This window comes from Zalophus californianus, chromosome 16 (genome assembly GCF_009762305.2).
Source record: "Zalophus californianus isolate mZalCal1 chromosome 16, mZalCal1.pri.v2, whole genome shotgun sequence".
Lineage (NCBI taxonomy): Eukaryota > Metazoa > Chordata > Mammalia > Carnivora > Otariidae > Zalophus > Zalophus californianus.
Window position 1 is genome coordinate 61,397,695 of NC_045610.1, and position 128,327 is coordinate 61,526,021.

Sequence of the window (128,327 nt, forward strand, 5' to 3'; positions counted from 1 at the left end):
CTGCTGTCTATGTATTCATCCAGGGAGGAATGCATCCCGAGGCCAAAGGACAGGGTGGTACCTGAACACCAAGAGTAATTCAGGACAGGCACCATGTCCCCTCCAGGCCTCACACCCCGACACCTGTACAGTCTGGGGGCTTCCAGACTGCATCCCTCACCTGCTGCCGGCTGCAAGCACCTGCCTCCTCCCAACCCCTACCAGGCCCAGAAGCAGCCACATGGCTGACAGGCAGGAAAGCACCCGAGGGAGGCCACGCTCTCCTCCCACCCCGATGACATGCTGGGGTCCCTCAGCGAGGACAGTGACATGTGGAGAAAAGTGAAGTCATACAACACAAAGCCGACTTGGGAGGTGGCCTGCACACACACACTCGGCACAGGGAAGACCTCGGGGCCCAGGAATGACAGTTGGGAGCTCAGTAGTCGCTTCAGGAGTTTTATTGGCTTCACGGCGGGATCGGAGTCCAGGTAACGCTAATGCAAACCCAGCTGACGCACCCCTGCAGCCCCCAGCGGAGCTGGAGCGGCAGCACCAGGAGCCGACTGTCGGGAGACCGAGGCAGCCAGCTGTGTACACCTGGACAGCTGAGCAGTCACCCCCGCCCAGTGGCCAGAGGGTGTGTCCGCACGAGGGCGAGCAGGATGCAGGTGGGGCTGGGGGACCCCTCCCTCCCTTGGGCAGGAGGAGGTGGTTGAGCTGCCCATGGCCAAGGCCTCTGGCAGGGTGCCCCCACACCCTCACGCTGAGCTCGGAGTCTATTTATTTGGACAATAAAATAAAGTGCGTTTACTGAACAGAGTGACTCAAAACCAGAAGCAGAAAAATCAAAAACGCTTTTCCTTCAGCTAAAAGATGAAAGGAAATGAATTCTGCGTCTGCCAGAACTTCAGAGTGAGGAGAATGTTGGCTGAAGAGAGACGGGAGCCAGCTTGGTGGGTGAAGGCGACACAAGGAGAATGGGGAGTTGGGGGGGCCTGGAGGACACAGAGGGGGAGCTCAGGGCCCAGCGCCACTGGGCCCCTCTGCAGCCTCACACTGGATCGCAGGGACCACACGACACAGGGCCAGTCGTGGAGAGCCCCTCAGCAGGCAGCTGGGAGCCGAGCTGGAGCTGGGACAGCCGCCACACCCTGGTGGGAGTCTGCGCTCCACGCCTCTCCTGCCCACCCCCCTCCCCCAACAACCGATGGCTCTGCTGAAGCCAGACCCAACCTCATCGGCCCCTGGCCCCCAGAGCAGACAAGACACCAGGTGGACCTGCAGGTGCCAGGCACAGCCCTGCCATGAGAAGCCAACACGCAGAGAACAGAGTTCTCTGTCCACAGTGCCATGGGTAAGGTAGGGTCACACAGGCCTCCCCCCACCCCCAGGGCAGGGACATGAAGTCCCCAGCACAGTCCATGTCTGAGTCAGCCTCTCCCGTGGGTGCCATGCAGCTCAGAGACATGGCCCTCATTAAGGCAAAGAGGCATCAGGGTGCTGCCCAAAACTCCCTGGGGACCCCAGAGCACATGTGCAAGGCCTGACCAGGACCTCTGTCCTGGGACCCCCACAGCAGTCCAGTCACCCTCACAACAGACCAAACCCCTACTCTCTCACTAGGGCCTGTTGCAATGGCTCTGTCCACCATGCAGGAGGCCTGGGGCTGGCCGGGGCAACGGGAAGAATGGTACACAGGGTAAAAGGGGCCAGAGCTTTGGGTCGTGGGCAACCCAGCTCACCCCAGGCAGGCCTGGCCCATCTGGAGGGGCCGATGCGTGGACCACCAAGTCTGCAGCTGTGGCAGGGAAGTCTCAGGCACTGAGGTTTACTTCCAAGAAGAACTGACTGTGGGTCCCCGTCCACCCTCACCCACCCTGTGTCCACCCTGCCCCCACGCCCAGGGACTCACTACGGGAGGGAAGAAGTGGGAACTAGTCTCTCGCTCCCCTTTTATGTAGTTTTTATCTTAAAAAGAAATAAATAAAAGTCTTCTGGGCAGAAATTACTGATAACTGTTATTACAACCAACGCAGACTTTAAAAACCCCACCTGGATGTCAGGTGAGCGCGAGGAGGAAGGCGGGCAGCAAATTAACCTGCAGGTCAGGCAGAAGGGAGACCAGCAACCCTGGGCCTACTCATGTTTCCACCAGACAACGGCCGCTGGCAGGGGAAGAAAGGGCCCTCACAGGCAGGGTCAGCCCAGAGCAACAGTGCACAGAGGTCACCAAACACTCCCAACGGGAACCACGGGAGGGGCAAGAACAAAAAGCATCCAAAAGGAAGGGAAGAGAAGGCTGGATGGCAGCAGTAAGCCCTCCCCACCCCTCCCAGCCCCAGGTGATGGTTCCGAGGTGCCCAGGTCCTTCCACCACCTTGGAGACTGGTATGGGGCTGTCCAGGGGGGCCATCGTGCCGCTCCACTAGAAGGCTAGTGTCAGCCCGCAGAGCACCAGCCCAGCTCTCCCTCCAGGGATGCCTGGTGCTGAGAAGCTTTGTGGGTCAGAGACCCGAGGGCAGCCACCCTGCCCCGCCCTTCAGGGCTGCCCGCCATGGGGCAATGGTTACAATGATCCCGGCTTCAGAGAGGGCTGGGGTGGGCCCAGTCCTGCCAGCAGGGGCCGGGAGCCCTAGGTCCTAGGGAGGCTACACATCTCGCAGTGGCCGGTGCCCGGCTGGTTCATGAAGGTGCAGTGCTGACAGGCCCACATGGCGGCCGTGGCAGTGTGCGTGGAGCCCCCGACAGCTCCGTACTCGTGGAGGCCTGGAAGCTGCACTCCGACGGTGCCTGCAGGGCGGGAAGAGAAGCTGTCTGTAGCCGTTTGAGGTCTCTGCCCCAACCCCCTCCCCGAGAGTTCTATCTTGCTGCACGGCCAGGCCGGGCGAGTACAAGGCGACTCTGGAACAAACAGCCTCAGGCACGGACAGACGGGGCTCTAGGACCTCACAGAACCCAGCTGCACAGGGCTGCTGTCCGCAGAACGGCAGGCCGTCAACCGTGGCCAACTTAACCCCACCACCACCCTCCTGGCTTGCTGGGCCGAGTGAGGCTTCTCAGCCAGAGCACCACCTCTGGCTACCCGTGTGGGTTGCTGACTGTCCTGGGCTATAATCAGCAGAGCTGCAGCGCATACTCTTGCACACAGCTCTGTGTGGACCCGTGTTTCGTGTCTCGGGGAAAACCCCAGGAGCGGGCCGCCTGGGTCCGAGTGTGAGTGAACGTCTCCCCAAGGCTGCCTGCCCGGCGGCCTACACATGTCAGCAGTGTGTGCGAAGCTTCCAGCGCTGCTGGAGGCCCTGGGACAGAGGTGTGACAGGCTCTCACTGGGTGCAGAGTCCACGTCCCTGCTCCCCAGTGCCCTTCTCTCGGCAGACCTCTAAGTCACCCAGGTTCTTTTCAATCCAGGTATACTCCACACAGGATGCTCTCTTCGTTTCGGGGGTAGAGCACAGTGCCCCCCCCCCCCCCCCACCGCCCAGGCGCCACACCACTGTCCACCCGAGGTCATGAGGCTGTGGGCCTTCACTTTAGGGAATCTGGTGACAACAACTTGTCCTCTGCCTTAGAATGACTGAATGGCGCTCGAGAACACGAGGGCAAGAGCACATGGCGCATCTCGCCAGCCCCACGACCGGTGTGTCGGTCAGAACCGTAGAAAGGAAAGCGTGACCCAAAGCACAACCAACACTGAGGCACCTCGGACCACGGACCCCCAGGTACTGGGGTCAAGAGAGAACAGGTGTCCACTAGGCTCCCTCGCAGCTTAGGTTCTACTGAGGTTTTTCTTGGCTACTTTTGGCTCTAGTATCTAACCTACTACGTAGAGAAAACGGGATAAACATTTTTGATATGTATTTTCAAAGTTGTCTGAAGAGGGCATTCCAGTATTTCTCAAAGCCACAGGGAAAGGGACCGCTCCAGCAGCCTGCCACCCCCCGGAGCCCCCGGCTGATGGGGCGCCTGCGCCCAGAGCTTCCCGGACTGAAGACAAAGGCTCCCCCTGGGGCAGCGAAGTCACTCAGGCTCCTGGACAATCTATCCTGTAAGGTTTTTCCTCTTCATCCTTTGAGAAAGCTCTGAGACCAGTAGAAAGAAGGGAAAAAGAAAAGCCTGAGGAGACCAAAGATTTCTGACCTTTCAGCACTGTGGTGAATGTAAGGTTTCTGTTTATCCAAAACAATGACTTTCAAGTTGCTCCTAAGAGGCTGGATGATTAGCGTACCCTCTCTGTCCATGCCCGCACAGAGCTGTGCACCAAAGGTCTGCGTGGCCTCGAGAGCGGGCACGATGCAGCGGGTTAGGGTTAGGGTTAGGGTTGTCCGACTGCCCACAACACCCATCAGAATGCATCTGGGGTCAGGCTGCTAGGACCTAAGAAGCTTTGCAGAGTATGTGTGCAGTTCCCTGGGCTCTGGCAATGAGAGTGGGAGGGCGTGATGCTTGGGACTGAGGAAGGGGAGGGCACTTACTGCACAGCTGCTCGATGGTGGCCCACTGCTCAGACTTCTTCCACGTCTGGGCGAGCTCCTCATTTCTGGTCCTCACGGCTTCCAGCAACAAACTGATGCTGTCCTGCAAGAACCCAAAAATGAAGGCTGCCACTTGCTTCGTGATGGTGGACACACTGTTGTTAATAAGTTCCTTCTTCCCCAACATCAAGACACACCTCAGGGGCGATTAAAAAACATCTCATAGGCTGTCACTATGAAACACAAAATGCCACACACTTAAGTCTATAAAATCAAGTGCTAAATTTCAGAGCTAAATTTAAGTTCTTCCCACATAGTCCTACTACACTGCTCTCTGTCATGAGCAGACCAGTGTGCTCAACCACCAAGATACTAACGCTCGCGCCCCTTACCCTGAGGCCTGGACGCACGGACAGGTGCCCATGGTCATGGGGTCCACCCTCCACCCTCACGCTCTCCCTGCAGGCTCTCTATCTTCTCAACCATGTCTCTGGGTCCTAGGCCTCCAGGGTCAAAGTGCAGAGAATTAAAAGAGTTTATATAATGGGGAACTAATAAGGCTTCGGGGGCTTTCAGGGGCTCCCCAGAACAGGTTTTCTAACAGGTGACTGCCAAACAGTACACGTCTACTGGTGAGGAGGCCCTGGTGTGAAGAGCCCAGGCTTTTGCTGCCTGTCCAACTGGACAGGCAGCAGCTGCACCTGGAGCCGAAGGGCCTACCCTCTAGGCTTACCAAGGCAGGCAAAGCCAAAGGGAAGTCTCAGGGTGCCTGATGTCCAATGTCAGAAGTGGGTAGTTTGGGGACGAAACATAGATACCAGCTAAACCCAGCAGGATACAAGAACAGCCACAGGCCGCCTGACGCAGGAGAGCAGTGGGGACAGAAGGGCCTCTCTATTCTGTCACCTTCAGGGAACGTGTCAAGTCAGAGGCTCAGAGAGAATTCGTTCCCCTCTCTCTGGTCTCTCCTTGGGTCTCAGGCAGGAAAAAAGGGCACAAAGTAAGGGCCCCCTGGCTGGCCCCACAGCTCCACATTGCTCAGAGAGCAGCCACCGCCCGAGACACCTGCCCTCTTCTTCCCAACAGTGCGTCTTAAAAATGCCAACCACGCAGCTGTGCACTCAGGGCCTGGACGCAAGCCAACCTTCTGGGCCAAGGCCATAAAACCACAGTTGATTCAGGAAGAGGGGAGAGAGCAATAAGCAGCAGAGGCCGTGATTTTGACACTGTTAGGACAGGAATTCTGTAAATTGCTGGCTCTCTAATGCTCCATGCTAGAGGACAGAGAGCTCAATACAGAATTATAACAACTGAAACCGTCCTCCGTTGTGGGGGGCAGACACATAAGGAAGCTGTTTCAGTGCAAATACTAATGTGAAAACTCCATCTTTCTACCAGTAAGCCTCCTGTGAAAAGCCACTGCCTACAGAACGTAAGAGGTACTTCAACCCACCTTCCCAGCCATGCTCTGACTTTATAGCCAAACCCCACCTGGGGACCCCCAAAGCCAGGTGCTCAGCGGGCACGCACACTCAGGCCTGTACCTGCAGAGGCATGACCTCATTGGTGACCAGAAACAGCAGGAGGTGGAAATCCGAGATGGTATCCAGGAACACGGATGAGGTATTCTGGGATAGATAGGTGGCCAAACTGTGGAAGTCCTACAGTGGCGAGGCAGGAGGAAGCAAGTGAGCAGGAGCGTCCCAGGACAGCCCCAGTGCCCAGCCCAGAGAGCCATCTGTCCCCTCCTGAGGCACGGCTGAATGCGGAGTGCGGACACACACCTCTCCCCGTCTTGATCTATAATCACTGATGGGGACCCAGGCCAGAGGGACACGCGGCTACCACATAAGTAAGCTATGGCTCTATCCTCCCAGGAGGATGCTCTCAGTACATGTGGCGCATTGACGTGTGTAAGAGAGCATGTGTATAAAGCCGATCCAGCTGGAAGACACATTCAAAAAGACAGAAAATGCCCCCCACCCCTCCAGGTGGAGAGCGGGTTGTGGGAAGGGCTCACTTTGGGGCTAGAAGACCTGTCTGCACTTGCTGTCTAGCTGGACTGTTGACCTCGGACAGCTGGACAGCGAGGAGTGTGTGAGTGTGAGAGTGTGTGTGTGTGTGTGTGTGTGTGTGTTGGGAGGATGATGCAACACTCCCACCGTCAGCAAAACTAAACACAAGAGGGGGTGCCTGGGTGGCTCAGTCGGTTAAGCATCCTGCCTTCAGCTCAGGTCATGATCCTGGAGTCCCAGGATCAAGACCCACATCGGGCTCCCCGCTCAGTGGAGAGTCTGCTTCTCTCTCTGACCCTCCCTTTCTTGTGCTTTCTCTCTCTCATGCTCTCTCTCTCAAATAAATGAATTTAAAAAAAAAAAACAAAAAACTAAACACAGGAGGTTCAAGAGTGCCACCAGGATGTGGCTCTGCACCTCTCCAAGCACCCCGAGTCCCCGCACAGATGGGCCATGAGGAGAGCAAAGCATCAGAAAGGTTTTGCAAATAAAGCACCACACTTCCCAAGAAAATCTCCTTGTATTCTTTTCTGCAACGCCTGTTAGCAATTAGGACCTAAGAACAAATGTGTGTCCCAGACCGTCCGTGTGGCAGCACGAGGCAAGTGTGCAGCGGAGAGCAGGGCCCACTGCACAGGACGTGCTATGTAGGACCCGTACCACGTGTTGGAAAGCCCAGGCGGCCAGGCCACACGAGGCCCACACGGCCCGGACCGTGCGTGAGAAACGCAACAGGATGGCAGGGCTGGAAGCCAGAGCAAACAGTGAAGTGACATCTCCACAGGAGATGATGCTTGTTAACAAACAAATAATAAAAAAAGTTGTTGGGAGAGGACACAGGTGACAAATATGTTTGGGGAAGAAAAGAAGTCAACTGAGAATGGCTCTTCTGGCAGATCCACAAGCCTGTGGCCTTACGGGGATTTGCCTTTGTGGTTATGTCAGCCCCGGCCCCACAGAGGATGTCTCGTTGATCAAGAGTGTCTCAGAAGTCCTAGCTGGGCTTCATCACAAGAATCAATCAGGGGAATTTGAAAGCTTGGTACTTTCTGGAGAGACAACACTGACACTAGATAAACAAGCAGTAGTTACTTTAAATTATGTTTCTAAAGACAAAGAGCTTACCTGTGTCTCACCCAATACATCCCGGTTTTCAATAGGAAATGGATTTTGCGAAATAGAAAAAGTATAAACTGGATCCTTGGGGAAAGTGGTTGTGATCTAATGAACAAAAACAAAACCCTTGATAAATTGTGCTGCAAACAGGGGTGAGGGCGGCCCCAGGTGCCCCAAGCAGCCCTGAGCACAGCACCCTCCCCCAAGTTCCAGCCAAAGAGTCCTGTTTCCCACTGGACGCCACGGTCCCCCGTTAAAGACACCCCGAAATGAAAACCCTGACACTCTGATCTGGGAAGCAAAATGAAGGATCACTGTTCACAAGTTTTAGGATCGTGCCATTTGCAGGCAGTTTGTGTGTGCCGGCCTCTGGGCTTCCGTCTGCTGAGCTGCCCACACAGAGGCCCTTGCCCGTGGAGGAGCCGGAGAGTGAGCTCTGGGGACACAGTGGATGAGGCCAGGAGAATTCTCAGGGTCAGCTATGATGCTCTGAGAGACACAGTGACCTCCAGAGAGCTTGCTGAGGCCCCTTGGGACATACGGCCCCACGGCGTGGAGCTGGGGCACATCCAGGCAGCAAGAGAACCCATGCTTCTGAGGTGCAGGACACGGAAGTTGTGCTCTCCTCATCAGACGGGCTGGAGTCAAGAACTTGTGTCCAAAGGGGAGCCTAAGCCCTTCCTTTGGCTCAGACAAGCTTTAGTAACAACAGAGGGCATTTTAAATCTAACACATAATCAATACAAACTACAGGGACAGTGGTAAATGTGCACGAATCAATACAAACACCATTTTTCATTCCCCCTGGCAGGTGCTCCTCCCCACAAAAGCACCCAAGTGTGAGCTATCAACCACCTTTCAGTTGACACAGCCTTTCCTCTACAATATGACACTAGCGGCAGCAGATTACACCTCGTCCAGATTTAGGGTAGCTATTCTGGTTCCTTTGGGACTATTTCTAAAGAATGAAAATGTTGTTCTGGTCTGTTTTCTGCATCAGCGAAGGCAGCGGGCTGTTTCAGGCTGGCCCAGGACTCACTGTGATTGTGCCGGCACACTGGAGGGCGGCTGAGCCGGCAGCAGCAGCATCTGAGACCTGAGCCCCACTGCTCTTTTAAAGATGCTATTTTTGGAGAACCTGGGTGGCTCAGTCATTAAGTGTCTGCCTTCAGCTCAGGTCATGATCTCAGGGTCCTGGATCGAGCCCCACATCGGGCGCTCTACTCAGCGGGAAGCCTGCTTCTCCGTCTCCCACTCCCCCTGCTTGTGTTCCCTCTCTCGCTGTCCCTGTCTCTGTCAAATAAATAAATAAAATCTTTAAAAAGAAAAAAAAAGATGCTATTTTTAAGTCATCTCTACACCCAACGTGGGGCTTGACTCACAACCCTGAGATCAAGAGTCACACGCTCCAGCGACTGAGCTAGAAGCCAGGTGCCCCTCCCGCTGGTCTTTTATTGACGAGACCACGCAGCCTTGTGGGCTCTGGCCACAGTGCCACGTACTGGCTGCGTGGCCTCTGTCAGCTACGGATCCTAAGCCTCAGTGTGTTCCTCTAGAGTCAAAGATGACCCCGAGTGCCTATGTCCACCAAGGCTCAGACACACAAGCCCTTATCAGTCTCCGGCTGCCGTCAGAGAGACGGCGGAAGAGACAAAGGCCCGTGGACGGCACGGCACTTTGGCTTTGGGAAGACAGACATGGTGGACCAGCAACACAGAACACCTACCAGGCAATAGATGTGGGATGAAGAGACGTCTTTGTTAGACTTGTAACCTCCCCTTAGAGCATGACAGAACCAAAGTTCACTAGGCAGTCTGTGAATATCCCAGACACCCACAGAGGGGTGTAGGGCGTCCAGCACCTTGTCCTGTGTTTAAGCCACCCCCAAGCCAGCCTGTCTCAGGTCATCTAGCCGATGCCCGGACACCTCCACAGCAGCCCAGGGAATGTGGCCCATGCCTTCTCTTGCCTGAAACAGCAGACTGCTCATGAGGCTTGATGAGGGGCTGAGCACACCAGTCTGGACACCTGCTCTCAAGGGACTGCTCCAACCTCGTTCCACAACAACAGAGAGCTTGGCTATCACAAGGCAGAATGTTCTTTCACAGCCAAACTCTACTGACACAGCACACTAAGCAAGAACTCGGCTCTTTTGTAAAAAGAAAGGGGTGGGGAGGCCACGGGGAGAGAAGACCTCAGAAAGCTGGCTTTAAATCATGCCGACTCCTCCTAAGTGTATGTTCCATCAATCTGTTTTCATCTTAATTACACCCTAGGTAGTCTAAAAAACAGATGCCTTTACGGCCTAGGTAATAAATACGTTCTCGGGAGCTGTCAACTGGAATGGAGCACCGATGGGCTTGGCTCTTGGGGACCCGCTGCTCCAAATGCAATGATATTTTACGGCCTGAATCACATGCCCTTCCTGAGTCCAAATGTAGCCCGAAGAGAACCTGGCAGGCAGCAGTTAGGAAATGAGCAGCCGCCTGTCCCCCTGGGACAGAGCTGATTGCTGCAAATGTGTTGGGCATTCATGCTGGAGCCCTCTGCTGCCCTGTGGCCTAGGGCCACACCTCCATGAGCCCAGCACACCTCCAGAAAGCAGCCGAGACCAGGACCGTGTGGTCGCAGCCAGCTGCCTTCTGGGCTCCTGTAGATCCCCCCAGGAAAGCACATACCACCTCACTCGAGGACAGTCACGCTGGCTGCCCCTGGGACTGTCTCAGGTGGAGGGGCCCACCACGAGCCCGGCTCCGACAGCCGAGCTGTGACCAGGGTCGCACCTACACATGCCGCACACGGCGCCATGCTGGGCTCACTGACCTCCAGAGGCTGCCTGGCCAGGTCGGTGGTCCTTTGCTACACTTTAGTTTGGGAGAAGGGAAACCCTAAGTTGTACTTAAGGAAATAAAAAAACTGAAACTAGAAGAGAAAGCCCTTAAAATCGCCCGCTTTTCAGGGATGACAGGAGCTCAATGATTCATCTACTTCCTGGGTGCCTGTCCTGGGCCAAGCAGAAGGGCAACTGTCCAAGCCACTGCTGCCACCCTCACCTGGCCCCCACCTGGCCACCCAGGGTGTGGTGGACGCTGCACACTTACATCTATGATCAGATACTCCACGGGCAGGGGCCGGGCCAGCTGGGTGATCTCATTGCCAAACTTGTCTATGTCCTGAAACAGGAAACAGAAGTGAGCGGCGTGAGTGAAGGTGTGCTGACCAGTGATGTGGTTAGTCTTTCACATATTTGTCTTACCTTGTCAACGATTATGAGTCTTGTTGAAGTCTATGAAAGGCAGAGAGGAAACTATGAATGTTTCTGCTACGCATCCACCTTCCGTCATTGCCCAGAGCTCGGTATGACGGCTGTAACATGGAAAGCAGCCGTGCTTCTGGCTAATGGGGAGTCTCCGCTGGGAGCGTGCATCACAGCCCCCTGCCCAGCACACACATGAGGCCTGGTACTAACACTGCCCTGTGTGAGCAACACACGGGCCCAGGGCTCCCTCCCGCCTGCCCCCCCGCCCCCCCAACTACACCCGTGCCTCTCCATCCTTCACAGGCACTCCTCAACCTTGGATCTGAACGCTAGCTCCTAACAATCCTACTCACATCTCTGAAACCCGATTTAATATGTGTTCGTTCATAAAACAAATACACACGCAAATGAGTACACACACACACAAATACGCAAACATGGAAAACCCCCACCAACAATCTGTCAAAGTCTAAACTTGTTTTGCTCTGTCAGATGCACAGAACATAAAGTTTAATTATGGGGAAAAACGGCCAGCATATGTTCATTAATCATAAAATGACAATTATATCTGATTTATGTCAAACATGCTGAGTTCAAACAGAGCTCTAGAAATAAATTCATAAGAACCAACACTTTTCATTAAAGATTCTGTGAGAGGGGGTCATATTTTCTATCTAAATCATCACTTAACATCATATAAATCATTCACTGAGTCATATATAAATTATACATCCATAACTTCCAATTATGGGGCGTTCCATAAAAGTTTACATTTATTAAAGCCCTCAGACCCGAATGGATGCCAAGCAGATCCCGTGGCCTGCAGGATGACGCCAGGCCACCCTGGCACATCCCACCTTTCCACGGACGTCAGAGGCGCACACCAACTTTCGAGACAACCTTCACGGGCTGTTCCTACGTTGAAGCAAATCGATCATCCTAACAGCAAGTCCAGAGGTCCTACTTGGCCCAGATCCTTTTGTTTAGAAACTAAAATTCCTGGTCTGTAATACATCTCAGTTTACCCATGCCTTCCCGACCTTTCCTCAATTCACAACTTAAGAGAGCTGCCAACCAGAACTTGCCCCTTTGCTCTCCCAGAAAATGGTCCAAATCTGCCTAACCAGCTAGCTACGCAGGAAGCATTAGCACCCCATCAAAGGACACATTCCTGGAAACAACACACCGCTTCGTCGGTCTGCCTTCCTTTGAAGTTGGAATTACACTCCAGTCCATCTGGATAAGTCACTTGTCCTCCATGCGCTGCTTCCTGCAGCGGTTGGGGTGGCCCAGCTTTCTGTGGCTCCACCAGCTTTGGCAGGGGCAGCCCGAGACACGAGCTGACTGGGTGGGTCCTGGGGCCCCAGAAGCAGCAGTTTCTCGGAGGAGATACGGTAGGAGGCAGGAATCAAACCCAATCAAACTAAACCACCACTTCCAAAAATACACGTTTGCCCCTACAAGAAATAACCTGCAACAACTCATACATAATTAGCCCATCTGGAATTCATCTTCAAATCTAATTAAGCTCTAATATGCAGAAACATTCTTCCAGCACCTGTTCGCTTTCATCTTCCCCTCTAGGGACTTTTCTTGTTAAATGCCCCTCTCTCTCTTTTCTGTGTCGTGCTATTCTCTTTCATATTTAACTACCCAACTGTATCTCTCTGCTCCCCACGAAAATAAAGGTGTTACATCCCCCTCTGTTCCCCGGGGGGGAAACAGGTAACTTCCATCTCTCCCCTGTGCCTCCACGTCGACGTTCTTGCCAGTCAGGCCCCGGTCCTATACAGCATCTCAAAAGCAATTACTTTTTATGGGCGTCAGCAGATGTCGGCTGGGGGAGGAGGGCCTCTTAATTCCCAGGTCGGCAGCCAACAAAGCGTCAGCGGTTTCATTTCCACAGGGAGCATGCCTCTGGGAGAGACCGGGGCTGAGGCCCCCAGTGCCCCGGCACCTGCCGCGGCCACGTCTGCCGTGCTATCGCGGAGAAGTCCTGGGACCGGTCCGTGCTTGTGCCAGGACAAGGGCAAGCTCCACTGACTGGGGGCGCCATCTTGCTTGGAAAAGGCAGATGGAATCCCTACTGTATTGTTCTTCTCTTGAAAGAACCAGCAAGAAGGATCACAAGTGACACCAGCAGCTTCATCTGACTTCACAGGACAAAAAAAAAATCCAAGTTCTCTGAGCAAAGTTTCTCAAAGGATCCCTAGGAAACAGTCCTGTCGATAAGCACCTACAGAGTGTCTGTCGATGCATACAGAACTGGCAACTGACATGTATTAGGTGCCGGTGGTGCACAGTCCAGGCTAGAAACCATGTGTCTACAACCACTGGGTCCCCAACGCATGAGGACACCAAGAACTAACAAGTGATTCATGTGCCCGAGACTGAGAGCCTGGTAGCGGCAGAGGCGGCGGTTAGAGACCCAGACCAGCCACATCTCAACTCAGGAGCTCAGCATCGGAACTGGGCACGCTCTCCCCCACATGGTGCTGGTGCCGTGAGGTCACACATTCCAACCACACTCCTCCCCTTGTGGGGACACTGTGGCCACAGACCCGGGTCCTGACAGCACTCGTGCTGAGCAAGACTTGCTACCTCCAAGTCAAGGGAAAGAACAGGTACCACAGGTACCACAAAATCCTTTTTCCTAGACTGGGATATTATGCCAATATGTTGTTCAGAATCTCTTCTCTTATTGGCAATTTCTTTCTTCTTTTAGGATTTTATTTATTTATTTGCCAGAGGGAGGAAGAGAGGGAGAGATCGTGAGAGCACAAGCAGGGGGAGTGGCAGGCAGTGGCAGAGGCAGAAGCAGGCTCCCCGCTGAGCAAGGAGCCCGATGCGGGACTCAATCCCAAGACCCTGGATCATAACCTGAGCCGAAGGCAGACACTTAACTGACTGAGCCATCCACGCGTCCCAGGAATTTCTTGATTGATAAATGTTCCTGAATAATGCCCATTATGTAGCAAACATAATCTCCTGTAATTAAAACATTTGTTTAAAAAAGCTGAATGAATGCAGGGTCTTACCTGATAAATACAAAAACGTATTATGGAACTACAATAAACAGACAAGCACTAGAAGGGGGCGCCTGGGTGGCTCAGTCGGTTGAGCGTCTGCTTTTGGCTCAGGTCAGGACCCTGCGTACTGGGATCGAGCCCCACATCGGGCTCCCTGCTTAGCGAGGAGCCTGTTTCTCCCTCTCCCTCTGCAGCTCCCCCTGCTTATACTCTCTTTCTCAAATACATAAATAAAATCCGTAGAGGAAAAAAAAAAAAAGCACTAGAAGAAAATGTAGGTGTATACATAGTTTTGGAGTAAAGAATTATTTCCTAAATATGATGACAAAGGCAGAAATTATAATGAAAAAGGATCTTTTTTTTTAAGATTTTATTTGAGAGAGAGAGCACAAGCAAGGGCAGGAGTAGAGGGAGAGGGAGAAGCAGACTCCCCACTGAGCAGGGAGCCTGACACAGAGCTTGATTCCAGGACCCTGGGACCATGACCTGAGCCAAAGGCAGATGCTTCACCAACTGAGCCACCCAGACACCCCAAAAAAGGATCTCTGAAATCAGAAACTATCTCAGCTTCTTTGTAGGAACAACTCTAAAGAAAATGACAGCCTTGCATGTGTTTGCAACATGACAAAGGGATAACATACAGAGACCCAACAAACGATGTAGAAACAATGACCCGCCTCACAAAGACCTACGTGCCGCCCCCGCCAAGGCAATTCACAAGGGACACAGGTGACTCTGGGATGAAGCGGGTGCGGAGCAGGGTCCTGAGAGCGTGGCAAGGGCAGGGTGGTCTGCAGCCCAGCCTGGATGTACGAACTGTGCCACCTTCTTGGAGATTTGGGAGAATGCATTACCCCTGAATTACAGCCCTCCTTCGACAAGTAACACAGAGCACATGCCAAGAGTGAGGCATGGGATGGCCCACGAAGCACAGCAGAAAAAGTGCCAGGCACTGGGCCAAACCCAGGTCCCTCAACAGCCAGCTCCTGGAAGAGGGACCCCCCCCACGCCTACACGCCCTCCTCCCCACAACCCCCGGGACCGCACCCACCTGCCCCACTGCCTCCCTGTCCTCTCACCTCCTCCAGAGCTTCCAATGCAGGTAATGCCAAAAATGGCTTGCTTGGCTTCATTCCCGTCCCACCAGGCCAGACCTCAAACACCAAACATGGCCCCTGGCTCTCAGCGTGCTACTCACTGCAGCTTCTGACTCCAGCGCCTGCCCACTCACCCCAGCCAGACACCTGGCTCCAGCCTGGGTTCCTCCCTGCCATCCCGGGGCAGCCCAAAGGCCACAGGGAGTGGACACATGCCCCTGCATAACAGCACCAGCCATCTCACTGGGTTCCCCCATTCTGTGCCCCAGAATGACCTTCTACAACAGTGACCTCCTGCCCGCAACCTTGTTTCCAGCCCCCTCCTACCACGCCTCATACTGATTTCAGGCCCACCTCACATCTCCCTCCTCCTGCCCTCTCCCAGCCCGGCCACTGGCACATGAGGCTTGTGCTGCGAAATCCTCCTGCCTCCACGTCCCATCCAGCAGGAATGTCCCAGCACCACCGTCCATGTCTCTGTCCATGTTTTCCCATCACCCACCTCACTATCTTCGTACACTGGTGCTACCACAGAGCCTCGGCTCCCAGACGCACCGTGCCCTCCTGACGTGTGGGCCCTGGATGGGCTCCCCCAAGCTGGCTTTCATTCTCCAGGTTCTGTAGCGCCCTGCCACACCACACTGGGACAACCCCCCAGTCGCCCCACAGACAGCCTGCGAGGAAGACAGCAGTGTGACTTGTCCACCACTGTTGTCCCAGGACCCAGGTGTGACACCTGGCATCGTCTCTAGGTCTGGACTGAGTGAAGAGGCTGCAGACCCACTGCTGATACCATTATAAGCTCACCGGCATCCACGTGTGCACGGTGGGTATTGCAAGGGCAGGTGACGAATGGTGTTGGGTGCCTATTTTCCTACAACCAAAAATTTCTGATTTTCCACGATAAACATTGGATTTCGTATTAGTAAAGTGTCCCATATATTAACCTGGAGACAGACCTGCACTCCTGGTTCACATGAAACTCTGAACTGTGACACAGCCCCTCGAGGCCCTGCTGCCCGTCCCCGGCCGTCCCCTCACCTGCTGTCTAGACGCTCACTGCCAGGATTCCAGCAGCTCCACCTGTTTGTTGCCTCGCTCTCAGCTGACGACTGGCTTGCCCCAGCCCAGCACACTGGTCCTCCAAGACTCCCAGTCCCAGCCCTCCGCCAGCTGCCCGCCAGCTCGGGAGCTAGGGGCCCACGTCCGCTCCCACCGGCCCCTCCCTGTCTCCGGATGCCCCAGAGCCCCTTTCCCACACCAGGTCCTCTCCCACCACCAGTCACCCCTTGCCACAGGACCGACGCCAGTAGCACACGCATGCGGTTTACTTCTCTTACGTTAAAAAAAACCCAAACAAGAAAAGTGTCTTGATCCTACTTCCCACACCAGCACCGTCCCCTGCCCCACCTGCCTTCCCAGCAGACTCCGTTCTTCCCCGGTCTCTTTTTTAAACGCATGCTAACCAGCCCCACGTTCTCTACACTAGCTGCTCAGGGCTCTGACGGTCACGTGGTGCCGACAGCACCCCCATTCTGGACTTGTCAGCACCATGTGACAAGGAAACTCTTTCTCTGCTTGGCTTCCAGGTGCCCCCCGGCACCCTGTGGGTGCACACTCAGTCTCTGCTGCGGCTCACCTGTCCGTGTTGAAGGTTTTTTTGGCCCTGGATGCTCGTCTCCACCTCTACGCCCCAGTGATCGCATCCAGGCAACAGCCCCAAACACCATCCACACACCACGCCTGCAGACCCACCTCCAGGTACACCTCACTCTCCCAGGCTGCACGCTCGCCCACCCCTGACCAGAGGGTGCACCGAGGCACACCGGGAGCGCTAACAACATCCAGGAACAACTGAAGTAGCTATCATACATATGATTTAGCCAAATATTCAATAATGTACTCCTTAATCTCTATAATCACCATACAAACAGACCTAAAACAACAGGAAAGAAATAAGAAAGAAGTATGCCAGATGCAAACAGTGGTTACTGCTCACCAGGCCTTCCTCATGTTTTTTCTGCAGGATCAACCACAAACACGGAAAACTCTAGCTTTAAATTATGAAAGGAACCCACGTGTAGAGCAAAGCAGCAGAGAGAGACAGAAAGGAACAGACCACACTCCACACTCCTCCCCTCCACCCTGCAAACCCCCAAGATAACCCATGCCGAGCAGCGGCTCAGGAAAGCACCTGCTTTTACAAACAACAGGCCTTGGATGTCACTGCAGTACCCCCGTCCCCTCCTTCCCACAGTGTCACAGTGGCTCTAGGTTACACCTCCCCCCTCCCCCCAGCCATTCTTTGCTGGCTGCATAGTACCCGCCAGGAAACACACATCAGAGCTGTGGACAAGCACCAACCACCCTCCCAAAGGACCCCCGAGCTCTCCAGGCCTGTCCTCTGTACAAACACACACATGGGAACATGTGCACAAACACCCATACACGCATCTCCATGCTGCATATACAGGTATATGTATAATTTTACATTATGAGTTCTATCCCAGATCTTTTTTAAGTTAAACTGAATTAATTAACATATACTGCATTATTAGTTTCAGAGGTAGAGATCAGTGATTCATCAGCTGTACATGACACCCAGTGCTCATCACATCACGTGCCCTCCTTAACGCCCATCACCCAGTTGCCCCATGCCCCCACCCCCTCCCTTCTGTAACCCTCAGTTTGTCTCCTATGATTAAGAGTTTCTTATGGTTTGTCTCCCTGATTTCATCTTGCTTTATTTTTTCCTCTCTTCCCCTATGATCCTCTGCCTTGTTTCTTAAATTCCACATAGGAGTGAGATCATATGATAATTGTCTTTCTCTGACTGACTTATTTCACTTAGCATAATACCCTCTGGTTCCATCCACGTTGTTGCAAGTGGCGAGATTTCATTTATCTTGATGGATGAGTAGTATTCCGTGTGTGTGTGTGTGTGTGTGTGTGTGTGCATCACATCTTCTTTATCCACTCATCTGCTGACATGCTGACAGACAGCTGGGCTCTTTCCATGGTTTGGCCACTGTGGACACTGCTGCTATAGACCCTGGGGTGCAGGTGCCCCTTCAGATCACTGCATTTGTATCTTTGTATCCTAGGTCTTTAAATAATCTTCAAGCACATGACTTCCATGGCCACATAATATTCTACCCCAGAGATATATTCTAATTTAATGCCCCATTATTGGACTTTAAGATTGCTTCCCATTTTTGCTATCACACACAACAACATGATGAGTAGCCTCGGATGAACCTCGGTGCATGTCCCATTTGCAAGGCTGACTCTCAGCCCAGCCACAGCCCACAGCCCACAGGAGGACCAAGAGGATTACTTCCATGTTTGCCCTCAGAGGCCTCTTTGCTCAAACTGATTTTCCTAAAACATATGAGAAATGAGTGTCTCAAATCCTACAAGGCTATAAAAAATGGTGGGAAGCACTGCTACCGTGCTCTCACCAACAGGCGACTAAGCAGTCCAAGAAAACCACAGCATGCCTAAAGCACAGGGATCACACAAGCTCCTGACAAAAGGGAGCTCAATTCTTGGGACGCCTGGGTGCCTCAGTTGGCTAAGTGTCTGACTTCAGCTCAGGTCATGATCTCAGGGTCCTGGGATTGAGTCCCACCTCGGACTCCCTGCTCAGCGGGGAGTTTGCTTGAGATTCTCTCTGTCCCTCTCTCAATCTGCCCTCTCCCCACTCATGCTCTCTCCTTCTCAAATAAAGAAAACCTAAAAAAAAGAAAGAAAAAAGGGAGCTCACTTCTTAAGTGCAAGAAATTTACAAGACATGGAAGTAAAAAGCAAATTTCCAACTCAATGAAGGGTACTACCAAACAAACAAACCCACAGCAAACTCATAGTTAATGATGAAATCCTGAAAGCACCTCCTTTACAGTTAAAAATAAGATAACAGGGCTGGTCACTGGACACTGTTCTGGAAGCCCTACCAGCAGGAGCGGAGATGAATGGGAAGGGAGAGACAACTGCCGTTCCTGGACAATACGCTCATCTGTGCAGAAAACCCAGAAGAATATACATGGAAATTTGGGGAGCCAGTAACAGACAGGAAAGTTGCCAAACATTTACCAGTTTCAAACAACAGTTTGAAAACGCAATTTTAAAAAGACACTACCCTAACTCCCTGAGAGACACTTGGGAACACGGAACAGGTGCAGCACCCCCCACATTTGCAGGGGAACTCAGCAAAGAAAAGGGCGCGACGAAATCCTAACAAAACTTGTTTGTTTTGGTGCAACTTGCAGGCTAGTGTTCAATCTTCTATGCAAGAATAAAGGGTCAGGAGAAGTCAGGGCTGTGACCAATCAGGTACAGAGGGTAACTGTAGAGTCAGAGTGATGGCAAGCGCACGGTGTTGGTGCCGGTTGAGGAAAACTGGCCAATGGAGCAGAGAGGAGCAGAGAGACACATCCTGGGTGAGGGGAGAGCAGAGGACAGAAACACCACAGATCAACAGGGTCCAAAGAAGAGGGTTCTTTTCAATAAATGGTGTTCAGTTGATTATCCACATAAGATTAAAAAGAGAAATAAAGAAGTTGGGCCTCTGCCTCACCCCAAACACTGAAAACAATTCCGGGTGGGCTAAGAACCCAAATGTGTAAGACGAAAGCATAAACCTCCTACAAGGTGACAGACTATCCCCTGACTCAACTTGCTGAACCATAACAAGAGTCACAAAGCTGACCATTGTGAAACATAAAGCTTTGGCATCAAGATACCACAGACAGGAGGAGCCGTGCTAAGAGCTGTCACACATGTGACTGACAAAGGGAGGAGACGGAACATCGCGAGAACACCTACAAATCAACAGGCAAAAGACACAACCACCCAGGGGAAAAAACAGGAAGCCAACTTGAACACGCACATCCCAGGACACAAGAAGAGCCAACACACAAATAAAAAAGGAGTCTGCCCTCACTCAGCCTCAGATCGGTACAAGTTACGACACAATGATAAGAGCGTGTGGAGTCTGAGCCACGGCTGACACCTGCACATGGCCGGGGGCCATCCTGGGGAGGGGGCCCAGCAAGTCTCTGTCAACCACAACACACAAGTCGCCTGGCTTAGGAAAACCAACTCAGGAGGTACAACTAGGGAGAGAAGCAGGGAAGTTGTAGCTCAACTGTGTACAGTGGTCACCTCATGAGAACAAGGAAGCGGTGGAGGCCTAGGAGGGTCCTAGGAATGTTTGGTCCTTAAACACCAGGTGAGAGACTGGGTATTATGTGATGCTGTACTTCTTAAACACGTTTTATAAATAATCTCTATTTGATATTTAATTTTAAAAACTTCAAAAGAGAAACAGATAGCAGTCTGATTCATCTACAGGGACACAGTCATTCATCTTATGCATGAAAGGGCTTCCTGAGCTTGTGCTGGGGTCAGAGAGCCTGGGTGAGGAACCTCAGGTGTAAGATACACTGAGCTCTTCAATGAGGACACCAGGTTCTGCCGTCACCCACAGACCCACAAGCTTTCCTGAAAAGGGTTAAATGAAATTACTGTCCAAATGCTCAGAATGGCATCCTCAGGTCCTAAAAATGAGTGAAAACATTGATTCTGCATTACAAAACATCGTGTCACAAATGCATCCTTGTAAGACACGAACTTTGCGGGGGGCGGGCAACAACAAGCTCCAATTTCTCGTACTGGTTCCCAGCATGGGGTGGTTTGGTTTGTGAACATTTACTAACGGTTTAAAACTGAAGAGCCTGCTCCACAAACAGGAACTAAGGGTGAGGTCTACGAGGCTTTCAAGCCCAATCATTAAACACCATGGGGGAGGGGGGAGGGGGGAGGGGGGAGGAGGAGAAGAACCCCTACACAAGGGGCCAGGAAGCGCTTTCTCCAAGACGGATAAGGGCGCCCCGCCCCACTGGTTCCCTTACTGCCCCAGACCTGAGAGGCACCCTGAGCGGAGCCTCAGCTGCAGTAGTCTGGAAGGAGCAGGTGCAGCAGAGCCACCGTCCCGTGCTCCACAGCCATTTCCAGATAGTGGCTGACAAGAGCACACCTTGTGCCTTGGGACATTGGCCTCTGCTTGCCGGCCCAGCGATTCCAGCCAGGGTTCCAGAGTGCCACGCCAGTGCTCCCGCGGACCCCACAGCCCCTTCGGCTGCAGCAGCTGTGCTGACTCCGAGACAGAGGAAGAGCGCCGAGGAGGAGCCAGGAGCCAGGTGCTGCTGAGCGGCCCACGCCCGCTGCCCCGTCCCTTCCCATCGCCCAGGCGTCCCCTGCCCGTCAGACATTAACATAGACAATGCGATTCCACACAGCGACTCAGCCTCTATTTTTTTCTGATGGGTGAGGAAGTGAATTCTTTGTTACAAGGGCTTCCAAAGTCCCTCTTCAGGGCGAGGCCCAAAGCTCCTCAGCCCCGAGACGTGCCCGCCCCCCCCGCCGGCAGTCTGGTACACTCTCGGCACTGAATGATCCTCAGGAAGACAAAGACTGAGGACTACATGCTACAGACACGGCTGGACCTGAAGATGTTAGGAAAGTGAAGAAAGTGCATCACAACAGGCCCCACGGGATGTGATTCTGTCAGGCAAACACACAGACACAAAGCAGATGAACGACTGGGTTCCAGAATGGGAGGCTCGGGGACGGGCAGCTAAGGCGTGCGGGGTTTCTGTTTCAGGGACAAGAGCGTTCCAAAATCAGATGGTGGTACACGAATATGTGTGAACATGCTAAAGCCCACCAAATTCTGTACTATCGGTGGATGAACTGTACTGTATGCGAGTTATATCTCCGAAAAGCCACTGAAATATTTAACTTGAAGGGCACCTGGGTGGCTCAGTCAGTTGGGTATTTGACTTTGGTGCAGGCCATGGTCTTGGGGTCCAGGGATGGGAGCCCCACGTTCGGCTCCCAACTCAGCGGGGAGTCTGCTTGAGATTCTATCTCTCCCTCTGTCCCTCCCGCAAATGAATAAATAAATAAAATCTTTTTAAAAATTGCTGGAGGGGCACCTGGGTGGCTCAGTCGTTAAGCGTCTGCCTTCGGCTCAGGTCATGGTCCCAGGGTCCTGGGATCGAGCCCCGCATCGGGCTCCCTGCTCGGCAGGAAGCCTGCTTCTCCCTCTCCTGCTCCCCCTGCTTGTGTTCCTGCTCTGTCTCTCTCTGTCAAATAAATAAATAAAATCTTTAAAAAAGAAAATGTTTAGCTTCAGGGCACCTGGGTGTCACAGTCGGTTGAACACCCAACTCTTGGTTTCAGCTCAGCTCATGTCTTGGGGTCATAGGATCAAGCACCACTATCGGGTTCTGTACTCGGGGCAGAGCCTGCTTGGGCTTCTCTCTTTCTCTCTCTTTCCCTCTGCCCCTATTTCCTCCCCATGCTTTCTCTCTCCCTCTCCCAAATAAAGAAATAAATAAATCTTAAAAAAAATATTTAGCCTCATTATTGATTGGAGAAGTACAGGAAGAAGGCACTACTTGACCACACCCAGTGAGGGTGAGGGCGTGGAAACGGGAACACTCCCTGACTGCTGGCACCTGGTCAGAGGAAACCCCCAGATCCCCCCTCCTCCCATTTCCACACCTCGGCACCTGCCCAGCCTCCAAGACCCAGAGGTGCTCGCACACACGCACCAGGATTCAGAGACCAGAGCTCGGCAGCTGAGGTACTCGTAGAAGCAAAACCCTACAGACCACCAGTGTGGCCCCGGCAAGGAGAACAAGATGGGCTGGGCTGCACCTTACCAGTGGAAACAAACGCACTCGAGTTCCACAAGGCCACGGGCACAGTGCAGGAACGTGAGGAATGTGAGGGACGGTCACACAAGAAATTACATCATGGTGGTCCCACTTAAACACACTCAAAAAGGGGTATACAAGCGGTACAAGAAAAAACAAGGAATGATGAACCCGTCAGAGGGAGCTCCCTAGGGCTTTTTTTTTTTTTTTTTTTTTAGATTTCACTTATTTATTTGAGAAAGAGAGAGAATGAGAGACAGAGAGCACAAGAGGGAAGAGGGTCAGAGGGAGAAGCAGACTCCCCGCCAAGCAGGGAGCCCGATACGGGACTCGATCCCGGACACCAGGATCATGACCTGAGCCGAAGGCAGTCGCTTAACCAACTGAGCCACCCAGGCGCCCCTCCCTAAGGCTTCTATAGCACTGATAAATTTTTGTTTTTTAAGATTTTATTTATTTGACAGAGAGTGAGGGGAAAAAAATGCATGCGCATGCGCACAAGCAGCGGGGAGAGGCAGAGAGAGAGGGAGAAGCAGACTCCCCACTGAGCAGGGAAGCCAGACTCAGACTCAGGGCTCGATCCCAGGACCTTGGGATCATGACCTGAGCCAAAGGCAGATGCTTTGCCAAGAGAGCCACCCAGGCGCCCCTCCAGCTGCATTTTAAAAGCTGTTAGAGAGTTGTGGGCATATGATGCAAAATTTCTGCAGCGTATGGGGTGGAATGTGCACGTGTTTAAACTGCACGAGGCAGCAGCCAAGCTGGAGACTTCTTAAGGACAAAAACCGAATCTCCCAGTCTTTCAGGGCCAAGGAGACAAAAGTGCAAAGTCTGGAGGACTATACTCTACAGAAAGGCAAGAATCAGCAGCAGACAGAGTCTTACACAGATGCGGGTCAGACCTGACCCGGCGAAGTACTGCATCAATGTAGTGGACAGCCCGTCACCCCAGTTCCCTGCTGAAGGAAGGGGTGGCCCTTTCTGGTGGAAAGGTCCTCCAGGGTCTGTGGCTCTTTAATATGCCATGACCAGCACACAACAAAAACTTCCCAAACACCCGAGAAGAAAAAACAGACAACAGCTGCAAACCCACAGATGATACATGTGCTGGATTCAAGGGTCTGAAAATACGTGATCACAACCCATAATTAGAAGGGGAAAAAAAATCAAAACTGATCCAGAAATGACAGATTTAGTACATAAGGACCTTAAAATGCTCATTATAACTGCATTGCAAATGTGCATACAGTCGAGTAGAGACCTATGAGCACCGGGCAAAAGCTGCAGCAGTGACAGTCACAGTGACTGGGCCACACAGTTTGCTAGCCAGGAGCGGCCACAGCCCAGACGCACACAAGTCAGCACGAACAGGCTGCAGAACTCAGCAACGCAGACTACCCAAAATGAAGCACAGAAAGAAAAAAAAATGATGGGACACCTGGGTGGCTCAGTTGTTGGGTGACTGCCTTCGGCTCAGGTCATGATCCCGGGGTCCTGGGATCGAGCCCCGCATCGGGCTCCCTGCTCAGTGGGGAGCCTGCTTCTCCCTCTCCCTCTGCTGCTCCCGCTGCTTGTGCTCTCGCTCGCTCTCTCTCCTCTCAAATAAATAAAATCTTAAAAAAAAAAAAGACAAAGTGAAGAGAGCACCAGTGAGCTGTGGGATGACTTCAAGCAGCCAAATACATGGAGTCCCCAAAGGAGATGGAGGAATCAAAACCAACAACAAACCACCAAAACCAAAAAACCAAAAGATATTAAACAACTGGCATCCACAGAATTCTAAAGATGGTCCTGAAAAGTCTCCCAGCCTCCTCCCCAGGACTGTAACTAAGACAAGAACTCGTGCCCACGGACACGTTCCCTTACGTGGCAAAGGGGATTTTGCAGGTGTGATTAAGATCACTAACCCACTGACTCTGACGTCGGGAGAGGACATCGGGCAGCTGTGCGGGCCAGATGGATCAGCAAGAGACTGTCGAGCACGCCCGGGCAGCGGCGGTCAGAGAAGCACACCCCTGCGGGCCTGTGGGGAGAATCAGCAGACCACCGTGCTGTGAGCAGCCACGGGGCTGGATGCCCAGGCACCCGGGGCCGCCAACACTGCACACTGCAAGTCATCAAATCAGAGCCCGACCAACACCATGGTGGCTGAGTGAAGCCCAGAGCCCGACCGTGGGGGCTGTGAACGAGCACACGAGGATGGTCTTGAGGCCAACCGGTGTACAGCTACTTGTTAACGGCAGCGACGCAAAATGAATACAGTGGCCAAAAAAATGACACAACTCACAGATCCAAGAAGCTCAACGAACCCCAAATGCAGGACACATGAGGAAAACTACCCAAGCACATCAAGACCAAGTTGCTAGAACGCAGTAATAAGAAGAGAACATAAGGGGCGCCTGGGTGGCTCAGTCGTTAGGCTTCTGCCTTCGGCTCAGGTCATGATCCCAGGGTCCCAGGATCGAGCCCCGCATCGGGCTCCCTGCTCCGTGGGGAGCCTGCTTCTCCCTCTCCCACTCCCACTGCTTGTGCTGTCAAATAATAAACAAACAAACAAAAAAAGAAATAAATAAATAGAAAGAGAACATAATGGGACGCCTGGGTGGCTCAGTCGTTAAGCATCTGCCTTCGGCTCAGGTCATGATCCCAGGACCCTGGGGATCGAGTCCCACATCGGGCTCCTTGCTCAGTGAGGAGCCTGCTTCTCCCTCTCCCTCTACTGCTCCCCCTGCTTGTGCTCTCTCTCTCTCTCTCTGACAAATAAATAAATAAAAAAGAAAAAAAAAAAAAAGAAAGAAAGAGAACATAAAAAGCCGCCAGTAGGAGAAGTCCCATTATGGAGGAAGGAAGCCCCGACAGTGACAGCCGGCTTTCCCACTGGAAACGCCCAGAGTCTAGTAACAGGGGAGCCAACCTGTCAACCTAGAATTCTTTATACGGTGAAAAGAGTCTTCAAAATGAAGACAAGGTACCCTTCAGACAGACAAAAGCAGCCTTGCGCCGGGAGAGACAACTGAAGGAATCGTCCAGGCAGCAGGCCGGTGCCAGAGAGAAACCAAGCCTGCCCAATCGGGAAGCAAGAAGGTGCCTGGCCCATAAGCAGGAACAACTGCCAAGCTGAGGAGGAAAACAGACTGTCCGGTCCTAGAGGGAAGCACCTAACTCCTACATGTTCAAACAGGACATTCTTCAATAAAAATAGCTTTTATAGCTCTCACAAGAAACAAAGATTTAGAAATGGACAATGATGTGTCTAAATCGTTAACTCACACTTTGATGGCCTGAGGAGAGCCCACGTACCGACCCCCACAGCTCCGTTCTTGACTCCTGCTGAGGCTCTGACGTACCCAGACTCCTTATGTTCAGAAACGGAAACTGTGTCTGTGTTGCAAGGGTTTGATGCGGTGTCCTATATCCCCAACCCCGTGTGCGCTCACTCTCCTTTTGGTGAGAAACCCCGGACGTGCCCTGGAATGTCTTTATGCACAAGGCAGGCTCTGAACTGCCACAGGGGACCAGCGGCTGGCAGGACCACGGAGTCTGACGCAGGTCAGCGTTCACAGCGTTCTCCGTCCGCCACTCCCCCTGCGCCTCAGTCGTCTTACCTTATAGAACACGTCGGGCACGTACTGCTCGCTGCTGGACTCCTTGGCGTAGCCGAGCTCGGGGGCGTCCTTGCAGGGAAGGAGGCACTCGTCACGGACCAGCGCCATGCACTGATTGGACACCTGGTACCCTTCAAAGTGGACCTGGTTGTCGGGACCACCTGCAAGAGAGAGACCTTCACGGAGAATCCACCAGAGGAGATTCAAGCCAAGTCTGTATGTGTTCCTCGTCACTTCGGACCCACAGAACAAATAAACCCTCAAGACTCTATCTTGGGTAGGAATTCAAAAGCATCTGACGGCAACCTGACAAGTGGCCTGAGCACACGGCCTGGGACGTGGGGCAGGGAGGCACCACCACAGCTCCTCCAACAGGTCTCTACTCCCCGCCCCAACTGCGTGCCGTGTCCTCAAGTACCAGGGACGTGAATGGCAGACAGCACCCCGCATCCCAGCAAACTTTTGCTCCTGAGTGGACGGAGCAGGGGGATGGAGGTGGACGAGACAAATGGTGAAAAACAGGCCAGTGTTTGTACCGTGGTCTCTGCCCTGCAGATGCCCGCACAGCCGCCACACTGTCTTCCAGCACCACACTCGGGAGGTGCGGACACTGCCCCCGAGCCGGGGCCGCTGCATTCACTGTGCCGTGCTCTGCCCCGCGTGCCTTTCACCCCTAACCTCTCCACCGCCACGCCATAAACCCTTCACCGCGACTTCAAATTAGGGACATGGATAGTGCAAAAGCCGCTGAGAGGGAACCATCCAGTAAGTTCAATGGAGCAGGCACCTGGCTGAGATCCTCAAGAGAAGGACCAGCACCCTGTCGAAGGCAGGCCCGGAGTGGAAGAGGGAAGACCAGACGGTGGGGACAGCTGACTTCCACCACCACACACACGTGCACTTGCACCATCGGGTTAGGCTCTGACGATGCGAATGTCTGTTACCATTTCCAGCTTTGGAGAATTAAAGAAAAACCCTCAACATCTCTATTTTAGTTTCTTTGACAAAAACAAAATAATTTACTGATCAGGGAATAGAAATTTTTTCCATCTGGCTTTCAAGCATTTACCAGAAACCAGACCTGGTGGCCAAACCACCAGAGAATGTGAAGGGCGGGGGCAGAACAGCCTAGGAGGGGACAAGCCAGGGGCCTGCCATCCTCTCTCAGCTTCACGCACCAGAGGCTGACAGTAGCCGGCTTCCAAAAGCGCAAATGGACTCCAGAGGCCCAGTGGACAACCAAGCCTAGCATCTCTCCGTCCCTCACTCACATACTCAGGGGAGCTGGCCATGACCACTCCCTGATGTCCCTAAGGCCGCAGATGCAGGGCGCATCACCCCCTGCTGTGCTTGGGGTTGGTGGGGGGTGGGGGTGGTGGAAAGCAACATCAGGGGTCCCTGGGTAGGGCAGTCAGTTAAGTGTCCAACTCTTGGTTTCGGCTCAGGTCATAATCTCAGGGTCGTGAGATCAAGCCCTGAGTCGGGCTCCGAGCTCAGCAAGGAATCTGCTGGAGATTCTCTCTCTCTGCCCCTCCACACATGCACTCTCTCTCTCTCTCTCTCAAATAATTTATTTTTTTAAAGATTTTATTTATTTATTTCACAGAGAGATAGCGAAGAGTAGGAACACAAGCAGGGGGAGTGGGAGAGGGAGAAGCAGGCTTCCCTGCGGGGCAGGGAGCCCGATGTGGGGCTCGATTCCAGGACTCTGGGATCATGACCCAAGTTGAAGGCAGACGCTTAACAAATGAGCCACCCAGGCGCCCCTAATTTTTTTTTTTAAAGCAACATTAATCTGGGGCACCTGGGTTGCTCAGATGGTTAGGCATCTTCCCTTCTCAAGTCAATCTGCCAAGGAAACCTGCACGTGGGAGGAAAGGGCCTGTAGCAGAAGAACTCTGTGCCTGGGACACAGTCTCAGGAAGGGACTCTCACGGCCCAGAGACATGGATGGCCAGCCCACCAAGACAGGGAGTTTAAACTTAGGCTCAGTGATGCATTCTCCTTCCACTAGATCCTTCAAGTTCACACATAAACCCCACAGTTAATCATGACTCTCTTCCTCCACCAGTCTCAAGCTAGAGTTGTTCTTGGCAGGGAGAGGCAAGGCCAAGCGTGCAGCTTCAGCAGCAGCTCTCAGGGAGCTGCAAGCACAGTGCCTGCAGAAGCACCATAAATCCCAGATGCAACAGTCTCCTGGGAGATGGCCACACACGGGGGGATGGACACACAGACACACACACACACATCTGCTCCTTCCTGGCCCATCGGGGGCTCAGGGATGGGGTGCGGCAAGCGCAGCTCAAACAGCTCCACGGGGCAGCGGCACGTTCCTGGTCAAGAGCCACTGACGCGGGGGAAAAGCACACTTTGTTTGGAGGTCCAAGATGTGCGACTAGTGTGGATGGCTGCCCCTCCAGGCCGCCCCTGGGAGCCGGAGAAAACTGTGAGCCTGAGCTCATCGCAGGGTTCGATCAGGGGGACAAGTCAGGAGAGAAGTGCAGGGACTCTAACTGCAGATCTTGTTGTAAATGATTTACTGTCTGTAGTTCCAAAGCCTCTCAGTAAACTGGCGGTTCTGAAGGAAAAACTCCACGGATCACCTATACTCTCCAACCTCCCAACAAGAGCTATGAATCAGTAACTGAAGGTACAGGCAGCCCCCAAGTAGAAACTATTTATAATCCTAAAAATGTGCCAGTTCCTTTGGCCCCCTGAGTAACTCCCCATAGACCAAGTAATTAGAAGGTCTAGGTTACCATGGGAGCCCCTGGAAACCTGAGACAGCAGTTCTGGAATCCGTGAAAGTAGTTTTTGAAAACTACCCTCAACAATAGGGCACAGGGCTCGGCGGGGGGGAGGGGGGGGTGCGGGTCTTGGGGGGGCTGCCAGCCGAAGTGGAAGAGGTCGGACACCCTGCTGTGTTTGGGGGAGTCCCATACAACAAAGGCCCATTCCACACCCCACACAACCTTGAATGTGCCCTGCACACTCTTACAGGCAAAAACCCCCATGTATGATCTCCGATTAAAATCAATTGTATCTTAGGGGCACCTGGGAGGGCTCAGTTGGCTAAGTGTCTGCCTTCGTGGGTCCTGGGATCAAGCCCCGTGTCAGGCTCCCTGCTCAGTGGGGAGCCTGCTTCTCCCTCTCCCTCTTCCCCTGCTTGTGTGTGCTCTCTCTTAATAAATAAAATCTTAAAAAAGAAGAAGAATCAACCATTTTTTATACAGAAGCACAAAAACAAATATGCAGTGCTGATCCAAGGTAAATTCTCTAGAAGTGTGGTAGCAAGTCAGTGGAGGGAAGGGGACACGTTCAGCTCAGCGCTTCACGGGGGGCCAGTAAGCATCTCAGGGAAGAGTGGCACTGGCACCAGTGAGGTCTGCGCACAGCTGTCAACTCTAGCTCAGTCACTGTGTCGTCCCACCAGGCATCAATCCCCAAGCACTGGCGTGCGCAAGTATACTACTCTGTGTTATGGTCGGGTGGCCACTCTGCTTCCTCTGGTACGTTCACATGTGCAGAGAGGTATATCATCTGTGAGTTTTACTCTCTGGACAGTAAAGGGTATCACAAAGGATCCTGAACAAGGGGTTTTCAAAAGGGGGTGTCTGATATGTTTGAGAACCACCAGTCTAAGCAACTGTACCCAGAACATCTGCCTAATGTGTTGCAGGGAGTGAAAAGGTGACACATTTCTCCCCTTGGTCAAATACAGAGCAGGCGTGGTGAAATTCCAAATGATGTGAAAGCTGCCTCCTCCCTGCTCCTCTCCCCGGCGTCCAGTCTGAGCCGCTCTCCCCGGCTGTCCTCATGGAAGGACCCTGTGCCAAGGAACTACCTTCCTGTAACCCTGGTCAACACTCCCATCCACTCGCTTAAGTACCTGGCCCAACAACAGTCCTAGGAAAATAAATCAACTCAACTAATTCACACTAGCATGTGAAAGATGCTGCCACTGCCTCTCACTCTTCAAAAGGACACTCACCTCAAAAAGAAAGTGACTGTCAATCCAAATGGATCTTAAAAATGAGGGCAGTGTTTTTCTTCATGGTTCTCATGACAGTCCCCTCAACTGGGATTAATAGGGGATCCAGTTACTTGCAAACATGTTTGGGCTACTTGTAAACTGGTCTTTGTGAAGCTGCGGGTGCTTCCTTCTATGGAGCTAGGGGAGGGATGGCTACCATGAACAAACTGGGTTGCCAGTTCAGTGAGAGTAGAAACCAGGTCTTCACAGGATCCAAGTTAGTGTTTACTTCAAAAACATTACCGAAGAGACGATGCTTTCACGAGCTGGTTCTCCAAGTTTAAAACTCCTGCTCCTTTTAAATTGTATAGTCCTATGACCTGTTTTTTTTCTAAGACAACATATGTTAAGCATGTTATAAAAGATTTGGTGGCATCTTCTTATAGGCCACAATTTTTTATTGTGTATTTATGATGTACATAGCACGGAATACAATACACATATTATCTCTCACTCACTCACTCACACACACACACACACACACACACACACACTCAGAAATGGTCTTAAAATGACTCCCACTCATGATGTCAAAAATAAAGAACAAACAGTAAACCCTTTTCTCCTACACAGCCAGACAGTCATCTGTGGCTACTGGAAGGGGTAAAGGCAGTCCTGAGCTGAGATCCAGAATCAAGCTGACGTCACTTTAGAACACGAGAGGATAAGAGAACAGCTACACTGAGTCCCGATTCTAGTGGTTTTGTGGGTAATGCAGTAAGTTCAGGATTTTTACCATAAAACAAAAAGAGGAATCCATGTCCCACAGGCACATTAGGAAAATCTCTTGTAGCTGAGTTACAAATGAAACACTACAAGAAGAGGAACAGAATACGTACCTGTAGCCACCGCAGTGACGAACTTGGAGCCAAAATGTCCGTCTGGAGAGAGTCGACATATGTTAGGATGCTTATTTTGGAAGTCTCCTGCAGTGATACATTCTTCCGAACTCAGAAAATAGGTGTCCTAGGAAAAGAGAGCTGGCATTATCAAGTTTTACAGCATCATGTGGAAACATACTCCTGTTTCTTCTTTAGAAAACACCAAGAACTAAACTGTGGCCTGTCAAACACCGCATGAAACAAACACCTATAGTTCCTAGCTGTTACGGGCCCTTCCACTCCCACCACAAATAATCAGGAAGGCCAGAACCATCAGGCATCCACCCCCACAGGCTGACCTCCAAAAAACACTGGTGGGTAAAGGCCAGGGGGTGTTGCTCTACAAGACACAATCAACAGACCCACCCTTAGTTTATCAAGAACATGGAGTTGAAAATAATTTGGTCTAAAAGCCAGGATGAGGGATGCCTGGGGGGCTCAGTGGGTTAAACATCTGCCTTCAGCTCAGGTCATGATCCCAGGGTCCTGGGGTCAAGCCTCACATCGGGCTCCCTGCTCGGCGGGAAGCCTTCTTCCTCTGCCTCTGCCTGCCGCTCCCCCTGCTTGTGCTCTCTCTCTGTCTGACAAATAAATAAATAAATAAAATCTTAAAAAAAAAAAAAAAAAAAAGCCCAGATGAGCCGCGCAGAGCCGCCCTGCCACCATGAGCCCGAGCTGGCTTGTGACCAAGCTGCAGGCTGAGCTAAGTGGGCACACCCCCGTCTCACCTCACCTTATTCCGGCTGTACCGGACGGTGCCCTTCCGGGTGTCTTCTGAGACGAGGTCTGTAAATATCCAGCCAACCTGCATGAAAAAGGTAAGTATCCTCTCAGCCTCTCCCTGAAACAGGTGATGAATGTTTTCTGGCCTCTGTGCAGAGACGTGAAGAGCATTTCGGTAAGAGACTCCTGGGAGCCAGGTCTTTCCAGGTGACTCAGATCCTCAGCTAAGCTGCCGGGGTTTTCAAACTCCACCCAGTTGAAAACGGCCACCCTCCTCTGGTGCTGCTGGACTGGAGGTGATGGTGCATGAGCAGAGCTCATCTCTTTGTAAGAAGCCCCATGGCACCAACTCTGTACGCAGCACTGTGTCAGGTTCAGGGGAAACCCCAGCAGTGAACAAGATTAACAGAATGCCTACGCCCCAAAAAGGAAGACAGACAATGAGCAAGCAAAGAGAGACGATGCTATTTCAGATGCTAAGGCTTTCTCTGTAAGATAAGAAAATGGACTCCCTAGAGAAGGCACTTAAAATAAGGACCACCACCACAGAGTCCTTACCCAGCGGCTCCTTCGTGCTCCGCTACAAGACTGAAGAGAGCAGGTGAGGGCACAAGGAGCTGAAACCCCCAACACTAGGGCACCCTCACGCCAGTCCCGGACACCTGTCTGTGTGCTCTGTGGTCCCTAGCCCTCCTGTGCCCATGAACCTCACAGCTGGTTGCCCCTCCTAAACCAGAACCGGGCTGGGAGGTTTACGAGCGGGGTTGGACCCCAAGTACACGTCCTTTGGAGAAGGACGTGGTGGCCCATGACCCTGTCCAGCAGAACCTGATACAGAACTCTTCAAATCCATCTCATGCACACAAGACCAGGCAAACGTGGAGAACTTCATTTTCTTTAAAAATACCCAAGCAAACAAAAAGCCCATGGAGGATGCAGCAAAGAACAGGAGACTTGCAGTGTAAATGGGTCGAAGCCGTGAGCAGAGCAGAGCCAAAGCCGAGGTCAGCTAGGGCAGCAGAGCCAGGGTTTCAGAGAAAGACATTTCAGTCACCTCGAGATCTATTAGAACTACAGTGATCGTGAACTATATATTTAAAACAAAGGTCCAAAAGTCACACTAATTTCTCTTTTGAACAAGAGAAACTAAAAAAATTTAAACCAAAATATAACCCTAAATCAAGATGCTGACTCCTGGGGTGCCTGCGTGGCTCAGTCGGTTAAGTCTATGACCCTTGATCTCAGCTCAGGTCATGATCTCAGGGTTGTGAGTTCAACCCCCACGTTGGGCTGTACACTGGGTGTGCAGCCTACTTAAAAAAAAAAAAAATGCTGATTCCTTACTAGAAACAAGAGGACATTGTTTTCTTAAAATGACTTGGCTCTATAAGCTCCTAGGCTTACAAACATATTCCCTATTTTCCCCCTTTTATCTATAGGAGTTCATTTTTCACTAAGTTGATTAACAAAGGATAAAACTTATGGGGCGCCTGAGTGGCTCAGTTGGTTAAGCATCTTCCTTTGGCTCAGGTCATGATCCCAAGAGTCCGAGCACTGAGTCCCGCATCGGGCTCCCTGCTCAGAGGGAAGCCTGCTTCTCCCTCTCCCTCTATCTGCTGCTCTGCCTTACTTGTGCTCTCTCTCTCTGTCCAATAAGTAAAGAAAATCTTTAAGAAAAAAAAAAAAAGGATAAAACTTACACAGCTAACACTGAAATTCTAAGAGGTATTCAAATTCACGTTCAATATTTACCTGTAAAAACCCTTCTGCAAAGTTCCTGGGAGCTCCACCAAGAATGTAACACAAACCAGATCAACAAAAGTTCTTCCCTGTCTTCTAACTGCCCAGTAAAACTAGGAAACCCCACAGGCTCAGATACCTAAATTAACAACAGGAAATCCAAGGATGACGGAAGAGGGAGTGCCAGAGGCTCCAAGCACCCGGGGCAGAAAATGAACGGGCAGCAAGGACACATGAAGAGAGGGCTCCCCTAAGAGGCCAGGCCTCAGTGTGTGGGCAGGACACACAGCGCAGCAGCGAAGCTCCTTCCTGGGCAGCAAGAAGGGGTGTGGGTCCTGCTGCCTCTTTCTTCTACCCTCTAAAGCTGTCCTCAGGAAGTAGGGCAGGCCGATTTCAACAGAACAGTCCCAGCACAGGGATCACTTGTTTTCATTTTACTCTAAATCAGAGAAATAGTCTCATTCTATTTTGAATCCTTGGATCTGAAATAGGAACATAAAAGCTACAGCGCCCGGAAAACACAAGCAGGCATTACAACACGCTGGGCCCACACCTGACCTGGAGCAGCTGGGAGTTCAGTCCCAGACAAGGCCTGGCCATGCCGCCCACCTGTCTGTCCCCAACAGAGAGCCCTGGTTCCCCCATTCAAAGGCCAGCAGAATGCCTCAGTACCTTCCTCAAGCCAAGCTTGGCAGCAATTTCATCTACCACCTCAGCTTTCGGGTCTTCCAGAAGCTCCAGGCTGTTCTGTGTGCCAATCTGTCAGGGCAATAAAGGGAGAAGACAGACTCAGAGGAGCCCACAGCCATCCCACTCGAATTCTGGCTCAGGAATCCCAAAGGGCACCGCTCTATCCCTTGCCAAAAAGGAGAATTATGGCAGCAGAGTAAGGTTGACATCCAGATAAAACACAGTCTGAGCCCTCCAGGCTTTGCCCCTCCTCAGGCTACACTGTGCTTTCTAATCAAGACTCAGAGGACAAGAAGATAGTGACATTCAGGCTGGTTCACGTCACACAGTCTCTCTTCAAGCATGCTGTTGCTCTCAGGACTGAGGAAGACTGTCTACACATTTTTTTTGGTGGGTTCCTTCACTGGGGAAAGTCAGTTTCAAAACTCCTTTGGATAAGCAGTTTTGTTCCAAACAGGTTTGGGTACATTAGGCAAGATTCCACCAAATGTATGGTAACATTTGTTTCCAGAAAACAGGCTGGGAAAACTTGTGTGCAGCTCCTGCAGGGATAGTGCTGAGCTTCACAGGCAAGGTACTGAGTGGGAGATGACAGAGGAATGGAAAAGGCACCTGAAATCAGCAACCCGCTGGTTGATGGGCAGAGCACTGGGCTCAGGGCAGCAGGTGGGCTTGGACTCTGACTGGCTCACATGCAACCTAAACCGGCCACAGGACCCCAACTTCCTGCAGTGGACAAAGCTTACCGGAATCCTTCATCTGCCCTGAAATGCAGTTCGAGGATCATTAATAGTTAAGTATCATACCTAGCAGAAACCCCGGCCAGAGGAATAGGAAAATGAAGATAATCCCAAACCAAGTTATACTAATTGGGTATATCCTTGCAAATGAGTCAGATTCTGGCAAAAGAACAAAAGAAGTTTCTGTTGTTGGGTATTAGCAATATGGAGATCGTTAATACCTCCAGAGCACAGGTCACATCACAAACTCAGAACAAATCTAAGGATCTGGTTTCAGGACCTGTGGCAGCATGAGCTTCAACTTCTAATGAGCTGCAGGTTATTAGAGGTCAATGGTTCCAACCTTCAGGATTCCCACGTTGGGAGCTCTGGGGATGCCGTTCGTGGTCTGGACGCCAGAGGTTTCTGTCTCTGTGTTTTATTCAATCATACTCGAACATGACTGCTGAAACTCCTCATGAAAGACACCCTCTACAAAACTGAATCTGAATATATTGTGCTTCCAAAAGCAGCTCCATGATTACAGAGAGCACACTTAGTGCCCTGGCAGTTAGGTAACCCCGACACTCTGGCAGGGTCTCCATCGCCACCTAGTGTCCCCTTTTAAATGAACCACCACATAAGGCCCCCCTCAAACACCTCCTCTACAGCTCTCAGTAAATATGGAAACTGGCAAAGGGGTGTAGACTACACCCAAGCTCTGCATAAATGCAGCTAGGGAGACAATGGCATGTGTGCGGGAGCCACGGACCGGCACCCCAGCCAGCAGCCACGGGGCCTGCCCTTTCAGACCCTGGTTTACTGAAGAAGTCGGCTCGTCATGGGGTGATTCACAGAACACAGTGTAAGGTGACCAAGGTGAGTATGGTATAGCATACACCCGAAGAAAAAAGGAGAGTGGTATGGGTATCTATATATTTGCTTATATTTTAAAAACTTGAACTTTAGACGTCTACACCAAACATTCTGGAAAGAGAGGGATAGGAAGAAGGGGGTACCTTGTTTGTAGCTCTGACTTTGGAAGAGTGCAAAATTTTTTTCTTTTCCAACATTTTAACTACAAATTTCAAACACACAGCAAAGTTTAAAGAATTTCTCAGTGAAGACCCACATACCTACTATCTCTATTTGGCCATACTCTATCCACCCCTCTAATCACCCCAAGCCCTCTTAGTTCTCCATTGTACTTCAGAGTAAACTGCACACACAAGCACCCCTCCCAAGTACTTCACCATGCACATCATGGACTAGAATTCCATGTTTATGGTTTCCACTTTTGTAATGAGTATGTATACATACACCACATACATATATGTGATGAAACGTACCATGTAAACATTTCAAAGAACTATACAACAAATATATACATAAAAAATCAATCCGGGAAGCCTGGGTGGCTCAGTAGATGATACAATGTATTTATGAACGGGGGTAGTTAATTGTGTAGGGCTGTGGTTCTTAAAAGTGTGATTCCCCAGACCTGCAATAGGAATGTGAACACTATTAGCAACGCAAATCCTTGGCCCCACCCCAGACCTACGGAATCTTGCAACTGTCCTTAAAGCGTCTGCCTTAGGCTCAGGTCATGATCCTGGGGTTCTGGAATGGAGTCTCGCAGTGAGCTCTTGGCTCAGCAGGGAGCCTGCTTCCCCACTGTTTGTACTCTGTCTCTCAAATAAATAAATAAAATCTTAAAAAAAAAAATCAATCCCTAAATACCGAAAATAAAACAAATGAGCATAAATGTGTTACCTAGGTGGTGGCACAGTCATACAGACGGCACCTTCCAAGTGACCTTAAAACACAGTATGACTGCTGGTCCCTCATGAGACACACCCTGAGGATCCTCCTCCTTCCGCCAAAAAAAACACCCAAAACAAACAAGAACAAACCCCACCTTCAACTGTGCTCAGTCCTGTACTGGCAGTAATTCTGGTACTGTCATTCTAAGACAGCTGTGTGGGGCGGGGTGAAGGACACAAGTAGCCCTGTGGGCCTCTCACGCCATCATTTCTGGGGCAGCAGACCGCAGACGTGGGCGCAGGACATACAGAATTACAAGGGAGGGGGCAGTCCGTGTGGCACCTTGGGGTGACTGACAGAAGTGGAACACAGCCAACAGATTAAAACATTCCATCAGTGTTCAATCTACCGACATTGACAAGAGTCCTTATTATCAGTTAAGACAACGTCCTTACGCTCTGGAAATGCACACTGAAGTATTGAGGGACCATGAGCTTACCCTCCAAGAATTCAGAAAATAGTGCGTGTGTGTGTGTGTGTGCGTGCGTGTGTGCGCGCACAAATGACAGAGCAAAGAAGTGGAATGAAGTCTGAAACGAGAGTCCCGCACAGCCTTCAGAGCCCAGGTGATAGAGGCCCGTGAACTGGGAAGCCTGTGCTCGCCTACCTGAGGAGGCTCGTAAATGGCAGCTACTTCGGCCCTGATGCCGAGAGGAATGTCTTTGTGCTCTGTATACCGTCCATACAAATACCCGAAATGCTGGTTCCCTGTCTTCCTCCAAAAGTCAAGGAAGCGATCGGCAACTGTGTGGTTCTCAAACATGATATTGTCCACATGTCTGTATTTCTGTAGAGCAAACAACGGGCTAATGAACACACTCTGTTGGAAATAAATAACTTATTTTTTAGTATAAGCCATTCACAAATCTCCACCTAGCTCTTTGCACACGCGCGCGCACACACGTTTTAAAATGTGCTCTGCCCTAAAGACCATTTCAGATTCTACAGGGTGGTTGGGGTACGGGTGGGGTTCCTCAATAAATTAATTCAGATTAATCTTACTGGGATTTCATCTAAAATGCAGGTTTTCACAATCTCTAGCACAAAAATTAGTTTTCAAAAAGAGAAAGCAGGGAGAAAGAAGAGAAAGAAGTTTCCAAGCAGTCACAAAAGCGGCGTAGAGCTCTCTACAGAGCAAATGTGGGCCAGCAGCACAGAGAAGGCAAGGTGAGCGATCCTCAAGGACACAGAGACCAGAGGGGAAGAGGCCAGAACACTGCGTGCAGCTTTCCCTGGTCTCTTCCTCCTCCCAGAGCCCAGCTCCCTTCTTTATCTGGCCTGGAGAGGTGCTCTGAGGGGGCTCCAGGACAGTTTGGTTACCAGCTTCCAGAGCCATGATTTCTTAGAAGGCAAAGTGCAACCACGAAGTTATTTTAAACAGTCACCAAGAAAGTTCTGCCTCCATGCAAGCAGACAAAAGAGAAAACAAAGGACTCCCCCCTCCACGCGTGCAACGGCTAGCGATCTCACCAATACCATCTCCAGCATATGACCTGAAGTGCACTTGGACCCACCACCGACAGTGTGCTCTGCTAGGGGCGGGCCCCTCCATGGAGGGGCTTTTCTGCAAAGTTTCATTTCTGAGCCATGAACACAAATCTATGGTCTATATGGACACAGTGAACATCTCACCTGTCTGTTCAGTGTGATGGCACTTGGCTGGCACTTAGTACAGATGCCGTTAGGCCATGGAAGGTGTCCCTCGCACCCTGATTTAATCTTGCAACTGATGTTCTCCAGAGCAACAAATTTCCCCCTGAATAAGAAGAGGCAGCTTGATTAATTCAACATCCCAATAGTGAAAACTTTAGCAGGAGACTGGAAATCCTATGTCAAATCCCTTACACCTCCGGAACAAAGTTCTAAGAAGCTAAGCATGTGGCAGGCAGCAGTGGGGGAATGTGCTAAGAATTGCTATTGTGGACTCCCAGCTTCTGTCCTGCACACGGAGACTATGCAGAAATACATAACTGTTTCCCTATAAAAAGTCTCCATTTTCAAGGTCTGTCGCTAACACCCATGAAGATTTTCAAGGATACTATTAAACACCTACTGATCTAACCTGAACCGCTGACAGGAAACAAAGCTTGTTTTTAAGTTTCATTAACTTATCAGCAACATCTACATCATGAGTCCAGTACTTACATGTCTGTAAAAAAAAAAAACTCTGAATCACAAGGAGAAACCCTGATGAGGGTACCTCACAAGGACATCTTCCCCGGCTTCTGGCTGAAATAAAGACTATCCAGTGAGGAAGCCAGGGCCCCACCCCGATGTGGGGTGGATGTGCACAGATGCTTTCACCCTCCGCCAGTTTCCCACTCACAAAATGGTCCAGGAACTCGATCCTGTCTTCACAGGCCAACAGCATGCTGGCCTGCGGGCCCCTGGGAAGCAATGACCGCCACCAGCCTGCACGGCACCGAGAGCTGCCAATGTGCCCCCGTGGGATACCGTGGCCTGGACCCAGACTGGTGGAAGGCTGACGGATTTCAGCACGACGAATCTCTACTCGTTCAATAGTCCAGAAAGTTCCATGGCTTACCCCACTGACAGGCAAGAATGGGTTTCCGGTAGGATTTTTTTCTCATAGTCTAACTTTTTTAAAAAGCCATTTTAGGATGTCAGCAGGTTGTCAGAGAAAAACTATAATCAGGCCAACATGACATTCTTCACAAAATGTTGCTGACTTGGGTTCAGCCACCATCTCCTCCTGCTGCACTGATGGGAATTATAAAATGGTATGAAGTCCATTACTTTCTGGGAAGGTGAACACATAGTCGTATAGTCAACAGAAAGGGGTCGCACAGGGAAGTCCCTGACATGGTTTAAAAGAAATCAAAATGCTCTCAGTTCACCCCTCTCCAGCCACTGTCACAGCCTGCACGCGGGGAGCCGAGAGAAGGCCGCCCCACTGCCCACCTGGCCGAGTCTGTAGACAGTTCCCGTTGAGGCACCACGAGGCCCTGCCGGGGACGGCACAGTTGCTCCAGCCCCTGTGATGGCTGTGAAATCAAGCTGATAAAGGGGCCAGCTCCAGGGCAAAGGGCTGATGGGGGCTGTGGAATAGGTGAGCCGAGATGACAACCACGGGGTGGTTCAGTTTTTCCGAAAAGCAGAGGATGAGCTCTGACCACCATCATACCATATCTCATCTGCCTTCACATACACCTAAGTTGCCAGAGCACCACATGCCTGCGGGAAGTCTGGGATGTTCCCCAGGGGCCTCCAGTGGCCACTGCCAGCCTGGCATCTGCCCAACACGCTGGGCATGTGGATGACAACAGGGCGTCAGAGTCTCCACCCCACTCCTTTTCTAGAATCTGTGCCAAAAGTCACGAACTCAAGTGCTCTGTGCCCAGACCCTGATCTTTGCTGTTCTCATTCGTATGCTCACAGGCTTTAAGCAACACCTGCCAGATACATAAAAGGGACTTCTACACGCCAAAGCCACATCGGCACAGCCTAACTGCGCTCAAGTTGCTTACTTGTCGGCCCCCCCGGTCAGCTTTCGGATGTAGGCGTGGAAGGACATGTGCTTCACAGGAGGTTCAAGATGGTTCAGGTAGTCCTCGTCAAATGGCTGCCAAAACACACACAGTCAGTACGGTCACGCACCTGCTGGCGTCTCGAGGCAAGGAGAGGCGGGCAGCCAAGCCGCTGCTGCACGCAGGGAGAGACCCAGCCAGCTCCCGTGGAGAGCAGTGGGAGAGGATGGGCCCTTGGTTCTCACTTATCATTCCAGGTCAGAACCAAAGGTTTCTTTGCGTACCAGTTATTTCTCTAAGATTAAAATGAATCTCTATTAAATACAAAATGCTCTAGGTCAAGTAAATATTAGGAAAATTTGGGGGGGAAAAAAAAGTAGCCCATAAAATGAAGAGGAGGCTCATGAAGAAAATCAGGTTGGCCTTGCTGCTGTAAATTCAGCATTCACCAGTTACCAGTCAGCATTATTATGGTAACTTTCAATCTCACCAGGACGAATGAGTAGGAGGACTCGGGGGAAAAGTAAATCAAAACAATGACAAGCACAGAAACCGCCAGCCCCAGCTTTGTGTCAGGTTTTAAAAGGATTGCCCAGGGAGCCCACTGCAAGTGCTGCCCCTTGCTCACAGCAACCCAGACGCTCCAGCCATCCGCAATCCACCCAGAAGGTCAGTCCCACAAATAAAGGCTCGTCCTCCTGAAGCCACTTGCACGAGTGGGGACGCGAGGCCCAGGGCAACAAACAGACCCAGCGCAGGGGCGCAGGGAAAGTTCTGATGTGCTCTGAGGAGCAGCCCCTCCCGCGAGCCCGGAACGCACGCTGCACCAGCTCTCACCTCGAGTGGAACACAGTGCACACATTTCCCCAAGGGGCCGTGTCGGCACCTAAGAGCACAGGGCAAGAGAAACACACAGCAATTAGCACGCCCGCTCTCCTGCTGCTGCCCCCCGACGGTTTTCATGTTTATAACGTATGCCGCCCTTCACAGCATTTTCCTACCTGTGTGGAACTATTTTTTTTATTTCATTTATTTATTTATTTATTATTTATTTATTATTTATTTATTTATTTATTTTTGAGTAAACTCAACGCCCACAGTGGGGCTCGAACTCATGAGCCCAAATCAGAAGTCTCATGCTCTACGATAGCCTGCCAGGCACCCCCGTGTAGAATTGTTTTAGATGGTACGTGAGCATTTTTTAAAAATATTTTATTATTTTTTTTGACAGAGAGAGACATTGCGAGAGGGAACACACGCAGGGGGAGTGGGAGAGGGAGAAGCAGGCTTCCCGCAGAGCAGGGAGCCCGATGCGGGGCTCAATCCCAGGACCCCAGGACCCCAGGATCATGACCCAAGCCGAAGGCAGACTGAGCCACCCAGGAGCCCACGTGAGCATTTTTTAATATAATTTGGTATTTATTTTGATTTGTATTAGAAAAAACCGTCCAGCACGTCAACCCTACGGATATTAACGGCTTAAGATGACACTAAATAAAAGTGAATGGACTAAAACTGATTTAAATAGATGTTAAGTAAACACTGAGGAAGTCGGGATGTGGATGTGGCAAAAAGCCTTGTCAGTGGGACAGAAGGAACTCCAGTTTGAGAAACACCCATTTTGTGCAGGTTTTGGGAAAAGCATGAAGATGCCTGGTTCTCTGGGTTTTAGTGACTTCAGTCAGAGAAGCTGTAGAAGCTCCACACGTACGATGTAGCAGCATGATGTGCTCAGATGAGGAGGGTGCTGATGGCTGGTGGGAAAGCTGAGTGGCTGTCCCTCTGGGCTCGACAGGACCCTTTTCTAAATGGGGTCACAACTCCTGGACGCATGTGCATTCTACACTTCTGAGCAGAGATGGCCTGTGTCTCCTAACAGCCAGGCTCTTACAGACGGCAGGCCAGAACGCACGCACACATGCACACAAGCACCCTCTTAAAACATTCCTACTGAAGCCTCCAAGACACAGATCGTGGGGGGAGCCAGCATGAGTTCCCTGGGAGGAAATGCAAACAGAAGGGGTACGTGGGCTGACGGCGATGGCCACGAAGTGGCTCCGAACCGGGCGCAGCAGAGCGCCATCTGGGGCTCTTGAATCTAAGACACACAAGTTGCTAATGCAGCACTTAGAACCCCAGTATCTCAATGTCAGCACCCCATCATGTTTACAGAGTGATGCGGTTACAAAAGGCTCTACTGCAGAGACAAACAACCTTCACTCAGACATTTCACATCACTGAGTGTAAACTCAGGTGTTTCTAACCGGTTTCTTCAAAAAGAACTACAGGGGCATCTGGGCAGCTCAGTTGCTGAAGCATCCAACTCTTGATTTCAGCTCAGGTCACGATCTCAGGGTCATGGATCAAGCCCCACATCCAGCTCCACGCTCAGTGGGAGTCTGCTTGAGATTCTCTCTCCCTCTGCCCCTCCCCCACACACATGCGCCATGTGCACGCTCTCTCTCCCGCTAAGATAAAGAAATCTTTGGGGCGCCTGGGTGGCTCAGTCGTTAGGCGTCTGCCTTCGGCTCGGGTCATGGTCCCGGGGTCCTGGGATGGAGCCCCGCATCGGGCTCCCTGCTCGGCGGGAGGCCTGCTTCTCCCTCTGCCCCTCCCCCTGCTTGTGTTCCCTCTCTCGCTGTGTCTCTGTCAAATAAATAAATAAATAAATAAATAAATAAAAGTAAGCTTCAAAAAACTTAAAGAATTTTTTTTAAAAATAAAAAGAACTGCAAAAAATCACAAATACAGAAACGTACCCCAGCATAACCTTTTCACATAACCCTAGGTGAAGGGTAAATATTCGAAGAAGGAGCAGCATGTTCAGCACATGAAGCAGCCATTGAAAAGAATGGGAAGAACGCGCTGCGCATATGATGCCAGCACTTCCTGACTATAATCCAACAAGGTGACCTGAAAAAGCACCTTGCACTGGTAGGTGCCTAGCATCACCTCTTCCCCGTTTCCCTACTCTTGCCCCACCATACACCTGCTAAAGCCCAATGCGCCAAACTCAAAACTTGTGTTTCTTCAGTAGATACTCAAACAGGGCACATTTCAAACATCTCACCTCCTGAGCCATTAAAGTCAGCACAACTGGGACCGGACCCCGACAGAGACTTACAGTTGTGGGTCGCGGCTTCTATAAATCTTCCCATCCTGCTTGCTGAGGTACTGGTCGATCTCATCCTCCACCACGCTGGGAGCACCGCAGGCCTTCAGCCCCAGCGGGGCTGACGTCTCCATTTCCGAGGAGGGTCCAGCGAGGCCCGAGGGAAACAGGAACAGCAGATCTCCATGCCTATCAGACGACAAACACAGGGCAGGGCCTGCCTTCTATCCTCCCACAACCTAGGCTGCACAGAGGAGCTGCTCACCATCATGTGAGGGTCTCTGACATCCAAGAGGCAAATGCCAACCTCCCTAAAAGCCTGAATAATGAGGCCTCTAATTGTAAGAGACCAGAATTCTCCCTTCACATCTCTCCTACACTCCCTAGTGTTCTAAAGGTCAGAGTGGGTTTTCTGCTGTAAAACACCCATATGCCCATCGGATTCCACACAGATGAAATATGGCCACAACATACACACTTAGCCTGTAGGCCGTGTTCCTCCTGCTTCTCCTTCTGGGGTTGACACTCCTTCCCCTTGTTCATTCCTTACCGTCTACTATTGAGCAGCCCAACACTTCATCTACCTAGTACACAGCCTTCCGCTTCTTTCTCTTCGCTCACAGCCCCCCACACACGTGTACACATTGTATGACGCTGCTGACAAAGATGAGATTATCAAAGACATAAGGTTTTGCATTTGCTTTTCTCATTCAACAATATGTCACCCCAGATCCCTCCAAACACGGGGTCTGCATCTAATCACCGCTTCCGGTGGTGGTACAGCACTCTGCAGCAAGCCCAACCCGTCACGGGACACCAGCGCTCCCACACCGACGGCACGTGTGCTACCAACAGGTTTCTACCACCACCAAGTGCACTTGAGGAAAGGCCCAAAGACAGGCGGCTGTGTGTTTTTACTTCTACAGGGCACATTTCCAGGAGTGGCCCTACTGGAAGGAGGGTTTTGTTTTTGATGTCGCTGATGTGCTGCTTTCCAAACCGGCTGCACAATTCACAGTTCAAACAGCAGTGTTTGATTTTCTGTCATTTCCATGTAAGTCATGCTCTTTCCTTGCTCACTCACACTGCTGGCTCACTGCGGGACCTGGTTACCACGGCCAGACCAACGAGACCCAGGCGTGAGACGCTCCCACTTCCAAGGGGTGGACAGAAGCAGCGTGGGCTCCCACGCCCACAGAGAGGATCTATAACACTAAAATCAACCTCGGTCTTGGAGGAAAAGCTGCAGCACTACCATTTGGTAAATACTTAACTGCTGTCAATAACACACACGGAAGGAACAGCCTGCTGCAGCCCCGACCCAACAAACTGAAGCGGGGGGGAGGGGGGGCAGGCCTTGAGAGCAAACACCAAAGACACGGGACACTAAGAGGCTTGGCTGTAGCTCTTCAATAGGTCTGTTCTCTCCTCTTCTTTCTTCCATAATTTAAGGGTGATAAAACTGCCAAACTGTAGGTAGAGACCTCCATTTCTAGCAACGGACCAGACATTCCTCAACACCCCCCAGCTACAGAACACACGGCTCAGCTGCTGTCAGTTTGAACAGCTATGTTCTCCACGCACCGCGGAGCTCTAACGAAAGTAAGGAAAGTAAGGCGAGAGAACACTGCCCTACAGAAGCCCTGAGCTTGGCTTACATGGTCATTTTATGGACACCAGGAGGTGAGTCTGTGGGCCTGCCTACCCGAAGCAGGCTGCTGACCAGCTGAAAATAGGAACCAAGGAGGAATCCCGCCTTCCTGAACTCACTGTTCAGCAGGGAAAACAGTCACCTCTGAGAGTCTGCTCTGCCACGCACCCAGGGTGGAACTAGGGATGCTACTTGGCTCTAGAAGCCCAGAGAGAAAGTAACTGGAGGGAGTGCCGGGTCCACAGCGCCCCCTTGTGCCAAAAGAAGCAAGTGCAAGCTTCCCCACAGAAAAGCTGCGGCCTGACTCCCTACAACCAGGTTTGGTCATTACAAGCTCTCAAAAAGGGGTCACCAAATGTACAAGAGAACCAAGCCACCATGCACAAGAGTGGGCAGACACAACAACAGCAGGATTAGACATCCAAGGACTTCAGATTTGGAACTGCAAGACGTGGAATATAAATGTCTACAGAATGTTCAATGGAAACGGGATGCAGAGAGCACAAGCAACGAGAGGCTGCCCAAAATGACAGGGGCTTCTGGGAAGCAGGGTGGCAGGGGCCACAGATTTGGGTAAATCTTCCCAAATCACCCCCCGCCCATACAGTCAGGCCAGACAACCCATGGACAGCTCTGACAACAGTGCCACTCTGATTCCACCTGGGGGAGACAAGAGCACCTCAGACACCCTGAAACCCAAGAGGGAAGCATCGCACGTGTAACGGGCCAAGGCAGAGCCCCAAGGAGCCCAGCAGTCCTCAATGGAAGCCCAGAAGGCCAGTGTGAGAGCAATATAGCCCCTGTGAGCACACGGAGCTAACAGCCAGGTTTGAAAAGAAATCAAATCAAGTATTTTTTTTTTTTTTTAAAGATTTTATTTATTTATTCATGAGAGACAGAGGGAGAGAGAGAGAGAAAGAAGCAGAGGGAGAAGCAGGCTCCAAAGGAGCAGGGAGCCCGATGCGGGACTCGATCCCAGGACCCTGGGATCATGACCTGAGCCGAAGGCAGACGCTTACCCATCTGAGCCACCCAGGTGCCCTCAAATCAAGTATTTTAAAAGTGAAAAATATAATCCCTGAAACAACAAAGAGAATTGGAGAGAAATGATATTTAAAGAGATAATGGCCACAAATTTTCCAGACCGGATCTGCAGGTACAGAAAATACACTATCCGGGGCCCCTGGGTGGCTCAGTTGTTAGGCGTCTGCCTTTTCCTCGGGTCATGATCCCGGGGTCCTGGGATCGAGCCCCACGTCGGGCTCCCTGCTCAGCGGGAAGCCTGCTTCTCCCTCTCCCACTCCCCCTGCTTGTGCTCCCTCTCTCGCTGTCTCTGTCAAATAAATAAAATCTTTAAAAAAGAAAATACAGGGCGCCTGGGTGGCTCAGTTGGTTAAGCGACTGCCTTCGGCTCAGGTCATGATCCTGGAGTCCCGGGATTGAGTCCCGCATCGGGCTCCCTGCTCAGCGGGGGGTCTGCTTCTCCCTCTAACCCTCTGACCCTCTTCCCTCTCGTGCTCTCTGTCTCTCATTCTCTCTCTCAAATAAATAAAATCTTTTTAAAAAAAAATACAATATCCATCAGGTAGGATTTAAACAAACAAACAGGAATCCATACCTGGACAAGTCAGACAGAAACTGTAGGACCCCAACAGAAACAGAAAATCTTAAAAGCAGCCAGGGGGGCGGGGGGAAGACCACCTATAAGCGAACAACAGAATACAGCACACTGAACTGCTGCCAGAGAAGCCAGAAGTGGAGAGAGACCAATGCCAAGCTCAAGGAGAGGAACATCACTGCCTCCTCCAGACACGCTTAAGGTAAGACAAACGTGACCCCCAAGTGTAGACCCAAGCTAGTGAGAAGTAGTATGACTATCACTGGAAAGATACACCCAGGGGTGACTCAGGAAGACCCCCACCAAATGCCCCCTCGGGATGTCTGAGCCGTCCTACCCCTCGTCCTACCCACTGTCATAGTAGTGCTGCAGTTTGAAGGCTTTCTCTCAGAGGTGTCTGTAACCTCCTTTGCTCGTATCTTCTATCAAAACAGTTTTCAAACACACAGCTCTCATCTTCTGCAAGCTCGCCCCGTGAAGGCGCTGTGCAACCACGTGCAGGCGGCACCGCCACCCGCCTGCAGATGTGGCTGGCGAGGCCCAGTAAAGTAACTTCCCCAGGCACACGACGCCAAGTGGTGGAGTATGAACACAAGCCACGTAACATTCGCGAGAAATGATGCTCAAGATGCAAAAGCTCTTTACAAGCTGAAACGAAGGCTATACCTCAGACGACATCAACAATGATGAAAAGCTTTTGCTAATTACAGAGATCAGCAAGTGGCAGGTGCCAGCAAATATTTGTTGAGGAACAAATGAATGACTGCTATAAGTGCGTATTTCTTCCCAGATGTACTAATTTGTGAACCTAAAAATGACCACACTAATTGTCAAGACAGCCTATCATTCTGACTGGTAAGCAGGCGCCCGGCTGGCTGCCAGTAAAGTGCAACGCGAGCAGCCAGCGGCGGCCGCAGCAGCCATGCTGCCCCCGCCCGGACAGTGGAGTGCCGAGCCCGCCGCTGAGGACCGCAGTCAGGGGCGCACGCCCAAGGGCGCATGCAGGTCAGACAGGAGTCTGCAAACCCTCTGCGAAGAGCCAGAGAGTAAACCTCTCCGGCCCCGCAGTCCGCGCCCCGTCTGTGCCACAGTCGCTCAGCTCTACCGCGGCGGCAGGGACGCGCACAGACGAGTGATGTGGCCGCACTAAACTACAAGAGCGGGGAGCAGCTGCAGGAGGAGGTCTGCACATCCCGGACACCTCGCTGACGTGACTGACCGCCTCGGAGGAGCTCGAGGGGGGTCACGCCCCCCAAGAAATACCGTGTGGGCAACAGCCCCCCGACCCAGCCAGCAGTCCCGAGGCAGAACTGCACACCGCTCCGTTCAAGGTCCCTCCCTGCAGAGAAGGTGCTGAGTGTGCAGCTGCACACACACCCCTGAACCCGTAACTCTCCCTCCTCAGTGACACATGTCACAGTCTGCGAGTCAATCAGCTCAGCACAAAAGGAGCGGCACGTTCAGTGTGACTGCTGACTGCCCCACAAGAAATACGGTGGTGTCGAGGGGAAGCCGGGCCGAGCCGAGCAGCCTCGATGGGCCCTGCGGTCACCCACTCCCACTCCCTGGCAGCACTTACTGGATTTTGAGCAGACTGAGGGATTTAGTCGACGATGCTGTTATCTCTCCAGTCTTGTTTCTATTGATGTAAACTGAGAAGCCGTTATTTTGGAAGCCAAACTCCTTTGCAACCTAAAACAAGCCCCAAAAAAACAGATATTGAAACAAATATTTGAGTATCACTACTCTGGCCATATACACATCAGATGATATTAGAACAACGCTCACTAAATTTAGAAACTGCTCCTCGGGAACCAAATTTCTCTTGCGATTTTCTCTCTCGTGAGGAAATTTGTACTGCCCACACAGATGTCAAGTAAAATGAGAAAAGTGGCCAAAGAGAAGCAAAGCTCTGTGTAAATGAGAAGACTACATGACACATTTAAGAGTCTGAGGCAAACAAAAGTCATGGCTGTATCTGGAAAGTTTAATTTCTACTTTTGAAATCAATTATAAAAACCCAATTCCAGGGGCGCCTGGGTGGTTCAGTTGGTGAAGCATCTCCCTTCAGTTCGGGTCATGATCCCAGGGTCCTGGGATCGAGTCCTGCATCAGGCTCCTTGCTCAGCAGGAAGCCTGCCTCTCCCTCTACCCTTCCCCACTGCTTGTGCTCTCTCTTTCAAATAAATAAATAAAATTTTTTTAAAAATTTCCAATTTTGAAACCTAAGAGAAGAAAAACAGAAGTGAAGAATGGTGCCACCAAGTCAGTCCTGACAACGAGTACCCACACCAGGCACTGCACCAGGTGCTGTGAACACTCACTCGCTAACTCCACAAACAGTAAGCAGTCCCATGTGCCACCTCCATTATGCTCAGAACAACGAATAAAAACAGACAAGGTTCCAGCCATGGAGGACCTCAGCATCAAATGGGGGAGAGAGAGCTAACAGACGAGAACTACAGGTGAAGGTAAGCACCAGGCAGGAAAGGAAGAGAGAGAAGCATGGGAGAGGCCACTCTGGACAGGAGGACAGAGAAGGTCTCTGAGGAGCACGTCCGAGCAGAGCCCCAGAGGAGAAGACTGAGGCTGCTACTCACAGAACAGAGAAAGAATAGTGCAGGCAAGAGGAGCAAGCACAAAGGCTGAGAGGCAGGAAGGGGCTGGGAAGATAAGGCCAGTCAGGCCACAGCCCAGCCCGGAAGAAGGAAACGGTTGGGAGACAAGAATGGCGAGGCAGACAGGACCGTGTGGGCTATAGGAGGAGCCTGCATTCCAGCCCAGGAGCCGTAGGAGCCACAGGGGCTGACGGCAGGGCGTGGCCAAGCTAGGAGGCTAACTTCTCATGGATACTCTGCTGAAGGCGGGAAGAGGAACAGGAGAGCTGGCTGTGCAGCCCAGAGACAGGCTCAGAGGAGGCCAGGCCAGCGGAGATGGAGGGAGGGGCACACCTTCCGGCTCTTCTAATCAACAGCCCTCGCCAACGTGGGATGAGGGGCAGAATGGAGTGAGGGAAAGGAAGGGCATCAGCGCAGTGTTCAGACTTCTGGTTTGAGAACCTGGAGGAAGGCCACACTGGTAAGGAAGCACAGAAGAGGTGACGGAGGAAGAAGACCTAAGGGAAGGCCAGGCGCCCCCTTCAACACCGAGACTGAGGTGGTGCCCAGCGTCCCGGGGAAGACATCAGCAGGCAGTCAGCGTTTGAGTCTGGGGCCAGGAGAGGAGTCCAAGTTGTAACTCAAAGTTCAGGGGTCATCAGAGTAGAGGCAAACACACGAAGAGACCAGGAGTCTCAGCAGAGAAACAAACGATAAAATGGAATCAAATAAAAATTCTACAACAGGAAATAGAAACGGAAAGGGAAACACTGGATGGGCTTCTCAGCAGACGGGAGATGCAGAAGGAGGAGTCGATCAGTCTGAAGACAAATTACGAGAATCTGCACAATCTGAAGACGAAGATTTGAAAGAAAAATGGAGAGAACCTTAAGAACTCCTAGGACAGTATCTAATGATCCTAAGGACAATAAAATAAGGGAAGGACTGAAAAGTATTTGAAGAACAAATGGCTGAAAACCTCAAACGTGATGACAAACACAGAGTAGCGAATCCAGGAAGCTCAGCACCCCCCAAGTGGGGTACATAAAAAAAGACCCCTCAGCGCACGCGTCAGGGTCAAACCGCTGACAGCCAGAGATCAGTGGGGACCAGAAGACAATGGAGTGACATCTTCAGAGTGCTGAGAGGGAATAAAAATCTGTCAACTCAGAATTCTGTAGCTGGCAAAAATACCCTTTGAATACAAAGGCAAACTGAAAACGTTTTCAGGCCAACAAAACCTGAGGGAGCGTGTCAACAGCAAGCCTCTGCTTCGGTAAATGGCAGGAGACATTCCTCAGGCTGAGGAACAAGACACCAGACCTAGTCAGAGCCAGAGAAAACACCGAAGAACACATAAGGCAGAGACAAGGACAAGAGCTCTGAACTACACAATCTGAAACCATCACATTAAATATTCTGTGATTGGCTTTCAAAAGAGAATTGCAATCAACTATACTTGAATAAATAATAGAGAAATAAAGGGGGGAGGGGTGTCATGAGAATTCTGACAGAGACAACGCAGGTCAGGGATGAGACCAGAGGGCTCCTCTCCGTGTTTCCCTGAGTCAACCAAATACCACATTTATGCCTAGTTCTACCTGTTGCTTTTCAGCTCATTTCTCCTTTAATGTGGAACTACTGATAAAACCTACTATTTATTTACTATGAGAAAAAAAGTTGATTTAATGATTAGCTTTACATATTAACCTCATTTCCTACTGATTTTAAATGAATGGATTACAAGTAACTCCACCTTGTCATTCTGAAATTCTCAAAGTGATAATAAGAAATGGTCCTTAAAACAAACAAGATTTGGGGCGCCTGGCTGGCTCAGTCGGTGGAGTGCAACTCTTGTTCTTGGGGTTACGGGTTCACGCCCCACGTAGAGTGTAGGGATTACTTAAAAATTTTAAAAAATCTGAGGCACCTGAGTGGCTCAGTCGGTTAAGCAACTGCTTTCAGCCCAGGGTCCTGGGACCAAGCCCCAAATTGGGTTCCCTGCTCAGCAGGAAGCCTGCTTCCCCCTTTCCCACTCCCTCTGCTTGTGTTCCCTCTCTTGCTGTCTCTCTGTCAGATAAATAAAATCTTAAAAAAATTTTTTTTGAAAAGCTTTTAAAAAATTTTATTTAAAAAAACTAAAATAAAACAAGTAAGATCTTACATCAAATGAACTTAAAATGAGGGACGCCTGGGTGGCTCAGTCGTTGAGCGTCTGCCTTCGGCTCAGGTCATGATCCCAGGGTCCTGGGATCGAGCCCCGCATCAGGCTCCCTACTCCGCGGGAAGTCTGCTTCTCCCTCTCCCACTCCCCCTGCTTGTGTTCCCTCTCTCGCTGTGTCTCTCTCTGCCAAATAAATAAATAAAATCTTTTACAAAATTAATAAATAAAATAATAAAATAAGTATTTGATACCATGTATTTTTGTCCCAAGCTAAAAGTGGCATTAACGAAATAAAGCATCAGCCAATTAAGACCATGAAATTTGTATTCCCGACTGCAAAAAAAGTTAAGACTAAAGAATAAAAATAATGTCTTTGGCTTTTCTCTGAAATAGCTTAGATGTAAACTGAAATTAACCAATTGTGGCATTTTAGCTATTTTGCAAACGCATCGTGTTTTTCTGTACCCAACACCCTGCAAGCTATTTCCAAAAACGAGAAAGCTTTCGCCAGAAGTGTGAGCTTCATGAAAGCTACCACATTACTCCCAGGATGAAAAGGAGTTTCCAGAATGGGGCAGGGGCTGTTGTAGGGCCAGCCCTTTGTATAAAGGTAAGTCCCCTGGGACCACATGACGATTATGCTCCCCCTGAGGACTAAGATACAGCTGCTTTTTTTTTTTTTAAAGATTTATTTATTTACCTCAGAGAGAGAGAGAGAGAACGCACATGCGCACGAGAGAGAGCAAGAGAGCACACAGGGGAAGGAGCTGAGGGAGAGAGAATCTCCAGCAGACCCCACGCTGAGCACGGAGCCCAAGGTGGGGCTCAATCTCACGACCAGGCGATCATGACCTGAGCCAAAACCAAGAGTCAGCCGCTTAACGGACTGCGCCACCCAGGCGCCCCCAGCTGCATTTTCAAATATGACAGGCAGCATTAGGACTTCACGTGTGGAATCCCACTTCTGAGATACAGAAATAGATTATTACTTTTTTATGCTACTCCCATGACCATAACTGCTTCTATGAACTTTTGAGTTCTTTATCTGAAGACACAGGAATCTAAGACAGGGCAGCAACCATTTAAAAGAAAAAATCTTAGCAGAGTCTCACAACAGCATCATTAAAATCTTAAAAACGGGGGCACCTGGGTGGCACAGTCGCTTGAGCGTCCAACTCCTGATTTCAGCTCAGGTCATGATCTCAGGGTCGGGAGACTGAGCTCTGTGGAGTCTGCTTAAGATTCTCTCCTTCTCCCTCTGCCCCCGCCCCACGCACTCTCACACTTTCTCTCTCTTAAATAAATAGATCTTAAAAATCTTAAAAACCTTATTTTCACACCTGAGGTAAACTTTGTGTATAACTGATGAAATAAAACCAGAAACACAGCATGGAATGAAATTAATACACTTATAATTAAAGGTAACAAAAAAGAACACATAGCAGGATTCCAATCATGTTAAATTCAAAAACAGGCAAAACGACAATTTAGGGTTTAGGAATGCACGCCGAGGCGGCACAACACAGGTCGGGGGAGCCATCCTCGCCAACGCAGGAGGGAGCGAGGGAGTGGGGAAGGCTGACCGGCTCCGCAGCACCGGCCATGCCCCTCCTTGACCTCTGTGTTTGCTTCACCATCAGTCATCTGTCCATGTTTTTCAAGCATTTCTTAGTATGTACTTTACTTCATGGTTAAAGAAAAAAATTAAATATAAGGAGAAAGGAGTGGGTCACAGACTGCTGAGGTCAATGAGGACAAGACAAAGCCATCCTCTAGGCCGAGCAGGGGAGTGACAGCAGCCCCACACAGTAAGCTGAGGAAGGGGGGCTGCTGCTGAGCAAGACACAGCCGGAAGAACCCAGGAAGGGCTGAGGGTCTGAGGAGCCACAGAATGAACAGCACCATTGGTCTTAAAAGAACCAACAACTCTAGAATTCTGTGAGATCTCCTCAATGTCACCCATCTCTTCATACTTGCAAACAGCAATTCCTAAGAGGGCATAATGCCACACAGTAAAGCAGGATCAAGGCTTAAAATTTTGGGGACAGCAAGCTGGAGCCAGCACGTTCACAGTGGTCAACCCACAAGTCTGTTTCAAGCCCACTTATGCGTATGCATAGCCAAATTACTAATTATCGAAGATGAGTATGATCAACTTAATAAGAGACCTGAAGGAGTCATAAAGACACAAAATAGAATGGTAGTTACCAAGGACTGGGGGCAGGGAAAAAAAGGGGAGCTGTTGTTTGATGCATACGGTTTCAGATTTGCAAGATGAAAAAGTTCTGGAAATGGATGGTAGTAATGACTGTATAATGTGAATGTACTTAACACGACTGAACTGTAGTCTTAAAATGGTTTAGACCGGGGGTGCCCGGCTGGCTCAGTTGGAGAAGCACACAACTCTTGATCTCAGGGTTGTGAGTTCAAGCCCCATGGTGGGTACAGAGATTACTTTACTTTAAAAATTGGTTTAGGGGGCGCCTGGGTGGCTCAGTTGGTTAAGCGACTGCCTTCGGCTCAGGTCATGATCCTGGAGTCCCAGGATCGAGTCCCGCATCGGGCTCCCTGCTCAGTGGGGACAAGGAGCCCGCTTCTCCCTCTGACCCTCTTCCTTTTCGTGCTCTCTGTCTCTCATTCTCTCTCAAATAAATAAAATCTTAAAAAAAAAAAATAAATAAAAATAAAAATTAGTTTAGGGGGCGCCTGGGTGGCTCAGGCGTTAAGCGTCTGCCTTCGGCTCAGGTCATGGTCCCGGGGTCCTGGGATCGAGCCCCGCATCGGGCTCCCTGCTCGGCTAGAGGCCTGCTTCTCCCTCTCCTACTCCCTCTGCTTGTGTTCCCTCTCTCACTGTCTCTCTCTCTCTGTCAAATAAATAAATAAAACCTTTAAAAAAAAAGTTGCCTGGGGTTCTTTTTCCGCCATCTTGGAGTCTGTGGAGGCCTGCTGGGCACAGGACTCCTGTAACGCCAAGTAACGCCCGGAAGGCTGTGGTCCAAGGCCATTTTTGCTGGCTATAAGCGGGGTCTCCGGAACCAGAGGGAGCACACAGCTCTTCTTAAAATCGAAGGTGTTTATGCTCGAGATGAAACGGAATTCTATCTAGGCAAGAGATGTGCTTATGTGTACAAAGCAAAGAACAACACAGTGTGACTCCTGGTGGCAAACCAAACAAAACCAGAGTAATCTGGGGAAAAGTAACTCGTGCTCATGGAAACAGTGGCACGGTTCGTGCCAAATTCCGAAGCAACCTTCCCGCTAAAGCCATTGGCCACAGAATCCATGTGATGCTGTGTCCCTCAAGGATTTAAATTTAATGAAAAGTAAATAAAGGTGTAGATTTGTTCTCTTGTAAAAAAAAAAAAAAAAAAGTTGCCTGGGTGGCTCAATCAGTTAGGCGTCTGCCTTCGGCTCGGGTCATGATCCGGGGTCCTGGATCGAGCCCCGCGTCGGGCCCTCTGCTCGGCGGGAAGCCTGCTTCTCCCTCTCCCACTCCCCTGCTGTGTTCCCTCTCTCGCTGTCTGTCAGGTAAGTAGAATATTTTAAAAAATTAAAAAAAAAAAACCTTTAAAAATAAATAAATAAATAGTTTATTTGTCAGAGTGAGTGTGCATGTGCACAAGCGGGGGAGTGGCAGGCAAAGGGAGAAGCAGACTCCCCACAGAGCAAGGAGCCCAATGTAGTAGGGCTGTGGGGCTCGATCCTGGGATCATGACCTGAGCCGAAGACAGATGCTTAATGACTGAGCCACCCAGGCACCCCTCAAATAAATAAAATATTTAAAATAATAATAATAAATTTCCCTATCAAAAAAAAAAAAAAAAGAAAGAAAAGAAAATTCCCTGCCACAAAGCCTCAGAGAAAAAAAGAACTGCATGCAGTCCTCTGATGCCTGGTGTTTATCCACACAATTGTCTAAGCAACAGACAATGCTTTGATGCTTCGTCTCGGTCTCAGATGATCTCTCGTGAATTCCAGCATGCACCATACCCTAGCACCATCTCTAGGAGCAAGTGGGCCACAGTCAGCGGCTACTCAAAGAGCAAAGAGTAGGAAATTACAAATTTCTTAAAGACTCAGAGACCCTCCACTCTGGTGTCTATTGCCCCTAATTCTTTTTTCTCTTATTTTTATAAATATGCCCCACAAGCAGTGCTATGGCAATCATGACAGCAACTACCTTTTAGGAACCAAATTTCCCACATAAGTGTTGTGGCTTCACTAATAGATCGCAACCCAGTGATCCTTGGCAAATATCTTTACTTCCTAGGCCCTCAGTTTCCACCTTTGTGAAAATAAGAAGACTGGACTCCATGACACCTAGGATTCCCTCTGGCTCTGACAGTCTATAACCCCAAAGCTTGTATGTGCTTATGAAAATGAGAACCAAAAACAAAAAAAGAAAATGAGAAACAACACTTATTATTACAAATGTAACACCTGTTTGCAACAGATTCCAATAACACAGACTATAAAAAGTAACGGTTGGCAAACTTTTTCTGGAAAGGGCCACACAGTAAATATTTTTGGCTTTGCAAGCCATACCGTCTCTGTCACAACTACTTAGCTCTGTTGTTGGAGCGCAAAAGCAGCCAGACAATAACTAGACCAGTGAGTGTGGCTACGTTCCAATAAAACTTTATTTATAAAAATAGGGGCACCTGGGTGGCTGAGTCGGTTAAGTGACCAAGTCTTGGTTTCGGCTCAGGTCATGATCTCAGGGTCATGAGATTGAGCCCCACACTGGAATCTACACTTAGCTCAGAGTCTGCTGGAGATTCTCTCTCCTTCTCCCTCCGCCCCTCCCCTCCCCCCGTGACTAAGTAAATAAATAAAATTAAAAAAGAAAAAAGGTCAGGGAAATGCAATCTGTGTGCCAGGGGGAAGAAGAATAGGTCATCCCATGAGCCATAGTTTACGGATCTCTGCTATGAAGTATAAAGCAAAAGCCACTCCTTACTGCAGGGCTCTCCTCCCAGGGTCACCCTTTTTAAAGTCTGGCTGTGCTCTTTTACATTGCATTCTATAAATTCACAACAGATCTGTGTATGTGGCTCTCATTTTCTTTATTTCTATTTAGATGAAAGAGAGAGAGAGAGGGAGAACACGCATGCGCAGGCCAAGAGAGGAAAAAGGAGAGAAGTAAACTCCATGCTGAGCGTGGAGCTCGATCCCAGGACCCTGAGATAATGACCTGAGCTGAGACCAAGAGTCAGACACTTAACCAACTGAGCCACCCAGGAGCCCCCTGTGGCTCTAATTTTCTAAGAATAAAGCGGGATTACTCTATGCATATTTTTAACAATTCTCTTTTGATGGATAATTCAAGTCTTTCACTCTCTAATTTTCCCAATTTTTCATTCTCCTCAGTACTAGTCTCATGAACTACTCTTACACACAACTTTGGACTCTTTTTGGCCACCACAGCTGTAAGCCATGGTCAACTGTGACGCAATCTGACCCTGGATCAACCCAGTCATGACAGAGAAGAGCAAGGCAAGAGACTGTGAGCTAGGGAGTGGGCAGAATCAAGGACCGAGGAAGAGAAGGAAGGTACAGAGGGGAAGGGAGTAACAGGAAGGGACGAAGATGCAAAAACCCCAAAGCCACCGCTACCTTTTTCAAAAACGCTGCGGCTGTCTCTCTCTTTGTGGCTGTGATCCGCTTCACCCCATCTGGGGACTGGACACGAATTATCTGTCACAAACGAAACAAGGTGGTTACTGCACAGACTAGTATGTTCCTGATCTCTAACTGAGACTAACATCTGCAGTCTTTCAGCATCTGGGTCACCGAAACTTAGAGCCAAACCTCACCCTTCCCCGGGCAACACCCAAGTATTTCTAAAAGATGAAGAAGAGGTATGAGATTCACCAACCTATGCGAAGACATCTTGAGAGTCCCTCTCAACTCTGGTCCTTTCACTCAGAAAAATTTTTAACCATTATTTACAGGGAATATATGTGAAACACTTAGTTATCTCGGGGCGCCTGGGTGGCTGAGTCGGTTAAACGTCTGCCTTCGGGTCGGGTCATGATCCCAGGGTCCTGGGATGGAGCCCTGTGTCAGGCTCCCTGCTCATCAGGGAGCCTGTTTCCCCCTCTCCCTCTGCTGCTCCCCATGTTTGTGTGCTCACTCCCTCTCTGTCAAATAAATCTTTAAAAAAAAAAAAAGAAACACTTTTCAGATTTACAAAAACAACAACACAACAGGAAAAAAAAAAAAACCCTCCATGAATCATGAATGACTGGGTTCTTTAAAAATCTCACTTTGAGGGCACCTGGCTGGCTCAGCTGGTGAAACATCCGACTCTGGTTTTGAGCTCAAGTCCCACATTGGGTGTAAAGATTACTTAAAAAATAAATAAAAAACGCAAGTGATTAAAAAATAATAAAATAAAAAATAAAAAATCTCTTTGTTCTAGAATCTATAGGCAAAAATTAGAATTATCTAAAAGAATCATAGGATATCTTCTAATCTGTTATTTCCCTTTAAGAAAAAAACTAAAAGAAAAGAAATAAAGGTGTTTAACATCATGGTAAACATAGCAGGGTTTTAAAAAAATACTTTTATGGCAAGCCTGAAATGGTTGGCAGGCCTGGAACACTGCACAAAGAGCATCATCTTCTAGGACTTGATTTTTATACAGATCAAAGTCCTTCTGAAGGTGAGTTACTATGCCCGGCCAACTGAACAAGTTCCTGCTTTCGTCAGGGAGCATGAAAAGGCATGCCCTGCCCCAAACAAGGCAGACGATGCTCCAACGACTTGAGTAGGAAGAAAGGCAGGAATACACCACCAAGTACTCATGATGGTTTCTCTTCTTAGCAATTACTGCACTGTGCACTTACTGAAAACAACACTTTAAAAAAAAAAACAACAAAACCAGGGCGCCTGGATGGCTCAGTCATTAAGCGTCTGCTTTCGGCTCAGGTCATGATCCCAGGGTCCTGAGATCAAGCCCCACATCGGGCTCCATGCTCCGCAGGAAGCCTGCTTCTCCCTCTCCCACTCCTCCTGCTCTCACTCTCTCTCTGTCAAATAAATAAAATCTTTAAAAAAAAAAAAAACTTTTTACACACACAAATTGTCACAAGCCACTATTTTTTGTTTTGTTTGTTTGTTTTGGAACACTTCACGAATTTGCATGTCATCCTTGCACAGGGGCCATGCTAATCGTCTCTGCATCGTTCCAACTTCAGTGTATGTGCGGCCGAAGCGAGCACACACCATTGTTTTTTTGGTTGTTTTTTTTTAAAGATTTTATTTATTTATTTGAAAGAGAGAAAGAGAGCATGAGAGGGGGTTGGGTCAGAGGGAGAAGCAGACTCCCCGCCAAGCAGGGAGCCCAATGCAGGACTTGATCCCGGGACTCCGGGATCATGACCCGAGCCGAAGGCAGTCGCTTAACCGTCTGAGCCACCCAGGCGCCCTCCCCTCCCTGGGCACCCTGGGTGGCTCAGTTGGTTAAGCGACTGCCTTCGGCTCGAGTCACGATCCCAGCGTCCTGGGATCGAGTCCCGCGTGGGGCCCCCTGCTCCTTGAGAGCCTGCTTCTCCCTCTGCCTCTCTCTCTCTCTCTCTCTCTCTCTCTTCCATGAATGGATAAATAAAATCTTTAAAAAAAAAAAAAACAACTGAGCCACCCAGGCGCCCACACACCGTTTTTTTTTTTTTTTAAAGATCCCATCCATTCATTTGAGAGAGAGAGAATGAGAGATAGAGAGCACGAGAGGGAAGAGGGTCAGAGGGAGAAGCAGACTCCCCACCGAGCAGGGAGCCCAATGCTGGACTCGATCCCAGGACTCCGGGATCATGACCTGAGCCGAAGGCAGTCGCCCAACCAACCGAGTGACCCAGGCGCCCACACACCATTGTTTTTTAAAAACGATTTTCACTGGGGCGCCTGGGTGGCTCAGTCGGTGAGGCCTACAACTCTTGATTTTGGGTTGTGGGTTCAAGCCCCATGTTTAATGTAGAGATTACATAAAAATAAAATCTTAAAAAAAAAGTTTTAATTGAAAAAAAAAAGATTTCACTAATACACGATAAAATGCCACAATGGCTTTTGATCTACTGTCCACTTTTACCAAACAAGATTAATCTAGATTTTCCTAAAATAGTCTGACTTTCTCATTATCTACTTTCACTTGACTGAAAAGGCTTTGCCCTGATACTGTTCTCAATTTTTAAGATTGTTTTGAATAATCCTTATGAAATCCCAATTGTTAAGGCAGAAAATATCTTCTTTTTGCTTCTTAACTACATCTGTTTAACTTTCCTGCGCATTAGTGAAGAGTACAAATACAAATTCTTCTTTTACCCTTCACTCTGGATTCAAAACCTAGAAAAACGTCTTCATAATACGCAGCATGGGCACCAGCCAATTCCATTCGTTTCTGAAATCTGTCTCCCACACTGGGGCACATTAAGAGCTTGGTTTCTCTGCAGGAGCTTTTGTGACCGTTCCTTTGTTCACTTGGGAACAAGAGCATGACACTCCTTGAGGAGCTAAAGGTCCGGCTTCCATGTTTCTGGAGGGTTCTAAAGCTTAGGAAGTCATCCTCTTTGATCATCTACAACAGGACATGGCAGTCCAGGTTTGTTGACTGAGCCCAGTATTTAACTCCAACAGAAAAACATAGTTTGTACTGAGGGAAGCTCTCGCTCGGTGTCTGACACAGGCTACAAAATAAAATACTCCAAAAGAGACAGACCTGGCAACACACACACACACACACACACACACACAGCCTCCTGGTAACTTAGGTTTCACCATTTTTAAGAAAATGAGCCCAGAATACTTCTTGGGAGAGTCGAAGAACTGGCAAGACAAAAATCAGCCACAGCAGACGGAATCTGAGGAGAGCCAGTGTTATCAGCAAGCACCTAGCCTTGTATACATACTAGTAAAAAAACAGCCTTTTCTAAAACAGCTCGTTTGCCCGTGGCTACTTGAATTAAAACTATTACAGTAAAGAGAAAATTTGAAAGTAGATTTATTTGAACTCAGATGCCTATCCTTTTCTAGAAGTCAACAGCGATTGGGAAATCTTGTTTTAAAAGGAGTCGCTATCTTAAGTTTCTCTCGGGCCAACATTCCCTCTGCCCGTCCCCGGGCTGGGGAAAACGGAAGAGACACCAGCGCCCCTGGAAAGCTGAGAAGGAAAATCTTAAACCGGAGCTCCTTCCCCAGACCCAAGCCGCCCAGCACGGACCGCGGAGGCCGTTCCGCACACCTGGCAAAACCGCAGACGCCATCCGCGGGGGAAAGCACGAATGCGGCTTGCTACCCAATACTGCTTTGCTTTCCCCCCAGAAATCCCAAATACTCCTTAATGTTCACCGAAATTCTGCCGTCCAACTGATCTGTTGATTTTTTTCCCAGCCACATTTACTTCTGAGAGGAAACTTGCCACAAGTAAACGCTGGACTGTTTTGGTTTTGGGGTTTATTTTTCTCATTTTCACTGACTTCCTTGACTTTAGGGGGGACAGGGTGGGGGGGACATGCCAATCCCTAACTTCAGGTAAAACGTGAGGTCAATCCTCGGAACCTCCCTTCTCAAACAGGTAGCTGCCACACCGTCCTTGCCACCGAGACAGAAGACGTCAGCGGCCGGATTTCCCCTCCTTACAGCCCACGGCGTCCACAAGGCCCCCTCCGGACACAGCGCTCTCCCCGAGGGAACTGGAGCCCAGGCTGGGGCGCGCCCCGGCTCCGACGGCCCGGCCCCCCGCCCCCGGCCCCCGGCCCGGCCGCCCTGACTCCGGCCCGGCCCCCCGCACCCGGCCCCCGGCCCCCCGCACCCGGCCCCCGGCCCCCCGCACCCGGCCCTCCGCACCCGGCCCCCGGCCCGGCCGCCCTGACCCCGGCCCGGTCCCCCGCACCCGGCCCCCGGCCCCCTGCACCCGGCCCGGCCGCCCTGCACCCGACCCGGCCCGGCCCCCGGCCCCCCGCACCCGACCCGGCCCCCCGCACCCGGCCCCCGGCCCGGCCGCCCTGACTCCGGCCCGGCCCCCCGCACCCGGCCCTCCGCACCCGGCCCCCGGCCCGGCCGCCCTGAACCCGGCCCGGCCCCTCGCACCCGGCCCCCGGCCCGGCCCCCCGCACCCGGCCCCCGGCCCCCTGCACCCGGCCCGGCCGCCCTGCACCCGACCCGGCCCCCCGCACCCGGCCCCCGGCCCGGCCCCCGGCCCCCCGCACCCGGCCCGGCCGCCCTGAACCCGACCCGGCCCCCCGCACCCGGCCTGGCCCCCGACCCGGCCCCCCGCACCCGGCCCGGCCGCCCTGAACCCGGCCCGGCCCCCGACCCGGCCCCCCGCACCCCGCACCCGGCCTGGCGGACCCGCGGCGCCGGCGGTCGCGGAGCGGCCGGAGGGAAGGCCGCGAGCCCCGGGCCGGGAGGCGGGAGGCGGGCCGCCGCCCCACAGGCCGCGCCGGTAAATCTGCTGCCTCATCCCGGCGCCCCGCTCCCGCTCCCGGCCCACTCACGATGCTCTCGGCCATGGCGGCCGCTCCCGTCTCCGGGCTGGAGCCCCGGGCCGCCGCCGCCACCGTCGCCTGCCGCCCCGCGGGCCTCGAAGCCCCGGCCCCGGCCTCAGCCCCGGCCTCCCGCCGCCGCCGCCACCGCCGCTCCAGCTTCGCCGCCGGCCGCCACCGCCGCGCGACGTCCGGCGCCTCGCCCAACGCGCTCCGCCGGCCGCGCAGCCCCGAAACCGAGTTCCGGCCCTCCAACGGCCCGCGCATGCGCAGGCGGGGCGGCCCCGAATCCGCGGGAGCGGCGCGGGGGGGCGAGCGCGCGGAGTCCTGGGCTCCGCGCCGCGGGCAGAAAGGAGGCCCCAGGGAAGAAGACTTCGTTCGCGACCCGCGCTCCTTTCCGAAAGTCCGGGCAACGCAGGAAGGTCTGAGAAGAAACAAAAGCAAGCGTCCGAGTCTCGCCCAGAAATCATCATTGCTGGGTTATAGTTGGGCGACGTGGCGTATGCCCTAGGTCCTGCGGGTCCCAGAGAGAGGCATCGTATCGGGACGGTGACATCACACCGTCCTGATCTGGAAACGTGAAGAAGGCATTTCCACGAATCTAACACAAGAGAAACAACTGAATTTAAACTGCATTTCAGGGGCGCCTGGGTGGCTCAGTCGTTAGGCATCTGCCTTCGGCTCAGGTCATGATATTCCCAGGGTCCTGGGATCGAGCCCCCCCATCGGGCTCCTGCTTCGCGGGAAGCCTGCTTCTCCCTCTCCCACTCCCCCTGCTTCTGTCCCCTCTCTCGCTGTGTCTCTCTCTCTGTCAAATAAATAAATAAAATCTTTGGTTTAAAAAAAAAGAATAAATAAACTGCATTTCAGGGCAGCGTCCCTTGCCACAGAGATGGGATATCCTGAGACCTACCCCCGGGGCCGGCTTCCCAGGCCACCGACCGGGCAGGAAGGGCCTCGCGCTGGGGTCCGGGGCTTAGCTGTCAGCCTCTTGTAATTCGTCATGGTTTTCAACAGGGAGCCCCCCGTTTTCATGTCGCACCAGGCCCTGCAAATTCTGGAGCGGACCTTTCCCAGGCCTTTGGGGAAAAGTTACAAAGACGTCCAGGAGGCCAGAATCTATGTTTTTGTTTTGTTTTTTTTTAACCCCAAGGCTCAACTCCAGGTTGTATTTATGTATCTCCTGTGCTGAAAAAGTCGACCTCGTTTCCTCCCCATCGCCACTCTTTAAGTTCCCTGGGTTTGTATCACTGTTAACAGTATCAGTGTTGACAACACAATCTGTTCTATCATCTTGGTTTCAGCCTCTGGTTCAGCTTGCCTATTCATCCCAACCTCAAGGATCTATTACTCTGCGTGTGGCATGGCTAACGCTGGGAAGACTGCAGAGGCAGGAGAGATCCCCACTCTGATGGAATCTACCAGCAGGAGGCAGCTTATAAACACAACAAATATGTTAAATGTACAATGTGCTGTAGCCAACAACTGTAGCAGAGGAGGGGGTGGAGAGTGAGAGGCTATTTTACATAAAACGGTCAAGAAAGACCTCTCTGAGGAGATGAGGTGTGAGCGGGTCCCAGATAAAGTATCTGAGGGAAGAGTGAAATAGGACGCGGGGAAGGCATGTGCAAAGGTCCTGGGGCCTGGGAAGTACTGGGTGCTCCGGGAACAACAAAGCAGCTGGTGTGGCTGGAGCATCATGAGTGAGGGCAGAGGAGAGCTGCGTCAGGAAGAACCATGTGAGACGTGGAAAGGCCTTTAGGTTCTATTCTGAGTGTGTTATGTTAGAAAGCCTTTGGAGGGATGAGAGCAAAGAAGGCATGCTTTCCGTTGTGTTTCAGAAGGATTCTCTGGAAGCCGAATGCACAGAAGACAGCATGGAGAGGCAGAAAGAGGAGCAGGGAGACGAGGGGAGAGGCCATAGCCCAGAGGACGTAAGGCTGCGCGGCACGAGATCCGAGAAAGGAGGGAGAGCAGGCAGGATTGCCTAAAAGACCAGGGTGCGGGGCTGCATTTCGCCGACACATATCCTTCCGCTCTTAATCTTTCCTCGTCTTCTTTTACAGAATGGCCTCTGATCTTTTCGCTTCTCTTCTATCCAAACGTATTCATTCTACAGACGGGCAAGACTCCCGCTTCTCCACGAGGTCCCCTGGGGCGCTCACGGGCAAGCACTGCGTGACAACAGGTGTGTTATCTGCTGTTTGGTACTTAGCTTTTTAACCTCCTCCACGGTACTGGGAGGGTATTATGCTGACTTTTTTTTTAAGTTATATGAGTAGTTGTATCGCTTTGCTAGGACTGCCCTAAAATTCCACGGAGGGGATAACTTCAATTTATTTTCTCCTGGTTCCGGGGGCTGGAAGCCAGAGATCAAGGAGACAGCCCGTCGGGTTCTTTGGAGGCCGCTCTCCTTGGCTGGCCGACCGCTGTATCTTTCCTCTGTGCTCAGGCATCCCTGGCATCTCTGTGTGTCCCAGTTCCCTCCTCGTATGAGGACACTGGCCTCATTTTAAGTTGACTGCCTCTTTAAGGGCCACCTCTCCAGATCATCTTCTGAGGTTCTGGGGGTTGGGAACCTCAACATACGGATTTGGGGGAAACGCAACTAAGTCCCTCCCGGTGCTGGTAACTGTAAATTCATTCAGCGTCGCCCAGTATCAGGACAGGAGTGAGACACTGCTGGAGAGGTGATTGTTGTCACCCCGAGAGCCCGGCCTTGGAGCTGGATGCAGCAACCGAGGGGGTCTGGGTTTGTCACTTCGAGGAAGAGATGAGTGAAGGCTTGGCTGCATGGGATCAAATCTGCAGCTTTTGTCTTTGCCCTGAACTGCAGCCCGCCACGCCACCCCACAGCCTGAGCCCTCCCTTCACAGCGGGAGTCGGGTCATGATGCTCCTTCACCCCACGCCCTCTCCCTCGGAGGGGACCCCACCTGAGAAAACCCACCTGGCTCGTTCCCCTCCCTTCCCCACGTTTCTCCCCTTCCTGTTTTTGTTTTTGTTTTATTTATTTATTTATTTATTTATTTATTTATTTATTTATTTGACAGGGAGAGACACAGCGAGAGAGGGAACACAAGCAGGGGGAGTGGGAGAGGGAGAAGCAGGCTTCCCGCGGAGCAGGCAGCCCGATGCCAGGCTCGATCCCAGGAACCTGGGATCATGACCTGAGCCCAAAGACAGATGCTTACCCGCTGAGCCACACAGGCACCGCCTCTTTTTGTTTTTAATTAAGATGAAATTCACACAACATGCAACCATTATTCAGTGAACAATTCGGTGGCATTTCGTGCTTTCACAATGTGATTAACCATCTCCTGTATCTACTTCCCAAACATTTCCATCACCCCCAGAAGGACACCCCACACCCATTCAGCAGCAGCTCCCCATTCGCCTCCCCCAGCCCCCAGCAACCACCAGACTTACCTGTTCTGAGTATTTCATGTCAATGGAATGATATGCATATGCAGTTTAGTGTCTGGCTTCTTTCGCTGAGAGTTAACGTTTTCCAGGTCCATCCGCTTTGTAGCAGGGGTCAGAGCTCATTTTTATGGCTGAGTAATATTCCATTGGGTGCACAGAGCACATTTTGATCATCCATTCTTTGATTGATATCTGGGTTGTTTCCACCTTTTGGCAATTGTAGGTAATGCTACCGTGGATATGTGTGGATATGTATTTGTTTGAGTCCCTGTTTTCAGTTCTTTGGGGTACATACCTAGGAGCCAGACACCTTACAGTGAGGCCCTCCCCGATCACCTTACATAAGATGACAGCCCCCTGACTCTTCACCCTCCTGTCCTGGCTTCAGACCTCTGACGACCACCGTGTAAAATCACATATATTCACCTATTCCCCTCCCTCGCTTTATGACTTCCTCTTCACCAGAGGTAAGGTCCTGCTGACTAGGGGTTGACAGGTTTTTTTCCTCCACTGTATCGCCAGGACTCAGGACACTACTGGACTTCTATCAGTGATCCATTGTCCCATTTATCTATTGTATAATTGTATATCTATTGTAAATCTGTTGTCACAATGATGTTGTGAAATGAACTCTTTCAAAACTTAGTGATTTCACACAACAGCCATTTACCAGCCTCCCGATCCTGCAGGTCAGGAATCGAGACTGGGCTCAGTTGGGGGGTTGTCATGCTGGAAGCTGGGGGTGGGGGGCATGAAACAAGAACACAAATAACTACAAAACGAAGAGAAGAGTGTCCCAAAAGAAGAGGGGAGGCCTCCACTTGTGGGGCAGGATGTGGGGATTTCAGGGGACGGCAAAGGCCAAGGGCACGTGAGAGCTGGGCTGCCTGGGGCCTCAAGCAGCCCAAGTGGCTGGATTGGGTAAAGTGAGGAAGAGAGGCTGGGGCTCGAATGTCAAACAAAAGAAGCCAAGGAACAGCAGCGGAGAGGAATGTGAAGACAGGCTGGGCACGTGGCCTCGCCCAGGGGTCCCCCACAGCCTCCAGAGGTCCCTGCAAGCCAGAGACCAACATTCGTGTCATAACTTCAGAAAGGCATGGGGGAGGTGTGGAGAGCTATGTGGCTGAGCTGGTAGTCGGTGGGGGGGGGGGATCCGCTCTGAGCCTGCCTTCCCACCATCACGCAAGCAGAGGAGAGAGGACAGGGCAGGGCAGGGTCAGGGAGCCTTGAGCGCCCCTGTGCGCGGGGCAGCTGCGTGGCCCGGGTCCTTCTAAGCACCAGGGCACAAGGCGGACTGTGACAGAGTCTGCCCCTGCGAAGAGAAGCTCGGGAGGAGGAAGGAGCCCACGTCCCTCAAAACCAGGAAGGACGTGATCTGGCCGGTGGACACTGTGCCATTCTTACAGTGAATAACTTGGGGGATGACCTGGCATTTAACTGCTGGTGGGTCTCCCAGGATTGTTTCTGCGAGCGAGTTCTCAGGGGTCTGATGTCCTGGGTGACCTGAAGGAGCAGCCACTGGCCCGCCAGGCCGAGGCCCGCATGGACGGGGGGCCCGGTAGTGGTGGGCATGGGGTGACAGCCCCGCCCGCATCATGCCTGCCCAGAGCTCCAGGGAATCCAGAGAGCAAGGCTGAAAATCTGCGCTCGAGAAGGATGGTCTGCATCTCAGAAGCAGAGACTGTCTTAAGCCCGGCGGCGTGACGCCTCACATGATCTGGCCATGACTGTGGTGTCCTGGTTGTGCTCACGGCTCACCGGGCCCTGGGCTGCAGAGCTCACAGGACGGCTGAGGGCAGGCAGCTACAGCTCCAGGGGCCCAGCTAGAGATGCCAGGCAGCGGACCAGCACACCTGTCCTGGGGCAGAATGGAGGAGGGGGAAAGGAGCCCCCTGCTGTCCCAGGTAAGCCAGTGCCCGGTGCCCTCCACCCCCACCCCCACCCCCCGCCCCGTTTGGGACTGTCTTCTCCACCCCCGAACGCCCTGGGCCGGGGTGAGGGGGGGACCTCCGGCCCGTTCTCACCCACCCTGGCCCCAGGCCCCACCCTGAGCCTTTCTGTGTGCTGGGGCTAGCCAGTAGATGGACACCCACCAGGAGCTAAGATTGCGGTGGGGGTTTCACTAATCAGGTGCTTTATCCTCACCCAGCACTTTGCCCAACTCGGGAATGTTTCCTATCCTTGCCCTTGTGCTTGACGTGGTGTGCGGTGTACCCGCGCTCCGAGAAAAGCACACACCCAGGGGACGCGCTCCCGGGGGCCTTCAGCGCCTCCCTCGCGCCCTGCCCATCCGCCTCCACCTGCGACCTCTGGGCCTTCTTACCGCCCCATTTGCCCCTTCCCCACGGCTGCCTGTGGCTCCAGAAGCAAGACCGCGAGCTCTGGCTCCCGACACCCCTCCAGGCGGGCTGCGAAGCTGCAGGATAACTTCCCGGCCCCCGCGCACGGCCTCAGGCAGCCCCAGGCGCCCCAGCCTGGCACCCAGCAGCCTGGCCTTTTGCTTCTACTGACTGTTGGGGTCTGGGGGGGCTGATAAATACCCCTTTCCTCTCCTGCAAGTTCACAGTGGATGAGGTTTCAATGCAGGGTCAGATGTGGGGAGTGGAGGACAGCTTCTTCCTGGGAAACTAACTGGTTTGGAAGGGAGGCCCTGCCTAGGTGTGGGGCCACAGCTTCCGAATTCTCCTCCCAGATTTCAAGGCAGGCCGCCCCTCTCCTCCCTGCAGGGAGAGAACGGAAGTTTCTCCCACACCTGCCTGCCGGTGGAGAGCGTTGGGGGTGGGGGGCAAGCAGATCTGAAATGGAGATTGTCGGTTAAGGGACGAAGTGGGACGGAGTCAGCAGCTTCTCCAAACCTCACGATCAATGAGCCACGCCTCTGTGGGAGAACCGGGGGCGGGAGATGGGTCAGCACTTCTTTACTTTCCACACTTGCTACGACCAGTGCCCCAGAGCATGGCTGAGCATCCCGCTGGAGGGCAAGGCAGGGCCCCGGCCTCCCACAGAGCCCTGGTCTCCTCCCTGCTCTGGGAGGCTGGCTGGCCCAGCACCGTGTCTGCGCTCAGAGTGGGGCGGACTGCGCAGGTCCTGGGACAGTGGGGCTGGGCTGAGGCGGGGAAGCAGAAAGGGCAGCCCCCTGGGCCAGCCCTTCTGCCTGGAGTGCCTGCACCTCCTGGGCTGGGTGGGGAAGCCCCTCTCTGGACTGTGTGTCCAGCCCAACCCACACAGATGCTGTTCCGGCCACCTGCCACGTGCCTCTGCTGCGGGACCACATCCTCCATCTCACAGAGGGGATCAGGGACAGGCGTGTGTTCGTGCCACGCCGGTCTCCCAGTATTGCCCCGCTTACTCTCCACTGTGAACTGGCAGGGTGCAGCAGTCCCTCCGTTTCGCAGGAGACAGGCCCTTCCTGTCCCCCTGCTGCCTGGCCGGGCGACAAGCCTGGAGGCCGCCATGGTCCTCCCCAGCCATCTCTGGTCCCCGAGCCTCCTCTATCCACTATCCAGTCTCTTCCCCTGGCCACGAGGAGGTGACCTCCCCGTTGATTATCACGTCCTGCTGGTGAGGTCTCCCTGTGTGTTCCTCTTCCTCCACAGGGCGCCGGGTGCCAGGAGGAGCCCCTCCCCAGGAGCAGCCCACTCACTTCAAGACACCCTAGGCCGGCACCCCGAGAGGACCAGGTCTGGAGGGCAGGCCCTGGGGGAGACCCGGCCCCCTCTCTCCCCTTGGGAAGCAGCTGCCTGAAGTACCTGACCTTCCTGTTCAACTTCCTCTTCTCTCTGCTTGGTCTGCTGGCCCTGGCCATTGGGCTCTGGGGCTTGGCTGTCAAAGGGTCTCTGGGGAGTAGCGGGGGGGCAGCCCTGCCCGAAGACCCCTTGCTGGGACTGACACTGGGGGGGCTGGTGGTCAGTGCAGTGAGCCTGGCAGGCTGCCTGGGTGCCCTCTGCGAGAATGCTTGCCTGCTGCACTGCTTCTCTGGGGGTCTCATCGCCTTCCTGGCGCTGGAGGCTGTGGTGGGTGCCCTGCTTGTGGCCTTCTGGGGCCCGCTGCAGGATGGCCTGGAGCCCACCCTGCGTGCGGCCATCACCCACTATCAGGATGACCCGGACCTGCGCTTCTTCATTGACCAGGTCCAGCTGGGGCTGCAGTGCTGTGGGGTGTCCTCCTATCGGGACTGGACGTGGAACCTGTGAGTCCTGTAGCCCACGGGGAAGGGGGGAGTCCCCAGTGGTCAGCAGACCGGACTGCATGTGCACTCACATGGATGCACTCACTCGCACACATGCTCACTTGTACGCACACACGAGTGTGTACACACATGCCTGTGCACACACGTGGGCCCCCGAGTGTTTCTGCTCCCCCCAACCAGGACCAGGTGGACAGGGATCTTAGTGGAGAAGCTGAGCCAGCAGACTTAGAAAGTCAGTTTGGCGAGCGTTTTTGGTAAGGTCATCATACAAGACGTCTCAATGTCAAATGCACTTCAGTTAAGTGGGGACATCATTCCGGACTCCACAGTTCTCCCTCCACAGCATGGGAATGTGTGCGTGTCTGTGTGTGCCCGGATGCACGTGTGCATGCTTGTCCGTGTATGTGTGTCTGCGTGTGTGCATGTCTATGTGTGTGTGCATGCATGTGCGTGTGCATGTTTGTCCGTGTATGTGTGTCTGCGTGTGTGCATGTCTGTGTGTCTGTGTGCGTGCATGTTTGTCCGTGTATGTATGTCTGCATGTGTGCGTGCATGTGTGTGTGCATGGTGGTGTGTGTGTGTGTCTGCGTGTGTGCATGTCTGTGTGTCTCTGTGTGCATGCATGTGCATGTGCATGGTGGTGTGTGTGTCTGTCTCTGCGTCTGCGTGTGTGCATGTCTGTGTGTCTGTGTGCATGCATGTGCGTGTGCATGCTTGTCTGTGTGTGTGCGTGTGTCTGTGTGTATGAGTGGTGTGTGTAAGCATTGTCTATTTAGGAACACTGGGCACTGTATCTTTTACATTCTGCTGGAGGACAACTGACCATGAGAGATGGAGTCATACAGAGACTTGAAAACCAGCCACTTGTGTCCAGCAGTCACTGAAACGTGACAAGCGTTCTAGAAGCATCCACACGGGTTTTCCCATTCGTGGGCTGTGAATTCGGATTGGTGGCAGCCCCCTGTGGTGTCACATGGTCACCCATCCTGCTGGCTTTTGAGTCCTTGCCTTAGTGAGGCCCACTCTTCTGGGGGATGAGGGCATGCCTGTGAGGGAGGGCAGGTGCAGGACCGTGGACCCCAGTCAAAGGTCAGGGACGCTTGGAGGCTGCCTGGAGCTGGGGGCTGTGAGGAGAGCCCCGTGGCTGCCGAGCGCTGCCCCTTAGCCTCCCGCACCGACCCGCTGACGGGCACGGCGACCTCTCCCAGGCTTCAGCTCATCTTCTCCCCTCCAGTTCTGCCTGCTCAGACCAACTCAGCAGCCCCTATCGGGCAAGGCTGTCTGATTCCCACCCCTCATCACGTGCTTGTCTCCTCTTCAACCGTCTCACCAAATATGTCCCTTCCTGCCAAGAGGCTTTGACATCTGCCTGCACGTGCAGAGGCCTCCGGGTGCCGGGATGAATCACAGGAAGCTGGTTATTGTGTGTGCACAAGTGCGTGTGCCTATGTACATGTGTGTCTGTGGGGCGTGGACGTTTGAAGGGCCGGTAAGAGACACCTGACTCAGTGCCGGGCCCCGAACAGCAGGCCCTGCCCTCCAGACCGATGCCCAGATGTACCCTTACAGGTACTTTAACTGCAGCTCCCCTGGGGTCCAGGCCTGCAGCCTTCCTGCCTCCTGCTGCATCAACCCCGGGGAAGATGGCGCGGCTGTCAACCACCCGTGTGGCTTCGGAGCTCTGGGCCTGGATGAGGGTGCCGCTCAGAGACGGGTGCATCTGCAGGGCTGTGGCCCTCCACTCCGAGGGTGGCTGCACAGGAATGTCCGGGCTGTGGGTGCCTGCACAATCGTGGCTGTGGTCGTCCAGGGGGTGGAGCTCCTGTTGGCCGCCCAGCTGGTGAGGGCCGTGGCTGTCCGCCAGGTGGGGGGTGGAGAGCCCCAGAACCGTGGGGACGGAAAGGTCCCCTGCCAAACTGGCCCAGGGCCGACAGCCCCGTAGGACACCCAGGGAAGGTGTCGGAGTAACCACGCTGGGTCTCAGGCACCCGGGCCTCCTCCACCTGCTGTACCTCCCACTCCACAGGGGCCCCTTTCCCTGAGGGCAGGGCATGCCCACCTCCTTCCCGGTTCTGTCAGGCCCTGCAAGGATGTGCCCCTGTACCACCGCCTGATTTCACTCTCTTTTGGAGACATTTGTTCTCCACCATGGAGCCCTTGCAAACACCGCGTGGCCTGTGTAAGCCACACCTCCTACGGGGGGATGCCAGGCAAAGCTACCTGGCCGGTGCGGAGAGTACGGGGCTCTGAGGACTGGATGAAATCCTGCTGGCAAGCCCCCAACTCCAACTCCCACCCCTGACTGTCACCTCCAACCACCTCTGATGCTTGCCCCCAACCCCCATTCTGACCCCGCCTCTGAGGCCTACCCCAGTGGCCCCACTCCGTTACCACCGCCTGGCCCCTTCCCGTCCATTGTGGTGGCCGAGGGTGAGGCCCAGGCGGGAATAAATTTTACTGAGCTGTTATCATTCATATGGTAAATGGCACCCGTCTCAAGTGGGCAGCGTGAGGAACTCGTCCCTCTGTAAACCCCTGCAGACCCACGGCCAGGTCAGGAGCCAGCCGCGGCAGGCTGCTTCGCCTCCTCCCTGTGGGCACCCCGACCGGCCTTCCTCACCTTCGGTTACATGGCTTTTTCTGGCTTTCACATGAATGGGACCCCAGAGGGCCCTTCCCAAGAGTCACCATCTGGTCCCTGCTGTGTGAAGAGGCCCCACAGACGCACCTGGTCCAGGTGGACACACACTGGGTGGGCTCCCGGATGGCGCCTGCTGCTAGGGACAGTTTCACCAGGCCCTGTGTGCACAGGTGCGCCCGATCCCCCCAGGTGCGGCATCAGGCGTGGAACCCTAGGTCACCGGGTGGGCGCCTGGCCAGAGGTACTGGACAGCTAAGGACAGACTGGCTGGGCCACTAAGCGAATTCCCCGATCTCTCTGCGCCTGTTTCCTCACCTGTGAGGCAGGGTTGAGGGCTCCCTCCTCCTCGCATGAGCTGTTGCAGGGCCTCGTCCGCCTCCTTCGGGAGGCCTGCTCCAGGGGCTGGGCATGCACGCGACTGCCTCCCAGCGTAGCCGGCCTTACCGCATGGACCCCCGGCCACCACAGGCCCAGATGCAGCGTTTAGTGGGTTTCTTTCCCTCTCAGCCTGGCCAGGCCCCTGCTGCGCCCACCAGCCTGCCCCTTCATCCCTACGCTCCTGCTGGAGACCCACACGGTCGGGCCCTGCCCCCACCCACAACACAACCCACTCCAGCTGAGCGCTCCGGGGCGTGCGAAGTTTATTTTGAAACAGGGACAGCAAGCTGGGCCATGTTGGAAAGGATGTTTCCTGCCGGTGATGGGTTTGGAGGGGTGTTGGTCGGATGCCACCAGGACTCCCCCACCGCCCCGCTCCAACCCAAGGGCAGCAGCTGGGAAGGGCTAGCGAGGGGAGCTTGGTCTCACCACCACACAGCAGGACGGGAGCGGGCTGTGAGGACATTCCTGGGACACCCTGCCCTGGCTTTCCAGCCCTGAGAAAAGGTCTGGGGGCCAGTGTTTCGGAAGCTAAGCAGGGCCTGACTGGCCCCGGGGTGTCCTACAGGGAGCTGGTGGGCTTCTGGTAACTGGCATCTGGGGGCCTGAGGTCGCCACCCTGCAAGGGTCTCCAGACACAAACTGGGCAACCTGGACACCCTCAGGGGGGCCGGCCTCCTCGCAGGAATCCTGAGCAGGGGTGGCAGTGGGCAGCAGGGGGTACGGCCCTGAGGCTCTGGGTCAGGCTCTGGCACTAGATGATGCCATACTGGGCCAGTTCGTGCAGCTCCAGGTGGTTGAAGGCCTCCCATGGGCAGATCACCGTGATGTCTGCGGGAGAAGGAACAGTGGCACCAGGAGGCTCATGGCCCCAGGGGTCACCACCACCCCCTCCACGCCCTGTTGTCCACACCCCGAGTGGTGAGAGCAGAAGTCCTGGGTGGGGAGTCCTTCCCCCAGGGCACGCCAGCTTGAGGGTGTTGAGTGGGAGAGGACAGGTGCAGCCGGGAGGAGCGGGGGGGCAGCAGGGCCTCCTTGTTGCTTTCCAGCCCCCCCCCAGGTACCCGGTGAACCCACTGAATGGGAGCAGCCCCACCTCCGTGAGGCCTAAGCCTTGACGTTGGGGCAGAGGAGGAAGGACGGGCTCGAGGCAGTGCTCTAGATACGCTTCGGCTGGGGAAGCGGAGTAAGGACGGGACGCAGGCGCGTGGACAGGCGGGAGAGTGGGGGGCACCTGGGAAGACCCGGGCAGCCATCATACCTGTTCCCAGGCCTTCCATTCCGGGGATGTCGTCCCCAAACCTGCAGGACACAGTGGTCAGGGCCAGTGGCCGGGAAGAGGGCACTGGGGGTGCACGGGGGCATACGTGCCCTTGAGCGCCGGCCCCTGGGTCTGCCAGCGCGCCCTGGCCGTGAGTGTGCAAGGGACATACGCCGGCGGGTGGGCTGCGGCTGAGTCCCTGAGCGGCAGTGAGCGTGGCCTCCAGATCCATTTGGCAGTAACAGGTAGAGGGTGACAGGAGCCCCCGAGCCCTCCTGCCCCCCATGCTGAGGAAAGGGGGGCCCTTGGGAACGACCCCAGCCAGGGAAGGGTGGCCCAGCCCCCTGCTCTACAGTGTACTCCCCCCACACACACACTTCCCGTGTCGCCTGCAGCTGGCCCTCCACCAGCTCTGCTTACCCTTGGACGCCTTTCTTGGGGGGCTTGCTCTTGAACTGCCTGGTTTGCCGCTGCTTAAATTTGGGGGGCCCTTTTCTGGGAGTGACGGGCCCCCCCGTCACCCTGGTGGCTGACCGGATCTCGGCCTTGGGCGGCTCCAGGTTCATGGCCAGGATGGCAGAGACCCCCACAGCAACCTCTGGCTTCTAGACTCCCTCGCGCCGTGGGCTGGGGGCACACCAGGCTGGGGGGCTCCTGGTCAGCCCCCTTGCTTCCGCCCCCCTTGCAGGTCTCAACCCAGCAGAAGAGAGGAAGTCCTGAAACAGGAAACCCAGGAGGCCCTGAGCGTGACCGCAATGGCAGCCCCCCGCCATCTCCACGTGGGCCTGCACCTGGGGTCAGGCAGGGGGAATGAGAGTACCGGTGGCTCCCCTGGTGCACCCCCCTCGGCTGTCTCCCCTTCTGCGTGCCCCACCCCAATCCCCGGGGTAGGGACACTCAGCCTCATTCCTGGTGGCATGCCAGGCATCTGGCAGTGCCAACGAAGGGTGACAGAGAAGTGGGGGGCAGGGTGCCTTCTCAGGAGAAGTCCCGAGCTGAGCTGTGCAACCAGCCCCCTGCAGTTTCTTCCCTCTAATGGTAAATCCCCTGGCCACTCACTGTGCTTGGAGACTGCCCTGGGCGCATAGTGTCACCTGCTGGTGTCCCTGAACCCACTGCACAGGGTGACCTCCCCTCTGCCTCTCCCTGGATACCCTAAGCCCCATTGACCCTGCTCAAGGGCAACTCCGCTTCCCCTAAGCCTATTAGCACCAGAGGGGCAACTCTAATCCCTCAGGGCTGCCATGAGCCTAGAAGGTTCTGGGGCTAAGCACAGGACACAGACAGGAGCCCCTGGCACTAGATGCCCCAGGCCCCACCTCATGGGTTCCCTTTGCTGCTCTGGTCTTGTGGGCTACAGTGCCTGACTCCAGCCTTGGGCTACCACCAGCTGCTGGCTAGAGCATCAGGGCTGAGACCGGCTGGCGGGCAAGGCAGGCTGGGTGGTGGGGGTGGGCACCCAGTACCAGGTGCACCCCCCCCCATGGACCTTTCCTCCCTAACATTCATCCTCCATGCCAGAACCCGCACCAGCCAGGGAGGATGTACATGGGGCCCAGGGTGACCGGCACTGGTGGTCCCGGCAGCTCAGACCCCATTATGCCCACCCCTCACAGCCTAGATGGTGTAGGCCCAGCCAGACCCCTTCCCCAGTCCCAGGCCATGGGGCCCGGTGCACACAGCCCTGACCCGGACGGAACTCCCCCCGTCAGATGCTGGCCTCGTGGAAACCATGGTCCAGACTCTCCCAGCCGGCCCAGCCCCAGTCCAGTCTCTGGCTGATGACCACTCAAGTTAGCTGAGAGTGTATGGCCCAAGGTCCCCAGACCATCGCTGGCCTTGGGGACTGCCTGCAACCACCCTTTAATTTGGGGGAGCTGACAGGGACCGGCTGGGGAAATGCTCTGACTGGGGCAGTGGACAGACGCCTGCAGACCCAGCCGTCGGTGTGGCGGTGAAAAGCCCAACTCCCCACCCTCTGTGCAGACACTCAACTCTCTTGGGCAAACGGCTGGCAAGAAAGGCGACTGGGGGAAGGTCAGTACTCACCAAGCACTGGGCAGGTCTCAGGGGGCCGCGGGTTTGAGTGGCCAGGCTCCCCAGCAGGGTGCCGGCTGGGCATTTATCCTGCGCCTGGGTAAGCCGGTTAGGACCGTCCCCTGACACGACACTAATGAGATTGTCAGGGCCACTCAGGAGGGCGGCGGGAGGGCACCACCACTGAGGGTCAGGGAGACGAGAGAAGGGGCTCAGGGGCAGGCAAGGGCCTGGGGATGGGGTCGGGATGAAGATGGGATGCGCCAACACAAACCGCCGGACGGGCAAGACTCACTCCTGAAGCTGCTCGTCTTGGAAGCCAAGAAGAAACTGCACCGGCTGCCATCCTGGGTCTCCCCACTTTCAGTTCTCTGACCTCTAAAGGATCTGCCTTCACGGCCCCCAAAGTCCTGTGTAGTCTGGTCACTACCTACCTCTTTGAGCTCACCTTTTATCCCTCCACCTCGTTCTCCATGCTCCCAGCCCTTCCACCCCAGGACCTTTGCACCCACTGCTCTGTCTGTTGGTGTACTGTGCACCTCTCCTCGTTCCCTCAGCTCCCTCTTCCTGAAACGTCAGAGCTCTGCCCCAGGACCATTTCCTCAGGGCCACCCCTCGGGCTAGACCAGGATGCCTATCTCATAGGACTGCACGGCAGCTGGGACTTGTTCACGCTGATACATCGGATAATGCTCGTGGTAACCTGTCTTCCACGTTAGAGTGAGTGTGGCAGATGTTCCTACCGGACCCCAGTGCCAGACACATCACAGGTGGTCAACCGGCGCCTGAGAGACAAATGAATGAGCAGACAAGACCCACACCTGTGCGAGTCTCGGCGAGCCTGGTGCTGGGGCTGCACGGGCATCCTCGGCCGCCATGTGCTACGTGGAGGAGGAGTCCGCCTTGTTGCGAGGAGCTAGGCCAGCGGCTGCCCCTGGGCACAGGATTTCGCTGTGACTCTTGCATTCCACAGTAGGGCTAACTTGGTAGGATCCTTCGGATGTACGCATGTACGTGTACCCAGGTCCATACAGGAAACCCCTTATAAATCTGAATTTTGGAGAAAAATACGGAAAACCTCTACGTCTCTGAGATAAGCCACCCCTTCAGAGCCCCAGAGCCTGCCAAGCTGTGCTGCTGTGCTGTGCTGCTGTCCCTGGGGAAAATCTTTCTCTTTCTGGGACGTTTTTGAATCTGTATGAGGATACATTAAATGAGATGCTCTCTGAGATACAGCCTAATAGATATATGTCACCATAAACTGTTTCTGGAGGGCACACAGCTGTCCAGAAAGACAGCCTGAACCATGGGTGTCTAACCGGGCACTGTGTTTTGCTTCCATTCTCTGGCCCACACATCTCTATGGGATACATCAGCCTTCTGTTAAAGGCCCCTACCTGGAGAGGCCTGTTTATCAGCTCAAACCCCTCATGAATTTATGCTGCAATCTTAGTTTTTTTTTTTAAACGAGGAGAGATAAAACACACACAAGTTCCTTTAACCCCTGCCCCATCCAGGACACTGGTATCAGCGCTTGGAACCGTTGGGGGGGGGGGGAGATAAGATGGGACAATTTCCATGATGGGTGTGAGCAGGAGATGGGGATGGGCAACGAGGGCCCTAAGATAAAGTTCTTCCCGGGCTGAATGGTCCCGTGGCTAGTGCCGGGAGGCTGATTTCTAGGGCTAATGCTGGAGGCCTCTGAGTCCTTACACCCGGATCAACTGCCTCGATCATCATGTCTAAGTGGGTTGGAAGGACTGGAGGCTCAGGCCCCTGTGGGCTGATCCACAGCCTTCTACTGGTGAATGGGTATCTCCCCAAGGAGGCCTGCAGCTGGAAGAATGGGGCCCTTCCCAGGCTGCCTACAGGTGTTCATGCCTGCCAAGGACTTTGCCAATAGCAACTTCATGGGACCAGACGGTCCTCCCTCTGCCACCGAGAATAACCAGAGCTGACCTTGGGGCAGGACTTCTGGGGTGCTGGGACATGGAAGGGGACTCCTGGGGGCGTCGTCACGTGGATCGTCAAAAAAATGGAACTTACTTCACCCTTACAGGTTGGTGAAAGCTGCAGGCTCTCGATAAAAGTTCAATGGCAAGCTGCACCTGCTTTCTTTGACAACGTAATGTAAGCCCTACAGAGAAAAACACAGAAGCCTCTGTCTAATCACCATAGAGACTTATTTATTCTCAGATAAAGTCATTAAATAATTCCTTCTATTCCTGACTCCGGCCTCACGAAGGGCCACGGGTAAAGCTCCGTGCTGCTTCCTGAGAAGGAGCTGTCAGGCTGGAGCTGGTGTGGGTGTTGGGCAAGTCGGCTCAGCCTCCACTCCTCACTCGGAGCTGGATCTCCATCTTGAGGAAGGCCTTGAGGTTCTCGTCAGCCACGTGCTCCTCGAGGGCAGCCAGGGCCCTCTGACCACCGTCTCGGTAATGCCGCAGCAGTGCATCTGCATACTCCACCCACACACAGTTGGGACAGCCACTCATGCAGCAGTTTGTGGGGGGCTGGAGCTCAGGCGGCGGGGGATACAGGGCTTCTGGGGGGCCCCTGCCAGGCAAGGACGACTTGGGCTGCCCTGTGCCATCTGCACCTGATTGAGAGCCCTCCTCTACATGGTCCTTCCCAAAATCTCTGTGGCCTTCACGGACTTGGACCCAGGCATGCGGCCTGTAAAGAACGCTGCCGCCTCCAGGAAGCCTTTGGCACCTGTCCCAGCTGGAGGGTCCACGTGGCCCCTAAGAAGACAGATGCTGGTAAGGCCTTGCCAGCCCCCAGCTCCAGGGAAATTTCAGCCTCCTGTCCCTGGCAGGGGGCTCCAGGTGCTTCTCCGCTTCCTCATCTCCCAGGAGACCTTAGACAAGTTACTCCATCTGTACACTCGGTTTCCCCTCTGTAAAGTGGACGTAAGGGCTGGAGAAATGGGTTCAGGGACAGGCACTGGGTGCACACTCCAGCAGATGGTGGGGTGGGGTGTACTCTGGAACCCCACCTCCTCGGGCAGGAATGGGTGCGGGGTGGAAGCTTGCGGGCTGGGGCCACACAGCTGCTTCTCCCGCTCCAACCAGTGCAGCCGAGCGCCCCTCTGACTATGCTGATACCCCCTCGGCAGTATCCCCTGCGCGCCGGCTGTGTGCAACCCCCTGGGGAAGCCGCAGTGAACAACGAGCTCGTGCTCCTCGCAGGAGTTAGCAGAATGAGTAAGTAAGGTCAGGGCGGTGGCAGTCAGTGTGGAAGGCCCCGGAGACCCTGGAGCAGGACACAGGACCCCGGGGCCGGCGCCGCAGAAGGGAGGGAAGGCTGCCCGCTGTGCCTGGTGGCGGGGGGGGGGGGGGGGGGCTGCCCTCGGGACCTTTGCGGGATGACCTGGGAGGAAGACAGCGATGAAGGGGCTATGCAAGGGATACTGCCGAACCGGCCGGCCCAGCGCAGGGCTGCCCCTCCCGCGGAGCCGCGGCCAAGGCAGGAACGACAGCAGGCGGCGCGGCCGGGCGTCTCCGGTCCCTGCCGGGCCCCCGCCTCCCGAACGCGCCGCGCCCCGGCCCCCGCCCCGGCTCCGGTCCCGCTGATACTTGCCGGACCGCAGGCAGCGGCGGCCACCGTGCGGCCTCCCCCAACCAAGCTCCGGAGCAGCATCACCCGCGGCCCGGCCGCGCACGCGCGCCGCAGCGCCCCGGGCCCCGCCGCGCACGCGCGCCGCAGCCCCCCCGGGCCCCGCCGCGCACGCGCGCCGCAGCCCCGGGCCCCGCCCGAGGCGGCGTGAGCGGTAGGCGCTCTGGCCACTCCGGGTCCGCCAGGAGCGGCACCGCCCCCAATGGGCGCAGACCTAAGCGCAGGAAGCGGAAATGGCGGGGTCGCGGGGCGGGACTGTGCGGGAAGGCGGAAGTGGTTTAGCCTGGGAGCGCCCGGCGCGCGGATGGCTGGCCCCTGGCCCCGAGGTGCTCTGCCCGTGGGGCCGGCGGGGCCTGGGGGGCCGGGGCGGCCGCAGGGGCGGCAGCAGCAGCTGCGGGGGAAGCAGCACTCAGCGCCATGGCCCGGACCGCGCAGGTGGGTCTCGGCGCCGCGCAGTCCCTACCCGAGGGTGCGCGGGAGGATCGGCCGGGTGAGCGGAGGCGTGAGGGTCTCCGGAGTGGCAGGAGCCACTTCCAGGGTCGGTCCCTGCCCTCCTGGGGCTCCGGGAGAACCCCTCACCCCAGCGACCTGCGAGAACCCAGGTCAGGGGCAGTCTCCGGTGAGGATGCGTCCTCGCCCGGCGCCCCCGGCAGCCAGGTTCGCTTTCCAGGCTCAGCTTCAGTGTCTCTGATTCTGCTTATGCTGAACTTAGGACGCGTCTCACTCTCCTGTTCTCGCTCCCAGCAAAGAAAAAAAGAAAGTGAATTGCAAGCCTAAGAACCAGGATGAGCAGGAAATCCCCTTCCGGCTCCGAGAGATTATGAGGAGCCGCCAGGAGATGAAAAATCCCATCAGTAACAAAAAGAGGAAGAAACAAGGTAACGTGCAGGCTCATGCTGGGTGGCCATACAGCTTTGTGTGCCCCAGTCCACTTAATTGCCTAAACGTTTAATCGTGCTTCGGGCAGCAGAGATCCACAGACACCCAGTGGTCTGACGGTGCAGGGGCTTGTGGAGCACTGACCGAAGGCTGGTGTCACCAGGGCCACAGAGGTGGCTGGCAGCAGGTGGCAGTGTGGTTTCGGATGAGGCTCCAGAAGGAGCCCTTGGGGCCTCCTGTTAGGATTTTTGGTTCCCCTCCCAAACTAGTGGACATCCATCAGAAGTGATGGTGGGTTCAGAGTGACTTTGGGAAAAGATCCCTGTGTAACAATTGAGGGAGCGGACAGGGCAGGCCAGGGAAGCTCTTGCAAGTGAGAAACGGCTGTTTCTTGGACGGGAGTGCAGAAACGATAGGGGGAAAGAGTGGATGTTTTCTGGAGGTTAAGGAGGGAGTTGATGAGAGCCCCCCTGGAACACTTACCTTTCCAACCCCTCACCCAGGGCCAGGTTGGATAGCCACCTGTCAGCCTCTGCTAGAGATAACACTCGGGGCATTTTGAGGAATGGAGTCCAGCATGTTGGCGTTCTGTGTGTTTACATTTGTTTTCTCAAATATGAGATTGTTTTTACATCAATGCTGTTTTATAATTTCTTTTTTTTTTTAAGATTTTATTTATTTATTAACGAAAGAGAGAGAGAGAGGCAGAGGGAGAAGCAGGCTCCCAAGGAGCAGGGAGCCCGATGCAGGGCTCGATCTCAGGACCCTGGGATCACGACCTGAGCCGAAGGCAGACGCTTCACCATCTGAGCCACCCAGGCGCCCTGTTTTATAATTTCTTTGTAAACCTCATGCTTTTCGTTGGGGGTTATATGAGCATCAAAGAGACAGTGACAGAAAGAGGCAGGAAAGGTGAGAAGTAGAGGATGCACACCGGCCCCAGCAGAAGAAGGCACAGTTTGAACTGTGCTTTACGGAGCTGGCTCTTGTTTTTGGTGATTTAAGACATAAACTCGTACGTGGTAAAGCAGACGGGTGGAAGGTATGATGTATGGCACAGCCTCCCTCCCTGTCTCTGAGTCCTGCTCTTTTGCCCTGAAGAAACCTCTGTTCATCTTCTGCTGTGCCTGCCCAAGAGAAGTATCCTGCACATTTTCACATACTTAGGATAGGAAACTTACATGTTCATTCTGTGCATTGCGTAATGTTCTGGGTTTGTGCAGTGACGTCTTCACATGAAGATAGGGTAGTTATTCATCCAGTCCCCCGTTGATGATGAAATAACATTCAGGTTCTTTCCTGTTTTCTTTCTCAACTAAGCTGTGCTGGACATCTGTGACTTGCAGCAGTGGGCTGTGGGGCTCCCATCCCCATGGGTGTCCGAGCTGCCCCCGCTTGAGTCTGGTCTTCCTTCCCTGTGGCCCTGGCCAGCCTGGCACCACACCACCTGACCTCTCTCTTTGGTCTCAGCCCAGGCAGCCTTCAGAAAGACACTGGAGAAGGAAGCAAAAGGAGCCGAGCCAGACATCGCTGTCCCCAAGTTCCAGCAGAGGAAGTGGGAGTCTGACGGGGCCTACATCCAGCGAATGGAGGAAGAGGCCCAGCACGTGCTCTTCCTCAGCAAGAACCAGGTGGCCCGGCAGCCCGAGGTGCAGGAAGCTCCCAAAAAGGAGAAGTCAGAGCAGAAGAAAGCGTGAGTGGGGTGGGGTCGGGGTCCCCTGACCATTCTCTGCATCGATAGTGTTTTCTTCCTGGGGGAGCCCCACCCCACCCCAATTCAGGGGGAGCACAGAGAGAAGTGAAAACCTGTTTTTCTGTACATCAGAGCTTTTCAACCCTGGGGGTTCAGGGAGTCTCCGAGCCCACGGAACTCTGAAGGCCCAGATTTGTCTTTGCCTTTCTCTGGAAAAGCATCAAGGGGGCCCAAGAGCCAGATGAGGTCAAGGGCCTTTTGTCCACCCTGGCCAGTTGCAATAGGGAGAGGGGAAAAGATGAGGCTGGTGGTCCCTCAGGAAGGCTTGCTGGCCACTGGGGGATCCCACACAGCTCTGGGGTTCCCCTGCTTCTGACTGGCTGACACCGCCTCCTCGAGGACCTGGACTGGGGTCCTTTCCGTAAAAGAAGTTTGAGGGCCTTCAGCTGTGCCGTCCACACAAGTCCTGCGACCCCTTTCAGCTCCAGTGCCTCATCTGTAAAGCAGGGATACTGGCATCCCCAGCGGGGGCTCAGATGAGGTCCTTGCAGGGCTCCTGAGGGCAGCTTCTGGCACCAGGAGGGGGCCCACTGCCTGCTCTAGCTCCCCTGCCCCCCAGCCCTGGAGAAGTCTGGGAAGGAAGCCCTGTGCCACCTCCCTGGGCCTGTGGACATGGGCGGGGAGGTGGTTTTGACAAACAAGGGCTGTTTGAGATGTTTCTGCCACAACTGCAGCCTTTGAGATGGGCGGACCCAAGCTTTCATCGGGAGTTTCTGTCACAGCTGTGGGAGTTGGAGATGCTCTGCAGTCCCGTGGCGCTGTCCGCATCTGAGCGCTTTTATGCTCATGGTCAGGCCAAGTGACGAAAAGTACGTCACAGAAAACCTGAACCACACACCGTCTGGGGCCACAGCCACCCCCCAAACACAGCGCTGCACGTCTGTGATGGCGAGACCAGGGCCTCCACACCTGGGTTTGGGGAGACCCTTCAGATGCAGCAGCCCAGGCGATGCGTGGGGCCAGAGATTGTCTGGGGTGGGGGCCGCTCAGGGTGTGGAGCGACAGCTGGGCCTCTCCATGAGGTGCCAGGAGCGCCCCCCCCATTGGGACAACCCAGAACGTCTCCAGATGCCATCAGAGGTGCTCTGGGGGCACAGTTGCGCCCCCCAAGAATGCAGCCTTGGAACCCCGGCGGCCTGCTCTTCTGAGCACCCGGCTGTGGGGGGCAGGCGGTCACCGGAGTGGGGACTTGGCAGCAGCTCGCTGGGCTCTGCTGTGGGGCATCCTCCTGGGCATGGGTGACCTCCGCTTTCTGAGTCCCGTGAGATGAGACTTGGGGAATCTGAACGGCACTGTGCTTTCTTCCCCAGCTTCCAGAAACGGCGGCTGGATAGAGTCCGGCGGCGGAGGGAGGAGAAGGCCGCAGAAAGGCTGGAGCAGGAGCTCCTCCGAGGTAGGTCCTCCTGAAGCGATCGCGTGGGCCTGGGGCAGCGGGTGGGTGGCCACGTGGCCAGAGGCATGGGTTGTGTTCCTCTGCCCCTCCAGACACGGTGCAGTTCGGCGAGGTTGCCCTGCAGCCCCCAGAGCTGACCGCCCACCCCAGGACGAGCAGAAGTTGGAGCCAGGTAAGCAGGGGCAGCTGCCCCAGCTGTCCCCCAGGGCCGTGTGGTCCGGGGCCTACACGCAGGATGCCACGTTCTCACTGGGCCTACAGCTGGTGGACCAACACGGGCCCTTTCTTATCTCCCCTCTTCCCCGAACTGTGCCTCAACCTTCCGTCTCTGTTCTTTAGCCTGGGAAGAAATCGCTGATGCTGAGGATGCTTTTGAGCCCTGGTGGCACGTCCCAGCCTCTGACCACGTCACTGGCCCGACAGCGGATTATTGGGGAGGAGAGAGAGCGGGCCGTGCAGGCCTACAGGGCACTAAAGAAGCGGCAGGGGGCTCGATCACCGCAGCCGCCCTGCTCTCCCCACCTGGCTTCCAGGAAGAAGGCAGAGACGCGTCTGTGACGGCAAGACCAGGGCCTCCACACCTGGGTTTGGGGAGGACGTGGATGGCCTGGAACATGCTGGGGCCCCCAGGCCCCCCACGTACTCGCTCTCCAGTGCAAAAGAGGCTCTGGGCCTTTGCTCTCTCGTTTTTTCTCCCTAAGATGGCTTTTCTGTGAGTGACCATCTACTGGGCTGTTCCTCACAGGGCATGATCTGTCCCAAGTGCCCAGAATGGCCAGCACCTGTTTGGGACACAGCCAGTCAGGCACACCTAGCATCATTCGTCGCAGCTTTGTTCTGATTACACAGGTCCAGGCTCAGATAAGCCAGGGCCGCTTTAGGGAGGATGATCCCATAATCCTGTGCTTCGACGCCAGTCTGCTGGAGACAGTGCAGACTGGGTCAGCTGAATCTGTAACTGAAGCTCCGCATGGTTCAACAGCGCAGCTCGGCTGGAAGCACAGGCCGGGCAGTGGGCCGGAGCAGGGGTGAGGGGGGCAGGGGTCAGGGTCTAGGCCACCAGGACCTGCTTCTGGCACCTTGTCCCTGCAGAGGCAGGTGCAGCCCACCCAGGCTTTCACTGGGATATGGAGACAGGACACCACCCACACCCAGTGGGTTTGAGAGGTTTGTGTTCTCGAGTGTTTGGGGAAAGAAGAGCAGGTCTGAAGCAGCTTGAGGGCAAGGACAGAACCCTGGCCCGGGACCTTCCCGAGGCTGAAAGGGTTATGTGGGGAATTCCTGCCAACAGCAGGGCCTGGCAAGCTTTGAATCTCCCACCAGAGCCAAAGGAGGGAGCACCCAGATGTTACCAGTGTGATTAGCTGTGGGGCGCGGGGCGCGGGGTGCTGAGACTGTAGGGTTCTCGGCAATGGAACACGAAGGGGAGCATCGTACTGCTCATATCCTTGTGAGGACAGCACTCGGCTCCTTCCTTGGGCTCGGACAGCTCAGGAACTGCCATGTCTCAGCCTTGGCCATGGTGGCCCTACAGAAAGTGTGGGGTAGCGTGCTTCTGTGGGATCCTTTTTTGTCTTTCCCTGTTTGCATCCTTTACAATGTTTTGTGTTTGTTTTTTTCCAAATTAAAAACTTGAGGGCGCCTGGGTGGCTCAGTTGGTTGAGCGACTGCCTTCGGCTCAGGTCATGATCCTCAAGTCCTGGGATTGAGTCCCACATTGGGCTCCCTGCTCAGCAGGGAGTCTGCTTCTCCCTCTGACCCTGCCCCCTCTCATGTGCTCTCTCATTCTCTCTCAAATAAATAAAATCTTAAAAAAAAAAAAAAGTAGAAAAAAAATTGAGTTGAAACTGTGTTTGTAACCAGGGCTAGCGTCTCAGGGGTGTTTGTGTGAGGTAGGGGCCCTGTGCCCCACATAGGTGCTCGGGACGCTGGCTGCCACTGTGGTGGCAGATCACAGGTGCCAGTGGGGTGGGCAGCATGGCCGCTCCTTCGGTGGTTGGCACCCTTCCCGCAGTAGGATTCCAGGATGTGGGCAGGACGGCAAGACCGGGGTGAACGCAGTCCCTGAGAAAAACCCATGCTCCCGGACCCATGGCCAAGCGTGGCACGAAAGCAGGAAGGTGGAAATGCACTGTGGCTGGAGGGTTTGCCTTTCAAAACCAGGTTCATAGTTCACATGGAGGATGAAATCACCTCGGGCCTGTCAGAGTGTCCCGAAAGCTCACCAACCCGGCTCAGGCTGCCTTAACCATGAGATGTCACCAGGCCCAAATCTGAGAGGAGCCCCGCGCTGGGGGCCACCCCCAGAGACGGAGCCAGGTGCCTGTCTGCTGAGTGCGCACTGTGTTGACGTTTTCTAAAGCGGGGGGCGGAGGGCAGCCGTCACGCGGGGTGCCAAGTTGTGTGAGATCCACAACTGCACCCCTGGGGTGGAGGCCGCTCGCATCTGTGGCTGCGCGACCCTCCCACAGAGGAGCGCATCCACAGGGTCGGGGGGTGGGCTGGAGCCCCCGTGGCCCTGCAGACTGTGCGAGAGCTTTGCTGAGGCATCATTTACAACCCCCACGTGAACACCCCCCCCCCCCGCCCCCGGCAACAATGGGGCCAACTGGAAACCCCGCGGCTGAGGCCAGGCCGCCGCGCTACACGCCGGGAGAGCACAGATGTCTGGCGTTCCTTCACAGCCTAACTAGCCTCAACTGCCAGCTGAGATGGAGAAAGCCGCTTGCAGAAAACACAACCACACCCGGGTGTACAGGGCTTCTTAACCGACTGCAGCAAGCTGAACAGTAGCCCCACACAGACCTCTCCCTGTACCCTGGGAACATGCAAGCATGCCCGTTTTTCCAAAAAGGGTCTTTGCAGATGTAATTAGGGATCTCAAGATCATCCTGGATTTAGGGTGGGCCCTGAATCCAGTGACAGGTGTCCCGATAAGGAGAGAAAGCCACATGAAGACAGAGACAGGTTTAGTTCTGAGTCACAAGCCAAGTTACATCGAGAAGTATCAGCAGCCACTAGAAGCCAGAAAAGAAGCAAGGAATGCATCCTCCCTCGGAGCCTCCAGGAGGAACCAACCCTGCTGACAACTTTCTATCAGTTTTTTGACCTCCAGAACTTTGAGCGTAAGTTTGGGTTGTTTTAAGCCAAGTGGCAATTTGTTATGGAGGCCCTAGGACACGAATACACCGTCCTCCCGCAAGCCCCCTCAGCTGAAATCAGGGTGAGCTTGTCAGGACCTCCTGCACTCTATCAGAGCCGCCCCCACTCTCGCCTACCTGCGGGACCCCTATGCCCTCCTCGGCGATGAATGTGCACTAAGCAGACGAACTAATGAAAACACCGTTCTCGTTCTGACTCCAGGCTCAGTTCTTTCCATGACAACGGCCTCATACAGTGGGGGTCACATCGTCAGCCTGTCAGAAACTCTACAGAGAGACCGAGTCTGTGGGGCTGTGCAGTCCAAACACCTGTGGGAAGGACATACATCCCGGGATGGGAGCAGGTCGCCCAGCCACCCTGCAAGCCTGTCGTCTTCTCCCAGCCCTGGGGATGATCTTTTCATTCAGAGGCCAGCTGGCAGGAGTTTCTGTAACCGGGGTTCCTCAGTTTACCCGTCACGGCAACTCAGGCCAGGAGCCCATCCCCTAGGCTTGTGCTGGGTCATCCTGTCCCTGATGAGAACAGATCTCTGCAGGCCAAGAGGGCGGCTCTCTGGCCCCTCCACAGAGCCGGCCCGTCACGGTCTCCTCCCGCAGGTCAGCTGTCAGCTGTCAGTCCCCTGGGTGTCCTGGAGCCAGTGCAGCACCTCCGCCAGGCCGGTGCCCTTGTGAGCGCTGACTGCCACTGTGCTGATGCTCTGCTTGGCACAGGCAATGATGTCTGGGAGTCTGATCAAGGACTTCATCTCCTCCACGGTCATGTAACAGGGCACATCACTACGGTGGAAGAAGCGCCCTGTCAAGGTGGGCTACCACAAGCCATCCCAACCCCCACTGGACCCCCCCCATGAACCACCCTCCCGGCTACACTCCAGGGAGCTCCTCGTGGGGGGGGCACCCCCACACTCCTCCAGGATGACAAACCCGTACATTTTATTAAAGAGTATCAAGACCGACGCTTCTGCTAGTCCTTCCGCAGAAAGGAGACCCAGGAGTTGCACGCAGGAAGCAGACAGCTGAGTGGGGTTAGCCGCATCCATCATGAACTAGGGAAGAAGAAAATGCAGACCGGTGCCACCTGTGAGGGAGACAGTCCTTCCCAGACCCCCTTCCTTGGATATCATGACCTGGCTCAGAACAGCACAGTGACTTTGAAACAAAGGACTTTGGGGTCAGCAGAAGTAAAGGGAAATGAGCTGCACGAGAGTGACCTGCTGTCACTTGTTTCCACCCACACGGGTCTCTGCTGGCATGGCCATCCGTGCTCCCAGGAAGGGTCCTGGGCCTTGGGGCACAGGCCTTGCTAGGATGGGACAAGGTACGGAGAAGTCAAGCGTAAGAACCCACGCGTGAGAACATCTCAGAGAGCAAGCACATTACTGGCACAGAAGAAATACTTCTGTCGGGAGCCCCGCATGAGCTTTCACGTCAGCTCTGGAACAGGAGCACTAGGGATCAAGCTGGATTCTCAAAAGGAAGTCGCTGACTAGCCCAGGAACCCAAACTCCAGCCTGTACGGAGGGAGGTCCAGCACTACACGACCCCTAAACAAGTTCATGGGACCATGACCTACCAGGAGAGAACGGCAATTTCCATAGTAGCTGGGCCAGATGGGGCCCATGCACCCCCCCAGCTCCCGGATGGTAATCTTTCTTGGGACCACGATGTCAGTAAGGTCAGTGCCCACCTGTGAAAAAACCAGGACGCATTAAGGACACAAGCTCTTCCCCACTGGGAGCTCCTGGAGAGGAACGTGCACCGTCCTTTACACCGATCTAAACCCCAATACGCCCGTTCTCAAGGGCTTAGACCCTAAAGCACAACCCTAAGCAAAGAAGGCTAAGGTGGCTTCCAAAGGTCCACACCCTAACCCTCAGAGCTGGCTATGGCCGCAGCTCCAACACCCATCAGTGGGATTCGCCTCTGGGGCGACCAGAGAAAGCAGGGTGAAGAGCGTGAGGGGCGGGCGGCTCGGGGCCCCTGTCATGCACCCACGTCCACCGCAGCTCTGTCCCAGGAGGCAGGCTCCTTCCCGTGACACCCCGCTCACCTCCCGAGGGTTGCATTCACACACGGACCCGCCGGACTCCAGCTTCCACTTAAAACAACCCAAAGCGCTTTGCAAACCGTAAAAGGTACCCGCTTCTGCTAAACCTGCGGGAGAGGGGCGGCCTACCGTGGGCCGCGTCGGGGGAGGATCGCCCAGATCGCCCTTCCCATCCCCAGAGCTCAGCTGTGCGGGCAGTCAAGGATCGCGAGGCGGGCAGAGAACGCGGGCGGCGGCCAGACCCGCCCGGCACGCCCGGCACACCCAGCACCCCGCCCCCGGGACCCCATCCCCGCTCCCCCGGGAGCATCCCGACGCCCGCACCGGTCCCCTGCCCCCCCGCCCGGCGCGGAAGGATATTCAGCAATCTTTTCACCAACAGCGTCTTCCCGACGCCCGAGGCCCCCAGCAGGAGACACATCACGGCTCCCGACTCCACCCGGCACCCGTAGCTCGGCGCAAGTCCCGCCCTCCACCCCGCTCTCATTGGACAGGGTCACGTCCGAGCTGTTCATTGGTTCTCGGCGCTCACCGCCTCAAAATGTGCAGCCTGCAGCCCAATCGGCGCCCAGAATCTGGGACGAGTAGAAAAGCCCGCCTCCTCGCGGCTCGCGGCTCGCGGCTCGCGGCCCGGCCCGGCCCGGCCCGGCGACGCGCGCGTGCGCGAGCCCGAGGGAAAGGCGGAAGCGGAAGTCGGGGGCGCGCCGGTTCGCAGCGGAGAGCGCAGCGGCGTCGGGTCGGGGTCCGGGGTCGCCATGGGGCGCGGCAGCGGCACCTTCGAGCGTCTCCTAGGTAACGCGGCCCCCGCCCCTCGCGGCTGGCCAGCGTCCCGGGAGCGGAGCCGGGGGGCGGCCGCGGAGCGACCCGGGCCCGGGGGCCCGGGGTGTGGGTGGGCGCGCCGGCGGTGTGGGGACCTGGCAGTCCGGGGCGCTGGGCGCGGGCTCCGACCCGAGTGGGTGAGGGTCCGCGGAGGGGCAGGGCCCGCGCTCACGGCGACCGTGCTCGAGGCTCTGCTCCTGGGCCGGGGCGGGCAGGTCCCCAGGGAAAGGATCGGCCCCCGGAGCCACAGTATCTGACTGAGCCACGAGTCCTGAGTCACGGAAACGGGTGACCTAGTCAAATAGACCCCCTCCCCCCAAAAAACTCTAGGTTGCAGGGGAACTGAGGGTGCCCCAAACTCTGGGCTCCAAAGGGTGGAACCAGTAGTGTCCTCCCGGGGACCCGCCAGGCTCTTTGAGCGCTGCTTCCCTGGGAGGCAGGCCAGCCCTGTGTCCCCAACTGGGCTCCGGGGAGGCCCCGGGGGTTTAGGGAGGTGGTTTTTCTGTTTGTCAGAGGTGGATAGCTGGTCCTTTCTGGGCTTTCTGGAGGCCACCAATTTTAGTAAAAGAAAGGTGCATGTTTATGGGCATGTCCTCCACCCCCAGTGCTACTGGGTGGGCTCTGTGTTTGGGGTGGGTGCTCTGGGTGCTCCAGTGGTCGGTTTGAGCCTGCCCTGCTTTTTCCTTGAATGTGGTTTTGGAGGAGACCTCATATGAGGCACCTTCCTTGTTCTGAGAACATGCATGCCGAGGGGTGGTTCAGCCCTCCAAAGATCAATCCAGAAGTTACTACCAGATCAGCACTATGTGTGGATACACCTTATTAGACCCCCCGTGTGTCTCCAGGGAGGAGAGCCGGCATGGCTGGGGGAGCAGAGCATATTGTGTGTGTGAGGCAGCTGTGACGTACAGAGAGCACGGGTGTTATTGGAAGAATGTTTCTTGGAGGTCGTTCCTGGCTTCATCCCACAAAACACTTAGAGCAGAAGACTGGAGTCCAGGCTGCTCTTCTCCAGCCTTGCCCCCGCTGAGATCTCATCGGACAGGTTAAACGTGGGGAAAACCAGGGACTCAGGGACGAGGTGGCAGAGCGTAGTGTGAAACCCCGCCTGGCTTGGCCCGGCAAGCTGTGTGACTTTGGCAGCGACCTCACTGCTCCGCTTCACCGTCTTTGTCGTAAAGACGACGGGAATAGGACGTTGCTCAGGAGGTGGTTTAAGAACTCGGTGATCACGTAAAGTGTCTGGATCGAGTGCGCAGCGGGTAGCTGCTGTTAGTATTTTCTAAGCTGTTTGCCTTTCTGGAAAGGATAGTACTCTCATGATTATCGGGCATCAAGAGGATTTTCATGGGGTTTTCCGTTCAATCCAAATGTTTTAAATGGGAATGTTGCTGAGCTGTGGGGCCAACCAGGGAATCACAGAGGACGGGCCCCAGTAATGGTGTGTTTTTGCCGTAGACAAAGCAACCAGCCAGCTTCTGCTGGAGACCGACTGGGAGTCCATCCTGCAGATCTGTGACCTCATCCGTCAGGGGGACACACAGTAAGTGAGGAGGGTCTGTGCCTGCTCAGAAGCAGGGGGGTGGCAGCATGGCACTCCCGGCTTCCTTGGTGCCCACGGATGCTCTAGGATCCCGCAGTATCCTGCCCTGATGGACGTCGACCACATTAGGCCTTAGGGGGAGAATTGAGCGGTCCTCACGCCGGGGTTTTGGGGATCTGGGCACAGGGAAAGTGTTCCTCTGCACTGCTCGGAGGTACTTAACATCTGCTTGGGGGTTTTGAAGACCAGACGGTGGCAGAGGTTTTCTCAGCTTCGCTTTTAATGTAATGTTTTTTTCTTTTCTCTTTTACCAATATTTCTTTTTTAGAGCCAAATATGCCGTGAGTGCCATCAAAAAGAAAGTCAACGACAAGAATCCTCACGTGGCGTTGTACGCCCTGGAGGTAACTAGATCCCTGCACTCTGGCCACCTCAAGGGTCGCTGCCCCAGTGTCCAGATGGCAGAGACAGCGTGACCCTGGGGCCTTGCCCACCTGCCTGGGGTGTGAGGGCAGGTAGGAGCAGCCCTGATGGAGGGCAGTGCCTCAGCTGCCCCACCTGAAGCTACAGACTCAGGGCCCTGAGGTTGACTCTGGTCTCTGTCCCTGGTGGTAAGAAATGGAGTTAGAAGAAGAAGGAGCACGTACAGCGCTGGTTGCATCCTGACTTAGAGCTGCCACGGGGACTCTCCTGATGGGCTAGGTTGCCCGAGGGGCCTGTCCAAGGCAGGTTAGCCCTGGCCAAACCAGGGGCTCAAGACTTCCCTTCCTTGGGTCCTGCAGGTCATGGAGTCTGTGGTGAAGAACTGCGGCCAGACCGTCCACGACGAGGTGGCCAACAAGCAGACCATGGAGGAGCTGAAGGAGCTGCTGAAGGTGGGCCCTTGGGGGGAGGCAGTGAGGCCCAGACAGTGGGGAGGGCACAGTTACCCCGAGGCTGTGCCTGTGCCTTTTTGGGGCTCTGCTGGCCCCTGAGGCAGTGGCAGGGCCAGGCAGAACAAGCACAGGAAGGTGGGTGTTGGTGGTCCCCGAACCTCCCGAATCCCAGCTCGATGACGTCGGGGCTTGACCAGAAGCAAACCGGAGTGCTGTGCTGGGGACGCAGAGGAGACCCTGCTCTTCTCGGGGGGTCGGGGAAGGCTTCCCACGGCAGGGCTTGGAGTCTCACCAGGTTGTGGAGAAGGAGGGGGAGGAGCTGTGCGTGTGCGAGTGGCTGTGAGCAGAGGGTGTGGGCAGAGGCCTGGGGGGAGCCCCGAAGGGCGGCTGGGTGGGTCCCACATGCAGAGCCAGGATTCTGAGCCGGGAGATGTGTGAGTCTGACGTGTTTATGGAGGGAGGTTGGGGGAACACGGCACAGCAGGGACACCTTGGGGAGTGGGTTTCACACCCTCCTTTTGTAGAGGGGGGCCAGTCCTCCAGAGCCCCGAGAAATAATGCTGCACAGGCCACCGTCCACGGCCCCACAGGCTGGCGCTGTCCACCTGCAGGGATTGTGATGTGGGTGGTGACACCAGCAGGTTGTGTGATGCAGAGAGGGTGGTACGGGGTGCACCCGTCCCACAGGGGTGAGGCAGCCGGGGTGGTGGCCGAGGAGCAGAGCCCCAGACACTGTCTCTGCTACGTTGGGGGGCGGGGCCACAGCTTCCTGGCCTGTGTGGGTGTCCGTGGCCTCTCATGGCTGAGAGCCCCCCTGGACCCGAGCTGGGCCCTGACTGGGGACCCTGCATCCAGGCTGAAAGAGCAGAAGAGTCAGATCCTTCACTTCTCGTATCCAGCGATTGTGCCCTGTTTGTGCTGCATGTGGTCTAAGCCAGTTAGTCCCCCCTTGGAGAGAGAGGGTCACGATAGGACACGGATTACAGGAAAAGAACCAGAAGCCTAGTGGGTGAGTCTAGTTGGCATCTCCGCAGGGTAGCTTTCTCATCCTGCTGTCTTCCTGAGCGTCCCCAGGAGAGCTCTAGGAATGTGACTGACGATGCTCTAAGCTGGCGGAAGTGGTGGCTCTGCACGTGGGGCAGCTCCTGGGGCGGCCGCCCCCTCGCCCCCGTGGCCCCGCCCACCGAGGCTGGCCGTGACCAGAGGAAAGGCGGCCAGCTGCACATCTGCTCCCTCAGCGTGGGTCTGGTGGGCGCCGCCTGATAGATCCTGGCATTTGCCAGAGCCACACCGGCTTACAGACTCAGGGGCCCCTGACACTGACTAAGCTCCTGGGGGCAGGGAAGGAAGAAGCAGGTGGTTATAGGGTAGTGGGCCTGGGGAACCGGGCTTCGGGGCTTCCCCAGTTTTTCCCAAGGCATTAAAGAAAAGTCGGGCCCTGAGTGGGCACACCGCTGTGACAAGTTTGTCCTCGGGGACCGGGCTTCATGGAGGAGGGCTGCCCCTGGGTAATGGGTCCATGCGTGGCCCCGGTGCCCCACGTGGGGGGCCCTCCCTGCGCTGCCCGCCCCACGTGCTCAGAGTGCTGCGGTCTTCCTGCAGCTTCCTCATGCTGAGACATCTCTGGCCTTCGTGTCTCCCATTCTCCTCCTCCTTCCTTTCTGTGCAGAGGCAGGTGGAAGTAAACGTCCGAAACAAGATTCTGTATCTGATCCAGGCCTGGGCTCACGCCTTCCGGAACGAGCCCAAGTACAAGGTGGTCCAGGACACGTACCAGATCATGAAGGTGGAAGGTGCGTCGGGCAGGGGCTGTGTGTGCGCGCTGTGCGGGGCAGGGGGATAGCACCGTACTGCATGACCGGCGGCAGTGGGAGCCTGCTCTGGGCCCGGGAGCCGCTGCCTTTCCCGACCTCACGCCCAGTCAGGGCAGGACAGGGGCATGTGGTGGAGAACACACAAGTGAAAAGACTGAGCAGAGGAGCTAAGTCTGGAGTGTGGGGTCCTCGGAAGGAAGTAAAACCAGGGGACCTCGCCTCCTGGGGGCTGATTTAGCACGAGGGGTGGGAGGAGGCCTGGAGAGCAGGCAGCTCGTGTGCCAGACCTGAACGTGTAAACAAGCCAGCATCCTGTGGAGGACTTGGTTCCGAGGCCCCGGGGCCATCACAGACCAGGGACAAGGCACAGGAGGGGCCAGCCTGCCAGAGTGGCTCAGCGGGAGCTGGGGTACCCCGAGGACGGCGGGAAATCCTGGGAGGGCTGCAGCAGGGCTGTGACAGCCGGGGGACCTTTTCAAGGCTTCCTCTGTGCTCCTCCTAGCTGCTACAGCGGCCACACAGATCTGCTGGGGCTTGGCGAGGAGGACAGTGGATTCAGACTGTAGTGCTCACACTGGGCAGTTGCGGGGGGGCTGGGTCAACCCCCACCTGTGCAGAGGCCCTGAAGTGAGGTGTGGAGCAGGGGTGGCGTCTGGTGGCTACGGGTGGGTCAGACCCCGTGGAGACTGTGGTGAAGGTTCTGTCCATGTCAGTGAGCTGGCCTCAGGCCCTCAATCCTGGACGTTGGACGTGGGATGGCGGGTGTATGTTCGCACTTTCCTGGGGAGACAGCCCAAAGCTTCATGGAATCCTCAAGGGACCTGTGTCTCCAAAAAGCATGGGAATCTGTTTTAAGAATCCTGAGAGGTACAGTTGGCTGGGGTGTGGGGCCAGGAGCCGGACAGCAGGTCCAGGGAAGATCTGTGAGGCCTCGATGTGGTGCGAATGAGGCCAGGCCCCATGCTCTGGGATGGGGCGGCCAGCTCACGCATCCGGACGCCTTCGCCTGGTGCTGGGTCACTGCGCTTGCTGCCCAGGGGCTCTGGGCCTCCTTTTGAGGGTGTGCTTGGGGAGGTGGCTGCCCAGAGCTAGGACGTGGCTTCTGAAGGTCTCGGGGCAGACTGGGCAAGGACAGCTGAGGCTGTCAGGGCCCCGCATACCAGTGTGGTACCAGTAGTGACCATGGTCTCTTTTCTCCAGGACATGTCTTCCCGGAGTTCAAGGAGAGTGATGCCATGTTTGCCGCAGAGAGAGTGAGTTCGCGGGGTGCTGGCCATCTAGGAGTTTGGTTGCTTTTTTTTTTTTTTTTTAAGTTTATTTAAGTAATCTGTACAGCCAACATGGGGCTCAAACTCACGACCCCGAGTTCGAGAGCCACAGGCTCTTCCAACTGAGCCGGCCAGGCGCCCCGGGAGTTCGGCTGATTTGAGGAAGCAGAAGGGAAGTCCCAGGGTCCCAGCTTGTAGGGAACATCGGTGGGTGAGCTGCCATTTTGTCTCAAAAGCAACATGTGTGGGATGTGCAGCCATGCCTCCGGGGTCTCAATTTGGAACGCAGCTCAAGGTCCCTTTGTGCTGTGGCTGACGGGTTTGTGTAGTTAAGACAAATACCGACCCCGAGCTGCAGGGGGTCTTGCGGTCACACTTTCAGAAAGGAGAGTCTGTTTGGGGTGGGCTCCTGCCTCGCATCTGTAGACTGGGACCTCAGCCCCTGAGCCCACACTGGGGTCTTGTCCCCTTCGTGGGAAACAGGGATCTTGGCCGGGAAGGTGGGGGCCGTGTGATCCTGACTCTGCCTGCCCCCCAGGCCCCCGACTGGGTGGATGCTGAGGAGTGCCACCGCTGCAGAGTGCAGTTTGGGGTGGTGACACGCAAGGTGAGTGTACCTGCCACAGGGCTGACTCCACCCCACCCCCGGCTGTCCCCAGGAGGCCACTGAACCCACTCAGGATCCTTTTTCTCTTGGCTGTGGCCTCATGGTGCAAGGAGCAGTTCCAGCTTCCAGCTCCCAGCTCCGTGGTGAGCGGGGTCATCAAGGGGTCCCAAGCCCAGTGGTCTGTGCCGTCCGACGAAGCTTGGGCGCGGCTGTGCCCCCCTGGGGACAGGAATGCTCCAAGCTCGGGGCTGTGGGAGGCTCGGGTGTGTGTTGCCTGGGCCCACAGCCCCCTGGCTGCCTCTCAAGGCTAACAGCCTGTGCGCTCCGGCCCTCGAGCCACTGTGTCTCTCCCTCCGGAAGCACAGACCACGATGGTGGAGGCTGAGGCCAGGGCTTCTGAGCAGACTCACTGGACCACTGCCAGCACAACCTTTTCTCTCCCAGCAGCTCATGCATGAGAACTTTTCTTTTTAATTTGAGTTTTTTCCCCCCAAACGGTGGTTGCAGTTGAGAACCTGGAAACGTGCCATTTCCCTAGGGTCTTTGTGGCCTCCCAGGCCTGCCCTCTGCCCACCCTGGGAGGCCCGGCCTGGCGCCCTCTGCAGCGGGCAGTAGTGGGCAGGGTGGGCGCAAGGGGTCAGCGGCCCAGCACCAGGCCACACCCTGACCCGCTCCATGTCACAGCACCACTGCCGGGCGTGTGGTCAGATTTTCTGCGGCAAGTGCTCCTCCAAGTACTCCACCATCCCCAAGTTTGGCATCGAGAAGGAGGTGCGCGTGTGCGAGCCCTGCTATGAGCAGCTGAACAAGTGAGTTCCCTGCTGGGTGCCCTGGGGGCCCGGGTGTGCTCCCTGAAGCCGGGCTGCTGCTCCTGGCCGTCCAGGAGCAGGACTGGGACCTGCCAGCCAGTTGCTTGGGTTTGTTCTTTGGTTTGTCTACTTTTTAACTTGGAAGTAAAACTTAGAGAAAAGATGCAGGTGTGGGAAGCAGAGCCTGCAGGGTGCGGCCTCCTCCCAGGTCCCTCGGTGTTGACACGGCCTTGTGGGCGATTGGGCTCAAGCGCGTGGCCTCCCTTCCCCGTCCGCACTGGTGTTCCCGCATGTCTTGTTCATTCCGAAGCTCTGAGAGTGAGCTGCAGGTACCCTGTCCCCGAACCACCCCCGTGTGCGTTTCCCAAGAAGTGTGTCCTCCTGAGAGCACAGTAGAGCCGTCCGCCCAGGACACGTGACGTCTGCTCCGTGTTCCCGTCTGGTTCGGCGAGTCCTGGTCACGTCTTGTGGCAGTCTTGCCCCCGTCAGACCCGCCCAGGCCCCCAGCACAGGGCAGGTGGCTGTCACACGTCCTGCACTCCGTGACCCAGATCTCCGTGCAGCCTCTTTGTCCCGACCTGTGCGGTTCTCAAGGGCCTGGGCTGGTGTGGTGCCCCCCTTGGTTCGGGTCTGAGGCCTTGTGGTTCGTCAGGTTGTGTGATTCCCGGGATGAGGCTGTCCCGCTCCGTGCGGCCGCTTTGGGGGCCCGTGCTGTCCGGCTCCCAGTGTCAGCGATGGGAGCTCATCCGTCCGTTAGGTGGTGCCTCCAGGCCGCTCCCCTGGAAAGTTCCTTTCCCATGTTCGAACCTCATTTCCAGGAGAGGGGGCTGGGGCTTAGGCCAGGTGACCTGCCTGGGGTCCCGCGTCCCAGAGGTGACAGAGCTGGTCTGAGGGGCCGGTTTTTCTCCAGAGTGTGGCCTGTGGCACCACTGTCGTCATTCCGTCGGGATGCTGGGGGCCGGGGGATGGTGCTCAGCCACCCAGTGTCCTCTCGCCTCCAGGAAAGCAGAAGGAAAGGCGTCGTCCACAACGGAGCTGCCCCCGGAGTACCTGACCAGCCCCCTGTCGCAGCAATCCCAGGTACTAGCCCCGGGTCCCTGGGGGTGCCTCGTCCCCAGGCCCTGCTCACAGCCTTTCTGTTCCTAGTTGCCCCCCAAGCGGGATGAGACGGCCCTGCAGGAGGAGGAGGACCTGCAGCTGGCCCTGGCTCTGTCACAGTCGGAAGCCGAGGAGAAGGAGAGGATGGTGAGCTGGAGGGGGGCTCCCCCGGTGCAGGGGCACTGGGCTTGGGGGGTACCCCTAGATGTTTGGGGAGGGCAGTGGAGTGTGGTAGGTCGGCCCACCTGCACTGGGACCCTTCCTGCCTCTCCCGCAGAGACAGAAGTCAGCGTATGCTGCTGCCACGTACCCCAAGGCAGAGCCCGCGCCCGTGGCCTCGTCGGCGCCCCCGGCCGGCAGCCTGTACTCCTCGCCTGTGGTGAGCACCCTCCCAGGCTGCAGCCTGGGCCGTGCTTCGGTGTGGGAGGGTGGGAGGGCTGCCCCAGAAGGGATGGCCTGATGAAGCTGATGAAGGTCAAAGTCCAGCCTGATCCTCCCCAGCCCTCCGCTCCAGGTCGGGGTCCGCTGTAGGGGAAGATGACGCTGGGAAGGTTGGAGACCCCCAGAGTGAGAGGAGGTGGGCAGACCCTGGGCTCGAAGGTAGCCTGCCTTTTTCTGGCCTTGGCCCTCTCTGTAAATAAGGTGGTGGGTGGCAGGTGAGACAGAAAGTTCAGGAAGTCATGGCGAGCTCTGCGGTGCTCTGGGTGGGGCTGGGTGGCTGAGGGCCTAAGAACAGTCCACCGTTGGGACCAGCGGTGTGGTTGCTAGGAAGGCTGGTGGGGTACTGCCCTGCGCCTTGTTCAGTCACAGAGCCCCGGGGACCCCTTGGGCAGACCGGCCAGTGCCTGGGGTCCACTGTCACCATGGTGGCGTCCCAGCCTCCCGAGCGACGGCCTGGGAGGAGCTGGGCACGTGTTTGAGCCCATGGGTCACTGCTGCTCTGGTCTGTGTCTCCCCAGACTTCGTCGGCGCCGCTGGCAGAGGACATCGACCCCGAGGTGAGGGTGCCCCCACGTGCAGTGCTCTTCCCTGCTGCTCCCTGGCCCTTGCGAGTGACCCTTGTTGTGTGCACAGCTCGCCCGGTACCTCAACCGGAACTATTGGGAGAAAAAGCAGGAGGAGGCCCGCAAGAGCCCTACCCCGTCCGCACCTGCGCCCCTGACGGAGCCGGCCGCCGCGCCTGCGGAGGGGCATGCGATCCCCACCAACGCGCTGGAGGTGCACTGCTCTCAGCACTCCCGTGGCCCACAGTCCTGTTGGAGGTGCGGGGGCCTGCGATAGGCCGGATGACTCCCTCACCCTCTCTCTCCTCTTCCAGACTCCCCTCCCGGAGACAGACTCTCAGCCCATAGCTCCCTCCGGCGGCCCCTTCGGCGAGGTAAGCTGTGGTTCCCTCACGGGCCCCACACAGGCAGCTCTCCTGATGGGGCTGAGCCCTGCCCACAGCGACCTCCCAGGGGCAAGCCATTCCAGCCCAGAACTCTCGATGGAACATCTCTGGGTTGGCTGGCTGTGGTCCAGAACTTGGCCACTTGCTGCCTAGAATGGATCGGAATATCCTAGGGCACAGCCCAGAATCACCTGGATGAGTCCTTGTTCTGTCCTGGGGCTTCTGGGCTCTGTTGGTCATTGGACTGAGAGACTGGGGCCTCTTTGAGGGAGGCAGGTCCCCTACAGGGTAGGGGCAGAGGGGCTGCGAGCGAGGCCGCCCGAGCTCCAGCCAGCTCTGTCCTGGCCAGCACCACACCCACGTGCAAGAGTTAAGCCTCCTCGGGCCTCAGTGGTAGCATTTGTCAAAGGGAGGGCTAAGGGTGCGCCCTCAGCACCACTGGGAGGATCGAGTGCTGCACAGCAAGCTCAGAGCTCAGGGCCTGGAGTGGTGGGCAGCGCGCCGCCCAAGGGGCTGCTCCACAAGAGCCCCCGCCTGTCTCCGGCAGCAGTACCAGAACGGGGAGTCGGAGGAGAACCACGCGCAGTTCCTGAAGGCCCTGCAGAATGCCGTCACCACCTTCGTCAACCGCATGAAGAGCAACCACGTGCGGGGCCGCAGTATCACCAACGACTCGGCAGTGCTGTCCCTCTTCCAGTCCATCAACAGCATGCACCCCCAGCTGCTGGAACTGCTCAACCAACTGGACGAGCGCAGGCGTAGGTGCCGCAGTGCACGGGGGGGCCCCTCGGCGTGGTGTCGTGTGAGCACTGTGTGCTGGCCGCTCGCTGTGGGCATGCAGAGGGTCCTCGGGTGGGACTACCCCGAAGGCGGCAGCTTCTCGAGAGTCCCTCTCTGGGCCGCAGGCAACACGGGGGGTGGTCCCTGCGATGAGAAATGTCCCACTAAGCATAGGACCATCAGCTCCAGGAGGAATCCCACCCCCAGCCCTGACCCTGGGAGCCCAGAAGCCAGCCGTGCCCTGCGGACAGGCACTTGGCTGGGTCAAGGCAGGCCTGGTGGCCAGAGCCCAGCACTGGGCAGCCAGTGCTTCCCTCCCACGCCACACACTCCTGGCGCTGCCCTCTCCCCACAGTATACTATGAGGGGCTGCAGGACAAGTTGGCGCAGATCCGCGATGCCCGGGGGGCGCTCAGCGCCCTGCGGGAGGAGCACCGGGAGAAGCTTCGCCGGGCAGCTGAGGAAGCCGAGCGCCAGCGCCAGATCCAGCTGGCCCAGAAGCTGGAGATCATGCGGCAGAAAAAGCAGGTGTGGTGGCCGGCTCCACCTGGGGGGTGCCGACGTCGTGGACACAGCCCTGATGGTGCCTTGTGCCCACAGGAGTACCTGGAGGTGCAGCGGCAGCTGGCCATCCAGCGCCTGCAGGAGCAGGAGAAAGAGCGGCAGCTGCGCCTGGAGCAGCAGAAGCAGACCATCCAGATGCGCGCCCAGATGCCCGCCTTCTCCCTGCCCTATGCCCAGGCACGCACCCGCCCCGGGCCCACCCCTCGCCAGGGGCTGCAGCCACCGAGGACTGCCCTGACCGCCGTCTCTCTTTGTCCCCAGCTCCAGGCCATGCCCGCGGCCGGGGGCGTGCTGTACCAGCCCTCAGGCCCAACAAGCTTCCCGGGCACCTTCAGCCCCGCAGGCTCAGTGGAGGGCTCCCCCATGCACACGGTGTACATGAGCCAGCCGGCCCCCGCCACCAGCAGCCCCTACCCCAGCATGCCTGGGGCCGGAGCAGGTAATGGGGCGGGCGCAGGTGCCCACCAAGATGAGCTCCATACTACTACTTTTTCCTTCGTTTTTGTTTTGCTGTAACTTCAGTTCTACAGAAAAGTTAAATAGTACAAAGGGTTTTCTAGATTTCCCAAACAATATTTCATTACATTTGCACTCTCTATCCGTACATGCAGGTGTGCGCACATACACGTGGACTTTTTTCCCTGAATCTTTTTATTTATTTATTTTTTAAGATTTTATTTGACAGAGAGAGGGAGAGAGGGAACACAAGCAGGGGGAGTGGGAGAGGGAGAAGCAGGCTTCCCGCTGAGCAGGGAGCCCGATGCGGGGCTCCATCCCAGGACCCTGGGATCATGACCTGAGCTGAAGGCAGACGCCCAATGACTCAGCCCCCCAGGCGCCCTCCCTGAACCTCTTTAGAGCGGGTGGCGGGTATGATGCTGTTTGCTGCTAGCGCGGTCACAGCATGTGACCTCACCGATGGCCGGGTTCAGCTCTCCCACACAGTCCCAGTAACACTCCTTGTGCAGACAGGAAACCCCATGGCTGTTGTCTCTAACTGTTTGGCTGCTTTTCATCTTTGATCTAGAATGTTCTTTCTTTGCTTTTGTGTTCATGACCCTGACTCCTCAAAGAGCACTGGCCTGCTGTCTTGCAGACCAGCCCTCGCTGGGTCGTGGTTGGTCTTTGTGGCTGGGTTTTGACCGTGCATCCTGGTCGCTGGAGTGCTCAGCAGGAAGGCACAGCCGGCTGCTGGCCCGAGGCGCGCAGGCGGCCTCTCGGGGTTCCTGCAAGGGCCTGGCTGTCCCGTGGCAGTCAGCAGCCATTCAGTGGGGACGAGACTTGCACACATCCTTGCTCCTCCCAAGTTGTCACCCACTAGCTTCAGAGCCTTCTCTTCCGTGTGTGAGGCTGTCATAACGTTTGTCACCCAGTGACTTTATCATCTCGTTCGTCTTGTTGGTCAGTTGTCTTTCCACTGTAAGGAGACACTTCTCTTCTTTACTCTTTCGTCGTTTACATCCACGTGGACCCATTTTATTCACATTTTACAATTGGTTTCACGGCTCAGATGGTCCCAGGTGTGGCCAGCTCCGGGGCCATCTACCCCCATTCTGTGTTCACATTGTCGCTGCTCAGCCCTGGAGGCAGCCCCTCTCCAGGGAGCCGCTGGTCCTGCGAGTGGGGGTTGTTCAGCATCTGGGGCCCGCGGCAGCCCGCGAGGACACGTGCACGCGTGCACAAGCCTCATCTGCGGACGGCAGACCTGGGTTCAGTGATACGGCCCGGGGCCTCCTCCCCTCTCCGTGCCTGTGTCCTCCCCACGTGGGCTGCTCTGTTCGTTCCTGGAGTACACAGGAAGTGGTTTCAGGAACGCCAGCCCGAGCCCCTGGGGAGAGGTCCTCCTGACTGGGCTCACTAGGTCTGGTAGTCCTGTCTTCAGGCCCTGAGTTTCAGAAGGTGCAAGAGCTCGTTTCCCCCACCCCTCCCGTGCCGGCCTGTTACACCCCGTCGATAGTTTGGTTCATTTCTTCTGATTGCATTCAGCACTAGAGCTCCTCTCCTATCCTTGTTGGGTTTTTTTCCTTTTGTGAGAATGTGAAATGTGAACTTGGTTCCAGAAGTCACCCTGCAGGGTAGTGAGCTTGCTCCTCTCCCTCCGTAGATCCCAGCATGGTGAGCGCCTACATGTACCCAGCGGGGGCCACCGGGGCGCAGGCAGCCCCCCAAGGCCCCACCGGGCCCACCGCCAGCCCAGCCTACTCGTCCTACCAGCCTACTCCGACACAGGGTTATCAGGTAGGCGGGCAGGGTTGGCTCCCCTCCCCAGCGAGGGCCCGCAGCCCTTCTCCCATCACACGCTTCCCTCCACAGAACGTGGCCTCCCAGGCCCCCCAGAGCCTCCCGGCCATGTCCCAGCCTCCACAGTCCGGCGCCATGGGCTACATGGGGACTCAGTCGGTGTCCATGGGTTACCAGCCTTACAGCATGCAGGTGAGACACCGCGTGGGGTGTCCACATGGAAAAGAGGCTGGGGGAGCGCTGGGCAGGCCCCGCCTTCCTGCCCATCCCCCCTTCCCCACTGGGAGGCTCTCCTAGCTGGTGGGCATTTGATTTTCCAAGTCAGAAACGCCCCCCTTTATTGGCATACAGGGCTCCTTCACGTGGGGTTCGCTTCTTTTCACAGAGTCTCATGAGCACCCTCCCCAGCCAGGACGCACCTCTGCCGCCCCCCCAGCAGCCCTACATCGCAGGGCAGCAGCCTGTGTACCAGCAGGTGAGCTCCTCCCAAGGCTGCCGGCAGCTCAGCTCGAGGACGATGGTGGGGCTGTCCTGGGAGGAGGAGACCGTGCAGGCCAGGACTGCTTCCCAGCCGGCACACACGCAGCAGCGCACACAGATGTCCAGACCACACACGTGCTCAACCCCGTGGACACTGGTCGGGAACTCCTGGGGTCTCCGCTGGGGCAGGATGAGAACAGGGAACCCACAGCAAGCTGGGAGGAGGGAGGCCTGGCGTGGGCTGGGCTTTTGCCAGGACTGAGCCCTGGGGCTGAGACCAGGGTGGAGCGTTCTATAGAGAGAAGCCGCGGGGGGGGGGGGGGGGGGCGGGGAAGGCCAGGGTCTGGGGAAGGAGGACTGATGGTTCCTGTGCCTTACCCCCAGATGGCGCCCTCCGGGGGACCCCCCCAACAGCCACCCCCCGTGGCCCAGCCGCCACCGGCACAGGGCCTTCCGGCGCAGGGCAGTGAAGCCCAGCTCATCTCGTTTGACTGACCGCGGCCGGGAGCGCACCAGCCAGAACAACACTACGGTTCTCTGAACCACCGCCTCCGTCTCTAACTAGCGTCCTATCCCTGCCTTCCTGCCTCGCTCTCCTCTTGCAGCCATGTAGTGTCCCTGCGGCGTGCAGGGGGCGGCCCTTCACCCTGGCCCCCGCCCTCTGTCCTCTCCCGCCGACTCCTCGTGCCCCCAGGCCACACCCTCCTCCCCATCTCCCTGAGTTGGTCTCGGACTTCTTTCCCCAGGGCTGGGCCTCGGAGGGTGGGAGGGAGGGATCCTCTCCGAGCGGGAGCCTTCAAGCCCCGTGTGTCAGGTCCTGTGAGGGCTGGCTGGAGTGGGGTCCCTCTTCCTGTGCAGCCTGGGCCTCCCCCCATCTGCACCCGGGAGACCGCACGGCCTGGGGTCTGACTCGCGTGCGTGCTTCCCAGAGCCCTCTGGCGTGGCCCCCTGCGGTCAGCATGCACTCCTGGCCCTCACGGGAGGGTGGGGGCTTGTCTCCAGCTTCTCTGCTTCTGAGCTGCCATCTCATCCAGTGCCCCGAGTAGACGGAACGGAACACTGATAATAAAATGTCTTTCAACAAGTATCCGAGCGTCTCTACAGAAGGAAGGTGGTGGGCAGCTGGTGCAGCTCTGGACAGGGGCGAGTAGGCACATGCTTGTGGGCCAGCCTGTCCCAAGCCAAGCCTGGTTGCACGGTCAGTGTCGAGGGGTGGGCACTGCTCCGGCAGCAGCTGCAGATCTGATCCTCCCCTGAGACAGCACCACGGAGCTGTGCCCTTGGGGAGCCCAGCAGCAGGCCTCCCCGTCCAGCCCTGCTCTGCCCTGACTCCTCAAAGACTCGCAGCGCCCAAGGATGAGTGTGACTCTACACCAGTCAGAGTTGTAGTCTGGAAGAAAGTACCTTACCGTAGTGTAGACTCAGCCCCTCGTACCCAGAGTTCAGAACATTTCACACACTTTAAATATCTCGTAGGTGATCCCCGCTAATGCTGGATCTCTTCTGTGAAGAGATGGACTAGTTTACTAGGCAGAGAGGCTATCTGAGCTCGGGCCAAAGGCAGGGCCAGGACAGCAGGAGGTTGCCGGGCAGAGGACGGCTCTGCTTTCTTGATTTGATGTAACAAGCGCTGCTCCGTGCCTGGCTCTTAGAAAATCAGCTGGGAGAGCAGAGACCCAGGAGCCTCAGGGCAGATGTCAGAGGGGCCGGGGAGGCGCCCCACGTGCACGTTTGGGAGCTGGATGGAGGCAGGCAGGACTTCAGAGCGCACTCAGGCAGCTGGACACAGAGCCAGGGCTTACAAATTCTCTTCTCCCAGGCGAAACGCTAGCCCTCCCGCCCACGACCCCATCACTCGACCCTTCCAGGCTCAACCACAACCCTTAGTCGCGCTGTCAGCAGAGAATCCCGAGTTCAACCGCCCAGACGCGCGGGCCCAGGACGCGGCCTCGCTCCCGGGGCGGCACGGACCGACAGAAAACGTGCTCCCGCGCTGGCGCGAGAGGCAACCCTTCAGCGGGAGGAGGGAACCAAGGAGACGGCTGCCCAGAGGACAGCGGGAGCTCTCGGCGCCGGGTGACCTCAGGCTGCGGGCGGCCGGGGAGGGCGTCCCGAGCCGAGACCCCCGTCAGCCGGCGCGAGGCTTCGACAGGTGTCGGGGAGTGGGGGTCACTGCACTGTCCTCCCCGGCTGGACTACTCGCGGGCCGGGACCGCCTCCCCGAGCCTCGGCCTTCTCCGGCCTTCGTTCGCCTAGCGAGGACGGGGCCCCAGGCCCGCGACCCCGACTCCCGGCCGCCACCCACGAGCTTCTGCGCCTGCGCGGCTCGCCGTCCTGTGCGTAATCTCTGGGAGCGAGAGGAAGCCGGCGCGAGGTGCGGCTAGAGCGTCCTCTCCAACTCGTTTCCCCGGCGGCCTCCTGGGCTAGAGCGTCCTGACACAGCTCGGATGCTCGGCGGCCCCGGCGGCTAGAGCGTCCTCACTCAGCTCGGATGCTCGGCGGCCCCGGCGGCTAGAGCGTCCTTCTCCTGGGGAGCCGCGTGTGACCTTCCCGCCCGCGGACCGATGCTGCTGGCGGCCGCTCGCCCCCTCTGGGGGCCGTGTCTCGGGCTTCAGGGCGCTGCGCTCCGTCTCGCCAGGTACCGCGGCCCGCCGAGGGCTGGAGGGTGGCAGGGTCGGGGCCCTCGGCCGGCAACTGAGGGTGCAGGTTGGGGGCGGCGTCCGGGCGCGGCGGGCGGTGTGCCGCCCGGACTCGTCGGGGCCCGGCGCAGATGGGCGTCGCGAGGGCCCCCCCACTCCGCCGACTCCTTCGGGCTGCTGAGTGTGCTAGGGGTGGCCCCAGACGACCGTGCACAGGTCCCTGCCTCTCCCCGGGCCTCAGTTTCCCCCGCAGCCCCAGTGACGTGGTAGGTCTTCCATCGCTGGGTCCGGCGTTGTGCCGCCCGAGGGCCCCAGATTCTGAGAGGCTTAGTGTAGCGGAATGCATTCAAGTTACTGTCCTGCGCCCTTGGGCAGATAGTTTTTTCGACCCGGAAGCTAATGTTGTGGGTAGCCTGTCTGCAAATACTCGCGTGGATTTCTAAGGCTCGTTGAAGAATTTAAGGTAGCTGGGAAGTCCCCTTATCCTCGTGGACCCTGGAACCTGAGAACCCCGGGTTGGGACCAAGGAGCTAGACCTGAGCTCATAGCGCCTACCCGCCTGGTCTGTGCCACCCGCTTGTGCCAATCTGACAGACTTGTTTGAATGGGGGGCTAGGCAACAGGTGCCCCGTGTCTGTGCTGTGAGGCTGATGAGATGCGGCGGCCATCGAATGGGGGAGGCCCTCGCCGGTGCACCCCTGGATAACGCGCCCAAGGAGTATCCCCCCAAGATCCAGCAGCTTGTCCAGGACATCGCCAGCCTCACACTCCTGGAAATCTCAGATCTCAACGAGCTCCTGAAGGTATCACAAGCCCAGGCCTGTGTCTTGTTCTTGGTATATTTGGGGAGCGTAGTAAGTTGTCCGAAGCGTGCTCCCTGAGTATGAGGACTGTGTCAGGCTTGTTGTGTGGGTGTCTTCGAACGTGATGGGCAGCTACTGAGACTGCTCTCCCTTCTCCCTGCAGAAAACACTGAAGATCCAGGATGTTGGACTCATGCCGATGGGCGGCACAATGCCCGGAGCTGCCCCTGCTGCAGCAGCACCCCCCGAGGTGGGCGCAGGCCAGGGTCCCATGCAAAAAGGTTTTCCTCTGGTGCCACCATGTCGCGTGGCCAGATTTCTCTCATTGTCCCTCATCTTAAGCCTGCATCAGCCAACACATCCCGCAAAGCTGTGTGTGCTGGCTGTGGGCCACCTGCAGCGTCCTTGGGACCACCTTCCTGCCGAGGATGTGCAGATCCCTGCTCACGTGAAGACCATGTTTCTTGTGGAGGGAAATTGGCGATAAGCCAAATAAGAAGAAAAAGAAAAATTTTACTGAATAGCAGAACATGATAAGTGCTGTGGGAAAAACGTAGGGAAGAAGCTTAAGGGGAGGGGAGGATTACAATTTCCAGGGAGGCCATGATAAGGAGGCGGCACCGTAGGGGAGACTTGAGGAATACAGGAAGAGAGCAGGGCATTCCCAGCAGAGGGCTGGTGGGCACGAGAGCCGTGGGGCACGGCCAGGGCTGGAGCAGAGATGGGGGTGATGGGCAAGCTTGGGTCTCCACGACGAAACCAGCCGACCTGAAGCCACGCACTAATTTGTTACGTTTTTTGTTTGTTTCTGGTTTGGTGGGGGGATGTTGCACTTTCTGTTGGGAAAATTCCAAAATTATCAAGTACAAAGAACAATCTATGTACGTATCACCCAGCCTTGATAATGATTAAGGTTTTGCCGTGTTTACTTTGCTTGTCCCTTGAGGCTTAAGGCACGTGTCCGGTCTGTCCTTTCTCTTTGTGCTCCAGCACGTATCTCTAAACACGGAGGCGTTTTCTTTTTTTTTCTTTTTTTTTTTTAAAGATTTTATTTATTTATTTGAGAGAGAGCGCGCGCACGCACGAGATCCAAGAGGGTCAGAGGGAGAAGCAGAGTCCCTGCCGAGCAGGGAGCCCGATGTGGGACTCGATCCCGGGACTCCAGGATCATGACCTGAGCCGAAGGCAGTCGCTTAACCAACTGAGCCACCCAGGCGCCCTCACAGAGGCGTTTTCTTAACGTAGCCACGAGCCATTTGTACGACAAACATCGTTAATGGTGATTTTCTCGCTCAGTCTATTCAGATTTAGCTAATGGTTCCAGACTTTATAGCAGTTGGTTTATCCCAGCCTAAACACTGTGTGTTGCATGTGGTCACTCGGTCTCTGCAGTCTGGCTCCCGTCCTCAGTCCCCTTTCCCTGGCCATCTTTTACTACGAAATCCAGGTCAGGGGTCCTGTGGGGTGTCCCACATCCCAGACGTGTCTGATGGTTCCAGTGGTATCAGCTCCACTCCTCCATCTGCTGCAAACTGGTAGCTTCATAGGCTGGTGAGATTCAGGCTGAACATGTGGGGCAAGGAGAGACGGAGTTCCTCTGAACTTTATTGTCGAAACTGGAACGCTTCTGAGAATGAAGGGATACTGTCAATAACTGGGGGGCAGGAGGCGCCTGGGGGGCTCAGATGGTTAAGCGTCTGCCTTCGGCTCAGGTCACAATCCTAAGAGTCTCGGGATTGAGCCCCTCATCGGGTTCCCTGCTCCGCGGGAAGCCTGCTTCTCCCTCTCCCTCTGCTGCTTCCCCTTGTGCTCTATCAAAAATAAAATCTTTTAAAAAATAGTAATTGGGGAGCAGATCTAAACCAGGACTGCCCCCAGGCTGCCGCGCCACGTGTCCCCTGCCCCGTGGGGGTGCTGTGTCTTCAGCTGTGACAGCAGGGCCTCTGTCAGCCTCGTCCTCCTGTCGTCGGTCACTCAGCGAAGGTGGGGCTCCGGCGGCCTGTCAGTTTATCATCCACACGGGGTTTGGCTGAGGATGACAATGGCACTGCTTTCCTGAAATGCTGTTGGATAAGAGCTGTTGCTGTCAGCCTGCCTGTCCCACAATTACAGCTTTGAAGAGATAAGGGAACTTGAGTGGGTGGGTGAGGGGAGGCAGATTCAGAACTGCCTCTGGGGAGAAGGCAGTGTTCTGGCCCGGGAGCCAGGTCTCAGCTGGGGAGTGTGGGAGGGAGGGAAGGCTCCACGCGGTTAGCCCCGAGCCCAGCAGGGCTGGTGCGCCTCCAGCTGGAGCTGCGGGCCTTGCTGGCCTTGCTTTGGGGCTTGGAGGTAACAGGACAAGGTGGCCCAGGAGCGATTGTGCCGACTTCACCCTGTGCTTTGTCTCTCCCTCTCCCAGGTAGCAGAAGAAGACATCCCCACACAAAAAGAACGGACACATTTCACTGTCCGCCTAACAGAGGCAAAGCCCGTGGACAAAGTGAAGCTGATCAAGGAAATCAAGAACTACATCCAGGGCATAAACCTCGTCCAGGTGAGCTCCGTGTGCCACACAGGCCTCCCCCTGCTGTCCCTACCATGCGAGCGGTTCTGGGACTGGCCCCTTCTGGGGCAGATAGGTTGCGGCCACCCAGGCCCCATTCCTGACTTTGCTCTGTGGCAGGCAAAGAAGCTGGTGGAGTCCCTGCCCCAGGAAATCAAGGCCAATGTCGCCAAGGCCGAGGCAGAGAAGATCAAGGCAGCCCTGGAGGCGGTGGGCGGCACCGTGGTTCTGGAGTAGGGCCAGCTCTGAGGACTGGTGGACAAGGGTCCCTGGGACCGGGGCGAGGCCCCCCTGTCTGGGACCTGCTGGTGGGAGCAGCCTCCGAACAGAACTGCGGCACTGGCACCCCTGGGCCAATTCCGTTCTGGGACGGGCGGATGGACCGGCGGATGGACCGGCTGGGCCTGGGGGCGTGGCTCCTGCGTGAGCACCAGGGAGACGGACTCCAGAACTTCCCGCGGTCAACATGCACCCCCTGGTGGCAACTGAGAAAAATACATTGTTTGGGCACTGTGTGTGCAGAGTGGTGTATCTGGGTGGGCTGCCAGGTGGGTGGTGGGGAGCTGGCTAGGGTAGCCCCCTCATTCCCCAGTGGGATGTGTGGGGGTTGGTCAGCGACCTTTGGGTCCTTTGTGTGCAGGGGCCTGACCTCCCAGGGCTGGTGGCAGCACACCGGGGGTACGGGCAGCGCCCCTCCTGCTGGGGTGGCAGCAGCTGGCTGCTGCCAGATCATCACTGGGAGGTGGGTGTGGGGCACCTGTGGTGGTCTTTAGCAGACTGAGGTGAGCGGTGAGGCATGTGCCTGAGAATGGCAGGCCCCCGTGCCCCCTCCCTGGCCACGTTGGAAGAATGCAAGGACGGGGCTGTGGGACCAGAGAGGACATTGCGTCTATAGGATAGAACCCCTCAGGACAGGTCTGGGGAGCTGCTGTGTTCCCAGCGGGGCATGCCCCGCACCCAGAGAGTATGCTTCCTGCTGGACTCCTTGTAAGAAGGCTGCTCCCTGACCCAGAGAGCCCCACTGGCCAAGTCTGGCCCGGACAGTCCCAGAGGGTTAATGATTCACCATCCGCGGATCTCTGGGCATGCCTTCCCTCAACAGGTGACTGCTGGGCCACCTGGGTGGGTACGGCTCGCCCAGTATCCTGCTGACCCAACTGCCTTTTCCTGGGGGGAAGGGAGTGGTCTGAACTCAGGGACAGTCCTCAGCCTCGGCCTTCCCTTCCGCAGGTCACCTACAGAGTCCGCTTCATCTCTGAGCCCCTTTGTCTTTCCAGGGGAATTGGGGTGATGACGAGGACTCCCTTTCTCCCCTTCCCTCTTCCTGGGATGATGCGACCTCCTGCTCCATGCTGGACGGCCTGGGGGTGGCTGCTCAAAAGTGCAGGTGATGCCGTACCCCAGGGCCATCAGGCTATCAGGCCATCCCCATTCTGCCTACCTTCCACCAGGCTAGGACAGTGCTTGGATGGTGATCGCTTGGTGCCCCCCACCTGACTTCACAGTCCCTGGTGGTCCCCCCCCAGCTCCAGTGTTGACCTGCTCTGGTCTGTAGTTGGCCAATAAAGTGTCTCCAACCTGGCAGTAGGTGGGGCATGCCCTGAGTCCCTGGAGGCCACTTGGCCTTGGCCCCTGAGCTCAGCAAGGAAAGTAGAAGTAGATCTGCTGTGCATCCTGAGTTGCCCTGATGGTGCCCACATGAAACCTTACAGGTCCTGTCAGGTCCTGGTAGGAGTTAGCATACTGGGTCTTTGTCCAGGCTAACGAAACACGGAAGAGGGAGATCTGGAGCTGACCCCTGCCTCCTGCCCATTCCAGGGACCCTGGTGTCTACCTGGCCCCCCATGTGGCCCCTTGAGGACATGGGAATGCTGCAGTGCAGACAGGCCCCACCCGAGAGGCCTGGCCAGGCAGCCTTGTTCTCAAGACCTCGCCTGACCTCCCCATCTAAAACCTTGGGTTTATGCACAAGTTGTTATGATCCATTTGAGAATTTGGCTGGGGATCTTTTTGAGTTCGCTGACCTAGAGCTTGCAAAGTGCCACCTTTGTCTTAAAAAGTCGCCCCACACTTGGTGCATTTTCCAGGATTCCTCCACGCTTTGCTCTCCTCGAGCGTTTCCAGATCTTCAGGGAGTTCACAGATTGCAACGTGCTGTGCTGCCGCTCTTGACATTTCAGTTCTCAGATCTCTTCAGTTTCTGCTCTGAAGCTTTAGGGATCCGCCGTTCTCACCGCTCGGTCTGCACTGGGGCTTTCTTCCCTACGTGGGTTCAGGACCCTGTCTTGCTGATGTGACCACAGAGAGGTGGCAGCCCCCACCCCGGGACCTTGCCCCTAGCTTTCTGGGCTGTCCCCTCCACTTGCCTTCTCTGAGATTAGCTTCTTTGTAGTCAGGAGCTGGTAACATTACCCTTGGGCTGACCAAAGATTCAGACATCTTGATTTATCTTCAATGAGACCTGGTTCTGGGCAGGTTTGGTGCTGGCTTGGGTCTCCGGAGTGGGCTTGAAGATGCTACTTACTCCCCATGGGACAGTGGACAAGGAGGCCACTCCCCTGCAACCCACCAGCCTGTCAGCTCTGTTTCTTTAAACAAAGGGCTTAGGTGTGAAAGCCATCTCACGTTTTCACATTTCCTTGCAGAGCTTTGGTGTCTCGCATCTTCTCTTTTTTTAATGGAATTGTTTTTCCTAATTTCAGTTTGTTTATTGCTGATATATAGAAATACAATTGACTTTTTTTTAAGTAACCTCTATGTCCAATGTGGGGCTTGAATTCAGAACCCCAAAATCCAAGAGTCACATGCTTTTGGAACTGAGCCAGCCAAGTGCCTCCTCTGGTTTCTTCTGGAAAATTGCTGTGACCCTTCCCCCACTGTGCCTGCCCCCGCCCCACCCCGGGCCCCAAGTTTCCATCTAGTCTACAGCTAGGGTCTTCTTTCCATCCTGCCCCTCTACTTCAGATCCAGCAGGATGCCTGTGTGGCCACCCCCCCGCCCCCGCCACCTCCCAGGGTCCCCAGCATTTCTGGGCTGGACACCATCTCTGCAGCTGTTCCCCAGCTGATGACCTCAGGGGTCAGAGGCCTCCTGCAGTTCTAAAAGACAGAGTCCTTTGTCTCCGAGTGGCAGCTCTAAGTAAATAGGGAGGTTTGCTGGCCCATACTATGCCTCTGACACAGATAATTGCTGGGCGCTCGGCAGGCTCAGGGGACCCAGAGTTGTTTCCCCAATGCCCCTCACACTTCTTCCTTGCGTGGGGGTGGAGGGCTGCAGTGGCCAAGCTGGGACTGCAAGATGTAGGTTCTTCCCTGGGGAAGGGGTCTCTGGCTCTGTCTTCTCTGGGCCCGTGTGGCCCTGCTGTAAAGTGGCCCTGGGGATTCAGATTTCCACTTTGCCCAGCAGGTGCATCTCCGGCTTAGGAGCATACTTCCACCTCCTGTTTGCTGGATGGTGGAATAAGAGTGGGGATCTGCACACATGTGGCTATCTCCGGGGGGCAGGCAGCCACTCCAACTCCCAGGAGCCTGAACTCCCATGGCTCAGAACTTCCTGTCTCCTTGTCCACTTCCAGGATGGTTGTCTGGTCAGAGCACACCTGAGGCTGGACTTGGCTGGGAGCACCGGAGGGCCGCTAGTCTCCCCGAATTGTCTTTTGCCCCTAGTTTTTCTGTAATCTGCTGACTGGCCCCAAGAAGGTTTTCTGCCACCCCCTCCGGATGCACGTGTCCCAGGGCTGACCCCCAGGGCCTGCGTGGCGGAGCCGGGACACTGGGTGCAAGGTCAGGGCCGCGGCTGGGGCGGGCTGTTTCCAGGAGGCCGGCCTCCGGGAGTGGCAGGGACTGGCTGAGCGCCGAGGCCGCTCCTTGGCGGCGACCTTCGGAGACCTGCCCTGGGCGTGGGGGTGACCCTGGGGCGGCCGGAGCAGGGCGGGGTGGGGGGGACGTGGAGCAGGCCACCCAGCAGGCTCCCTGGAGTCGGTGGGGGGGCTCCCCCCGCCACGCCCTAGCTAGGCCCTCGGGCACAGACGCAGGCGGCTCGGCGGCGCCCACTCGGCTCCGTTGCCGGGCCACCGCCGCTTTAAGGCGCGGTCCGCCCCCCGGCTCGAGGCGGGGTCTAGGTGGCCCCGCCCCCCGGGCCGCGCGGGCGCATTGGCTGCGCGGGGCGCGGGTGGCGGGTGGCGCTTTGAACTCGGCGCCGGCGGCGGTGCGGGCCGGGGTCCGGGGCGGGAGTCGGGGTTCTGTCGGGGCCGGACGGAGGCCGGGGCCGGGGTGTGGGCAGCAGGAGCTGCAAGTGGGCTGCCGGCGCTCCCGGGCGTCCGCGGTGCGGGCCATGGCGGCGGAGGCGCGCGTGTCGCGCTGGTACTTCGGGGGACTGGCCTCCTGCGGGGCCGCCTGCTGCACGCACCCGTTGGACCTACTCAAGGTGAGGGCGGCGCGGGCCGGGCGGGGCCGGGTGCGAGGGGCCGGGGGTTGGGGAGGGGGGAGGCGTGGGGCGCCACCCACGCCTGGGCACTGACCTGCCTGGCCCTGCACTGGCCCTGGAAGGCCTGAGACTTGGGGCCGCCTTGTGGATCACTGACCCCGCCCGGAGACCCTGCCCACTCCGGGGTAGCGGTGCCTGTTGTTGGGGACCACGGGCCACGTTCCAGCCCCCGGTTGTGCCCCATACTACCTGTGTGACCTTGGGCTAGTCGCTTGGCCTCTCTGAGCCAATTTCCATCCCGCAGTTTTGAGGACAGCCTGGTTTCGAGTTGAGGGGGTGGTTCTCTGGGGTGCACACCTGTTGGCTCTAGCACACCCAGGGCATAGACCAGGTGGCCTCCCTGCCTGGTGGGTACCCAGCACACAGTGAGGGAATGGGACACGTACCCTGGGCTACGTTCCCTGGGATCCCTGCTTTGGGCTGCTTCCTCCCGGACTGGGTTGGCACCTGGAAGCCGCAGGTCCTGCACCCACACAGGTCCTGCTCTGTGAGGGTGAGCAAGAAGCATTCACACTCATTTTACTTTTTTTTTAAGGAAAAATGCTTATGGGGCAGTATGAGACAGAACTTCTCTTGTCTCCCAGGGCCAGGCCGGGGGGGGGGGGGCGGCGGGGAGGGGGTTGTTTTCTGCCCCTTTCTCACTACAAAGAACAAAGAAGAAAGGGCTGATGGTGCCTGGTCGGCCCAGGAGGCCCTGCCCTGGGGAACCTGGGCTGTGGTCACATGGGACCTGTGGGCCAGGGGGGCAGCTCCCTGGCCACCTCTGTCCCTACCCCCACCCAAAGCAGCCTGACCCCCATACTCACTCCCTGGGAGGGATTGGCACCTTTGGCCCTGTTGACCCAAACCTCAGCCTCCAGCCAGGCCCCCACCCCAGCCCCTCCTCCACCTGAGGGTATGTTTCTTTCAGCAGCTTTTGTCCTAAATGAAGGGGGATTGACTTCTCTAGTAAAAATGCTCACCTCCAGTCTAGGCAGGATTAGCAGTCGTGGGGGCTGAAGGTGGTAGCCCCATTGGCACACCTGAGACCTGGCTTGTCCTGGGAGAGGCCTGCAGGCTCCTAGTAGCCCCCAGGGCCTGAGAGGGGGTTAGGAGGAACAGGGCCAGGCCTGGAAGGTGCTGTGACCACCTGAGAGAGGAGGTGACAGTGAACTGAAAGGTGCTTCTTGTTTTGCGAAAGGAGGAGCCTCCCCTCGTGTCTGTTTTATTTTGCTTTCCTGATGCCCAGGCAGGTACTGTGCCATCTGCGCCATCTCCACCGTGGGGCCCTGGAGGGTTAGGCTCTGTGTCCGATTGTGGGTGGGCACAGCTTCTAGGGGCCCTTGGAGCGGCGCAGAGCCCCCTGTCCATTGTCCAAGGCTCCTTTGGGCATCACTGCCCCATACCCTGCCCCCCGGGTTCTGTTTTACTGCAGAATGCTGCCAGGAGGGTCAAGGGCAGCAGGCAGCCACAGGACGCTGACTGCTGTCTGGCCCGGGGGGTACTCAGCCCTCTGCGGGGGTGGCAGCAGGGAGGACAGCCTTGGAGGCGGGCCTCTCGACGGCGTGGCCACTGGAGAAATGATTTTACAGCTCTTTGATCTCTCCCTTTGCCCTGTGCCCTGGCTCAGTCCTCACAGCTGCTTCTCGCCTGGACAGGGCTCCTTCCTGCGTGGACACCTTGCCCCCAGGCCCAGCGCCCCCTTTCCTGTCCCACTGGCCTCTGTGGCCGAGTGGAGCGCAAAGCCTTCTCTGTCCCCACCCACCTTCGCTGCCCTACCACCCAAGCCCCTGGGCGGGGACAGAGAAGGAAAGGAAAGGTACACCCACTGAGCTAAACTTAGTCCTCATGGGGCGCCTGGGTGGCTCAGTCGGTGAAGCGACTGCCTTCGGCTCAGGTCATGATCCTGGAGTCCCGGGATCGAGTCCCGCATCGGGCTCCCTGCTCGGCGGGGAGCCTGCTTCTCCCTCTGACCTTCTTCCCTCTCATGTGCTCTCTCTCTACCATTCTCTCTCTCAAATAAATAAATAAAATCTTTAAAATAAATAAGTAAACTTAATCCTCGTAGCACACTGAGGGAAACTGAGGCAGGAGGGTTCGTAACCTGCCCGGGGGGGCCCAGCCAGAACACAACTGGGGCTGGACGGAGTGGGGCGTATGGGGACAGACTCCAGGGCGGCCCTCCCAGGAGTGCCCTTTCCCCTCTCCCCCACCGGCTCCCAGTATCTCCTCCAAGCCCACCATGTTTCTTCAGCCTGTCTCTGAGTCCCCATAACGTCTGATCCCTCTTGAGAAGTGGCATGGCTAAGAAATGGGGCTCTGGAGTCACCCTGCTGGGGTCTACACCCGGCCTCAGTGTCCTCATCAGAATGGGCCTCATGACCCCCACTCCTGCAGCAGGTGCTGTGAGGACTCAGACACATAGGTGAACTATTTCTCACAGGTCTGGTGGGCTCACGTGTCAGCCGGCATTGTCCCTTGTAAAGCAAAATAGTGTGGAATGTTTTGGTTGGTGCCAGGTGTGGGCATGGAGTCCCATCTACACCCAGCTGGGCACCCTTAGGAGACCTCTGTGTCTCCCTGTGCCTCAGTTTCCCGTCTCTAAACTGGGGTGCTGAGAGGACCCAGCCCATGGGGTCTTCGTGTGGGTATAAAAGTGGCAGATGGTGGGAAAGGGCTCGGAGCAGAGCCGGGCTGGGTGGGCCCTGCGGCAGGGCCCTGTGTGAGCAGCTGTGCCCCGACAGGTGCATCTGCAGACGCAGCAGGAGGTGAAGCTGCGCATGACGGGCATGGCCCTGCAGGTGGTGCGCTCCGACGGCGTCCTGGCACTCTACAACGGCCTGAGTGCCTCCCTGTGCAGACAGGTGCCTCCGGGGCTCCCCACTCCCGGGACAGTGGGTGGCTGTGGCTCCCGGGAGGGCACTTCTGCCTCTCAGCTCCCCCCCCCCGCGAGGTAAGGGCTTCCCTAAGTCCTGGTCCCAGAGCCCATGCAGGTAGAGGGAAAGACTGGTGTCCCTGGTCTGGACTCAGATGCACTGTGGGTGCCCTGTGGGCATGGGAGTTACTTTGTGCTCCTTTTCAAGGCTGGGTAGGAGAAAGGAACCACACGGCCCCAGGAGTTGGCAGGGTGTGGTGGCCTGGGATGTGCTTCTGCTTCCATGGGGCCAGCCCTGCTCTCACAGCTGGCTCAAGACCACCCCTTAGACATGGGGAAACTGAGCCCGGGGAGGGAAACTCTGGACTCAACCAGCCCCGGGTTTGTGAATTGGCTCAGTCACTTGCTGACCGTGTGGCCTTGGGAGGGTCCTTCACTGGCCCCATGGCCCATTTGGTGATGATTTTAAACCAGAAGGGCTGGGGTGGGGAGGGCCGACATGCCCAGCAGGATTCCCCCACCTGCACCCTCTGAGCTGGGCCCCTTTTCCCCCAGATGACCTACTCCCTGACTCGGTTCGCCATCTATGAGACCGTGCGGGACCACATGGCGAAGGGCAGTGAGGGGCCCCTGCCCTTCTACAAGAAGGTGTTGCTGGGCTCCATCAGCGGTGAGCTGCCAGCCGGGCCAGGGAGGGTGGGCGCAGGTGGACATCGCCAGTCCTCACATGTTGGCTCTGGGGTCTGTCGCCCCAGGTTGCATTGGAGGCTTCGTGGGGACTCCCGCAGATATGGTCAATGTCAGGTCAGTGTGTGCCCCCACCCAAGGTCAGGGTCTTTCCCGACTCCTGACAGGGCGGGGGGCTTACTTGCTGGGGTCTGCGGCGTGTTCAGCCTGGAGCAAGCACTCGGACCTTGGGGGCCTGGACACGGGGGCCTGGGGGGCAGGCCAGGGTGAGCCCCAAAGCCTGCCAGCTTCTGTGTGGGTCATATTTGGCCCCCTGCCGCACCCCTGAGCCTGTGGTTGTTTCAGGATGCAGAATGACATGAAGCTGCCCCCGAATCAGCGCCGCAAGTGAGTAGCGGGCAAGTTCTGCTCTTGGTTGGCGGGGGGGGGGGGGGTGCCTGGGAGGGGGGTGCGTGCAGAGCAGGAAGACCTGAGCGGCTCTGCCAGTCCCCGGCTGGGAGCCCCAAGTGGCCTTGTTGCCTGTGGTGTCACCTGGAGCAGGCAGAGGCTGCTGACGGCGCCCTCGTCCGCCTGGAGTCAGGAGGGCCTCTGGGTTCTTTCCTGGTAGGGGAATCTGGGATGGAGGCTGGCTACTTTCCCCCCATTTCTGGTATCTTGTACTTGTTCACAGGAAGGGTGGTTTACAAGTTTAAGTGAGGGGGTTTGGGCCTTTAAACAAGTTTGGGGGCTGGGATTTTTTTTTTTTTTAATGGTAAAAATACCATTTTTCATGAAGTCTAAGATCCTATTGATTCCAAGGCTGCCTATGGACGGACGCCCTAGCTAGGGAGCAGACATTGGCTACAGTCCAGGGGTAAAACAGGGCTCCAGGCAGGCCCCCACCCTCTCACCCTGAGGACCAGCTCGCAGACAGACCCAGCCTTGGCGGGGTGGGGGGGGTCTTCCGGCACTGTTGGCCCCTGACCCCCGTGGCAGCTGCATGGCTGTCCCCGGGGAGGACCCTCCCCTGTGGGCCAGTGGGCAGGGAGGGCCTCACCCCGGCCCCTTGTCTGTCCCTGGCAGCTACGCCCATGCCGTGGACGGCTTGTACCGGGTGGCCCGAGAAGGTAAGAGGAGCAGGCCCTTTGGGGGGTCCAAGGAGGCAGAGGGGCCTGGGGAGTATTGTGCAGGACATGGGGGGAGGCCTGAGGGGTGTGGCTGGGCGCCTGACCTCCGTTCTCCGGCAGAGGGTCTGAAGAAGCTGTTTTCGGGCGCGAGCATGGCATCCAGTCGAGGGATGCTTGTCACCGTGGGCCAGGTGGGGCTTCTGCTGGCGGTGGGCCTCCTGGGGCAGCATCTGGGGGGCCCGCCCTCAGCCCCTGGAGAGGTGCTGGAGGAAGGCAGTGGGCATGGACCACAGGTGGGGGCTGGGGAGGTTGGTAGGCCCCTCCCAGCCCGGGCCTCCCCCGTCTGCCCGGTCACAGTAACTGGAGGTGACCTGCAGAGCAGGCACTTGGTCAGTCCCGGTGATGTCCCTGGGGGCCCCTGTCTACCCTTCCTGGGGCTGGGGGCCATCCCACAGGCCCTGCTCACCCCTCCCCCGACAGCTGTCCTGCTATGATCAGGCCAAGCAGCTGGTCCTCAGCACTGGGTACCTGTCTGATGGTGTCCTCACTCACTTTGTCGCCAGCTTCATCGCGGTGAGTGCTGGGCCTGGCCGTTGGGGGAGGCTCGGGAAGGGGAGGCTGAGTAGTCTTGGGAGCTGACGGTGCCCAGGACAAGGCCGGGGCTCAGAAGGCAGGAGGCTGTGGGCAGGTGTGGCGGATGTCCCTCTTGGGCTGCATACGTATGTAGGCACCGAGGCCCTGGTTCCCAAGCTGGGATGGTTCCTAGTGCCCCCCAGCAGCCCAGGGCCCTACAGCCCTGAGGATGCCTCCAGGGATCCGGGCCAGGGGCTTCTATGGGGGTGGGTCTGTGGGGGAGGGTGACGGGTGCCCACGTACTCTGCCTGGCAGGCCCATTGGTGATAAGCCCCCCTCCCCACAGGGTGGGTGTGCCACGGTCCTGTGCCAGCCCCTGGATGTGCTGAAGACGCGTCTCATGAACTCCAAGGGCGAGTATCAGGTGAGTGGGGGCTGCAGGCACTGTCCCCCTCAAGAGTACAGGCCTGGGGGCCGGGATGGGGGACCAGGGAGGGGTCCCCACACTGCTGTTATCAGGCTCCAGGCTCCATGGCTGCGTGAGCCCGTGTCCCTGTCCTGGCATGTGGACGAGGCTTTCTTCCCCCTCCACGAGCACATTCTCCCCATTCTCCCCAGTTGCTGTTCCCAGCCAGCCATGGAGCCGCCCTTGGCCCTTTTTTAAAGACTTTATTTTTTTTTAAGTAGGCTCCACGCCCAACGTGGGGCTTGAACTCACAACCCTGAGATCAAGAGTCGCAGGCTCTACCAACGGAGCCAGCCAGGCGCCCCCCTGTGTGTTTTATTTATTTATTTTTTAAGATTATTTATTTATTTAAGAATGAGAGAGAGAGCATGAGAGGGAAGAGGGTCAGAGGGAGAAGCAGACTCCCCGCTGAGCAGGGAGCCCGATGTGGGACTCGATCCCGGGACTCCGGGATCATGACCTGAGCCGAAGGCAGCAGCCCAGCCAACTGAGCCACCCGGGCGCCCCCCTGTGTGTTTTAAATCTGATTCCTTGGTGTTCACAGAGGCGGCCTGTTCACTGTAGTCAGTGAAAGTCGGTGAGCTGCCGCATTCTAATGGGCAGGCCCAGAACTCGGCTGACCCGCATGGCCACTTCTGTGTCTCTGCCGTGCCCTGCTCCTCTTCCCAGCCCCCCACATGCTGTGGGTGCCCGGCGGTTCCCCTCTGCCTGCTTCTGGTTTTGCTGTGTCAGCAGGCGGGGTGGCCTTGAGCTTCTCGGCTGCTCGCTTCTCCGGCTGTCATGACCTTTGACCGGTCCAGGCTGCTCACTGCACAGGGCCCCTGGCTAGTGCTGGGGGAGGGGCGTGTTATTTGTACCCTGCAAGTAAAATGCAGCTTTTTTTATTGCTTTACTTTGTGTTTTCTGCAGGGTGTTCTCCACTGCGCAGTAGAGACAGCAAAGCTCGGGCCACTGGCCTTTTACAAGGTTGGGCTGGGCGGGGGCTGGGCGGGGGCTGGGCGGGGGCTGGGCGGGGGCTGGGGGGGCTGGGCGGGGGCTGGGGGAGCTGGGCGGGGGCTGGGGGGGGCTGGGGGGGCTGGGCGGGGGCTGGGGGAGCTGGGCGGGGGTTGGGGCGGCTGCGGGGGGCTGGGGGCTGGGGCGGAGCCAGGGGCATGGTGGGAGGGGCCTGTGGCTGCAGGGGCGGGGTCGTACTGCTACCCCGACCCCCGTGGCTGTGGGGGCGGGGCCCTCTCTGGGCTCCCTTCACTTCCTGTTTTCTCTGTCTCTGCCCAGGGCCTCCTTCCTGCAGGCATCCGCCTCATGCCGCACACCGTGCTCACGTTTGTGTTTCTGGAACAGCTCCGCAAACACTTCGGCATCAAAGTGCTTTCCTGATGGGCCGGGGAGCGGGCTGAGCGCGGCCCCGGAGCCCTCCTCCCTCCTCCCGGGCTGGGACCTCCACCCTGCCTTCCCCAGCAGGCTGCTGCCCACACCTGGGCTCGTTCCAGTGAGCTTGTCCTCTCCGCCGCCTGCCTGCCCACCCCAGGCTCTCCCCCACCTGGTATTTCCGGCGCCCCCCCCCCCCCCCCCCCCCCCCCCCCGCACACTAATGATCAGAGGGGAGGTGTCCGGGCCCTGGGTTCTGTTTGCTCTCCTCCCGGAGTAGTCGGTTAACACAAGGTGGGCTGTCCAGACTTTCTAGAGTCTGGGGCCCTCAGCACCATCTTCCAGCAGCTTCCATCAAGGAGCTGGGTGGCTGCGGAGAGGGGTGCAGACCCCCAGCATGGCTCACCAAACTAGGTGTGTACACGTGCCCTTTTATTTCTGGAGAGGGACCATAGCTTTTCTGACATTCTCAAAGGTAGCTGTGCCCCCGGAGCTCCCGGGCCCCGGGCGGACGGCACCATGCAGAATCAGCCTGCCCAGGAGGGAGGGCGATCACATGGCCCGCGGGCACCAGGTCCAGCCAGCCCCCTGCTGCTTCAACAAGTAGTTTTGCCAAAAGCTCTCAAAGCCAGGAGCCTGCTGCTGCTTCAGGGAGCGTGGGGTACACATGGCATCCCCGCCTCCCACAGCTCCCAGGCAGAGGCAGGCTGCAGGGTGTCCTCGGGCCCGCTCCGTGTGGACGGTGGCGTCTGCCCACGGCCAAGACCCAGATGCCCGCGCCTGAGTTCTGCTGCCAGAGCAGCCCGACCCCCCAAACCCAGCAGGGGTGCTCTGCAGGGGTGTTAATAAAGGACCGTGAAGTGCTCCACGTCTGGCATCTGCGTGTCGGCTGCTGTGCTGTCCGAGGGCCACAGGACCTGCTCTGCACCCTCTGAGGAGGGCTGTCCCATTCTGGGGGGCAAGCTTGAGGGTCCAGAGGGAGAAAGAAGCCCCAGCCCTGACCGGATACATTGGGGTGGACTGTGGGCAGAGGAACTGGGGGGGGGGGCAAGATGTGCACGTTGGGGGTCTGGATCCAAGTTACCATGGACCCCTGGGCCCCCCTTCTCAGCAGGCACCTGGGCGCTACAAGCGCCCCCGCCCCCGCTTTGAGAGTCCCCTCTCGGCGGTGGGCGGAGCCCGTGGGGTCAGAGTCCTGGGCTCTTGGGCCCTGGCCCGTAGTCTGGCAAGCCCAGGAGCGGGCGGGGCAGACCCTTGGACAGACAGGGCGGGAGCTGCTGTGGGGGCCACCCTGAGGCGGGGGCCACCCCAAAGCAGACGCTGCCCAGGGCTTGCTGCTGACGCTCTGGTTCTGGAGCATTTCAGGTGCGCAGCAACATAAGGGGTTAGGCGGCGGTGAAGGCTGCCCGGCTCGGAACTAAAACCCGCTAAATCTGGATAAGCTGCTACTGCAGCAAGCCCACACCCAGGTGTTCCCTCAGCCACAGCAGGGAGCACGCACCGGCCCCGCCCCTGCGTTATTTGGAAGCAAATTCCAGGTTTGGGGTCATTTATAGATAAATACTTAGGCACGTGTATCTAAAAATAGTCTTTTAGGGGCACCTAGGTGGCTCCTCGGGTTGAGTGACTCTTGGTCGCGGCTCAGGTCATGATCTCAGGGTCGTGGGATCAAGCCCCACATCAGGCTCTGTGCTCAGCACAGAGTCGGCTTGAGATTCTATCTCAAATAAATCCTTAAAAATAGTCTTTCAAAAAATGTGAACGTGACTCCAGCAGTAAATCATTATATGTAGAAACAGTAATGGTCCATCTTTCCTGTCCTCAAATTTACGCAATTGCACTTTGAGAGCTATTTTCCTGTGAACCAGTCCAGGCCTGGGGTGTCTCCCTCCTGTCCTCTCTCCTGTTCCTGGGTCCTGCCGCCTCCTCTCAAATTTGGCCCCTTTGCCCCTGAATTTCCTAAAACCGGATCTGGATCCAGTCCCATTTCTGAGCAAAGGACTTGTGTGGGGCATGGTTCCTGCGTCATTGCCAGGGTCTCAGACCTGGCCAGGTTTGGGGATGGGCACAAAGCAGCCGTGCACCGGGGATCTCAGAAGGTGAAGTGAGGCCTCCGGGGTCGTGGAGCTGGGGGGGGGGGGGGGCAGGCACCAAAGAGGGTCCTGGCCAGAGCCAACACTGGTGGTTTGGGCTTGCACACAACTCCCCGTGCCCGGGTCAGAACCCCCACTGAGACAACTAGAACCACAGCCCAATGCTAAAACAGGAGGGGTAGGGGTGAAGAAGGCCAGGGGGAAGGCTGTGGCTGCCTCAGACCCCAGACACATAGAGGCAGATTTGGGCCACGGAGGGGCGTGTTCTTGAAGCTGTTTCGGGTTCGGAGCAAGCAATCTTCTTAGCCTTCGTTCATGTGCCCCGGGCAGTCCGGGGCCTCTCACCAGCCTCCATTCAGCCTGTCCCTCCCAGGACCTAGGGGAGAAAGTGCCCCAACTGGTTTGGCAGGGACCAGCCTGGCCGGGACCACGGTGGTGCAGCTGGGTGCAGCGGGTGCGGTGGGAGGGGCGCTAGCTTTCCCGGCGCGGGGACGCCACGGGAACGGGCGGCAGGCAGAGCCTCTACGGGCGGCGGCTTCCCGGAGCCAGTGCTCGGGGTGGAAGGACGGCGGGAGAGGCCTGGCCAGTCCAGGGGCCCCATGTTCTTCCTCTGTGGGCCCTCAAAGCCAGCCTGAGAGCGCAAGCAACGCGCCCGGCCGGCCCCCAGCCTTCAGCCCCGGGGGCCAGGGCCAGCACCTGCAGTCCCCGGGCCCAGCATTCCCCCGTCGGCCCGGCCTTTTTTTCTTAAAGAAACACTTCATACTTTGCAAAAAGTTACATGCCAAGTATTTGTTGTCAAGAAATTTCAACAAAGGGGCCCAGACCACTCACTGGGAAAGGACATTGCATCAACAAGCGGTGCTGGGCACCTGGACGTCCGCATGCCGCGGGCCTGACGCCGACCCGCACCTCACACGGACACAAAACTCACCTGGCAATGGATCCTACACCTGGATGTCAGAGCTGAGACCGTAACCCTCGAAGGAAGGCACGAAAACAGCCCCCCTGGGAACCCCGAGCTCCTCCGGCAGAGACTGGAGGGCAGGCAGGGGGCCTCGGCGGTGGTCATGGGGGCGGCAGGTGCAGCCCGTATGATGGATCAGGGCCGCACGGGCTGTCTCTGGCCGCTCCTGGGGGGCGGGGGCTGGGGCACAGAGGACGGAAGCGGGCGGTTACCGGCCCAGGGTGCGCCAATTGCTACAGCAGCTAAGAAACATGTGTCCACACAGACCCTTGGGCAGGAACGACCCCAAGTCCACCACCTGCTGACAGGGCCACCAGAATGTGGCATGTCTGCAGGACACAGGATTGCTAGGGCCATAAAAAGAAATGAACATCAAGACAGCTGTCAGAAGGCAGGCGTGCTCCCGCCACACTGAGGACTGGTGAGGTCTCTCGCTCCCCCTGCACCCACCAGCCTCCCCCCCACACCCCCACTGCGGTGCCGGCTCGCAGCAGACTCTTCCCCCACCAGTGCTGCTGGTGATCCGGGCCAGGAAGCCGTCTGTTAAAACAGGACCAACAACATGCGAGAAACATTAATGTGTCTGTTTCATATTTTGCTTAGAAGGGAAATAACTGAACTTTGAAAAGAGAATTTCTTTTAAAGATTTTAAGTCCTCTCTACACCAAACATGGGGCTTGAACCCACCACCCTGAGATGGAGGGGCACTCGCTCTTTGGCCTGAGCCAGCCGGGGGCCCCTGCAAAGAGAATCTGATTCCAGGATCACATTAAGGGATGGGAGCCGGCCACATGTGAGCCGTGTCTGACGGCTGTACTGGTGTGGATGCTGGGACGGGAGGGACCGCTTGTGGCGAGCACACTCAGAAGCGCCCATCCTGAGCCGGCCCTTCCTGGAATTCAGGATCCTTGAATGAGGCTGGTGTCGTCCGGGGGCCCTTGGGGACAAGGGTGGATCCCTGAAAGCAGCCCAAAGGCATGCAGAGGGCCTGAACCGGCCCTCGCAAATGACCCCGGGGCCCTGGCTCATCAGACTCTTCTTTCCGCTCCCTCCAACTGGGGTGAGTTCATGTGTCTATTTATAAATAGTTGGGTTTTTTTAAGTTACCCGCAGACCACAACACAAACTTGCAGGGTAGGGAAGGCTTTTCTTGGAACAGTACACCTCCCTCCAACCAGACCCTCCCCAGAAACAACCCCGGCCCCCAGAGCCCGGGTATTTCCTCCCCTTTACTGGGCCGTGACAGCAGAACAGCAAGACAGAAGCGCGGTGGGGAAACCACTCGTCAGGGACGGGCATTTTCCGTAAGCGATGTTCGTTCCTGAAAGAGATGGAAAACAGGGGAAAGTGGAGTCCTGTGCTTCTTCTTCTCTCCCCTCCCCCACCCCCTCCCCTCCCCTCCCCTCCCCCTTCCCCCTCCCCTCCCCTTCCTCCTCCTCTCCCCCTCCCTCCTCCCCTCCCCTCCCCTCTCTGTCCTCCCCCCGCCCTCTTCCCCCTTCCTCCTCTCCTCCCCCACCCCTCCCCTCCCCCTCCCTCTCCCCTCCCCCTCCCCTCTCTGTCCTCCCCCCGCCCTCTTCCCCCCTTCCTCCTCCCCTCCCCCCTCTCCTCTCGGTCCTCTCTCCCCCGCCCTCTTCCCCCCCCCCCCCCCCCCCCCCCCCGCCACCCAACCACCTGGCACCCAGGGCTCAGCTTGTCCTGCTGGTGCTATAAGCCACAGGGATTTGTTCCCGGGCTCAGTCTATACTCTGTGACCACAGGGCCCTTTCTGGGGGACAGGGGGCCCTCTCGTCCTTGGGGGCATAGGCAACCCTGGAACTTGCCGGTCCTGTAGTGTCCATTCTCAGGGCACCTTCTGTGTGTCCTCTAGCCAAGGGTTGCCTCTGTCCTGCCCTTGAAGGGGGTGCTCCTGGCTCCCCAGCAGCCCCTGTTGGGCTCCATCTTGACCCTGCCTGAGTCTCCAGGGTCCTCAATCACAGCCTCCCTTGGGGCCTGGGGGGCTGCTCCAGGGTGCAGGCCCTGGGGGGACAATCCGTGGGAGGTGTTCCCAGGCCTTTGAAGACCCAGCTCTGCCTTCTGCCCTGGGATCCCCAGGAAGACTCTTGCCTCCTTGGGTTTCATTGCTGGGAGTCTCAGAGAAAGGCTGGGGGGGGGGGGCTAGAAGTCTCGGGGTCTTTCAGCCCAAGAGGGTCTGCTCTTTGTCTTTTGTGTGAACCACAGCTTGGCTGGGTGCCCTCCACCCCTTTGTAAATGCTGATTCCATTCCTTACCTCCCTTAGGGGAGAGTGGCTTCTGACTCCAGGTCTAAATGATTCCTCAACCTGAAATGTCAGTAACAAGCAGGATAATCTCAAGGTCCTTCCTTTGGCAGTTTTCCTGGAGCAAGATACGGTGGATCTGTGCCTCAACTCCTCCACGGCCCCGACCTCGGCTTCTGTTGCACCTTCTAGAACATCTTCTGCCTCAGTTAAAGGGCTTCCCTCCAAAACATTTTCTCCTGCGTGGTCTTTGTTTTTATTATTTTTTTTAAGACTTTATTTATTTATTTGACGGAGAGAGACACAGCGAGAGAGGGAGCACAGGCAGGGGGAGTGGCAGAGGGAGAAGCAGGCTTCCCGCGGAGCAGGGAGCCCGATGCGGGGCTCGATCCCAGGACCCTGGGACCATGACCCGAGCCGAAGGCAGACACTTAACTGCGGAGCCACCCGGGCGCCCCTTCTGCGTGGTTTTTGTGCTCCACTCCTGCCCCCCGTCACTGTTCCCAGCTTGCTATCTCTGTCCCTTCCTTGTCCCCAGGGTGACTGCTGCGCCTTGCCCTGTTGTACCGCCGTGAGCGGGCTGCTCCGGAAGGGCCCCTTGCTGCTCAGGCTATCCTCTCTCTCAGCCTCTGGACGGCTTTGTCACCTGCTCTCGGAGAGCAGGCGGTCCCTTGGAGCAACTCCCTCTCATTCCCTTTGAATGCCCTTAGTGCCTTCCGCAGATTGGGCATTTGCTCTGGCACTCCAGGGCTTTCCTGGAGAAAATCAAAGAACAAAAAGTGTTTCTTTGGAAAGGTCAATAAAATTGACAGACTTCTAGCAAGACTGACAGGAGGAGGTATCACGACAGAGCCTACAGCACCGAGCGGATGTCAAGGGAACAGAATGGACAACTCTACACACATACATTTGGCGACTTAGATGAAAGGGAACAATTCTTAGCAAAGCACAAACTACCACAACTTTTCCAATTTGAAGTAGATCATTTGAACAGCGTTATGAATATGAAAAACATTGAATTCATAACTTTAAAACTCCAAAGAAAGAAACCTCTAGTCTTGAGGGTTTCGCTGGAGGATTCTGCCAAACACTGGAAGGACCTTATACAACCTCTTCCAGAAGCTGTCCCACTTGATTTAATGGAACTAGTATTGCCCAGATGCCATAACCAGACAACGTAAAATAAGAAAACTACAGACAAACATCCCTCATGAATATAAATGGGAAAATCCTTAACAAAACATTAGCACCTAGCACTTGGCAGCACCATAATCAAGTGGGCTTTATTCCAGGGATGCAAAGCGGGTCCAACATTTGAAAACTCAATGTAATTCATCGACTAAAGAATTGACGACATTTGACAAAATTCAACTCCTATTCATGACTTTTAAAAAACTCTCAGAAAACTAGGAATGAGAGGAGCCATAACAACAAGATTGAGAACGTCTCCCAAAAGCCCACGGCTAACATTACACTTGACCATGGGAGACAGAGGGCTTCCCCTGAGGCCAGAGCTGGGCCAGGTGCCTGCTTGCTCAAGTTCAGCACAGCCCGGGAAGTTCTAGCCATCGGCAAGAAAACAAAACAAAAGGCACACATAGAAAGGAAGAAATAAGACCATGCAGAAAACCCCAAGGAATCTACAAAAAGAAAAAAAAAAAGTCCTCCTAGCACTAAATGTTTCTTTTAAGTATAAAAAGAGGTTTTTCAAAAGAGTAACATATGCTTAAGAACTAAAATACACACTCCTAAATTACCTCGCTGCCGAAGAGAAGATCACAGGGGAAACCACGAAAACTTCTGAATGACCCACAATGAAAGTACAACCCAGCAAAATGTGTAGCAGCAGCCAGCAGCCCGGGAAGGGACGTTTACTGCCTGAAAGGCACTTCTTACAGTTGAAACAGTGCCTGAGCGTCCAACTTCAGCAGTTACAGCAAGAGTGGGGTGATACCCAGAGAGAGCAGAAGGAAGGAAATACTAAGGAACAGAATGAAAGAAAGAGAAATCAACTGACAGAAACTCAAAGCTAACACTTCAAAAAGACATGAAATAATCCAAGCTCTGGCGGGACCAACTGGGAAAATCGAGGGAGGACACAAGTCATCAGTGAAAGAGAGTGCACTAAAGAAATACTGGGGATTCGAATTATAAGCAAATGCAACCCACGGCTCCATTATGTGGAAGATAAGTTTGAGCAGATGATGATCTAGTAGATGATAGACAGGCAGGGTGCCCCATCGGACAGTGGCGAGATATGCCAACAGAACGCTGGCCCCAAACGGCCAGGACTTGGTCAATAACCGTCAGCTTCCCCAACCTCTGCCCCAGCTTCCCACTCAGGACCAACCAGAGAGAGCCAGCGCACCCCCTGACCCACCCCACAGGTTGCGCCTCTCCTTAGG

At 55.8% G+C, this 128,327-nt stretch overlaps 9 protein-coding genes and 1 non-coding gene across 17 annotated transcripts; 5 read left to right on the top strand and 5 right to left on the bottom strand.

The window, feature by feature from the left end:
* Positions 1-424: 424 nt before the first annotated feature.
* Positions 425-62,190, bottom strand: NPLOC4 (NPL4 homolog, ubiquitin recognition factor). Of its 2 annotated transcripts, XM_027624979.2 has the most exons (18): positions 62,033-62,190; positions 57,156-57,236; positions 48,358-48,470; positions 43,522-43,698; positions 41,235-41,283; positions 40,398-40,492; positions 38,542-38,665; positions 37,517-37,696; positions 34,349-34,435; positions 31,947-32,018; positions 31,172-31,298; positions 26,300-26,460; positions 10,842-10,871; positions 10,687-10,758; positions 7,595-7,690; positions 5,999-6,115; positions 4,455-4,557; positions 425-2,772 (listed from the first exon to the last, which is right to left on the bottom strand). In XM_027624979.2, exons 1-18 carry the CDS (start codon positions 62,045-62,047, stop codon positions 2,615-2,617), a joined length of 1,857 nt encoding a protein of 618 aa, XP_027480780.1. In that variant the 5' UTR covers positions 62,048-62,190; the 3' UTR covers positions 425-2,614. The 2 variants fall into 2 exon arrangements, with proteins under 2 accessions (XP_027480780.1, XP_027480781.1); XM_027624980.2 differs by lacking the exon at positions 10,842-10,871.
* On the bottom strand, positions 58,659-58,767 carry LOC118356411. The gene has a single exon (XR_004819720.1). It is a non-coding gene; the product is annotated as a U6 spliceosomal RNA (small nuclear RNA).
* Positions 62,191-67,313: 5,123 nt separating the features above from the next.
* TSPAN10 (tetraspanin 10) lies at positions 67,314-71,676 on the top strand. Its single transcript, XM_027626448.1, is given in 4 exon segments — positions 67,314-67,349; positions 69,042-69,634; positions 71,204-71,510; positions 71,512-71,676. Coding segments are annotated over 4 exon segments (1,101 nt in total).
* Positions 71,677-72,910: 1,234 nt separating this feature from the next.
* On the bottom strand, positions 72,911-78,088 carry PDE6G (phosphodiesterase 6G). The gene is made up of 5 exons (XM_027567613.1): positions 77,998-78,088; positions 76,773-77,001; positions 74,335-74,630; positions 73,915-73,955; positions 72,911-73,484 (listed from the first exon to the last, which is right to left on the bottom strand). The coding sequence occupies exons 3-5, from the start codon at positions 74,478-74,480 to the stop codon at positions 73,408-73,410; spliced, it is 264 nt and encodes an 87-aa protein (XP_027423414.1). The 5' UTR covers positions 74,481-74,630; positions 76,773-77,001; positions 77,998-78,088; the 3' UTR covers positions 72,911-73,407.
* Positions 78,089-78,122: 34 nt separating this feature from the next.
* OXLD1 (oxidoreductase like domain containing 1) lies at positions 78,123-79,661 on the bottom strand. Its single transcript, XM_027626396.1, has 2 exons — positions 79,534-79,661; positions 78,123-78,695 (listed from the first exon to the last, which is right to left on the bottom strand). The coding sequence occupies exons 1-2, from the start codon at positions 79,591-79,593 to the stop codon at positions 78,276-78,278; spliced, it is 480 nt and encodes a 159-aa protein (XP_027482197.1). The 5' UTR covers positions 79,594-79,661; the 3' UTR covers positions 78,123-78,275.
* Positions 79,662-79,822: 161 nt separating this feature from the next.
* Positions 79,823-85,287, top strand: CCDC137 (coiled-coil domain containing 137). 2 transcript variants are annotated; one of them, XM_027568446.2, is made up of 6 exons: positions 79,826-80,004; positions 80,314-80,447; positions 81,919-82,141; positions 83,512-83,594; positions 83,687-83,766; positions 83,934-84,295. In XM_027568446.2, exons 1-6 carry the CDS (start codon positions 79,874-79,876, stop codon positions 84,150-84,152), a joined length of 870 nt encoding a protein of 289 aa, XP_027424247.2. In that variant the 5' UTR covers positions 79,826-79,873; the 3' UTR covers positions 84,153-84,295. The 2 variants fall into 2 exon arrangements, with proteins under 2 accessions (XP_027424246.1, XP_027424247.2); XM_027568445.2 differs by lacking the exon at positions 83,687-83,766 and having other exon boundaries at positions 79,823-80,004; positions 83,934-85,287.
* A 1,658-nt stretch (positions 85,288-86,945) lies between these two features.
* ARL16 (ADP ribosylation factor like GTPase 16) lies at positions 86,946-89,252 on the bottom strand. 2 transcript variants are annotated; one of them, XM_027626261.1, is made up of 5 exons: positions 89,163-89,252; positions 88,932-88,990; positions 88,329-88,442; positions 87,686-87,801; positions 86,946-87,532 (listed from the first exon to the last, which is right to left on the bottom strand). In XM_027626261.1, exons 1-5 carry the CDS (start codon positions 89,221-89,223, stop codon positions 87,361-87,363), a joined length of 522 nt encoding a protein of 173 aa, XP_027482062.1. In that variant the 5' UTR covers positions 89,224-89,252; the 3' UTR covers positions 86,946-87,360. The 2 variants fall into 2 exon arrangements, with proteins under 2 accessions (XP_027482062.1, XP_027482061.1); XM_027626260.2 differs by having other exon boundaries at positions 88,806-88,990.
* Positions 89,253-89,454: 202 nt separating this feature from the next.
* On the top strand, positions 89,455-104,177 carry HGS (hepatocyte growth factor-regulated tyrosine kinase substrate). Of its 5 annotated transcripts, none has more exons than XM_027626334.1 (22): positions 89,455-89,594; positions 91,080-91,164; positions 91,493-91,568; positions 91,947-92,039; positions 93,709-93,832; positions 95,054-95,106; positions 95,660-95,728; positions 96,413-96,537; positions 97,539-97,617; positions 97,684-97,782; positions 97,913-98,014; positions 98,595-98,633; positions 98,710-98,853; positions 98,954-99,013; positions 99,573-99,783; positions 100,161-100,333; positions 100,406-100,546; positions 100,631-100,808; positions 102,474-102,607; positions 102,683-102,802; positions 102,996-103,085; positions 103,475-104,177. In XM_027626334.1, exons 1-22 carry the CDS (start codon positions 89,558-89,560, stop codon positions 103,583-103,585), a joined length of 2,343 nt encoding a protein of 780 aa, XP_027482135.1. In that variant the 5' UTR covers positions 89,455-89,557; the 3' UTR covers positions 103,586-104,177. The 5 variants fall into 5 exon arrangements, with proteins under 5 accessions (XP_027482135.1, XP_027482136.1, XP_027482137.1 ...); XM_027626335.1 differs by having other exon boundaries at positions 99,576-99,783; XM_027626338.1 differs by lacking the exon at positions 89,455-89,594 and adding an exon at positions 89,767-89,909.
* Positions 104,178-105,499: 1,322 nt separating this feature from the next.
* On the top strand, positions 105,500-109,589 carry MRPL12 (mitochondrial ribosomal protein L12). Its single transcript, XM_027626339.2, has 5 exons — positions 105,500-105,728; positions 106,346-106,532; positions 106,696-106,782; positions 108,931-109,065; positions 109,195-109,589. Exons 1-5 carry the CDS (start codon positions 105,655-105,657, stop codon positions 109,309-109,311), a joined length of 600 nt encoding a protein of 199 aa, XP_027482140.1. The 5' UTR covers positions 105,500-105,654; the 3' UTR covers positions 109,312-109,589.
* Positions 109,590-113,037: 3,448 nt separating this feature from the next.
* Positions 113,038-121,478, top strand: SLC25A10 (solute carrier family 25 member 10). The gene is made up of 11 exons (XM_027568416.2): positions 113,038-113,499; positions 116,283-116,402; positions 116,969-117,083; positions 117,169-117,217; positions 117,446-117,487; positions 118,163-118,206; positions 118,327-118,397; positions 118,687-118,779; positions 119,126-119,203; positions 120,155-120,211; positions 120,518-121,478. The coding sequence occupies exons 1-11, from the start codon at positions 113,407-113,409 to the stop codon at positions 120,617-120,619; spliced, it is 864 nt and encodes a 287-aa protein (XP_027424217.1). The 5' UTR covers positions 113,038-113,406; the 3' UTR covers positions 120,620-121,478.
* The last annotated feature ends 6,849 nt before the right edge of the window (positions 121,479-128,327 follow it).

Excerpts from the sequence above, each read along its gene's own strand:
- NPLOC4 (XM_027624979.2), bottom strand. Across the intron at positions 38,666-40,397 it reads CTGACCGGGGGGGCCGACAA|GGGGAAATTTGTTGCTCTGG; the intron begins GTAAGCAACTTG and ends CTTCTTATTCAG. Across the intron at positions 7,691-10,686 it reads TGGAGTATCTGATCATAGAT|ATCACAACCACTTTCCCCAA; the intron begins GTAAGTGTGCAG and ends TTTGTTCATTAG.
- PDE6G (XM_027567613.1), bottom strand. The coding sequence starts at position 74,480 with ATGAACCTGGAGCCGCCCAAGGCCGAGATCCGGTCAGCCACCAGGGTG. Across the intron at positions 73,956-74,334 it reads CCCAAGAAAGGCGTCCAAGG|GTTTGGGGACGACATCCCCG; the intron begins GTAAGCAGAGCT and ends TGTGTCCTGCAG. Across the intron at positions 73,485-73,914 it reads AATGGAAGGCCTGGGAACAG|ACATCACGGTGATCTGCCCA; the intron begins GTATGATGGCTG and ends CTTCTCCCGCAG.
- OXLD1 (XM_027626396.1), bottom strand. The coding sequence starts at position 79,593 with ATGCTGCTCCGGAGCTTGGTTGGGGGAGGCCGCACGGTGGCCGCCGCT. Across the intron at positions 78,696-79,533 it reads CCGCCGCTGCCTGCGGTCCG|GGGCCACGTGGACCCTCCAG; the intron begins GCAAGTATCAGC and ends CTGTCTTCTTAG.
- CCDC137 (XM_027568445.2), top strand. The coding sequence starts at position 79,874 with ATGGCTGGCCCCTGGCCCCGAGGTGCTCTGCCCGTGGGGCCGGCGGGG. Across the intron at positions 80,005-80,313 it reads CCATGGCCCGGACCGCGCAG|CAAAGAAAAAAAGAAAGTGA; the intron begins GTGGGTCTCGGC and ends TCTCGCTCCCAG. Across the intron at positions 83,595-83,933 it reads GGAGCAGGAGCTCCTCCGAG|CCTGGGAAGAAATCGCTGAT; the intron begins GTAGGTCCTCCT and ends TCTGTTCTTTAG.
- ARL16 (XM_027626260.2), bottom strand. The coding sequence starts at position 89,223 with ATGTGTCTCCTGCTGGGGGCCTCGGGCGTCGGGAAGACGCTGTTGGTG. Across the intron at positions 88,443-88,805 it reads GTGAATGCAACCCTCGGGAG|GTGGGCACTGACCTTACTGA; the intron begins GTGAGCGGGGTG and ends GTTTTTTCACAG. Across the intron at positions 87,802-88,328 it reads GAAATTGCCGTTCTCTCCTG|TTCATGATGGATGCGGCTAA; the intron begins GTAGGTCATGGT and ends CTTCTTCCCTAG.
- HGS (XM_027626334.1), top strand. The coding sequence starts at position 89,558 with ATGGGGCGCGGCAGCGGCACCTTCGAGCGTCTCCTAG. Across the intron at positions 98,015-98,594 it reads GCCTGTACTCCTCGCCTGTG|ACTTCGTCGGCGCCGCTGGC; the intron begins GTGAGCACCCTC and ends GTGTCTCCCCAG. Across the intron at positions 98,634-98,709 it reads CAGAGGACATCGACCCCGAG|CTCGCCCGGTACCTCAACCG; the intron begins GTGAGGGTGCCC and ends TTGTGTGCACAG.
- MRPL12 (XM_027626339.2), top strand. The coding sequence starts at position 105,655 with ATGCTGCTGGCGGCCGCTCGCCCCCTCTGGGGGCCGTGTCTCGGGCTT. Across the intron at positions 106,783-108,930 it reads CTGCAGCAGCACCCCCCGAG|GTAGCAGAAGAAGACATCCC; the intron begins GTGGGCGCAGGC and ends TCCCTCTCCCAG. Across the intron at positions 109,066-109,194 it reads AGGGCATAAACCTCGTCCAG|GCAAAGAAGCTGGTGGAGTC; the intron begins GTGAGCTCCGTG and ends GCTCTGTGGCAG.
- SLC25A10 (XM_027568416.2), top strand. The coding sequence starts at position 113,407 with ATGGCGGCGGAGGCGCGCGTGTCGCGCTGGTACTTCGGGGGACTGGCC. Across the intron at positions 117,218-117,445 it reads GCAGATATGGTCAATGTCAG|GATGCAGAATGACATGAAGC; the intron begins GTCAGTGTGTGC and ends TGGTTGTTTCAG. Across the intron at positions 117,488-118,162 it reads CCCCCGAATCAGCGCCGCAA|CTACGCCCATGCCGTGGACG; the intron begins GTGAGTAGCGGG and ends TGTCCCTGGCAG.